Source organism: Lygodium microphyllum, chromosome 29 (assembly GCF_053477565.2).
Source record: "Lygodium microphyllum isolate KBCC chromosome 29, Lygodium_microphyllum_v1.1.10, whole genome shotgun sequence".
Taxonomy (NCBI): domain Eukaryota; kingdom Viridiplantae; phylum Streptophyta; class Polypodiopsida; order Schizaeales; family Lygodiaceae; genus Lygodium; species Lygodium microphyllum.
Genome location: NC_141163.1, coordinates 71,579,740 through 71,723,918, shown reverse-complemented (window position 1 = coordinate 71,723,918; position 144,179 = coordinate 71,579,740). Strand labels below are relative to the sequence as shown.

Here is a 144,179-nt window from a genome sequence, read left to right as displayed (position 1 = left end):
ATGGGATCGATTCGAAACCTTGGTTGGAGCTCATTCAAAATCCTCCAAATATGGCTTATTGATTGAATTTTTTAGGCTTGACATGCAAAGTAGTACCTCACTTGCAACTCATTTGAATTATATGGAAAGCTTGTTGACATAAGTTGCAGGAATTAACTTGAAGATGGATGAGGACATTTGCATTGGAGTGCTTCTCAAGAGTCTTCCACCTAAGTTTGATAATGTGTCTACCACATCAATTAACATGCCAAAGCCAAAGCTTGTGGATATCAAATCCTCTCTCCTAGAAGAGGAAAAGAAGATCAAGAATAAGGGAGAAACAAGCACCCCAAGAGGAGACCAACAACTCGTCTATGTGAAAAGGAAGAAGAGCATGGTTTGTGACTTTTGTAAGAAAACTGGGCATATTGAGAAATTTTGCTATGCTAAGAAAAGGTCTCAAAGAACATATCTTGCTATAGTCAAAGAAGATGAAGACAACAATGAAGAAGAAGAAGAACAAGAACAAGAACACGAACAAGAACCCCAAGAACAAAAGGATAGGACTCGCCACTCCCTCTTTTGTAGCTCATTTTCTAATAGACTTTTTTAAGTTTAAATGTGGACTTGCCTAATATTCCCACCATAAGCTCCTATACTTCTCAATGTAACCTCTATACACTACAGCCTCTACACACTTAGTGAGGCCTTGTAACAACCTCTAGCTTTGTATGGTTGGTTCTTTCCATGTTTACACTTAGCAAGGTTCTACTCATGACAGCCTCTATGTACTCAGCATCTTTCTTGGTTGTGATTGAGGAGGGGTATTGAGAAATGTGATCACATCCACCATAGTCTCTTTGCAAGGAACAAACAAGGCAAAGAAACACATTGCAAATAAAGCCTTAGACTAGGTCATGTATGCATGGTTTATTAAATCCACAGTTGGTGAATACCATGGCCACTTTCCACCTTTCTCCACCTACCAATACCACCTATTGTAAGCCTATAAAAGGCACTCATCCCCACCCTCATTCTATTAGTCATTCTCATTAGTTGACTTGCATTATGCTTGGATAATATCAATTGATCTTCTTTGTCAATGCTTATGCCTCATTATGATTGTCTATTTGTTCATCAGCGATCCTCCTTAGCATGCATCCTCAATATCTTAACACCTACCATATACCAGTAATAAACTTGAACTCCATAAATTTCTGGAGTACTTGATGAGAGAGCTAGCTGATACCCCAACTGTAAATTTTAAACCTCTCAAGTATCTCATAGAGAATCCGAAGTGGCAATGGACTAAGGTGCATTACCTAAATCTATTATACAACTAGGCCCTCATTTTGCAGATGAGAAAAGCCCTATGAATGGGAACCATGAGAGCAATGAATAGTCTGAGTATGAGGATTCGGATGATGAGTCTCTAAACCTTGAGAGGCTAGTGCTTTTAGGGTGGAAAGAGGAGTAATCAAGGTGATTTGTGATCATATGTGGTTAGAGCACCTAGACGTAGTTGACAATGAGCATGTTGGATTAGTTCAATCAAGTGTCATACCACTGCTTAGAGTGGAATCAGTCTCTCGAAGCTACGACCAACAAGGAAAAATCCTTCTTCCAGTGAGAAATCAGATGCCAATTTGAGGATGGATCAGCATTGATAAGATGATTGAAGGCCTATGGGTGATTGTGACTAGGTTATTTAGCTATGGTTGCTGTTCTGCCCTCTTAGAATATCATAACAATTCAGACACAGTGTTCTACGTGAGAGAACATCACAATACAGCAGAGAACTTCTTGAATGTATTTATAGCCATTAGCACTTCATAGCATTCAAGAAATACATTCAAACACAAAGCACACATCGTAAGCAACATAGAGTTTTTTATCATCAAATATTGCGCTATTTCCTATCTCCATAACCATCATTGATTGAACAAAAGAGAATAACATTAACACTCAAGAGAAAAGCAAAAGATAATGAGATCAAACATCAGCCACCGCTAGTTCTAGGCGCTACACTCAGTTGTATTCCATTTCTGATCAAAAAGCAACTGCTCAAATACAACTACCTAATGTCTTTTACCTGCGCCCTGAATTTCAGACGAAACATCATATGAAGTATAAGGACTACTTTGCATATGATGATCCAAAAGACTACATGCATACTAATACTAAGGTGCAAAATAGTACTAAATATATGGTGAAGTTCAAGTTCTAACACTTGGCACAGCCCGGTGGATGACTAGAATAGTCATGACTCGAACCCACAAGCATGTAGATGCCTAACTGAACATATGAAAACTAAATATGATAAAGAACTACTCAGATAACACAATTGTGCCTTGCCAGAGGCCTTACACCTCTTAACAAGCCACATTGAGCAACCATGAGTAGAGCCCCTCTAGGATACTCATAGTCCTCTTGTACAGTTGCATAATTGGTTCAAAGAGTTAGTGGGATGATCAAAAGATGTCATGAACAAAACAAAACTACATCCAAAGTAACAGCTAGACAGATCTAGAAGTATATAAAACAATGTCTGTGCACGAAGATATCTTAGATGCCACATCACCAACATCATGATTCTGAACTATCCCATGATCCATAACAGAAAAATCCTGATGAAGTTTATGAACCACCTCCTTAATGACAAAATCATGCTCATTAGACTAAAAATCTCTATGCTGCAACAAAGAAACCGCATGCTCTTCACTGGCTCTTTTTGCATCTAATGCCTTCTTCAATCTTGTATTTAGATCAGTGCGTTTTGTCTCCAATTCTTCCACTTTCAATCTCAAAGCATCTCTCTCATGCATGAAATCCTCATAATCTACTAACACAAAGACATTTTTAAGCATATGATAAGGCCGAGAAATCATACCATCAAACCTATCTGCAACCATTTGCCATGCAACTTTGATATCATCCACCAATGCATTTCTAATATCCTCAAAGTCAGACTTCAATATCACTGAAGCATCCACTTCAACTTCAACATTGCTCAAAATTTGCTTTTCCACTCCTTGCAATGGCTGAAATCTCTCCAATAGCATTTGATAATCAACCTGAAGTTGAACATGTTTCCCCATAAAAGACTGCATCTCCTCCAAACATTGAGTCCTAAGTTCACTAGTCCATTTTTCAAAAAGTGCAGTAGATATTTTGTTTCTATCCAACATTTGTTGCATATCTACAATTTTAACCCCAAGATCCAATTCTAATGCATCATACTCTGACTACTTTTGTTGTAGCTTCTGATTCAACTCCTCAATTGCCTTTTGCCTGGCAGCCAACTAATCCTGCAATTCAGTAACCCGAACAGCAATCTGAGCATTCCGCTTATCATAATCCTGGAAGTATGCCATGAGTTTCTGCATAACTCCAATAGCATTAGAGAAACTGTCAAACTGACCATTATACATCTGACAACCGGTTAAACCCGAAGGAATTTCTATTGTACCTTCAACCACATGTTGATCACCAAAGTCATTGCCAAGATGATTCCGAGCATCAAGATTAATATCTTTATTTTTCTCCTCTGATGCCCACCTACTCCTCAACCATATCTTCCCAATTTTTTGCTTCTTCTTTGCATAAAAATTACCATCCATTTTAGAAGCATTCCCATGATACTGCTTACCAACATCAAGTACATCTTTAATACTTGCATCTCTATGGTCTCCCTTAACAAATTTGGAAGCCACTTGCTTGGCATATGCCTCATCATATCCAACCTGTTCCAAGTCACGATAAATAGCATGTTTCCAACATCACCATCAAACATATCATGAGCATCATTGACATTGTTAAGCTCATGAGAAACATCAACTTTAGGATCGGCTTCCACTACATCTTCGTCCAAAGAAGTAACATCCATTTTCAACAAATACTCAGCCGTAAGCTCTGGATAAAAAACTCGTACATGCTCATACAACCCTACTAGAAAACAACCCATCCGAGATTTTAAAAAAACCTTCTTGGTTTTTTAAATTTTAATGTCAATCATAAGCCTCTCAAACATAAGGCTCGCCCAATTTGGCATCCCTAAATTCTCTACATAGTAAAGAATCCCATAAGTATCTCTAGCAATGCTATTGTCTTGATGAACATCATAAAGCGTTCCATAAACCAACACAACTACAATTTCATAACACCATCAATGCATTTTAAAACATAAATATTCCTAGGCCCCTACTAGGTCACCAAAAACATAATGCATCTGGTCTTCCGTGCACCGATATGCAATCAAACTATCATTCATAGGAAGTGCAAACAATGGTAGGGGTCAACTCAAAATGACCTGCAATTTTGCAATTTGAGTGCCTCAAAATATCCATTTGTATGGAGGCATGCACATTCGATGCCCACCGATCCCATGGCAAACGAGCATAATCATACAATCCGATCCTTTGCAACCATGACCGATGAACCTTTGCCTCAACATTCAAATACAAAGTGGAGTCCATGAAGGGAGTTCCAACAGCGCTAGGACTGGAAAATGGAGCCTTCGGTGGTGTTACCTCTTCGTCTCCCTACTACACCGATGTGTCGTCATCACTGGCCACATAGAGCTCATCATTGTCATCTTCCTGGTGACCACACTTCATGGACAGCTTCCAAGCTGAAAAGCAGTGAGTATGTGTCATTACAATGAGAGTTGCAAACCGAGAATGTGTCGAGAGTGGAGAAGGAGAAAAACTCCCAAATGAACACATGCCCTTTTCCCTTTGCATGTCAAAGTCCAAGTCTTCTCTCAGTGTACCCTGTTTTGTGCTAAGTGTCACCTCAACATCATAAGATTTAGACCATTCACACATGTAACTACCAATAACTGATTCCTTTGTCCCGTTTTGAATGATAACATGAACATTTTAATAATATGGTTGTACTAACCACTTAAGCCTAAACCCATTCACTGCAAGGTATAAAACATTTCCTTGCAAGTCGTGCAGCAAAAAAGTACCCTAACCCATATCCTTGAAAATAACAAAGAAACCTGCATACCTAAGTTTCATCTTACTGGGAAACTTGCAAAGGCAAGAGTTATATACTACAACCTAGTCTCCCTCCTGAAAAATTTTCTTCTTGACATGCCTATTAACCCATGCATGTCTCCTCTATTGTGTGACACCCATAATATAAGCTGCTAATATCCGGTCCTCTTCTAATTTCAAAAGTTGTTCTAGTCTATGCTGCATTGATTCTTTAGGTCCATCTTGTGCATAACAGCAACTCTCAAACTTGGAACTACAAATTCCATAGAAACCACTGCTTCCAAACCATAAACCAACCTAAAAGTTGTAAGCCATGTGGCAACTTTATATGTTGTCCCCTAAAGGCCCATAATGCTGAATCAAGTTTAATATCCCAATCCTCCCTATTATCCTCGACAATTTTCTTCAAGATGCGGAGTAAAATCTTGTTAGAACTTTCAGCTTGACCATTAGCTTGAGGGTGATAGGGAGTAGATTTCTTGTGCAGAATCATATGCCTGATAGTCAGTTCTCTAATCACTTGATTCAAGAAATGCTTTCCCTGATCACTAATTAGCTCAACAAGAAAACCAAATGTGGTCATAATATTAGAGTATAAAAACTTGGCCACACTTGTTCCTTTATTATCCTTTAATGCCTGAGCTTCTACCCACTTTGTAGCATAGTTAGTGCAGACCAAAATGTATCTATAACCTGTCCGTTTATCTGCTAGTCTGATGGGCCCGACAAAGTCAATTCCGCATTTTTGAATTGGTTCAAGTGGTAATACAAGATGATCCAGTATCCTATCCCTATCAAGTGGTTGACCTTCCTTCAGACACTGCAAACACTCTTTGGCATATTGATAAGCATCTTTCAACACAGTAGGCCACCAAAGACCTGCCTGCAAAATTTTCATACCTGTAATCTCTCTTGAAAAATGACCTCTTGATAATCCAGAATGAGCTTCATGCAATACTGTTGGTTGCTCAAACTCAGAAACACATCATCTCAATACATTAACAACTCCCCTTCTATAAAGTTGTTCAAAATGACCTAAAATAATCTATTCTTTAATGCCAACCTTCTTCTCTGATTTGTTGAAAGGTGTGCATGCATAATTCCTGACTTCAGGAAATGTAGCCTCTGGTCATAGTATGAATCAAGGTCAAGCACCTAAACCTCAAAAAGTTTAGCATCAAGTAACTGATCATGAATTCCTACTTCAGGCTCATCAGTTTGCAATATACTTAGATAATCAACAATCGCATGCTCTTTTCCAAGGGTATGAATAATCTTAAAATCAAACTCTTGCAGCAGCAGCATCCATCTAGCCAATCTACCTGTCAACATTGGGGCTTATTAATCAAAAACAGCAATGCTTGATGATCCACATGGAAAACAACCTCATTTTCCAATAAATAATGTCTAAATTTTTACACCAAGAAGACCATTCCAAGTGCTTCCCTTTTCGTAACTGAATAATTCTTCTCCGTAGCACTCAATCTCCTGCTTGCATAATAAATTGGTCTGTACCAACCAGACACTTTATCCTGCATAAGAATAGCTCCCACAACCAAATCAGATGCATCAACAAAAATATGGAAAGGTAAATCCCATATTGGAGTTTGTAAAATTGGAGCCACCACCAACATTTTTTTCAAAACACTAAAAGCTCTCTCCTGATCTTCCCTCCAAACAAACGGAATTCCTTTCTTTGTGAGAGTTGTAAGAGGAGAACAGATATGTGATAGGTACCTTAAGTATCTATTATGCCACTTAACTTACCCCACAAACCTCATGATTTCTTGCATATTACTGGGAGCCTCAGCCTTCTGCACAACTGCAATCTTTCTAGGGTCTATACTCATACCCTTTTCAAACACGATATGACCCAACAACACACCTCTTTTGGCTACGAACACTGACTTGAAAGGATTTAATGACATACAAACATTCTACATCTCTGAAAGCATAGTCTAAGGTGTTTTAAGTGCTCCGCTTTGCTACCAAAAACACAAAAATCATCAATGAATACTCTCATAAAAGTTGTTAAATATGGTTCAAAGGTTTTGTGAGCAGCTCCTTGAAATTCAGGCGGTCCATTTCTCGGCCCAAAGTTCATAATTGTGCTAACATATGCTCCCCACTCTATAATGAAAGTTACCTTATTCATATCTTCTAGATGCATTCTGATGTGGTTATATCCTAAAAAACCATCCAGGAAACTATACATCTCATGACCTGCTACATCATCTAGAAGAGAATCAGTAAAAGGAATGGGACAGGGATCAGTAATGGTAGCTACATTTAATTTCATGTAATCCACACAAACTCTAATCTTCCCATTCTTCTTTGACACTACAACAATAGGAGATAACCAACTAACCTCATTAACCGATTTGATAAACCCAACTCTCAAAAGCTTGTCAATTTCCTCCTTGACTTGTTTGGCATAATTAGGATTCATTCTATACCTCTTTTGAACAACAAGCTTGGCATCCTTTTTCAAGTTTATCTTGTGCTGACACACAGTTGGATCGAATCCCTTCATGTCTATATAATCCTAAGCAAAAATACCTTGAAACTCTCTGCACAACTGAATTAGATCCTGCTTGAAATTATATTCCACAAAAAATACTGACCTTGATGGGTTTAAGCTCGCCTTCAACATTCACGTTAACCTCGTGAACCTCATCTTCAACCACTCTTGCTAATCTTCTCATTGTATGCTCATATCTTAATTCGGCTTGAACAATAGCTTTCTACCCTTCCTCATCCATTGTACCAGCACTCTCCCTGAAGCTTTCCATACCAATTTGCTATTTATCAAGTATTTCGTGCTACAAACTTCAGGATGAGTGGTGTCTTGGTCCTGAATTAATTTATTCCTTTCATGCCCTGACATGTCTTGAAATTCAGAATTCTCCTGACCTTCAAGAAAACCTTCTAATTGTTTTGCAGGCTGATTTTGACCTGCATTTTCAACAGGTTGCTGCTCTAGAAATACATCTCCAGCCATATTGGATTGCTCTTGATACCCTTGTATAATACCATCAACATCTATCTCAAAATTTGGAAATATGAAAGGATTTGCTTGAAGATATAATTCCTCCTCAGCATCTTCTACTTCAACTGCAAGGTTAATAGTTTGGGCCATGACAGGTCTAGATGAACTCTTCAAAATAACCTTATTCACTGTAGATAACCTGATTTCCTTGAGTCCTCTTGGAATACACACATAATCATTTCCCCAATTCTCCTTGAGTTTAGCCAATCTACACCATGGCCTCCCCAAAATCATTGTATAAGAATCCCCAATTTCGGACATTCTCAAGACCACAAAACTGACCCTAAACTTCAGGCCAGCTACTCGAATTTGTTGATTTCTAAGAATACCCAAAGGTTGAAACCTCCTTTGGTCTACCATCTGAACCTGAAATGGGGCTAGCGATAACTCTTCTTGCTTATTTGCCAAAAATATATGTTTAGGAAGTATATTAACTCTTGAACCTCCATCCAATAGAACATCATCATACTTAGTACTTACATACTCAACCTGAATGGTAGATACTTTATAATCCACCACTTCTTGTTGGGTTGGTATCACTGTTTGACAGTCAGGAACGATTTGATCCTGAACTGCTATACTTTTAAGGACTTCTTGTTGCTTCTGCCTGACCTTCAGAAGTAACTTCTCCTTAAATCTCGGTATTAGATCCAAGATTTGATCCAAAGTTAAATGCAGAGAACACTTTGCTAAAGCTTGGAATAGCTCTTTTGAGCCTCCTTGCTGTAATTTTTGAGCAACAATACTATCAAGAATTTGCTCCTAATCTTCAGGAGACTGAATTCGTTGTTCAGGAGCATATTCCTAAATCTCAGGAAACCGCTCGTGCAATTCAGGTCTCTGCAGACCTGAATTTCCTACATCATCAAGTTGATCAACTTCGCATTTTTCAACAAGTTTTTGCACCTTTATCGCCTGCCTTGTTGCCTTTTTCCTTATCTTCTCTTATTCCTACCAATCAAGCTTCATACCACCTTGACTTTTGGTTACTGCTAAAACCATTGGTTCCTCTTAACATTCCTCTATTTCAATGCAATTAGAACAATCACCATGAACATCCATACTTATAGCATTAGTGTTACATGACACCTCCTTTACCTCTTCTTGAACCTTCTCTTACTGAATTCTCTTATGGCTAGCAGTTCCTGTACCATCAAGAGATTGTCTTTTCTCATCTTGATCAAGTAACTCTATAAGGACTGTTGCAATTGGGGTAGGTGGATGCTATTGATGAGATGCTCCTGCAGGTCTTCCATCATTGTGGGACCTTGCTACTGGCATTCCTCTCTCACTCCTATGCCTTGCCCAAAGTTCATAGTTTGGTCCAACAAAGTGGTCTTGACCTCCACAATAGTGGCATGCTCCCATTTCGGTAGTTTGCTATTGTGCCTTAAATTTTCCCCAATGTTGTCTAGCCTGCATTCTTTTAGGTCCTCTGAAGAGTCTTTGTGGCATGGTGTCAGGAATAATCTGATTTACTACAGTTGGTTGAATAGGTCTTGGCCTAGCCTACATTACTGGCATCTGTTGTGCCATCCTGACATTAGGATTATACCAGCAAGTCCTAGTCTCATGGCCCTTTCTCTAGCATATCTCACAATGCTTTTCCTTATTCTTACTTTCAAAAATACCCAAACCTTTTAGCTTCTGTTTTATCATTTTATCTAACTTTCTATCCTCTGACTTCCTCTTATCTTTGTCCTTTTCTTTCTTCTTTTTAGTATTGGCTGATCCTGATTTCTTCTTTTTCTTCTGATGCCTCCTCTTGCTAGAGTTATCATCATCAAAGTCACTTGAATCATCATTTGAATTGGAGTTGTAATCACTATCCTCATCCATCACTATTTGTCTAAATCTGACCTTGAATCTACATCATAATTTGAGTCCGAACAGTCCGAAGAGTCCTCATCTTTACTGTTCTTAGGTCTAGAGGTACCAAGTCTTTTTTCGACTCTCGTAGTTGCCCTTAGGAATGTGTCCAATGTATCATTCTGACCCATCTCTACATTGGCAATAGAATTCTGAATCTTACCTCTCAAGCCCTTCATAAAATAGGTAATCTGCATTTCCACTAAAGGTGTATCATCAGCATCTAGCCTATTTAACAGGTTCCTAAATTTTTGGGCAAAGTCCTCCATCAGCATAGCCTTTTGTTTTATCTTCTTGATCTTCCTTAGAATATCTCTCGGAGTTTTGTCCTTACGAAACTTGCCTATTATTTTTAAAGTATCATATGAATTGAAGGCTACCATACCATAACTCGAAAAGTAGTCCATAGCTTTCTCCTGAAAGGTGGCAGCAAACTATTGCTTTTTGACTTGGTCTCCCCATACATATGTCCTTTTTCCATTTTCCCGCTCCTCTGTGCTGCTGTAAACATTACCCCCCTCCTAGTTGAGTGCCAGTCCCATGGCGCTGTGGTGGGGAGTAGTGGGGTAGTTGGGGCTATTGCTAACTGGAACTGGTGGGTAGATGACCACAATCAAAAGGTGTTGTTGTGAATGCGAGGTGATGGAGTTTGATTAATTATGACCGGGAGAGATTCCGGCGTGCTTTAGACTTCATGAAGATGCTCGGCATTTCTCACACAGTTGTAGCTCCCATTCTGCAACGGCTAATAAAGGTTTTGCATGGGCATCTCTAATCATTTGGAGAATATGAGGTTCCAAAATCTATGCCAATGGTGGGTCCATCACTGAGTGTTCCTTCTGCTTGATTTGGTTCAGTCATGGTAGCCATCAATAGGCAGATGGTCGGCTACATCAAGCATGTTGGTCCATCCAACCATTGGAATATGCAAAAGCTCCTGAAGCTGCTGTAGTGGTGTCATGTCTGACTCAGGGAAAAATTCTTGGTCATTAGTGGATGTCATGGATGACCTTCTTTAGCTGGGTAGCCATTCACTGAGTCACGATCATAGCCTACAAGAGAAAGTTGTGCACTCCCTAAGGGGTGTGTCTGTCTCACGGTGTGGTATAAGTGCATGTGTAGTGGAACTGGGAGATGGGTCTAACCTTGGGTAAGACCTTGGTAATGTCCCACACTTGAGGACCCAGTTCGTGTGTTGTTGGAGGTGCAGTGCAAAACTTAGGGTAACAGGTCTGGAAGTCCTACTCTTGATGTGCCCTAAGCGTGAAGTGGGGGAGGGGCTAGGTGTAAACCCTGGGTGTAGTGAGTGAAGTGAGCCCTCGTGGCTTTTTTTTTTAAGAATTGCATACAAGGAAGTTGTCTTGGCTATAATGCCTATCACCTTCAGCTAGATTATGAGGTGGTCACAAGCATTGGGATAGGAATGCGCGACTTTGTAGATATTCTTTAATATCGGCTCGGGCCTTCAGAGGTGTGGATGACAAGAAAGGATGATTGCACCTCGTGAAGCGGGTATCACTCATATCTTCTAAGATTTCTAGGCAAGAGGAGGAAAGCAGGGTTGCCCTCATCATTAGTCTAGTCATGGCTCTACTATCTATTCCTAGGTTGATGTCAAAAAAGTTGGGCTTCCTCAACTGTGGGTCTCTGCATTAGCAGGAACTTGATAAGCCTAAGGTAATTACAGGTAGTGAAGAAGGCTGGATCTGGGCAAGAAGAAAAATTTGCGAGGAAGCGGTTAATAGATGGGAGGAGATCCTCCAACCTAAATACTAGGCATTCCTCAGCAAATAGCTGCAAAGGTTGGTTCCTTTCCCTAGGTTGGTTCCTTTCCCTAGCCAAGCAAAAGAAATTACTGAAGAATAGCTGGCTCAAAAACCTAGGTTGTCTAATTTCTTTTGCCTAATTTGCAATGCTGAATCTTTTTTCTACCTCAGCAAATAGCTCTGACTTTTCTTGCACAAGCTACTCATGACTTTGGATCTCTGCAAGGTGCAATCTTCTTTGGGTGAAGGCCATGGCCATGAGGGCCTCTATGTCTCCCTTGGTAATCTCCAATGCATCTTGCAGTCGTTGTGCCTCATTCTGCAGCCTTTGTGCTTCCGATGCGGGAACTCCCAGCCTTTCCTACTCTAGGGCGGTGGTTGGTTTTTCTACTGTTTCTCGAGCTCACCTCTTCTCTCCAGCCTCTCCACTACCCTCACACCCTTCAAGAGGACATTGCGGTTTGTGGTTCGTGTTTGTCTTCATCATCTTCCTTGTGCTACGGCACCCTTGTTCCCTTGTATCACATTCACTCCATGATTCAAAACTTCATTAACGAGTTTTTCTCTTCATCTTCTAGCCTTTGTCTTAGGCGGATCTCATTGTCCTGGGATTCCTTGGTCTTTGCTTCCAGCTGATCTTGTAGCGCTTTCACTTCCCTTCTATGGTCGGCTCCTCGCTTTGAAACTTCTAGCCTTAAGGCTGCCGAAGTTTTCCTTTCTTTCTCTAACTCCACCAAGGCTATCTTCTTTTCTTCTTTTGCCTTGTCCAATTGTGCTAGAAGCTCAGCCACATAAGTGTCATAGTCGGCACCAGATGGCATGGGAGTAGGGGCTGTAGTGGTTGATGCCTCTAGCTTCTGTCGTTTTGGATCTTGCCTAGACTCGGCATCTACGGCAGCGGGCCTTTTTGCTCCGGCTTCTGGTACAATTTCAGCCACTTTACTGACAAGTAGCTACATCATATTCATCAATTGGGCCATGTCTAGAGAGGGCGTGGGTTGCGGGGTGGTTGTGGTTGTGGTGTCGGTTGGTACTGGCACAAAGGAGGAAGGCAGGGGGTGCAGCACGGACTTGCCCTTGCCTACAACTACTGGGGCCGTTTCCACACTGCCACTTGCTTCAACTTCATGGCGGGGACTCAAATGATCAATCTCTCCCCACCCCCCCCCATGGGTTTCTTTGACAGATCTATGAGTGGCCTCTACCAACTCAGCAAGTTTTTTCATTCTTAGTTCTTCGGCTTCCTCCTCAGCCCTTCTTTGCCTCTCTTCTTCTGCCCTCTTTGATTCTTCTCTAATTCTTTCGAGTTCTTCCTCTTCTTTCTTCCTTCAATCCTTCTCCACCCTTCTTGACTCTGTTTAAGCCCTCTTCATCGCGGCTCGCTCTTATTTGCTTAGTATTTCTTTCTTCTCCTTCTGGCTCTTGTCACTCTTCTTTTGCTCCCATGGTTTAGCCGCTTGAGTAGATGGTACCTCCGGCTCTCCTTTGTTGCTTCTTGTCCTTTCACTCAAGCCTTCTTCCTCGTGGTGAGGTGAGCTTTGAAGCACAGCTTGCTCTTCATCTACACCAGCATCCTTGATAGCCTCATTGATGATTGCCATCAGGACACCGCCGTATCTGATTGTGGAGGCTTTCGAGGCAGGCTTTTTCCTTATGGATCGTTCAGTAGAGGCAGGAGACTCCCCACCAGCTGGTGCTATGGCTGGAGCCAGGAGCGCGGCTAAACTCTTGATAGTTTTCTGCACAAAACTGTTCCAATCCACCTCCCTTCGAACTCCTGCAGCGATGCTCTCTAGTAATGGCACCCCGATTCTATTATTAAAGCATTGTATCTCTATCTTGAGAAAAGGACATGGACCATTTTAGCTTGGATCCTTGTTGCGGGGTCTGGAAAATCAGCCAAAATGATTCCATCCACTATGTGCACGTCATCTTTTTTGACTCCCATCATGGTATATACATCTCTTCTTGGGTGCCTCTCCTTCTTCGACACAAGCCCCAGGGCTTTCTCGACAATAGCTGCATTAAGGGGCACTTGCACCCTTCTTTCCTGGTCACCAGTCCTTACTGTGACTGTGCCACAGCTCCTACCTTCATCAAAGCTCCTTAAGAAGTCATCGCACATGCTGTAATCTACATCCTGTCTGACCTTTTCCACATACTTTCGGAGGTTGCATTTATCCACCAACTCCTTCACTGTCGGCTCTTCCAAGATAGCATCGTCTAAATTCAAGGTATATTTGAACGTGAACTGGCTAAATCCAAGTGTCTCAACACTGATCCCATACTTCGTCAGCTCCTCTTCACTGAATGGAAGTTTACCCCCCTTTTCTTGTCCTGCCATGGTAGGTGCCTCTCATTACACCATGCCAATATTAGCATTATGAGTTGACTCATCACTAACAAAAACCCAAGAAATAATGCATGTAACAATTTGCCGTGCTGCCTCAAGGGTATGAAACTTGAAAATAATTCAAAAGCAACATCTATTTTCTCCTTGCATTCTTTCCTATTTAAATTCAATTGATCATTTTCATCCATCACTATACCTTGCTACTTCACTTGGCTCTCACTTTGCTCCCCCCCCCCCCCCCCCCTTCCTTAAGTTTTAAAGGAATCCTTTCTAGGATTAGCAAGGGAAGAAGGAGGACTCACATGGACTTTGTGGAGCGAGTTACTTGGCCAACAGCCAAGTATAGAGGTTAGGGTTATATTCAAGCTAGGCATGACAATCAAGTTCACATGGTTGTATGGAAGCTTGGGTGATATAGGTCAAGACATCATGAAAGATGTCCCCGGAGTTGAGGTGGCTAGCAACGTGCAATTTCTCTTCCGTAAGGAATTGGTCAATGTAAGGGTGGGCCAACACATGGTCATCTAAGTGTATGTTGCGTGTAATGGCCAAAACCCTAAACGAAAGAGGTACCACATAAGTAGGGTCGTGTTCAATTGTTTTGATTGCCCTTCTTTGTTCGGCATTGGTCATGATGCAGTAGCCTTTTTTCTCCCATTGGAGTCGTAAGGCATATCACAATTGTAAGAATGAAGAAGCAGAGCTGGCAAGCTGCGTGAGCTCCTCCAGTTCTTGTTCAGATGTAGAGCGAGCAGGCTTGCGGTACGAGGTAATTAGTCTTCTGAGAACGGCTTGCTCCTTTGAGATTTCTCCATTAGCGATTAATTCGATAGCAATTTTGGGGAATTTGACGGTCATAAATTTATAGTCTTCCCAAGTGCATGGCAACGCACAAACATCAGAAGCAAGGGGCTCATCAAGAAGTCCTAGGTTAAGCATTTCATAGCTCCTAGCGAATGTGGTGAAGGTGTTATCTAACTCCTTGATGCATATCACTACGTCATCTCCTGAGGTCTTAGCAAGATCCTTGGCCACTGAAAGGAAAGATCGTCTTTCATACGAAGGCCTAAGACCTGCTACTGGTGATGGTACAATGGGGTTGGACAGTGATGGCTCCATTGATGGCGTCACAGATGGGACTTTGCACTCAAAAGCACTTTGAGATGCTGTAGGGGGCTCCAGTGGCATAGAAGGTGTGCTGCATTCTATCTGAGCCGGCATGGGGGTGCTCGACTCCTCTAACTTGGACAATTCTAGGGCATCTAGCTTTGGACGATAAATGAGTTGGGATTCATTAATCACAACCGCTACTGGTCCAGCTTGCTTTGCAGCCTGGGCTCCGTATGTGCAAGCCTCTCTAGCTGGAGTGAGGTTGCTTAGAGTTGAGCCTCTTGAATGTCCACTCTTAGGCACCCATATCCAGGGGTTTCTCTCATAGTATCCTTGTGCTTGCAAGAGATCTTTGGGGATCCATCGCGGCGTGGTAGTGTGCCTATGTCGATAGTGTCTGAGCTGCCTCTTAGGTTGTGACTGATAGTTTTGCGTTTAGAAGCAAGTTTCTACGGTTTACAAGGAGGTGACCCTTGTCATTTTGGCACCCATATGAGCATGGACTCTTTGGCCTTGTGAATGGCCTTCCTGGGCTTGGTTCCAGTAGTTTGAGCGTGGGGTGAGATATCACAGCCCTTCTCCCTAGGCTTGGTCATAGGTGTGGTCATAGGAGTCTCTATCGGTGGCTTTGCAATTGTAGAAGGATCAAGATAACCCTTGCTAAAAGTAGTCACTATGTGCACATTGCCTATAGCAAGATGGATACAATCTAGGTTATAGTCCACATTGCAGTTCGTCTGCTTTTTAAAAGTGCGACCTAGTAGTGACTTATTACTGGCCCCTTTAGTGTTTGGCAACACGTAAAAGAAGACTGGTATACTTTCAGACTCGATAGAGACAGCCACTTTGCATTTTCCTAAGAGTGAGTAAGTGTTGCCCCCAAATGGGCTAAGTTTAGCGTTTGTGGTCTGTAATTTAGGTTGACCAATGAGTGTCCAATGGTCATGGATCAAGATATTATAGTCGACACCTTCATCGATCAAGGCATCAAAAGAATACGTCCGTTCTGCAGTGACCGTGATTCGTAGGTAGGCGGGTGCCACTACTTCTTCATATTGATCTATCAGTTCGGTAATAATGGCCATGCAGACGTTGACAAGGGCTTCAAGCATAGGTAGCTCGCGTAACGGATGGAAAGGAGGATAGTACTTTTTCATGCGACTACCATTGAAGAAGCCTATTCCTTCACCTTCGAGCGTCTCCAATTCAACGTTGCTTGTTCTACTAATTGTACGTACTCGAAAAGGTCTTAGTCCTCGAAATTTCATTTTCTGTTTGTGACCCTTCACAGAGTATAGTAGAACGAGGTCTCCCTAATCAAAGTTGCACTATTTGACATGCTTGTCAAACCACATCTTTCTTCGTGCCTTCTCACAAATCAGAGCGTGGGTGGCTAAGAGTCGAGTCTCCGTGAGACGTTCTAACTCCACTAAGCGGTTGGTCCAAGCCTCTCTTCCCTCCCAACGCTCCTGGGCTGATATCCTTAAGCTGGAGCTGCTATCCTTAAGCTAGGGACAAAGAACTCTAAGGGTAGAATGGCCTCCGTTCCATAAGTCAGCCTAAAGGGCGTATGTCCTACAGCCGTCTTATAAGCTGTACGATAGGCCCACAAGGCCGCCATTAATTTGTTATCCCAATCACTTCGTGATGTGAATACTATTTTCGTAAGCACGTTGACTAGGATTTATTCGTGGATTCCGCTTGGCCATTTGCTTGAGGGTAGTAGGGCGAGGACCTTCTATGGATGATTAGGAAGGTCGAGAGTAGGTGGGATATCGCTTCATTAATGAAGTGCATGCCCTAATCACTTACTAGTTCAATTGTACAACCAAAACATGAAAGAACCTGCTCCCACAAGAACTTCACAGTGGTTCTAGCATCGTTCTTCCTAGTGGCTCTTGCCTCTTCCCACTTCGTCAAGTAATCAGTTGCCACAATGATGTAGCGTGCTTGGGAGTAATGTGTCACAAGACTGATAGGTCCAATGAAGTCAATGCCCCATTTTTCGAAGGGCTATCGTGCTATTACGGGGGTCAACTCCATCTTATCCTTGCGCACAGGCACCTTAGACCTTTGGCAATCATCGCAGTGTTTTACAAATTTAGCAGCATCAGGAAATAGGGTGGGCCACCATAGTTGGGATTGTAGCACCTTTCGGGCTCTTGTATCCCCACTAAAGTGTCCTCCAGCTATTCCACCATGTGCTTCTCTCAATACATCATGCATCTCATTCTCACACACACATCTACGCAACAAACTATCTTGTTCTAGCCTATAGAGTTGGCCAGCGATCAGTTGGTATGGCTGGATCTTTAAGATAAGTCTCCTTAGCCTCGCTTTCTCAATACGTCTCTCAGGTAGCCCATTCTCTAGCACTTGAACTACATCATCGGCCCAATATGGCATTAGATTGGCTCTAAACAAGTCTCTTTCACTAGACAGGCCAAAGAGATGAGCGTCCCGTAGGTCGTCAGGTATACCTTGTCCAGCAGCTTCTCCTGTGGGTATGCGGGGCATGTGATCAGCCATGTAGTCTGCTTTCCCTTACATACAACCACAAATAAATCTAATTCCAACAAGAGAAGTAACCATCTAGCTATGCGACTTGTAGCGCACGGCTTGTTCATGAGATAAAGCAAGGCTTGATGGTCAAAAAAAAAGACGAAGGGGGTGACCAACAGATAATGCCTAAATTTCTTTACAGCAAACACCATGGCTAACCCTTCCCTTTCTGTAGTGGAATACTTTATCTTCGTTTCAGTGAACTGCCTCTGCTGGCAAAACTCACGGGGTAATCTACGTTATGCTCATCAGGCTGGCATAGAACAGCTCCAATAGCAAACTTAGAGGCATCTATGTGTACATTAAACGTTATGCTCCGGTCTGGGGCTCGTAAGATTGGTGCAGTGGTGAGAGCCTTCTTCAACTCTTCATATGCACGCTGGCATTCCTCAGTCCACTCGAATATGATCAGCAACTTGTACAATGGTCTAGCAATCAGTGCATAATTCAGTACAAAGCGTCGATAGTATCCCGTATGGACTAAGAAACACTGAACGCCCTTGTAGTTAATGGGTGGTGGTAGGTTAATAATGACCCTGACTTTTGAGAAGTCGGTGGCAATGCCATTCCTTGACACTATGTGCCCTAGGATACATCCGTGCTTCACTCAGAACTGGCACTTTAAGGGGTTCAACGAGAGGTTGTATAACCGACACCGTTCAAAGACAGCTCTCAACTTTTCTAAGTGTTTGGCCCAACTAGAGTGTACGTATAAGTCATCTACGAACATCTCTAGCTCGCATCTAAGCATATCCTTGAATATGGTGCACATTAATCGTTGGAAGGTCGCAGGCGCATTCATTAGCCCAAAGGGCATAACGATGTAGGCGAATACACCCCACTCCATAGTGAAGGCAGTCTTGTGCTTGTCGTCAGGGTGCACTTACACTTGATTATAGCCAGAGAAGCTATCCAGGAAGCTATAGGCTTCTTTGCCTGTTACCCTCTCTAGCATGTGCTTGGTATACGGTAAGGGGTAGTTGTCCCTCTTCGTAGCAACATTAACTTTCTTGTAATTCACACACACTCGAATAATTCTTTTTCATAACGATCACTATAGGTGATACTGAATCCGTGTGCTCAATCTCATATATAAATCCCGCCTTCAGGAGCTTATCGATTTTCTCCTTCACTGCATAGGCATGTTTGGGATTCATAGGGTAAGGTTGTTGCTTTGATGGTACTGCATCTGGAACCATTGGCATATTATGGGTCACAACCCTAGGATTGACTCCTTTAAGTTCCTCCAAGGACCAGGCAAACATGTCGGCGTACTCTCATAGAAGAGCAACAAGTTTATCCTCCTCATCCTTGGTTAAGTCGTCAGCAAATGAACACAAGTCGAAGCTTCTCGCCTTCCCCTGCCAAGTTGACTTCCTTGACCTTGGCAGGTCCCTTAATTGGCTCATTGGTTTTCCCTTGTCTCTTTGCTCCTAGCAGAATCACCACTCTATCACCCTTCTTAAACTTTGTGAAGTGTTTGGGGAGATCCTTCGGCTTCTTTTTCCTCTCTGCTTCTGAGTCCTTAGTTCGCTTCCTGGCCTCCTCCTTTAGCCGGCTGCGCCTTAGGTGGACTAGCAAGTCCCCTTTGGTGCGTCTGACCTTAGACGGTTGGGGTATTTCGGGATCACTCTCCGTACTGACTTCTGACTCCAAGTTAAACTCACATCCCTCGCTTGAGGAAGGAGTTTCGCCAAGGGGTTGTAATTCACTAGGTGTATCCATCTTAAATTGTAGAACTACTAATAGTTGCTCCATTCCTGCCTGCTCGTAATCCATGGCTCCTATGTGCTCCAACCAGGATCTATCGCACTCCATCCGCATGACTCCTCTTTCATTCCAGCCTGCTCTTTCCCTTCTGGGCCTAGAGTCTGCCTTGATTTGTTCGATCATTCTCCCTTCAGTGTCATATTCTATCGTGTCTAACTCTTCTTCGCTCTCGTCTCCAATAGAGCGGCAGTCCTCGTACTCCTCATCATCAGAGTCTTGCCCCTCTGATTGCTCGTCATCCCCCAAGATTTCCTCTCCAATCTCCTTTGCATCAGTGACTAAAGCCCAATTGTATAATAGGTTCAGATCGTGAATTTTGATCCATTTCCACTCAGGCTTAGCCAAAATATCGCTTAGGGGTTTTAGATTGGCAGCCACGTTTCCCTTCAGTTTATCAGTCAGGTACTCTATGATTTCCTGAAGCTCGAGCTTGTTGGTGGGGATATGGAACGAGACCGATTTCCCTGGGTTACGTGAGCTTCCTACCATCATGCAGAGTGGCACGATGGGCTCCCTTGCTGGCATGCTTGGGGATTTAGCGGCTTGCCTATATAGCTCTTCCTCATCTGAGAACGGTAGATCAATGGTTGCCAAGACGTACATCCAATCTTGCTCGTCCTCAGGGCAAGGGATGTACTTGGTCAATGACCCATAGGGTTTGCTTGCCTGTGCATCACCTTTTAGCATGGTTGAGATAGTATCAAGGTCGGCTGGGATAGTCTTCTAGGTATCCATCTCAACCCTTACGGCTTCTGTTCTATTCCCCAAGAAGATAAGATTGTTACCCCAATCTTCAATAACTCATGCATTCCTCATCTAGGGTCGGCCTAGTAGTATGTCATAGTCCACTCCCTTCATGACAATGAAGTTCACGGAAAACTGCACCCCTGCGACCTTCACTGGCCAGTTCTTTAGGACCCCTAATGGTCTGACCTTCATTCCGTTGGCCAATGTGACATTGAACCTAGCCATTTCCACACGTGGGTTTCCTTAGGCCTGTAGAATTGTCTGGCTCAAGACACTGACACCGGTGCCTGTGTCTACGATTCCTTTTCGTGTTACATCCCCCAAGGCTAAGATAGGTAAGACTGCATGCATCTCAGTGCCTTCCCAGAAAGCATTGACGTGCAGTGACCTTGGAACTAAGCGTAGCGTTAGGCTTGGAATCTGCGTGACTGCGTCCTGTTCTTGCAAGTCAACGGTAGTGTGCTCCTCTTTTCCCTCCACCCAGTGCTTTAATTCTTGCCATAAGGAAGGGTACTGCCAAAGCAGATCTCCTAGGCTCAAGCTTACTAGCGTGGTTACTAAAGTGGTGAGGAGGTTGCTGGGTGGTTGTCTTCCTCCTTGGTCAGCACTCTTTGGCCATATGTCTTCGTTAGCTTGCTGACATGCTTCTTCTTGGTCTTGCCTCTGTGGCATCTCATGTGGTGTGGGTACGTTCCTCGATTGAGATCGTGATAGCAAAACACGTGTACTCACACTAGATAGGTCTTCAATTTGGTCTTCCAATATCGTCTCTACGTCCTTAAGGTGTTTCTGGGCATCCTTGACCCACTCCTTGACTTTGGCTATAGCCTCAAGTTTCCGTTTGGGGTGGGAGTATTCCCCTACCTTGGCACTCCCTAGTTCTGCTGTCTAAGGAGCTGAGGTCTCTGCCTCTGCATCAGTGACTCTCTTTCCTGTCACTAGAGTTGTAGCTTCCTCAATCTTAAGGGTAATCTTTGCGTTTGTTCTCTTTCTCCTTCTCCTTCGGCTTTTCTTTCCCAACGAGGCTGCATCCAGGTTACTTGGCCTGGGCAATGAGATGCTTGTTTGTTTTGTATGTGCTCGCGTCATGACATGTAGTGGGATGGGTGTATCCTCACTGCCAAAGGTCTCCACACCGAACAGCCCCAAGGGTACTGAGGGCACATTGGCAGAACTAGTTGATGGCTTTCATCTAGGACAGTAAGGAAATAGGTGTGTGATTCCACACTCAGTGCATCGAAGGTCAGCTTTGTCTTTGTTTGCATGTTCCCTTTCCAGGCAGCGTGATGAAATATGGCCTGGATGACTGAAGTTCAGCATGAGATTGGATCTTGGCTTGGTCCTCCAAAGCCTCTATCTCTTCCTCTACCTAGCGCCATCACCGGTACTGGTCGGTAGTCCATCAGGACTGGATTGCCTTCCTCATCATAGGATTTGTATGGGTTCACGTAGGTCTCCTCTTCACTAGGTTCTTCCACATAGTGAATAGGAGCATCACTCGGTAGATGGCTTACATAGGGCCCTGGTGGTCTGGGTATGCCTGTTGGGTTCATCTCTAGCCTAAGAATGGCCGGTCTTGCGTCATTTGGTGCTAGAAGCGCTAACTGGGCTCCCTTGCCAAAGATGTTAAGTGGTCTGTTGCCTAAGTATGGAGGGTTGTATTGCTGCGCATATGGGAATCTCCTTGGCAGTCTGCAATGTAATGCATCATGAGCGAACCTACCATTGTTCGAGCACGGCCTAGATCTAGGATCTTGGCATTTGGCTGGGAGGTGGTTACCGCCACAATGTATACACTGCACATGCGACCGCACAGGTTTCCTCGTTTGGTCTGGCAATCGTGCAAGCTCCATTCTCACATCAGCCAACTCCTGGCCTTGGTGAACACTCTTTCCCTTATCCTGTATGCTAGAGTTTTCTCTCTCTCCTGAAACTGTTGACCGCTCTGGAGCTCTCTGACTTGCACCATCCCGACTAGTGTTCCTCATGCTTCGCTCCCTAAGCTGATCGTCCACCCTTATTTCCTCTTCAAAGACTCTAGCTAACACGTCTCGGTGTAGAGTGGAGCTACTAGCCAAAGCCTTGTAGAGCTCCTCGCTTCGAATTCCATGTATAAATACGGTAGACACAGCCTTCTTGTTAGGTCACTCATTTGCAGGGATCCTCTTGAAGAGGCTACGCACATGAGTGACATAGTCCCTTACGTCTTCCTTTTTCCTCTGACTGACATTCATCAACCGGACGATGAGATTGTCGAAGTACCCTGCCTCAGAGAATCTCTTGATAAAAATATCCTTAAGACGGGCAAAGTTCGTGCGCTCAGCTGCATCTAGACTAGTGTACCAAATTCTCCCCTTATCACCTAAGCACAGACCGAAGGCTTGAGAGCATTGTGCAAGGTCCGTGAGACCGTTTGCTTCGCAAACTTGTTCAAATTGCTCCACAAAGCTATATTGCTAGGTCCATACTTGTCTAGCTGCTTTGCTACAATAGGGATTCTAGATTGCCCCTTGTGTGACCCCTAATCCCGAGAGTAATGCAGTGGCTAAGGTTATTGCGCTCTACTCAGTGGACGTACTGTCCGTGAGCCGCTTAGCTAAGAGTTCACTCAACGATAAGTAAGTCTCTATTGCTTATTCTCTCTCTGCATTTGGCCCTGCTTTGGCTGCACCAGCCAAGGCTAGGCCTCGTACATGTCTACATCTTGTTGGAGTTTCCTAGCCTTCTACTCGTGGTTATAGGCAATTATGCTCTCTAGCGCCTTTCTTATCGCCTTTCTTTCCTCTTCTAGGCTTGCTACCACTTCCTCTACTGATCTGCCCTGAACTACAGTCCTAGTCAACAAGTCGTACTCATTGACTAACTCCTACACTAAGACTGGGAATTCTCCCAAGTCCAGTCAGTCCTCTCCTGGTCCGCCTCCTAATCATGACATTGCTCCCACTTCCAACTCCACAAGGTCGTCAATCAATTTAAGTAGCTCCGGCAGCGTCCGATCCTCTATGTTGTCGCCTTCTAAATCTTCGTGTCCTCTTAAGATCCTACTGATGGGGCTCTCAGGCACCCAACTATGTTTTGGGATCTTCTCCTAATAGTGGGTTCCTTGATGTTATTATATCTCCTGATGAATTCCTTGTTATTGAAAGCAGTTGTCAATCTTATTCACAAGTTGTGCTTTGTGCTTTCTAGTGCTCAGTGCGAAAATAGGCTTTTTATTTTCTTGTAGTGCACCTTTGGTGATAAAATCAAAAGTGAGGTGCGGATGCAGGAAATGCTCAATGCAACTCCACTCTTCCCCTTACGTTCGTAGCCTGATATGGCTCTAAGCGCAGATTCTGGTTGATCTAAGGTCTTACTGAAAGTCCATGCTGCGTTCTCTATTTTACGTCAGGGTTGGTTGGTTGGTTATCGAAAGTCAAGTCAAGTTCTAAATTCGGTCCGCTCAGTGTCTAGCTGTTTGGGGTGAATCCTCGGTTATCCTGTCTAGTCTCTAGCTTCTAAGGGCTAATTTGGGTTTCCAGGGGGGGTTAGAGATGTGAACAGGGTGGCCAGGACTGTCAGGCAGGTTCAAAAACCTCTATTTTAAGTTCTGGTGAAGTGGTCCAATTCTGGGAATCAGATAGGTTGGTCCGATTCTCACACTAGGAAAAGTGGTCCAATTATCACATTTGGTCCAATTTTGAGACTCAGACAGGGTGGTCCAATTTTTACTTTGGTCTGATTTCCCTAGTCGGACAAGGGGGTCCGACTACTGCGATGGGACAAGTGGTCCGATTGTGGTGCTAGGACCAATGGTCCGATTTTGACACTAGGTCCGATTTTGGGACTAGGACACGTGGTCCGATTTTGAGACTGGGTCTGATTCTTGCAGTGGTCTGATTCTGGAAATCAGATCGGACAGGGTGGTCCGATTCTCACTGTCGGACGGTCCGACTCCAGAAATCGGGTGGTCCGATTCTGGAAATCGGATGGGCTAGTCCGCCGACTACGCAGACAACGGCCCGCAGGTTGCGTGCGATGCCTCAAACTCAATGCCTACTCCATGGAATCATCTAGTGCCTTCCAGAAGGGTGCAAAACACTACAAGGAAATGCCAGACATACCTGGAATCACTGTGGTGCTCGAATCGATCGGCACTCCAAGGATCTCCCTGCAGCTCTCTCTCTCTCTCTCTCTCTCTCTCTCTCTCTCTCTCTCTCTCTCTCTCTCTCTCTCTCTCTCTCTCTCTCTCTCTCTCTCTCTCTCTCTCTCTCTCTCTCTCTCTCTCTCTCTCTCTCTCTCTCTCTCTCTCTCTCTCTCCCCCCCCGGCTCTCAAGCTCACTCTCTTCTCACAAAGAAAAATGTCAAATGTGGTCTTTCCTGGTTCCCTGGGCCTCTTATTGTCCCATCCCAGCCTGTTGTAACCTCAGAAGCTAATCCCTCACACTCTTTCAACCAGAAATTTGAATCTGTGCCCAAATTTCCATGTTTCCAGCAGCAGTAGAACCCTTTCTGTTTTCCTTCTTTTCCTATCCTAATCTTAACCTAATGCAACAAAAATCAAAACCAGAGATGGAGATGGATGGTCCTACTCTAATATTCAACAACAAATCTAAATACTTACTTGATCCAAGGATTAAAACCTCCTAAATCTCCTAACTATCTCGAGCACCAGTTTGGGCTGCAAACCCTACTAGTATGCTCGATTTGATGCGCGCAACGCTCAAGGCTCGATTCCCTCGATCCCGGCAATGGAACCAAAATGAAGGGGAGCTATGGAGCTCTACCCCAAGACCTATGGACCGCTTATTGATCAATCGTTTCAAGTCGAGCGGCCATGGCTACCTCTCACATAGCCGACGCACAATGCCTGCCTTACGGGTGTAGTGAGCTTACCTTGATGCTTACCTTGATGCTTGACCAAGTTACCTCCTCTCTCTTGCACTCCGATAGCTCCACGATCCTTGTGGAAAGCTCAACCAACCTCAAGCCCTCTCCGTCAAGCTCCATCCTCCATCGTTGCGCGAGAGAAGAGAAGAGAAGGGAAGAAGAGAAGATGAAGAGAGAAGATGGGGAGCTTCTTCTCCACGATCCCTCACTCTCACACACTCACTCCCTCACACTCCCTCAATCCCTCACTCAAGCACAAGCAAGAAGGCAAGAAACAAGAGAAGAAGAAGAAGAATCTTTGGCCACACACAAGAATGATTTTCTCATTCACTTTTGAACTTTATATACATGCCCTACTTTTTGGGCGGTCATCCCCACTTTTTACATGGCCGGCCATTAGCCTAGGCCCTCTTTTCCTATTTCCCACCATTCTAACTTATCCCATTCCCAACTAGTGCATACAATTTGCACAGGAGTGAGTCTCGCACTCTTTTACAAGGATTCGGGAGCGCTTTCACAATTAATGGTGCGCTTTTACTCTTTTCTTTTCTTGAGGTGACATTGAAGCCTTCTAGAGAGGTTGTCATTGTGACTTCCATCCGGGGCGCCTTTTCCTTCCTTTGTCCTATGCCCTTTCGGTCATCTCCTTTTTCCATTTTCCTGCTCCTCTGCTCCATTTTCCCGCTCCTCTGTGCTACGGTAAACAAGAAGAAGCTAACAAAGTTCAACAAGAATAAGTAGAGCAAGCGACTAAGAAGAGGGAAGTTGACCACTAAACTCAACAACAAGAAATCTTAAGCGAGAGAACGATCAACGAGCAGGGGGAGCAAGGCTCAGCACCATCCAGTGAGAGAGAGGGACAAAGAATTATACTAAGGATTCCCATCAGGAGAACCAGAATCACTAATGAAGAAAGTAGAGACTTATAGAGGACTGAAAAAGAGTCAAGGAAGCTTGAAGAGAAACGTAGAAAGAAATAGGAGGAGAAGGAAGAAGAAAGCTTAAGAAGAGAAGAGGAGGAGCAACTAACCATTTCCATTAGAAGATTAGTAGAACAAACCTCTCAATCCCAAGAACTAGCCATGATGAATCCGACACATGAAAATGTACCTAACACAAGTGTTGTAACCAAGAGGAGGCTGAACAAAGACCAATGGTAGATGATAAGGGAAAGGCCCCCATGCATGTACTACCTTCAGTCATGGCTACCACAACCACCTCAACATAAGGAGCCACAGAACTAGTAATCAATGAAAGTAACTTGATGAAATGGGTGCAGTACCTACTAGGCAAAGTGCATGAGCTCGCACCAATAGCATCAAAAGAGGCCCCAATGGTAGGATCCAAGAGTCCAGGAGTAGAGCCAATGCAAAATCTTGCCAAGGTCCCAAGGTGCCAAGGAAAGGCCCCTATGCATGCACTACCATCATTCATGGGTACCACAACCACCTCAACACAAGGAGCCACAGCAGTAGTAATCAATGAAAGTAACCCGATGGCATGGGTGCAGTACCTACTAGGCAAAGTGCATGAGCTCACACCAATAGCATTAGAAGGGGCCCCAATGGTAGGAGCCAAGAGACTAGTAGTAGAGCCAATGCAAAATCTCGCCAAGGTCCCAAGGTCCCAAGGAAAGGCCCCCATGCATGCACTACCATCATTCATGGCTACCACAACCACCTCAACACAAGGAGTCACAAAAGTAGTAATCAATGAAAGTAACGTGATGGCATGGGTGCAGTACCTACTAGGCAAAGTGCATGAGCTCGCACCAATAGCATCAGAAGGGGCCCCAACTATCGGAGCCAAGAGACTAGCAATAGAGCCAATGAAAAATCTCACCAAGGTCCCAAGGTGCCAGCCCTTAAGGTATCAACCACTTCAGTACCATCAGCAATACACAACACGGAGGAGTATGATGAGCTAGTAAAATAGCTCAAGAGTCAATGTGATAGAATAAATGAAGAGAGAAAAGTTATGCTTGCCGATCTAGAATCGAAAAATGATGCTTTTGCAACCTTCCAAAGAGAAAAGACAAGGCAAATTATGATATTCACAAGGGAAGTGACGGCATTGAAAGAGGCCTTGAAGGCAAGACAAGGTGACGAGATTCTGCAGGACATGTACGAGGAAGAAAGGGAAAGCCGCATGGCATTAGAGCAACTATGTGCCTATAACTCCAAAGAAAACAAACGACTGGGGCTAGAAAAGAAAGAGTTGAAACAATAGAGGGAAGAGTTGAGACAAGAATTGCATGCCATAAAGATGCAAAGAGATGAAGAGGCTATGAAAAAAATGGCAGAGCTGCAAAATCAACTCCAAGCAGCACTCCATGAGCATGGCATCCTAAAGGAGCAAGTCGAATGCCAAGGCCGACAAGATGCTTATATATGGAAAGAGCAAGAGCAGATGGTAACCATCCTCTCATGAGAGCAAAACCAAAGCCTCGAATAGATGAAAGAGAAAGCTGAAGGATGGGCAAAAAGGAATGATACTTGAATCAAAGATTTATCAGAGCACCTAGTGCTATAGGAAAGCAACCACATAATGGCTAAAGGAAAAGAAAAAGCAATAGAGATAGAGATGCTAGCACAACAACACAAGGAGCGCATTAAGACACTGTCTCCATCAAAAGAGACCCAGGGCATGCATCAGCATAAGTATGGAACAGCAAAGGGCAACATTTGATCAAGGCACTATTGTCTCTTGTAGAGCCAATTCTTGAAGAAGAGCTTGATTTTGAGCAGGAGAATGATGAGGAAGAGCAACCTAATGTGCCAAGTCCACCCCCACAATGAGAGTCACAAGCAAAAGCACATGACTAAAATCCCACTGCCCTAGAGAGAATTGTGGAAATGAGGTGTAGGAGGGAATTGGTGGAGCTATCACGGAGAAATCTTAGTAACAGTCTGCTTGAAAAGTCCCTATCCCTCAACATGCACAGTGCTTGCCAATCAACTAGGCACGAGAACTAACCCTATGGGAGCAATATGAAAGTCATTGTAACGCATTTGAATTCATCTTCTCCTACCTCCGATCACTTAATCGAATCCTTTCACCAAGGGTGATGGAGGATGTGATCAAGCTTTCAATGCGGCTAGGAAAAAGGTGGCTAGAAGAAAAGGCAAGGCAACCAATGCTATGGAAGAGGAAACCAACCAAATATTGGGAGGATAAAGTGATGGATGAGGCTAGAGCAGTTAAGGGCTATGAATCATACCCGAAGTTGAGAAGGAACGTATGGGATGGCAATATGGGTCCATGGATGGATTTTTACAATACATTGCCATATGAAAGGGATAATCCAAACTACATGCCTTACCCAAGGAGATATGGAGTAGATTTTGATCCAGAGGTGCATGGAAGATACGATTTTCCACTAATTTACAATCTTAACATCGTGACCCTTTAGGAGTGCATGACCTTCACTGAAAAAGATCTTCACCCATCTATTGCACACTTCCTCAAGGATTTTTATTCATGTCTACATCCAGTATTTATTACCACTTGTAACCATCTATGTCTCCTAAGAATCCTTCTTAAAAGCCCACTACAGAGGAAGGACTACCACCCCTCTTTTTTGATATAAATGTGGCCATAGATAGTCGTGCTATGACTAGACTCATGATGAGAGCTACCCTATTGTTGGTCTTTTGCATGAACCTACTAGAGAAGATGAGTGATAATCGGTTCACAAGGTCTAACTACCCATTTTTGCCCACTACACCTCCGAATGTGAGGGTTAACTTAAAAGGCTATATGCTAAGCCAATCATTTTTAAGTAATTCATTTAAACCTCCACCTAGCTCTACCCTTGCAAGAGAATAGGATGCAACTTAGACACACACACACACACACACACACACACACACACACACACACACACAGAAAGAGAGAGAGATAGAAAGAGAAAAGAAAAAACAAAATTTCTCATTTGTAATGTATGAGTGCCAGGAACACTACATGCAAGGACCATTAAATCCCTAGCCCCTCCCCACTTTACGCACTTAGGGCACACTAGGGGTGGGACATTGTGGTAGATCTATCTCCCTAAGTCATGCACAATACCTCCCCCTTTCACAAACTAGGTCCTCAAGTGTGGGACAACACCTCAAGCTTGCCTATCAACCTATTTCCCAATTCCACCACCACTTGCACAATGCACTAGTGCACATATTCTTCCTTTATAGGTACATTTTGTAGCTGTACAATTGGCCAATAACTCTAGAGGCTTTCTTCAATCAATCAACATATTTTCAGCACCACCAATCTCCAATCATATATCACAAGCTTATCCTACATGACCAATTTTCCAAAAGCCCTTGTACCATTTCACAAACCACCCTCAACCTCTCCAATCCATACCATCCCCGGTGGATGGGACATGCACTCAACTAGGAGGGGGTAATGTTAATCCTAAGAATGACACAAGGCATAAAGAAGGCTTAAGAAGAAGCATAAGAAGACAGTTGGATGAAAAAAGAAGGCCAAGAAGCACCAAAAAAAAATTTAATCAAGAACAAGGGACACAAGAGGTAAAGCACATTTTAGTCCTTTGTAAAAGAGCGCTAAGCTTCCTCTTGTGCAAGTTATAAATGAAAATGCACATGTAAAGGAACCATAAGAATAGGAAAGAGTAGGAAAAGAGGACCAAGGTCAGCAGATGGCCGATCATGGAAATGGGTTGGGTGCCCAAGGGAAGAAGGGCATGTATAAAAGCCAAAAAGTTAATGAGAGTAATCATTCTTGGTGTGTTTGCAAACTAGCTCTCTTCTTGCTCTTATTCTTGCTTCTTGCTTATGCATGACAGAGGGAGAGAGAAGAGTGTGAAGTTGTGAGAGCGAGGAACCGTGGAGAAGCTCTTCTTCTCCTCTTCTCATCTTCTACTTCTTCTTTTCTCTTTTCTCATGCATGTGGCTAGGAGGTTGAAGCTTGGAGGTTGGAGCATCTAATGCAAAGAAAGAAGAGAGCTTATTTGACCAAGTTACAGCATGATTTTTATCAACTACTCTTGGGGCATGATAGCAAGGTGGTGTGGAAACCATTATAAGAGCCTAGATCCCATACCCATACTACATCTCCAAAGACATGGCACCCATGCTACCTCACCGTACAAGGTGCCTCCTCTTCATCTCCACTACATAGAGGAGACCTCCACCTTCTTCAACACAACTATGGCTTGAGACACCATTAACAAACTCCAAAATGGTCAAGTAGATTACCATGATGGATTGGTAGCAAAGCACCTCTCCCATGTGAGAGACATATCTTGTTTGTTTAGCACGTCCATTTGCAAAGACTTTAATGTCAATTGATCAACTAATATTATGGTATCAATCCTAAAACCTAGAGATCCTATGGTTTCCACTAAGTATAGGACCATCACGGTTGGCCATATACTAGCCAAGATTTATGGATGTGGTAAAGCATGAGTTTATTGAATGGGCAAAGATGAACCAACATCCAACAAGTAGACAAGCAAGGTTCAAGACAAGTATTCTACTCTCAATCACATCCTCACTTCAAGCTATCATTCAGGAGCATAGATCATAAGGGAGATGAATCTATTTTGTGCATCTCTACAATTGCATTTGATATAATCATGTAGAGATTATAGGAGCTAGGGATCCCTATTGAGATGTAATGGCGTGCTTTGGTAATGGAAGAGCCAATCACTCAACAAGTGCGAGCTCCAAGAGGGATGTTGGAGAACATTGTCAATGCTATTGGAGTAAAGCAAGCCTAAACATTCTCGTCTACCCTCTTTAAGTTATACATCGACAAGATATCAAATTATAATGATAGATTGGGAGATGGCTTGGTCGTTAGGGGAGTATTTATACCTCTACTATTACATGCTGATGATATCATGCTTATCTCGAACACCCCAAAGGGGTTATAGCACCACCTAGATGCATTACGTATCTTTTGCCAAGATAGAGACCCCACAATGAACCTTGACAAGATCAAGGCTATGATGTTTAACACCTCCACCCAATGGAACAAACAATCAATGCCTCAAATTACATATGGTGAAGAGAAAGTGGAGCAAGTATAAAGAATTATCTATCTAGGGATTATGTTTGTGAGATCCATATTCATCGTGAGGAGACCAGCTATGAACATGTTTACCCAAGTCTATGGTATTAGGAGTGATGGAGAAACCATGCATGCACATACAATTCTAGCAACCTTGGATAAAGCTCTAAATTCTTTGACAAACTGATTATACCGACACTCTTATTTGGAGCTCCTATTTGTGGATCACGCCTCTTTACGATGAATGGCAACAACTGGAGAGGCCTCTATTCATGACAATTTCCAAAATGATCAAGTGTAAATCTTCAATGTCACATGAGATAATCAAGCAACAAATGGAAACACCTATCTTGGCGAAGGCCCTTTTTCAAACAATGATTTTTATGCACAAGTTTTGGAGCCTTACAAAACAAAGATAGTCTAGACTTGCTCCAGATTCATCTACACACACAATGCAAGGTGGCATTGAATGCTCTTATGCTAACACAAACACATGGGTGCAATCACATGGGCTACATATAACTCACTTTCCACCTATACAATATGGTATGGACCCTCGTTTCAAAAAAAGTGCACGAGCTCAACAAAATTATTAGGATGGATCTTATTCAACTACACACAACCAAGTCTTGATTGACGCCTACTAAGGTTCTATGAACAAATATGGCTTTTTATCAAAAGCATATTGGTGTCACTGGATGGTTTTACAATCTGTCCAAGACACATGGGCACATATTTGTCCCATGGGGTACAATAGGCCATTGGTCAACTAGTGACATCCTCAATTTTGTGATCGGACCACAATACATGGATACGCAACTATTCCATGGAGTGCAATGTGCCATTGGTCAGCTCATCATCAAGCCAGTGACAAAAGATAATAATTGCCTCCCCTTTGAAGGCCCAATTTGAAAGCCTTGCTAATGTGAGCCAAAGATTGAGGATCACTTAATATGCAATTGCCCAATGTACTATGAGATCAAAGGGCAATTCCACTACCTCCTTTGCAAGGGATTCAAACCAATATCCCTTGCAAAGGAGGTAGTGACAAAAGATAATAATTGCCTCCCCTTTGAAGGCCCAATTTGAAAGCCTTGCTAATGTGAGCCAAAGATTGAGGATCACTTAATATGCAATTGCCCAATGTACTATGAGATCAAAGGGCAATTCCACTACCTCCTTTGCAAGGGATTCAAACCAATATCCAAGTTGGTCCTCCTAAATTAGCACTGCTATGGATACTTCCTCTTGTAGCCGATGCCAAGAGAGAGAGCACTTCTTACAATCCCAAGAGCGACGCCTTGGGAATACACGACAGTACCCTTACCAACTTTTCAAAGCTATAACTACATCTAAAACTTCAAAGCACACCTTGATCTCGCCTCAAGGAGTCAACTTGGTCAAAGCCACCAAGAGATGCAAAGCACCCAACCATAGCTTTCTAGCCATCGCACAATGGATAGATCCATGATATATATATTGGGATCATATATTGTTCCTCACATTAAGTCCACATAGTATCACATCATTGGAGTTATAAGTTCTTTTCCTTTCAATACTTTTTGTTTCCTAGCTAAATGTTTCCTCATTTCCTCTTTTAAGTATGCTTTCACTATTCTACTTGGAAAACACGATAGTTCCTTTAATTTCAAATCTAATAATTTTTGTTTCATAGGCCAATTTGGCCTTTTGCAAGCATTCATACCTCTCTCTCTCTCTCTCTCTCTCTCTCTCTCTCTACATTAAGGTGGAATAAAATGCCAAAACTATAACCTGCATGTTGAGAAACAAAAGCTTCCAATCCAAGGCATATCAACACGATTTGCAACCAATCTATCGATGCTCCCATGATAAGCAAACTATTTCCAACTTCTTTAGGATTTCTCATGTAGGACCCTAGATAAGTTGCTTTACTCTCACAATCATATGATTTTTGAGGCACATTTTGAATAGATTTTTCTTCCTAGCTCATCCTTAACTTCCCTTTAGGAATACGTTCAACAACAATGGGCTACATATGATTACTTAGGCATAATTTTAAAGTTCTGGATAATTTGCGTTCCTTACTGGCTCATACTTTGAGCACGTTCAACAAGCGACCAACATTGATGTGGCATGTATGTCTCACTCGGTCACTCAGATATAAAAACCACTGCAGTCGAAACATGCACAAGTAGCAGTGTACAAGCTTTCTTATCTTCAGTAGTGGTGTTCAAGCAGTTCCAAGGGTCTGAAGTTCTTATTGCTGTTGAGCAAATTGGCCAGAAAAATAAACTAGCCTGCAACAACACTAGGATGATTTGCACCAACCTGGCCAAGCAGCTTCAATGTACACTGCTCTCATGTGCAACAGGAACACCATTAAGCATACCTCATCCACTCTCCTCTGCTATGATCATAAATGCATTTTTACATCGTTGTTTGTCTGTTAAGTGGATACAGAGATCACCACTAGTGATCCCAGTGACTTCTGGACACCACACACACAATCACTTTGTAACAGTCAGCACACCTCCTGTTTCTCGGAAACTCCAATTTTCTCTACCTTGCAAAGCCCCTTCTATTGAGCTTCTTCATTCCTTCGCATGTTCAATCGGATAATGCAACAAGCTCATCTCTTTCCCGAGTTGCATCCACATCTCAGCAGACCATAAACTGGATTTGATTCATGAACTCCTATTCATGAATTTAGTGTAAACTTGCAAATGGACTGGGTCCTCCAGCTTCGCCCTATTTCACATTGCTGAATAGCATCATACTGACCATCTTTTCAAGTGATACTTTTTCACATTGCTGAATAGCATCATACTAGTTTGACTTCTTTTTCCCAGACTGTTTTATCTCATCAGCTTTCCTCTTTCTTTCTTTCAAAAGCTCAATGCTTGCTGTCTTCTTCGCCTTGCCAATCTGTAGAGGAAACAAAAGCTTATCAATATTACAGAACAGGTATAAAAAGAAAATAACTAGAAATCTCGAACATAGCGACACACTTCAGATTAAATACCCACATACCTGCATGGCTTGGTATAATTTCCTAGCTTTTCGAGTCATCATAGATTGGGCCATGGTCAACGAACTGTCCTCGCCCTCTGGAGATCCGTCTTGAGTTTCTGACTCCTTGCTTATTTTCTCTGCAACATCCTTGTCCACTGGCTGTAATGATGCTGAAAAAGGGATACCAGCTACCTCTTTTTCTAACTCCTCCATATAGGCTTTCTCTAGAGCAGCTTCCTGTATCACAGCAATCAAAATTTCTGCTCAAAATAAATTCTAAATACACACTAAATACCTTCACTATCATAAACTGGTTGACTTCACCAACATCTGTCACTTTTCAAGTGGGACAGTGGTCAGTGCACCCTGCACTCTGATCAGAACTTCTGATTCCAGCAGATAAATGGATGCCAAGTTGGTGGTTGATGCATTTTTACAGCTGATTATGGAGCTCGAGTAGATTCTCTTGCACTGCTCCAATGACACGTGTAATGATTCAACAAGCATAAAATGACAGGTGAGACTTAGTCTTTCTTTAGCTTCTACATGCAGATCATGATTGTAAACTTCACTGCTTTTGACGGTTTTGGAGTGCAAACCGCAGCCCCCTCCTCTAATTGGTTCTCTTAGATCAAAGTTACAGTCAGGCGGAACACAACTAGATTCATGGTAAACGCGCTAACTCTAACCGACATGATGCCAGCACTCTTTCTCCCTGCATTTCTGCCTTCTTAACTTCCACACACCCACGCAAATATAAATATATGTCCTTGCCCTACCTCCTTTTGCTCCCTTGTCTCTCCCTCAGTTTTTCACTTCATAAACTCCCATATGAATATGTATTGCATGCATCCCTTGCCTCCTTCCAGTTCTAACTTCCTCCTTGTCTCCCTTCATATCTCAAAACTTCAATCAAGTTAAAGAAATACCAAAAGGGGTGCCAATTTTGGGACCAATAGGGTGTCCAATGTCCGAGACTATCCTCTCCAAGAAGAAAGGCTGGTTTCATGGTTCCATTGCCAAGACACCACTCAATCCCTTCATTTGGTGGGCCCGATGCACTCAATTGCAAGCCAAAGCTTTGTGCTAGTGCTAATTTTTGCTCTTAGCTGAGAAATTACAGCAATATGTCTTCTTACAATGAGATGCAATCAAGCAGTGATGATGCCTCTCAATATGAACATTCACGTGGGAATGAAGGAAATGCAATGCTTAACCTTGGACAAGGCTCTGTGACCATGGAAAGCAAGCTGAAAATGTTGCTATTTGGCAAGGTGCACAGCCTTCACGGCATAAGGAGGTAGATCAACAAAGTGAAGAGGAATTTGATTACCAATTCAAGAATCGAATGAGGACAGCAGCAAATCTCTTTGCTGGATTGGCAAGGATCCTTAGTTTACGTGATTCTTTAATGCTCCGAAGGATAACAAAGGCAAGAAGAAAAAGATGTCTTCTACACCTTCGAGATAGCAAGGTGCACCAAAGATAATGCCAAAGCCTTCATTTGAAGCTCCCAAAGATGCTAATGAAGCAAAACAGTTGGTACCTACGAGGCAAGGAATGCAAATGCAAGGCCATTATTGAAGTGCCAATCCAATGGATTTTGGACAGTCGGGCATGCATACTATAATAGAACAACTAGGATACTTTGGTGGAAGCACTTATTTTCATTCCATGGTTGGACAAGGACTACATATGGAAATGTATGGCAGAAATCCCTATGGTATGCAGCAGTCAATGCATGGTATGCAAGGCCCAATGTATTCGGGTATGGCTGGAAATGTGCAAAACCGTATGTATGACAGCATTAGCTTGATGCCTAGGGCATTAAGTATCATGTTTGGTAATGCATCTATACCCCCAATTGCTTATGGGGCTCAAGGAATGAATGTTGATCATGCAAATGCTTCATTTGGCGTTGGTTTTGATGTAAATTCAGCAAATGCACCCTTTTTGCAATAACCAGTATATGATAACTTGACACCCAAAGGGGCAACAAAAGACTATGATGAACTGCTTATGGGGCTCAAGGAATGAATGTAGATCATGCAAACGCTTCGTTTGGCATTGGTTTTGATGTACATTCAGCAAACGCACCCTTTTTGCAATAACCAGTGTATGACAACTTGACACCCAAAGTGGCAACAAAAGACTAATGAAGGTTTAAAAGCAATGAAGCTTGAGTCCTTCAACGATGGACACTTTGACTTTAATTCAACAATTTGATGCTGCCTATTTAGGAAAAAACTTCACCAAGTCCTCGAAGATTCGAAAGACAATCACTTTTTTGAAAGGGAATTGATACGTGGATACGTGAAACAATACTGACAAATAGACGAATCCCTCAGAAAATGTCTGACGATCTTGAAAACAGTGGCACAAGACTTCATTTCTCCTCCCAACCTCGCCTAGATAGTTGCTGGCACCTCCCTTCTCGTTTCCTCTGCCAGCCCTCCACTTCAGGTGAGTCCTACTATTCTCGGACTCTCTAACTCTCTAGGCTCCCCTAAACCCCGTTCGGGCGCCTAAGGCCCCCGGATGGTCATCCCTCGCGCCTGTTTCCCATAATTTACCTTATTAATGTAACATTTCCTTCCCCTTAAGAATCGGTTTCGTCCTCGAAAACAATACTTGGAAGGTCCAACTGTAAATTGGGAAACCTTTTCCTTAGGGTACTTACTCGCTCCCATGTTGAGCTTTCTTCTGAACAATCTTTCCACTTAAACAAACATTCTTGATAAATAGTATTCCTTGTTCGTCTGTTACGAACATTTAATATTCTTTCTGGTTCATGTGGATTAGATTGGTCATCTAATAGCTCCTCAAGTTTATCATTTAAGATTAGATTATCCAAATCACCCAGCTTCTTCCTTAGCTTACTTACATGAAAAACTGGATGTATTTTACTACCAGCAGGTAGTTCGAGCTTGTAAGCATGTTCTCCCACCTTTTTAAGTATTGTGAAAGGACCACAATACCTGGGTGAAAGCTTTGGACATTGTCCCGTTTTCATGGTTTTAGTTTATTCAAACACCTTAAGATAGACCATTTCTCCTTCTTTAAAGGAGATGTCTCTTCGGTGAGGATCTGCATAAGCTCTAGCTCGATTTTGAGCTTTCTTAATATTTTCTTGAGCAAATTTTAACATACTATTCATATCCTCCAAAAAATCCTTGGCTGCCTGAACCTTTTCCTTATGCAGTCCAACTGCATGAGGAGCTCTGGGCTGAAACCCATACATTAACATAAATAGACTATATCCAGTGGAAGAGTGCTTGGCACTATTATATGCAAACTCTGCTATCGATAGATACTCTTCCCAATTAGTTTGCCTTTTACTTACATATGCCCTGAGCATATCTTCAAGGATTTGGTTAACCCTTTCAATTTGCCCATCACTTTGCTGGTGGTCCGCCGTACTCATGCTAAGTTTAGTATCCAACTTCCTAAATACCGCATGCCAAAATTGACTATCAAATTTTCTATCCTGATCAGAAACTATATTTGCCGGAAGGCCATACAATCGATATATGTTCTCTACGAACAATCTAGCCAATTCTGGTGTTTTAACGTCGGTTGAAGTTGGAATAAACCTAGCCATTTTGGTTAACCTATCCACAATCACCTACACAGAGTCGTGCCCCCTCTGTGTTCTGGGTAATGCAACAATAAAGTCCATGGAGATACTCTCCCATTTTCCCGAAGGAATCTCTAATGGATAGAGAAGTCCTCCCATTTTGAGTCTTTCAGCTTTCTTAACCTGGCATTTATTACATTTGACCACATAGTCAAGGACATCCTTATTCATTCCAAGCCAATAGAACTGCCTTTTAATAAGACTATAAGTCTTATTAACTCCTGGATGTCCCGCGCTAGGGGTATCATGACACTCAAAGAGTATCTCGCGCCTTATTTCTTTATCTTTCGGGACACATACCCTACCCTTGTAGCGTAAATAACCATTATCTATGGTAAAGTTCTTCCACTTGAATCCCGTTTGAGCAACCCCTGATGCTCCATTTCCTTGTTGAACATCCTCAGATATTCCTTCCTCAGTGGAGGTCCTTCCATTTGGATGCCCATTTTCTATTGCTTCCCATATATTGCAATATGCCAGATCAACCTAGCATTTCTCTTTTAAAGATTCAAGCAAATCCGAAGTGAACTGAGTAAAACTCAATTCATTTATGATGGGCATTCTACTGAGTGCATCAGCCACTATATTATACTTTCCTTTTCTATACCTTATCTTATAGTCGAACTCTTGGAGGAGTTCGGCCCATCTGGCTTTACGCCCTTGTAGATCCGGTTGGTCACTAAGCCACTTAATGCTTTCATGATCCGACAGGATCAAAAGTTTGGCATCGTACAGATAGTGCCTCCATTTCTTCATTGCATGTACTATTGCATACAACTCCCTCTCATAAACATAATAATTTTATTTTGCACGGTTTAATTTCTTGCTTTCAAAAGCAACTGGTCGACCTTCTTGTAATAAAACCGCACCTATCGCCTTATCACTGGCATCAGCTTTAACCACAAATAGTTTATTGGGGATCCACAATTAATAGTACTGGAGTTGTAGCAATAGCTACCTTAAGTTTTTGAAAACTTTCATTTTGGTCTGTTCCCCAATTAAAACTCTTCCCTTTCCCTTTAAGTTGGTCTGTCATTGGAACAGCTATTCTGGCATAATCTCGAATGAGTCTACGATAAAATCCAGATAATCCTAGGAAGATCTGCAGCTCTTCAAGATTCCTTGGAGATGGCCATTCAATAATTGCCTTTATTTTTTCGCGATCCATCTTGATTCCCTCTTTCGAGATAATATGCCCCAAATATTTGACCTCTTGTGCGTGAATTCACATTTAGTTTTCTTTGGATAAAGGAAATGTGTTCTTAACAATTGCAATACCAATCGTAAGTGTTCCAAATGTTCTTCTTTTGATCTACTAAAAATCAAGATATCATCCAAGAAGACTACTACAAAATGTTCTTGATAGTGCCATAACACACTATTCATCAACTTCATAAAGGTAGCTGGTGTATTAGTGAGGCCAAAAGGCATCACCAAAAAATCATAATGCCCATATCTAGTACAAAATGTTATCTTAGGAACGTCTTGTGCCTTAATTCTTACTTGGTGATAGCCTAATCTTAACTCTATTTTTGTGAAGAATTTTGCCCCTTGTAATTGATCAAAAAGATCTTCCATTCTGGGCATAGGAAATTTATTCTTTACCATTATCTTATCAAGTGCTCTATAATCAACATAAAGTCGCATAGAACCATCTTTTTTCTTTACCAATAAAATTGGTGAAGCCCAAGGTGAATTGCTGGGTTGTATAAACCCTTTATCAAGGTAATCCTTAATTTGTCTTTCAACTTCTTGGTGCTGAGTTTCACTTAACTTATAAGGTGGTTTAGAAATAGGGTGTATATCCTTATTTGTGTCAATTGGGTGATTTATATCACCCCTATCTGGTGGAAGGCCACTTGGTAAATCAAAAGGAAACGCATCTTTAAATTCATCTAGCAAACCACTTAATTCATTACTTACATTCAACTCACAAACATAAGAAAATTGTTGCTTTATATTACAGAAAGTAAAGTGTTTTGTACAGGAAGAGACCATAACATATATACCTCACAAGCTTCCTTCTTTATCAGCTTCTGAACTTCAGTGGAACACAACAAAGGATTATCAGATACTTCATGTTCACCTTGAATCACAAAACTCTTACCATCCCTTTCAAATTCTAGTGTGTTATGATGATAACTACGTTTTAAGGATGGTTCCAATCCCCATAGCCACTCCCTCCCTAAAGCAATATCGGCTCTTTCCATATTCATAATTTGAAAATCAAGTTTATCTTTATATCCTTGAATCTCAATTTCCAAATCGGATACCATTGTATCCCATATTTTATTATCCTGACCTTGCAACATACGAACAACATATTGATGCCCACTCTTTTGTTGGAGAAGTTTTAATTTTTTGACAAGTGCATAATTTATGAAATTGTGGGTAGCGGAGTCATTAATCATGACTCGAACCCTCTTTCCAGCTATCAATCCATCCACTCTAACTAAATCATGTGGCCCAAAAGTAGGCTGCCACATAGAAGTTAACATAAACACCTGTGTTGTACATCCTTGTGCAAAACCTCTAAAGATTCATACTTTTCATGCCCCTTTATTTCTAGGGTCTGCACTACATGGATTTGTTTTTCTTTTCCTTTGCCCTTGTCTTTATTCTTTCCTTTATCTTCCCCCTTTTTCCTTTGAGAGCAATTCCAAGCAGCATGGTTAGGGGATAGACAATTGAAACATATCTTTTCTTTTTTGGCCTTGTCAAAGTCATCCAGACTTAACTTTGGCCTTACATATTGTTTCTTTTCAAAAGGTTGTTTCTTGCCCTTAAGAAATGGCATTTTGCTTTTAAATTTACCTACAAATTTTGAGATTTCCAATTCTTTAGACTTGGGCTCCGTATCAATGAGACTAGTGAGTGTACCTGGACGCGTACTATCTTCATTGATTAATGCAAATTTAATTGCCTCTTCAAGCGTCTTAGGTGAACTCCTTTTCACTTCCTTTTTACAGGCCTTATCTAGTCCCCTGATGAATCCTCTTGTCTTTTGAAATTCATCTATTCCTTCCAATTTGAGGATTATCTCACAATATTCCTCCAAATATATCCCTTCCCTTTTGTCTGGCATAATCCCAATCTTCCCAATTTCTTTCCATTTCATTTTCAAGAATGAATTCTTTCAAAAAGATCGATTCAAATTGAGCCCAAGTTTCAGCTATTTTATTTACCTCCTTTAAAGTTTGCCACCATTTATACGCCTTTGGCCCCAAAGTTAAACTGGCCTCCAACGCTTGGAGATGTGGTGGAGTATTTTTAAGTTTGTGCAAATCCTCCCATTTTTGGAGAAAATTAAAGATAGTGTATTTATTTCTATCTTTTTCCTCCGCATGAAACTGAGGGGGTTTCATATCTTTTAAAATTGGATTATCCCTCAACTTGTGGTGGGGCTCTTTAGGATCTCGCATAGTCACATCCAAATCTTTCAATGAAGATAAAATATCCGAGGTTTCTAGCTTATTTTTATCCCTTTCTAATAATAAAGTTAATTGAGATTTTATTTCGGTGAGTGTTTGAGTTAAAAATTCCATTTGAACCCCCTGTGCCTGCACACGAGCAGTTAGATCATCAAATTGTTCTCGTGTGGCAAAAAATTCTTCCCATTGCTCTTCTTGTATCTCCGTTTCATGAGGATCTACCATAGGGTGGTCCCCAGAACTAGAACCCTCAATTACTCCCTCTCTCCCTTTCCCCTCCATTAATACATTGGAATTGGAAAGCAAATATAAGAAACTTGCGTACAAAGTGAAGTACTTCCCTGGTTATAATGATAGGGCAACAATTTATGGCTTTTAGTAATAACCCCGAACAGTGAGGAATAGTTTGTCTTTCCCAAACTGAGCGGGTCACGTTGAAAATAAAGATTATTAGCAGAAACACCAAGTAAGGAGGGGACTAAACACACCCCTTCCCAACGGTCACGTGAATCAGCTGTACGTCTGCTATGTCAGATTCGTCAAACTGGCTTCGTCCGACTAGCTTTAACTGTCGTTCGATTGTTGCGCCTCACGAAATCAATTGTGTATGACAGGATACGGGCCAGTGTAACGTGTGGGGGGCACCGTCTTCTTGCCTGACCCGTATGACGTGTGGGGCACCGGAGAAAGCCTTCGCGAGGACAATCGAAAGCTTTCATGAGAGACAAGCTAAAGCAAGACCTGGCAGCTATGATACCAATGATACGTGGATACGTGAAACAATACTGACAAATAGCCGAATCCCTCAGAAAACGTCTGACGATCCTGAAAACAGTGGCATGAGAGTTCGTTTCTCCTCCCAACCTCGCCTAGATAGTTGCTCGCACCACCCTTCTCGTTTCCTCTGCCAGTCGTCCACTTCAGGTGAGTCCTACTATTCTCGGACTCTCTAACTCTCTAGGCTCCCCTAAACCCCGTTCGGGCGCCCAAGGCCCCCGGACGGTCATCTCTCGCACCCGTTTCCCATAATTTATCTTATTAATGTAGCAAGAATGCATTGCAATGATAGTCCATTCTTTTGATGCAAGATAGAGCACCCTCAATGTGGATACAATTTAAGCAAATATTTGCATTGAATTTGTTGACAAGTACCTTTGAGATGGACATCATGATAGCTTGGAATCAGTTGAACGCTAAGGAATGTAAGAATTTGGAGCAAAATAATAAGAAGTTTTGAGATGCATTGCTGCCTATTACTTCTTGTCACCCGGTACACCTTCATGAGCAAGTAGAAAAATATGTTTGTGGACTACCCAAAGGAATCCGGGATTTTTACATCAAATCCAATGTATCTAGCATATCTCAGCTCATAGAGGCTGCTGCTTCTGCTAATGCTTTGTTGCATGGGAAGGGTTCGGGCTTCCTAGAGAGTGGAGAGAAGCTGAATAAAATGTTGTTTAAGGTTAAAAAAAATGGGCAAATTTGAAAATCAACTTGTAAAAAAGCCAAAATAGCAAAGAAAGAGCTTGAAAAGATTGACACAACATAGGGAATTGATGGTTGCAAACAAATGTTTTATTTGTGAACAAGAGGATCACATTGCAAGGGATTGTCCCAATAGGTAATAAGTTGGAAAATCAAAAAATCAAGGAGATTCTAAAGGAAAGAAGCCAAAGCATCAATGGGATTGGTGCCCCATGTTGTTAGTGATCAATCCAATGATAATGCTACTAAGGACAAAGCATGGGGCAAAATTAAAAATTAGCATGCATTGATTTTCTTTAATAATGGTGCACGAGTCGACTTATCTCTGCAAACATGGCACCTTGTCTAGGCATTAGACAGTGATCAACCCAATGATGATGCTATTGAGTTGTGTAGAGCATGGAACAAAATTAGAAATCAACATGGATTGATTTTCTTTGATAATGGTGCATGAGCCAACTTATCTCTATAGACATGGCACCCTGTCTAGGCATCAAAGAGCATGAGATGGGACCCATGGGGAAAGTTGGAATGACATGTAAAGAAAGATCGCATGTCTAAGTTAGAGAAAGATCGCATGTAAAGAAAGAGCGAGAATGTTGGGAACATGTCTAAGTTAGAGAAAGATCGCATTTTATTTTTGTAAATGTATGTTAATTACTTCTCTCAATCACTTCCACGGCAACTACTACTTTGAAAGACCAAAAGATCATGGCATAGATCTTATCCTTGGAAATAGCCCACCTAATAAGCCATCCCACAAAGTCAATGCAGCCCAGCGAGAGGAGATTATGAGTTAAGTGAATGAGCTGTTAAAAAAAGGTCTTATTCAACCCAACTCATCTCCTTTTTATTCTCTTGTGCTTTTGGTGCATAAAAATGATGATTCATGGCATGTGTACACTGATTATTGTGCTCAGAACAAGATCACAATAAAAAATCACTTTCTGATTCCTCGGATTGATAATGTTATGGATAGATTGCAAAGGGCAATCATATTCAGTCATATAGATTTGAAAAGTGGGCATCATTAGATACGCATTAGATCAGAAGATGAATCTAAGATCGCTTTCACGACATCTTTTGGATTGTATGAGTTTCTTGTTACGCCTTTTGGACTTATGAATGCTCCTGCCACACTTAATCGGATGATGAATCGCATCTTCAAGCCACATAGAGAATTTGTGGACACTTTCTTTGATGACATGACTATCTATTCAAAGAAAGAGATAGAGCATAGAAAACACTTGGATATTGTGTTCAATGAACTGCTTGAGCATAAGCTGGTTATCAATGATAAGAAAAGTAAATTCTTTTTACATAAAATCCAGTTTTTAAAGCATATTGTATCAATTGATGGACCTTGCAAAGGTTGAGGCAATACGATCATAGCCACCTTTGAGAAATATGCATGAAATCCATAATTTGCTTTGTAGAAGAAAGATGTGTCATTTAGATTAACAGCATTGGAAATTTCAGCATTTGAGAAGTTGAAGGAAAAGACGACTTCAAATCTTGTGCTTGTATTGCCCAATCTAAGGAAGTCATTCATAGCTCAATGTGATGCATGTGGTAACAACATTGGGATTGTTCTTATGCAAGACGGCCGACTTGTGGCTTATGAGAGCCGATTTCTCCACGTTGCAAAAAAGAATTTGCAGATCTATAAGAAAGAGCTCTTGGCTGTAATTTATGCACTATCTACATGGAATCATTATTTGTTGGGGACTGATTTTACAATGCAAATAAACCATCAAACTTGAAGGTATTTTCTGACACAGACAAAGTTGTCAAAGAAGCATATGAGATAGGCAAATTTTCTCTCTATGTTCCATTTTCAGATTGTGCATATTGATGGTAAAAAGAATGTTGTGGTTGATGCACTATCATAGTGATACCATGGTCAAGGCAATGGAGCATTTCTTTTATTGGCCAGCTTTGAGGCATGATGTAGAACAGTTTGTTAGGACATGCATCATGTGTCAAAAGATAAAGCATGATAGGCAAAATATGCCAAATTTATTGTAGGCCTTAGCAAACCATTGCAACAAATTTTATTTTTGAGCTTCCCACAACACCTATAAGAAATAATTTGTATATTGACTATCATTTGCAGGTTTAGCAAACAAGCCCATTTCATTCCACTGAGGAAGAAAATAAAGAGTGATCATATGGCACGATTGTTTTTCCAGTTCATCTTTAGGTATCATGGTATTCCAAAATCAATCAGTAGTGATCGAGACCCTTAGTTGACCAATTTATTTTGGAAAGGATTGTTCGAGAATATGGGTACCACACTGAAAGTCTCATCATCCTTCCATCCGAAAATAGATGGTCAATCTGAGAAAGCAAATTCCATAGTGTTAGATCTTTTGAGGTACTATATTTCATACCACAATACACAATGGGAGCAATATTTGCCCTTGGTTAAGTTTTCTTGTAACAACACAATACATAGTTCCACTGGCAAAGCTCCATTTGAGGTGATTTAGAGCAGCAAGATGATACTACATGCCAGATGACTCTGAGAAGACCATAAAGCCAGAGAAAGTAGTCGGAATGAATGAGCACGAGTGATTCCTTTCACCTCCCAGCCTTGCCTAGTATATTGCTGGCCAGACCATCGTGATCCGATTGCCAGCCGTCAAACCTTGGTGAGTCCTACTATTCTTGGACTCTTTTTAGTACTAGGCTCCCCTTAACCCCGTTCGGGCGCCCAAGAGCCCGGACGGTCATCCTCGTGCGTGTTCCCCATGATTTGCCTTAATGTCACATTAAATGTCACTTTAATGTCATATTCAATATTTGTGACCTTAATGTCACATTAACTATCACTTTAATGTCACATTAATGTCACATTTCCTTCCCCTTAAGAATCGGTTTCGTCCTCGAAAACAATACTTGGAAGGTCTAACTGTAAATCGGGAAACCTTTTCTTTAAAGTACTTACTCGCTCCCATGTTGAGCTTTCTTCTGAACAATCTTTCCACTTAACTAAACATTCTTGATAAATAGTATTTCTTGTTCGTCTATTACGAACATTTAATATTCTTTCTGGTTCATGTGGATTAGATTGGTCATTGAATAGCTCCTCAATGTCATCATTTAAGATTAGATTATCCAAATCACCCAGCTTCTTCCTTAATTTACTTACATGAAAAACTGGATGTATTTTACTATCAGCAGGTAGTTCGAGCTTGTAAGCATGTTCTCCCACCTTTTTAAGTATTGTGAAAGGACCACAATACCTGGGTGAAAGCTTTGGACATTGTCCCTTTTTCATAGTTTTAGTTTGTTCAGGCACCTTAAGATAGACCAATTCTCCTTCTTCAAAGGAGATGTCTCTTCGGTGAGGATCTGCATATGCTCTAGCTCGATTTTGAGCTTTTTAAATATTTTCTTGAGCAAATTTTAACATACTATTCATATCCTCTAAAAAATCTTTAGCTGCCTGAACATTTTCCTTATGCAATCCTACTGCAAAAGGAGCTCTGGGCTGAAACCCATACATTAACATTAATGGACTATATCCAGTGGAAGAGTGCTTGGCACTATTATATGCAAACTCTGCTATCGGTAAAAACTCTTCCCAATTAGTCGCTCTGGGCTGAAACCCATACATTAACATTAATGGACTATATCCAGTGGAAGAGTGCTTGGCACTATTATATGCAAACTCTCATATCGGTAAAAACTCTTCCCAATTAGTTTGCATTTCACTTACATATACCCTAAGCATATCTTCAAGGATTTGGTTAACCCTTTCAGTTTGCCCATCTGTTTGCGGGTGATCCGCCGTACTCATGCTAAGTTTAGTATCCAATTTCCTAAATACCGCACGCCAAAATTGGCTATTAAATTTTCTATCCCGATCAGAAACTATATTTGCCGGAAGGCCATACAATCGATATATGTTCTCTACGAACAATCTAGCCAATTCTGGTGTTTTAACATCAATTGAAGTTGGAATGAACCTAGCCATTTTGGTTAACCTATCCACAATCACCCACACAGAGTCGTGCCCCCTATGTGTTCTAGGTAAAGCAACAATAAAGTCCATGGAGATACTCTCCCATTTTCCCGAAGGAATCTCTAGTGGATGGAGAAGTCCTCCCATTTTCAATCTTTCAGCTTTATTAACCTGGCATGTATTACATTTGACCACATGGTCAAGGACATCCTTATTAATTCCAGGCCAATAGAACTACCTTTTAATAAGACTATAAGTCTTATTAACTCCTAGACGTCCCGCACTAGGGGTATCATGACACTCAAAGAGTATCTGGCGCCTTATTTCTATATCTTTTGGGACACATACCCTACCCTTGTAGAGTAAATAACCATTATCAATAATAAAATTATTCCACTTGAATCCAGTTTGCACAACCCCTGATGCTCCATTTCCTTGTTCAACATCCTCAGATATTCCTTCCTCAGTAGAAGCACTTTCATTTGGATCCCCATTTTTTATTGCTTCCCATATGTTGGAATATGCCGGATCCACCTGGCATTTCCCTTTTAAAGATTCAAGCAAATCCGAAGTGAACTGAGTAAAACTCAATTCATTAATGATGGGCATTCTGCTGAGTGCATCAGCTACTATATTATACTTTCCTTTTTTATATCGTATCTCAAAGTCGAACTCTTGGAGGAGTTCGGCCCATCTGGCTTTACGCCCTTGTAGATCCGGTTGGTCACTAAGCCACTTAATGCTTTCATGATCCGATAAAATCAAAAGTGTGGCACCGTACAAATAGTGCCTCCATTTCTTCATTGCATGTACTATTGCATACAGCTCCCTCTCATAAACAGAATAATTCTGTTTTGCACGGTCTAATTTCTTGCTTTTAAAAGCAACTGGTCGACCTTCTTGTAATAAGACCGCGCCTAACGCCTTATCACTGGCATCAGCTTCAACCACAAACGGTTTATTCGGATCCACAATTAATAATACTGGAGCTGTAGCAATAGCTACCTTAGGTTTTTGAAAACTTTCATTTTGATCTGTTCCCCAATTAAAACTTTTTACTTTCCCTTTAAGTTGGTCTGTCATTGGAACAGATATTTTGGCATAATCTCGAATGAATCTACGATAAAATCCAGATAAACCTAGGAAGATCTGCAGCTCTTCCAGGTTCCTTGGAGATGGCATTCAATAATTGCCCTTACTTTTTCTAGATCCATGTTGATTCCCTCTTTCGAGATAATATGTCCCAAATATTTGACCTCTTGTGCAAAGAATTCACATTTAGTTTTCTTCGCATAAAGAGAATGTGTTCTTAACAGTTGGAATACTAATTGTAAGTGTTCTAAATGTTCTTCTCTTGATTTACTAAAGATCAAGATATCATCCAAGAAGACTACTACAAAACGTCCTAGATAGGGCCGTAAAACACTATTCATCAGCTTCATAAAGATAGCTGGTGCATTAGTGAGGCCAAAAGGCATCTCCAAAAAATCATAATGCCCGTATCTAGTACAAAATGCTGTCTTGGGAACATCTTATGCCTTAATTCTTACTTGGTGATAACCTGATCTTAAATCTATCTTTGTGAAGAATTTTGCCACTTTCAATCGATCAAAAAGATCTTCCATTCTGGGCATAGGAAATTTATTCTTCACCGTTATTTTATTAAGTGCTCTATAGTCAACACAAAGTCGCATAGAACCATCTTTTTTTTTTTACCAATAAAATTGGTGAAGCCCAAGGTGAATTACGGGGTTGTATAAACCCTATATCAAGGTAATCCTTAATTTGTCTTTCAACTTCTTGATGCTGTGTTTCACTTAACTTATACGGTGATTTAGAAATAGGGTGTGTATCCTTATTTGTGTCAATTGGGTGATTTATATCACCCCTATCTAGTGGAAGGCCACTTGGTAAATCAGAAGAAAACACATCTTTAAAATCATCTAACAAACTACTTCATTCATTATTAACATTCAATTCACAAACATAAGAAAATTGTTGCTTTATATTACAAAAAGTAAAAATGTTGTACATGAAGAGACCATAACATATATACCTCACAAACTTCCTTCTTTATCAGCTTCTAAACTTCAGTAGAACACAGCAAAGGATTATCAGATACTTTATGTTCACCTTGAATGACAAAAGTCTTACCATCCCTTTCAAATTCCAGTGTTTTATGATGGTAACTACGTTTTAAGGATGGTTTCAATCCCCATAGCCACTCTCTCCCTAGAGCAATATCAGCTCTTTCCATGTTCATAATTTGGAAATCAAGTTTATCTTTATATCCTTGAATCTCAATTTCCAAATTGGATACCATTGTATCCCATATTTTATTGTCTTGGCCTTGCAACATACGAACAACATATTGATGCCCACTCTTTTGTTGGGGAAGTTTCAATTTTTTGACAAGTGCATAATTAATAAAATTATGTGTAGCAGAGTCATCAATCATGACTCTAACTCTCTTTCCAGCTATCAATCCATGTACTCTAAGTAAATCATGTGGCCCAAAAGTAGGCCGCCACATAGAAGTTGACATACAACACTTATGATGTACATCCATGTGCAAGACCTCTAAAGATTTGTACTTTTCATGCCCCTTTAATTCTAAGGTTTGCACTACATGGATTTGTTTTTCTTTTCCCTTGCCCTTGTCCTTATCCTTTCCTTTGTCTTCTCCCTTTTTCTTTTGAGGGCAATTCCAAGCAGCATGGTTAGGGGATAGGCAATTGAAACACAACTTTTCTTTTTTGGCCTTATCAAAGTCATCAGGACTTAACTTTGGCCTTACATATGGTTTCTTTTCAAAAGGTTGTTTTTTACCCTTAAAGAATGGCATTTTCCTTTTAAATTTGCCCACAAATTTCGAGGTTTCCAATTCCTTAGACTTGGGCTCCGTATCAATGAGACTAGTGAGTGTACCTGGACGCACATTATCTTCATTGATTAATGCAAATTTAATTGCCTCTTCCAGCGTCTTAGGTGAACTCCTTTTTACTTCCTTTTTACAACCTTTATCTAGTCCCCTAATGAATCCTCTTGTTTTTTGAAATTCATCTATTCCTTCCAATTTGAGGATTATCTCACGATATTCCTCCAAATATGTCAATAGGGGTCTTCCCTTTTGTCTAACATAATCCCAATCTTCCCAATTTCTTTCCATTTCATTTTCAGGAAGGAATTCTTTCAAAAAGACGGATTCAAATTGAGCCCAAGTTTCAGGTATTTTATTTGCCTCCTTTAAAGTTCGCCACCACTTATATGCTTTGGGCCCCAAAGTTAAACTAGCCTCCAGTGCTTGGAGATGTGGTGGGGTATTTTTAAGTTTATGTAAATCTTCCTATTTTTGGAGGAAATTAAAGATTGTATCTTTATTTCTATCTTTTTCCTCCCTGTGAAACTGAGGGGGTTTCATATCCTTTAGAACTAGATTATCCCTCAATTTATGGTGGGGTCCTTTAGGATCTCGCATAGTCACATCTAAATCTTTCGATGAAGATGGGACATCCGAGGTTTCTATCTTATTTACATCTCTTTCTAACAATAAAGTTATTTGAGATTTTATTTCAGTGAGTGTTTGGGTTAAAAATTCCATTTGAACCCCTTGAGCTTGCACACGAGCAGTAAGATCATCAAATTGCTCTCGTGTAGCAAAAAATTATTCCCACTGTTCTTCTTGCATCTCTGGTTCATGGGGATCTACCATAGGGTGGTCCCCAGAACTAGAACCTTCCATTACTCTCTCTTTCCCTCTTTCTGCCATTAATACACTGGAATTGGAAAGCAAAGATAAGAAATTTGCATACAAAGTAAAGTACTTCCCTGATTTTAATGGCAGGCAGTTGTTGCTGGTTTGTAAATAAACCCGAAGAGTAAGGAACAAATTTTATCGCCCGAACAAAGTCGGTAACGCAGGAAATGGAGCTTCTTTACAAAAACGACTAGTATTCAGCCCCCTTCTTTAATAATCACGCAGGCCATCAATGCCCCTTTCCTGAACTTGCTCTCTGCTGAGCTTGTACTTGTTTGTGATGTAAGTGCAGTCGAGGCTGATAAGAAAAATTCCAAACGTGCAGCCGACCGATCAGACATACATCAGGAAATAGCTTCAGTTTCAGCCTGCGAAAAGGGGAAAAAAACGTGTGGTCCATTGGTGTGTTTTTAGACAGGCTCACGCCAGGATTCGACGGCGCACTCCAACATACGGCGTTTCATGTAAAAGATATGCTCCCCGTCATAAAATTTCGTGACGTAGATAATTGTCACATCACATTTTATGTGACGTGTCACCAGGCGCCTTTGACCAGCGGCTTCACGGCGAGACCCGTCGACTGACTTTTGACCAGCGACTTCACGGCGAGACCTGTCAACTGAAACTCGTCACCCGTCGACTGAAACTTGTCACCCGTCGACTGAGACGAATAGCGGGACCCGTAAGACCCGTCGACCGTCGACTGAAACGAACCACCAGACCCATCGACTTTACCTTTTCGTTGAAGAACTTCACAGAACCACACGACTAGTCCCGTCGGCTCTGATACCAATGCCAGATGACTCTGAGAAGACCATAAAGCCAGAGAAAGTAGTCGGAATGAATAAGCACGAGTGATTCCTTTCACTTCCCAGCCTTGCCTAGTATATTGTTGGGCAGACAATCGTGATCCGATTGCCAGCCGTCAAACCTTGGTGAGTCCTACTATTCTTGGACTCTTTTTAGTACTAGGCTTTCCTTAACCCCGTTCGGGCGCCCAAGAGCCCAGACGGTCATCCTCGTGCATGTTCCCCATGATTTACCTTAATGTCACATTAAATATCAGTTTAATGTGACATTCAATATTTGTGACCTTAATGTCACATTAACTATCACATTAATGTCACACTACAATCTCCCAAACTGAGGATAAGATCCTTGAAACTGATCCTTATGTAGAAAACTTGGACGCAATCTATACAAAGATAAAGCATTGCTCCATTTGGAAAAGGCAAGGTTGAAAAAGATGAAAGAAAAAAAAAATTGTATCCAAAGTTGAGTATGTGACCAATCAATAGCAGGTGACAGTATCTACAGGCTATTGAGAGAGGAAAGCAAAAGTAAACGACTGATTTTCTTCAGTTCTTTGCATCTATAAGATATTGAGACAAGGCAACAACAGTAAATGACAAATTTTCTTCAGTTCTTCATGAAGAAAGTCTAAATTTTCTCTCTTCTTAACATTATCTCTCATCTCCCAGTATTTCTACAACCTTGCTCCGAAGATTACAGCATTGAGATCACCACAGGCTGAAAAATCTCAAATTTCTATACTGTAAACCCTAATCTACAACATAAATTAGGGTTTAGCGACAGCCTCGAGAAGCGTACCAAAAATTACAAGCTCCAAGACTTGGATTCAATAGAGCTGAAGTTGTTTTCAATCAAATTCAGGTCGAAGGACCAGTAAATCAATGAATTTGGGCCATTTTCCATCTCCATCAAAGCAGGTGAAGGCCAATTGACTGTCCGAATTAAGGGGCAAACAAATTGAAGACTTATTGGTCATTTTAGACAGCAAGGGAAGTTGGAATACCGAAAGGGATTGGAAAAATCCCATTGTACATCAACTTCTTCAATTAAGTTAAATAAACACAAAAAGAGACACAATTTTGAGAGCCAACAGGGTGTCCAATGTCCAAGATTATATGGTGAAGTATGCATTTCAGTTTCATGAATTCGTTAATTGCTGTAAATAGTGCTTAATTAGGTTATTTACCACCCTATCCGAGGAAAGCTAGTTTCAATAATAGAGAGAGATATTTGCTATAAACCCTAAATTTCTGTAGAAATTAGGGTTTAACAATCACCTCGAGACCCATGTCAATTGATGAAGGTATCATACACTAAATTCAGCACCAAAAATTTGTGTAATTGTTAGGAAATTTACATGCCAGTCTCTTCATTGTAATTTGGGCCAGCATTTGGCCAGTTGATGGTTCCATTTGTGCAAGTTCTAGGTGAAAAATCAAAGGGCAATTGGCCTAAATTGATTGCTAATTGTTGCTATAGCAAAGAAGCTTTTGGAACACCAAGGAGATTGTAAATCTCAACTTGTACTCATTCCATTAGCAATCAAGTTAAAGAAATACCAAAAGGGGCATCAGTTTTGGGACCAATGTCAAAGATTATTAAGGTAATTAGTGCATTTTAAGTTATGTCCATTTGTTGATTGCTGTAATTAAGTGCTTAATCAAGGAATTACCACTCTCCCTAAGAAGGAATGGTAATTTCATTGTGCAAGATGCAAATACGCATGTATCAATGAGATGTTATTGGAGAAGCATAAATAGTCTGTGGCACTCTAACAGTAGACAATATATTTTGAAGAGTAGATGATCATTAATTGTGGACATAATAGAAGGGCAACCAGCACCTTGAGCGAAAGATGGCAATGCTAATAACACCATGAAACTAAAGGGAAATAAGACTGCCTAATTCAGAGATTGATCTGACCAGTAGCATAGACCATGAACTTCAGAAATCAATATAGCAATGCAAGGACATCATTTAGGTTAAAATTTGGTGACACCATACATTTCTACATTCACACTAAACAAGTATTACTCACATCTCATGTACTCCTCTTAAGCAATTTTTTTCTTTACAAGACTTCTTTGTTTCATTTGAGGATAATTGACGTGCATACCTTGCTTTTAAAAGACAATTCTTCATTTGTTTCTTTGTGGCCTTCCCTTGTCATAGCTACCAAATAATCAGTTTCATCCATTTGGTCAATCTCTTCCCCTGGAAGTGGTAAAACTTTAGATTGTGATGCTGCCTGAAGTCGTTTGATAGTCTCAGCATATTCAGGAAGATAACCTTCCTTACTATCATCGATAAAAGGTGATAGATGTGGTGGAGGAGCCCTGAAATATAAAAACACAAATTTCTCTCAGTGCTGTCAAAATGCATCATTTTAGAGCAGCATCTAAGACTCAGTATTTCAACACAATAGTTCCAACATCCTTCAATCCTGTATCTAAAAATCAAAGATACAGTCTTAAAGGCACACAGCACTTCATGCCAAACACATGCACCTGACACTTATATTCAGAGTCTTAGACAGTACCATAAAGAGATGAGATAATAACTGAGGGTTCAGAAACCTCCTTGCACAAGCATGCACCTGATTCTATTGAACAGCAATTGTAAAGTAATAAAATACTTAATTGTATTTGATCCAAAAAATAGCACCACACCATCAGACTCTAGAAAGTTCAAAGCACATTTATATTAGTTGGCACTATCAAATAATAATACGTTTCTAAAGATATAATCAATGTATAAGCAAATGTGTGAGTATGTCCATGATTATGCATGCACTATGTATATAGCTAATGTAGCTTGTGTATGCCTCTCTTTTGTTTTTTTCCATAATGAGTTGTTTATATTAACTACGTTTCATTCTTATTTCTTTCCTTCCTCCTCCTCCTCATTCTTCTTGTATTAAATACACATACTGTGATCATGAAATACAAGAGTTAGAAGAGAATTTGGTGGTTAAATCTGGCTTCCATGACACATGGAATGTAGACTAACTCAATCATTGAGCATCCACCATAATTAACTACACATACAGCTAAGAGACCAAACAGACAGCAGCATGCCAAAAAGCGAAATCATCCCTGGAAATGAGGCCTGCATACTGTATCACCTGAGCTTTTGGCTTCCATGACACATGGAATGTAGACTAACTCGATCATTGAGCATCCACCATAATTAAATACATGTATAGCTAAGAGACCAGAGAGACAGCAGCATGCCAAAAAGCCAAATCGTCCCTGGAAACAAGGCCTGCATACTGTACCACCCGAGCTTGTGGGGTGCGAAAGAGAACCTCAAAGAACCCTTTCAGCCTATCATAAATGTCCTCCACCAGAGGAGCCTGTACTTGTCCATTTACATCTTCCTTTAACAAATCAGCACATGAAAGCATGCCTTCAAGCCAAGCCCACATATGAGTGATGCAAGGAATGCGACTAGTGAAGTAGAAGATGGCAGCCCACTCATGAAACACTGCAATTTGCTGCAATACAATATTTGAACCCAGCACCACTACCACTTGTTCATTGTCCAGTAAGGCGGATGCCTTCCCTCATTTGCATGAATGTACTCACTCATCAAGCTATTAGCTTCACCACCCTGCTGCAAGAATTCCAAAGCGCTCATGCCCGTGGGATCCACCACTATCTTGTGGCAATTGCCAGCTTCATCCCCTTCAACATCCTCGTGAATGTCCTTCGCTCAAGACTCCTCATCAAAATCCAAATCATCTTTACCTTCCACCTCAACCAAGTACTGGTCAATGAAATCCATAACAATGCCACAAGGGGTCTCAATTTGTCTTGAGTTGTATTAGGGCTGCGTCAATCTAACCTTGACCTAAATAACACCAGCCACCTACCTCTATGCCTGCAATAGCCAATGATTCTTTGCACTCGCCTCTAGTCTATGTTGTGCCCACAATAGTTTCATTCCCCCTCCTACTACGGATAAAACCGAGGTCTACCGGGTAACACCTTGGACTGTCCAAATGCGACTATTCACATGAAGTGCTACACTCGCCCCCAACCTGTTTACACTATCATGTCTATCTTGTCCCTGTGTGTCAACCCTATCACATCAATGTCTAACACAACTTCCCTGTTGCTTGAGCTACTGTGTAGTACCATTACCATTGCCTTTGGTCACACTCGTCAAGATTGCCAGCAAGGTTACAACCACCTGTTGGGTCACACTCAGGTCTGCAAGTCACGCACGTATGCTAGGTATCTCTCGGGTTTGAAGGTCGCATAAGAATGCGGGTGACAGCCCTTGCAATTGTGAAGGTCGTGCTAGCTCCACAAGGCACATTTATGCAGATCGTTGCACTTCTCTCAAACCATGGCTGCTACACACATCAGTCAACATCTCTCTACCTAGAGTCAACTCCTCTACAAATGGCATCAAGCTGCAAGCTTGTGTTTGCATTCTAGGAGGATCTCCACCATCTGGCCTCACCTCTTCCACATCTCCCATCGTCCCAACATCTACATTTGGTAGATTTGGAGGGTCTTCTGCTACTGGCATCAACACCACACACAACTGATACTTGCATTTTGCAGCCTGCAACTCCTCTTCCACTTGGCATCAATCTTGGTGCTCGCGTTTGGCAACTAGAACCTTCTTGACTTTGGATCAATCCATTTGACACTCTTTAGCATACTAAAGGTTGTGTTTTGTATCAACAGGGTTGGCTCAATTTCAGCCCTCAGCTACCACCCTCCTAGTAAGCACTCCGCGAAAATTGAGTATAGCTGGTAATCATCTTCCTCTCCTCTGACAACCTTAAAGAACTATGTTTCACTCCCTCCGAAATTGCCCTTCACCTTCAGCATACACCTTTCATACATTATTGCTTGGAGAACTGTCTTTTGCTCCCTCTATAGTGCAAGGTTCCTATGGGTGTTGTTAGAGCTTCAGCTCCATTGTATCAGCGTTGTCACTTACCATGATTCAATGCTTCATCATCTTCTTCTTATGTGGTTTTCTAAGTTCCTCTTTTCTCTCAATGTTGTCGTACACTATGTTTCTCTATTGTCTCTCTAGTTTGCTTTTACAGCAATCATTTCTTAACATGGCATCAGAGTATACCCCATTTCTTGACCAAGGGAGGGGCTTTATTGGGGATAAGAAAGAGAAAGTATAATGGAATATGGAGCTTGTCTACACATGTGATTGACTCAAATACCCAGAGTTGGATATATACACTCCATGAGATTTGAAAAATGCTCAAAATGCAAATGAGAACATGTATAGATAAAATGCTAGGCACTATACAAGAGGCAATGCACACTGATATAGCACAGATGCTACCAACATGCAAGGCTAAAATGGAAGGATAGTTCTATGCACAATTTGTGTCATGAAAACAGGACATTGAAAGGGCCATGCATGAACAAAATGTTGTCACAAGTACATGAATTTATGCTTTGCTTAGCATTTGATTTAGTTATTAATCAAATGTGCAAATGTGAGGTACACATGTTGTGCAAGTTAGTTAGTAGTCACAAACTAGGCGATGCTTGTTCGTGACAAATTTAGGCCTCCTAATAAGTTATACCAATCAGGTACTAGGTGGTGCCTAGTAATAAGTTATATTAGTCAAGTACCAATGAGTAGTTAGAGACTAGGCAATGCTTGTTCGTGGCAGATTTTGGCCTCATAATAAGTTATACTAGTCAAGCACTAGGTGGTGCCTAGTAATAAGTTATATTAGTAAGGTACTAGGTGATATCTAGTGACACGATTCGGGCTTGAATATTTTATTAGCCATTAATGTGAGTGACAACATTAAGAACTAGGCATTAATTAATTCATAGTTGCCAATTCAAGTACTAATTAATGCTCAAGATTGCTTCAATAACAAATTGGCCTAGCCAATTTAAACTTTGCTTGGCATAATTATTTTTCCAAGTTAGAATTAATGATTGAGCTGGAAATTGCATGAAAAATGGATAAAGACTAATTGCCACTTAGAAAAACTTCTCATGCAAAAGGTGGGAGGGTTGTTTGGGGCTGGAGGAGAGAGGGAGAAGCTGATATTCCATCATAAGCTGCCAAAAGAAGGGATTTTGCTGTTGGCAGCTGCAATTTTGGAGCAAATCCCAGCTGAAAAATGCCACTTTCCAGCTCGCAACAACCACCTGGAAGCCCAAGAGGGCTGGCAGCTGCAGATTGAACTCTACTGGGACTAGCGACAGCTGGTTGAGCTCCATACTAGTCTTGGTTGCTGATTTTCAAACTTCTACAGCACGACAGCAGTTGATTTGATCAGACTTTGGCAATGAAACTCCGAATTTTCTCTTTAGCTTCCTCTATATTCTCTTGGTCAATTCACAGCTTTGTCAAGAGATTTCAGCCAATTTCAGTCCCATGAGGGTGCAATTGAAAATTTTCTGCCGGTAAACCCTACTTTACACCAGAAATTATGGTTTACCAGCCACCCTAGGAAGAGTGCTCAGAAATTGGCGCCTATTACTTAAATTCAATTGTAGAAAATTTGGGCAGTTCAATGAATTTCAAGCGGCCGGCCAATCAACATTGAATTTGGTGCAAAATTGATCATACAACGAACAAGTTGAAGGCCAATTGTCCCTCATCAAATGAAGGGGCTATTCGCTTTTGGTAGCAAGATGCATTGGATAGTGAAGGAAACCGGAGTCAACTCTAAGTGTACTTCGTCCAATTCTAATAGAAGCTAAAAAATACCAAAAGGGGCACAAGTTTTTGGGACCAACCAGGTGTTGAGTGTCCAAGATTGATCGGTAAGAATTTCATTTCAGCTTATGGGAATTTTATGCTTGCTGTAATTAGTATTAAATCAAGCCATTACCACCCATTCCCAAAAGGATTGGCTAGTTTCCAAGGTGATCATCACCGAGTTGAGAGCAAAACTTAAAAAATGCATGCGAGACAATCGAAAATAGCAAAGAAAGACATGTCCGAAAATTATGTTATGGCAGAATTCCGAGAGGGGTTGAAAGAATATAAACAGCATATAGAATTACATGTACGAGAGCAGGGGGAGATCACCCCAAAGGTACAAGATGAAACGAACAAGATTTGTGTCTACATGGAAAAAGAAATTAACTCATGGACCAAAGTGACAAAATAAACAAAAGCACAAGTGATGGAAACTATGCAATGGATTGATTTAGTTAGAAAACAAAAACTATCACCCATTTATAAAGTGGTGGTCAGAATTCCACTCTTAAGGAGGTGACAGATTGTAGAGTGTGCTTTGTTGTGTGTAGTGGCGTGGGCCAAGAAAGCCAACCCCTAGAAAGATGCAAAAGCACTTGGGGCAAAAAATGGATGCAAATGAGCTACCAAATATGGATGTGTGGCGTATGCATACTTGGATAAAGACCTTGCTCCAACCCAAGTGGCACATAGAAAAGAGCACATGTCTTGGGTCCTTGTGCAAGGAGAGGAAATTTGCAATATATCGTGATGAACAAGTCATTATTCCGAATCGTTGATCTAAATGAGGGTGCATGAAACCAACCTTCCTTCCGTGGATGGGAGGTAATTCCCTAACTACAACTTAGTTACAAAAGCAACATTTATTACAAAACTGAGGGATGCAAATTAACTCACAATCTTAAACAATGGACACCATGTTGACCCAAAAGTGGCCCCCCTTTCGGTATTTCTTTAACTTAATTCAAGCGGATGATGTACAATGGGAATTTTCCAATCCCTTTCAGTATTCCAACTCCCCTTGCTTTCCAAAATGACTAGCAAGCCTTCATTCTAATTTGCCCCTTGATTCGAGTAGTTATTTGACCTTCACCCGCTTTGATGGAGATGAAAAATGCCCCAAATTCATTGATTAGCTGGTCCCTTCACTTGAATTTGACTGAAAACAGCTTCATCCCTGTTGAATCTAAGTCTTGGGACTTCGATTTTTTGGTACACTTCCCGAGGCTGTTGCTAAAGCCTAATTTTTGCTTTGGATAAGGGTTTACAAAAGAGAAATCTGAAATTTCTCACCCTCTGGTGATCTCAATACTGTAATCTTCAAATCAAGGCTATTGTAGAAAGACTGGGAGATAAGAGAGAATGTGAATGAGAGAGAAAATCTAAACCTTCTTCGCAAAGAACTGAAGAAAATCAATCATTTATTGCTACTTCCCTGTCTCAACAACTTGTAGATATAGTTGCCTGCTGCAAATTCGTCTTCTCTTGCTCCTCGCTGCCTCAGAAGGTCCTCCAATGGCAAATCAAAACAACAGCATCTCCTGTATCTCTCTTGCAAACTAAATGCGCTAAAATGCCTCTCTCCAACCTCTAAAGACGTTTTTTAGTCTTGCATGGGCATTTTTAACAAGTGGCAACTTTTCCAAATTGTTTTTCCAGCATTTACGAATTTTCAGTCTTTAAATACTGAAAACTAATCTAATAATTATTTCAGTAACCAAAAAAATAATCTGACTGACTAATAATTAAATTGGCTAGGCAACTTTCATTCCTGAGTATCTCTGCATCATCTTTGACCATCAGATTGGCATTAGGTACCGTTAAACATCACTTTTCTGGTGTCACCAACTAATACTTATGGCCAAATAAATGGCCTAGGACAAAAATTGACACCAGGTACCACCAAGTATCTGTGCAACATAACTCATAGAAACTTTTGCCTTTGACATTGCGTAATTTCCTTGGGCCCCATGCTCGTAAATTTACTCTAACCCCAATTACACCTCACATGTGCAACATTTACTCAACCATGTGATTAAAAAGTAATCCACATGTTAAGTGAAGTTTTCAAAATACATATCCTCATGACAACCCTCATCAATGGTATCATAACATATGCTACTCTCCACAAAGCCAACTCAATACCACTCAATATTAATGATCTTACACCCAAAACCAACATTAATTAATCAATCCCCAATGATAATTTAATCAATGCAAATGTACAGTATCACAGCTACAGTAAAAACCATACCCATCTGCATACCAAACATAGTAACTAGTGCACTGAATAGTGATCTCTTGGCAAATATACTATCAGCTATAGTATCTTGAATATATGTTGAATACATCTGAGATCCACTACATCTAGAGCTGGCAATCACTAATGAGGAGTGGTGTTAGCTTCCTCACGACCACAAGTAATACTCAGGACTCCAACTTTGCATAATCTAATTGAGTCCGAGCTAAAGTCGGCTCTAATTGGAAAGCATCAAGGTAAAGCTACAACAATTGATGAATATTATACACCTTCACCAAGTAAATTTTGGAAACCTTATCCCTGATCCTTCGCTCTTTGTGTGGCAAAATTTTCTTTGGTATCAATATTTCATCGAGCTCTTCAACCTTAGGTTGAATTTCAGCAAATTCGTCTTCTGACATATCACCATGAAAAGGCCTAAGCAAGCTCACATGAAAGACATAGTGCATCCACCAATGTGGAGGCAAATTTCAGCCTATAGCATGCGTCACTGATCCTCTCCAACACTTGAAATGGTCCATAGTATCTCATAGACAGCTTTGGATACAATCGCTCTTTGTCCTTCATTTTTTTCAGCCGTGCCTTTTCAAAAGACAGCAATACATAATCGCCCTCTGCAAAGTGCAAAGCATGTCTATGACGATCAGCTGCCCTAATTTTCAGCTTTACTTTCAGATTTACCCTTTTTCTCAACATTGGCCTCAAAGAGATGTGGCTTGGCATCACTATCTTGGAATCTTGCATTCTTTCCACGCAGCAATGTGTCGACTGTAGTAGAAATTTCTATAAGCTGAGACATGCTTAAAACAATGAACTTAATGCAAAAATCCTGAATACCCTTTCGCAAACCACAAATATACTTCTCCACCTGCTCATGGAGACGTTTTGTGCGATAAGAGGTAACTGGCAGCAGTGCATTCCAAGACTTCTTATTATGCTGATCCAAGTTCTTGCAATCTTTGGAATTCAACTAATCCAAACTGTCATAATGTCTACTTCAAAGGTACTTGTCAACAAATTTGAAGCAAACATTTGCTTACACTGGACCCAAGTGGTACATACTTCCCTTGAATAAGAAGTGTAGACCACCATTGCAATGATTCCCTTCCAAAATATGTTTGCCTTTCGTATCTTAGATGCCTCTGTGAAGTTGCCTCAATAATAGATTGCATCAAACTGCTGAATAAAAACAAGTGCTTTCAGCCTATCTTGTACATCACTAAAAGGCTCAAACTTCACACTTTTGTCAAGTTCATCATAGTCCTTCGATGGACCTATGGGAGGCAAGTTATCATAAATAGACTGCCGCAAGGATGCATTTGTTGTACTTACATGATAACCAACAATATCAAATGCTCCTAGATGACCAACAACAAATTTTTATGCTCCAACAATCATTGGGGGTGCAAATACATATCCATATGGCTCGGTTTGTGCCCCAAGCATCATGCCTATACTACCATACATGGGATTAGGCATTCTACTTGCATTACCTAGATACATTGGGTGTTGTGAGCCATGCATTGGCTACAGCATACCATAGGGATTCGAGCCATACATTCTCGTATGCGGTGCCTATCCATCCAAAACATGAAAAATGGTACCAGCACCAAAGTATCCTTGCTGTCCCATGCTTGTATGTGCATAATTACCTTGATGCCCATGTTCTCATGGATTGACACTACCAAGTTGAGCCATGCATTTGCACTTGTTGCCCCACAAGTACCAACTATTTGTGCTCATTAGGCATTTTGGGCTCTTCCAAAGAAGAGCTTAGGCATTTTCTTCAGTTCTTGTGGCTATCCCGAAGCAATAGAAGGTGTCTTCTTCTCTTTGCCTTTGTTGTCTTTCCTTAGGGCATTTACAAATCGAGAAAACTAGGGATCCTTTGCCAATTCAACAAAAAGATGTGTTGTTATACACATTTGATCCTTGAAGCTATCATCGAATTCTTCAACCCCTTGCTGGCATCAACCTCTTTATGCATTTAAGTGGCAACATTTGGGTCATTTTCAACATTCTCAGCTTGTTGTCCATGCTAAAGACCATGCCCAACATCGGTCATTGCATTTCCCTCTTCACCATGTGACTGACCCCAAATTGGCAGTCAATTGGCTTTCATTCGCTTTGATGCACATGGAAAATACCCCAAATTCATTGATTTGCTGATCCCTCCACTTGAGTTTGACTGAAAACGGCTTCAGCCCTGTAGAATCCAAGTCTTAGAACTTCCAATTTCTAGCATGCTTCCCAAGCTGCTGCTAAACCCTACTTTTTGCTGCAAATTAGGGTTTATAGCAAAGAAAACTGAAATTTCTCAACCTCTGGTGATCTCAATACTATAATCTTCGGAGCAAGGCTGTAGAAAGGTTGGGAGATGCGAGAGAACGCAAAAGAGACAAAAAATTCAGACTTTCTTAGCAAAGAATTGAATAAAATCAATTGTTTACAGCTACTACCCTGTCTCAACAGCCTATAGATGTTGTCACTTGCTGCAGATTGGTCTTCTCAAACCCCTAGTTGCCTCAAAAGGTCCTCCAATGGCTCCAGATCAGACCAGCGGCATCTCCTCCCTCTCTCTTGAAGGCTAAATACACTAAAATGTCTCTCTCTAGTCTCTAAAGACATTTTCAGACTTGCCCAGGTATTTTTGACAAGTGGCAACCTTCCGAAATGGTTTTTCAGCATTATCCATAATTAAATATTAATTTATAATTTTTCAATACTGAAAATTAATCTAATAATTATTTCGGTACTCAGAAAAATAATCTGACTGACTAATAATTAAAAGCGCTAGGCAACTTCCATTTCCGAGTGTCTATATGCCATCTTTGACCATCAGATTGGCATTAGGTACCATTAAACGCTACATCTCTAGTGTCACCAACTAACACTTATGGCCAAATAAATGACCTAGGCCAACAACTGGTATTAGATACCACCAAGTACCTATGTAGCATAACTCATAGCAACTTTTGCCTTTAATATCCCACGATTTCCTTGGATCCTAGGCTCGTAAATTTACTCTAAACCCAGTTACACCTCATATATGCAGCATTTACTTAACCATATGATTAAAAATTAATTCACATGTTAAATGAGGCTTCGAAAATACATGTCCTCATGACAATGCATGGTTGATGAGATGTTAATTTACATATGAAACTGTAATAGAGTTCTTTGAGCAAACGTTGGTTATTTTGAGAACAATTTCAGCAATGTAGATATTGCCATGTATACTCAGATGCATGAGTGATCCATAATCGAGTACATATAGTACATAGAGATGTTAAGGCATGATACCTCATGGATCCAAGTATGCAACCATGGACCCAAAGAGTTGTACATAGCAATTTGCTATTTTCCACAAACCAATTCTAAGTATACACCATCAAAAAATGCAACAAAGGAGTCTCTTACATACCATTGTAGAAGAATATTTTACCATTTGCTAGTATGGGTGATACATTGCTAGTTAGAGATTTTAAGACACGCACAAGTACTACCCAAACAATAATGTATGCCACACATGAAGTCATGAAACCAAAGATTGTCCTAGAAGATACGAATATATGAAGATCATCATGTGACACTCGAGAGATAACAAAGTATGGTAGACATTTCTTCGCATTGGGGAGTCCACATAGGATGGTCATCTTTGACATCATGTCTCAATGATCAAGGTTCAAGAGGGCTTATATTGGGTGTAAAGATCCTTTACACACTCTCCTATATATATATTACTTCATATATATAAACCCACCCTAACATGTGTAAGTGTATCGTACCCTAAGTATAAATACATTCTTTTTTTCTTTTTATGTACCACGTTGGTATACAACCATCTGACAACTCACTCTCTCTATCCTTTAGAAAACATTGTTCAGCTCTAAGTCCTTGAACTCCTCGATTACTATACCTACTATCAGCTCTCTTCCTCAATCTGCTTCCATTTCGTGTCAGCAAACTGGTATCAAAGTTATTGGCTCACACAAGCAAGCAATCGGTCTGTCAGGCTATTGAGGAGTAGACGAGCAAGTATCATGTGACTGACTCGTCGTAGGCAAGTGTAACAAACGACAGTCGCAGCGTCAACAGTCGGGTCAAGCGACTGGTCGTAGACAGGTGTAACAAACGTTAGTCACAGCGTCAACAGTCGAGCCAGTCGACTCGTCGTAGGCAGATGTAACAAACGTCAATCGCAGCATCAACAGTCGGGCCAAGCAACTAGTCGTGGGAAGGTGTAACGAACATCAGTCACAGGCTGACGAGTGACGGGACTGCATGAGGAAAAAGACCTTTACGACAGGATTGGCCAAGATTGCGTAATGGGGCGATCAGCATGACGGGACTGCAGGCATGTGACATAATGAACGGGCTGTACGGGGCTGCACGATCGACGGGCGGAAGGTCAATGGCATTTTTTGTTTAATTTTTCATCACCTTGTTTTTTTCCCTTCTACCACGTGATCACACCTACAAGCACAGAGTGCAAATCTGTGCAAGACTGGGTCTTAAAATTTGGGGCTTTTTCCAAATCTGGCACTTGACATATAGTGCAGTGATCTCAAGACCATAAGTTGCAGACATTGAGTACACAGGTCTCAAAAATTTTTGGGGATTCTCAAATGCAAGTGAAATTTTTGCTTGGATGAGCCAATTTCTTGGAAATTGTGCACTGCTGGACCCGAAATTTGGGGTCTTTGCAAAAATCGTGAAATTCCTGCAACATTAGTTCGCATTTGATGCTCGGGATGATGTATTTATGCAATAGGAGCAAATTCACTACATAAATTTTGGGGTTTTTCACATCGGTAATGTATTTTTTGAGTTGTGTTGAGACTGGACAGTGAAATCTACAGCAGATTCACTGCTGAGTGGGAGTCTTTATAGTTTTGGATGCTTCAAATGTTGAAAAATGACAGTTTCTCTTGGTACATGCATTGCTGAATACTCATTATGCAGTAAAACAGTGGTAAATACAGCATTTGGGTCATTGCATTTGGAATCTTGGTGATGTACTACTAAAGTGGAGCTATCCTTAATGCAAATGTATCAGATTTGATTCGTGCACATCTTGTAATCAGTACTTGAGACTGAAATTTGCAGTAAATATGTCCTTCTTGGACACTTTGGAAGTACAAGAGTGTGTACTTGCTTTTACAATTCAGAAACCTTGCTATCGGCTGAAAGCATTCATCCCGTTATTGCAGTTGTGTATTCCTAAAAATGGCTGGCAATGCATCTACATTTGACACAAGAAATCTCTTTGAGATTCGTAAATTTGATGGAAATGGTTTTGATCTCTGAAAAGATCGTATGCAAGGTATACTTTTTCTAAAGGATTGTGATAATGCTTTAGAAGAACATAAGCATGTTGCTTCGTCAGATGAGGATTGGGCTAAGATGAATAAAAAGGCCATTACTTACATTAAAATGGCCGCCACAGATGACATCTTGGTTGATATAAAGGGGCTTGATACTGCCTATGTAGTTTGGGAAAAGCTTAAGGCTACTTATGAGAATACAACTCCTATCAATCAGGTACATCTCATGCGGAAGCCGATCAACTTGAAGCTTGATGAGTCCGAACCTGCTTCAGAGCATTTAAATGCTTTCACTGGTATTTTGAGTCAGTGAGTTTGCCACCTTTTAATCCTAAATTGAGGGCTATATTCTTGCTCATGACTTTGCCCGATTCATAGGAAGCATTGGTTGTGTCATTGAGCAATAACCCTAACTTGACATTTGTTGGTGTGTGTGGTTCTATTCTGAATGAAGAGATTAGACGCAAGGCAAGTGGGGAAAACAATGGATCAGCCTACAATATAAGAGGAAGACCTGAAAAAAGATATAATGTTGCAAATAAAAACAAAAATCGTAGCAAAAGCAAGGGAAAACAGCAAGATGTAACTTGTTATCAATGTGGTCGCAAAGGGGATAAAAAGCCCGATTGCAGGTACTTTAAAAAGGAACAAGAACGTAAGAAGCAGGCTAATGCAAAAGGCGAAAAGAATGATAAGGATGGCAGCTCTACTCCTAAAGAGATAGAAAAAGTAAATGCGGTATCTAGTGTTGTTATTGAGGAGATAGAAGATGATAAAGATGCTGATTTGCTGGTTGCATTTTCAGATCCGCTTGCTATGACAGTGGAGGACATGTATATCACTAAAACAGATGTGATAGATGCTTTATTGTCAGCTCATGATGATTTGACACAATCGTGGATTGTTGACAGCGGTGTTTCTTTTCATGTAACTCCATCTCTCAAGTGTTTTTCTACTTATGCAGAAGGTAATCTTGGAAAAGTCTACCTTGGCAACAATCATGCATGTGATATTGAAGGAATGGGCACCATATACCTGGCTCTAGAAAATGGTCACGAATTGATTATTCATGACGTTAGGTATGTTCCTGGCATCAAGAAGAGCTTGCTTTTTGTTGGGCAACTTGACAGCAAAGGTTACTTCACTACTTTTGGTGGTGGCATGTGGAAAATACAAAACGGATCTATGCTAGTCACTAGAGGTGGTAAAAAGGAGACTCGGTATTATCTCTACTGCAAGACACTTCTTGGAAAGTTTATTGCAATTGCTGAAGTACAATCACAAATGGAGTTATGGCATAAGCATCTTGATTATTCATGACGTTAGGTATGTTCCTGGCATCAAGAAGAGCTTGCTTTTTGTTGGGCAACTTGACAGCAAAGGTTACTTCACTACTTTTGATAGTGGCATGTGGAAAATACAAAACGGATCTATACTAGTCACTAGAGGTGGTAAAAAGGAGACTCGGTATTATCTCTACTGCAAGGCACTTCTTGAAAAGTTTATTGCAATTGCTGAAGTACAATCACAAATGGAGTTATGGCACAAGCATCTTGGACATATGAGCCAAAGGGATATGCAGGCACTCTCTTCACTTGGAAGAGTTGATGTGAAAAGTTCAAAGCTTGACTTTTTTGATGACTCTATTTTTGGTAAACATGTAAAGAGTCCCTACTCTCATGGAGCCTCTAGAAAGGCATGTATCTTGGATCTAGTCCATTCTGATGTTTGCACCATGCCAATAAAAACTCATAGTGGTTTCAGTTATTTTGTGTCTTTTATTGATGACCACTCTAGGAGGCTATGGCTTTTCTTGCTTAAACAGAAAAGTGAGGCATTGGATGATTTTAAAAGGTTTTATGCATTGGTTAATACTCAAAAAGGCCTAAAGTTCAAATGCATAAAAACAGATAATGGGGGAGAGTATGTATCTAAAAATTTCGATAAGTTTTGTGGTGACAATGGGATTAAACAAGAGCTTACAGCTCCTTACAATCCATCTTCTAATGGTGTGGATGAATGAATGAATCACATGTTATGTGAGAAGACTCGGTGCATGTTGTGCACAACTTATCTCTCACAATCAATTTGGGGAAAGGCACTCAAAACTGTGGTGCATATATGCAACCGATCTCCACATCGTGCACTTGATAGTGGCATTCCTGAAGAGGTTTGATCTAGCAAACATGCTTCATATGACCACTTAAGACTCTTTGGCTACGAATGCTATGTACTTGTACATGTTGATAGCAGAACTAAACTTGACATGAAATCTCATAGAGGCATCTTCATGGGTTATGGAGATGAAGGTGAAATGGGCTTTCGAGTTTGGGTTCCAAGCATTAAAAAGGTGCTACGCAGCCGCCATGTGATATTCAATGAGTCAAAGCTCCTAAAACATGTCACATCTAATGACTCAGACAAAAAGAAAGTTAAATCTCAGCATGATCAGTTGCTACAGCAACCATTGGCCACTGAAAATTTAGATCCTTTTGATGCTGATTATGACAATCAACGTATCATCATTGAGCCAGATGAAAACAGGCAGCAACAGGAGGCTGAACATCAGCTTGAGCACCAAAATCAGCATGCTGAAAATGAATTACAACAACCTGAAATTGTAGTACAGCAACCTGAACATGCAGTTCAGTAGCCAAACAATGAAGTTGTTGACATTCCCTTGGATGTGGATCCACTACCTGATAACACAGATCATTGGGTAAGAAGGTCTACACGTGTTAAAAGACCTATAGAAAGGTTTGATCCTTCTTTGGACTGCATTTTGCTCACAAATGAAGGTGAGCCTCTTACGTATAAAGAGGCCTTATCATGTGAGTTAAAGAAAAAGTGGAAGCTAGTTATGCAGGAAGAAATGAAGTCATTGTACCAAAATGATACTTGGGACTGAGTAAAATTGCCCATGGATAGAAAAGCCATTCCTAACAAATGGGTCTATAAAAAAAATTGTGTGGATGGCAAACCCAAATACAAAGCCAGACTTGTGGCTAAGGGCTATACACAAAAGGAGTGCATTGATTTTCAAGAAGTGTTTTCTCTTCTTGTCAAAATAACCACTCTTCCAGTGCTATTTGCCATTGTAGCATCTATGGATCTTAAACTTCATCAAATGGATGTTAGAACTGCATTTCTACATGGAGATCTGGAAGAAGAGCTGTATATGAAAAAGCCCGAAGGCTTTGTTATACATGGAAAGGAGCATTTTGGTATGTAAGCTTAAGAGAAGCTTGTATGGTTTGAAACAAGCTCCTAGACATGGTATAAAAATTTTGATGCCTTCAAGCTCTCACAAGGTTTTAAAAGGGGTAGTGCAGATCATTGCTTATATATTAAGAAGGCTGATGATGGAAACCTTATTATACTTAGCATAAAATCTAGATTAATACATTGAAAAGGCAGCTGAATTCAGCCTTTTCTATGAAGGATTTGGGTACAACTAATCATACTTTGGGCATGCGTGTCACACAACATAGAGAGCAACAACTCTTATTTCTCTCACAAGAAAAGTACATCAGCAAAGTACTTGATCGTTTTTCTATGTCTGATGCTAAGCCTCTTGGTGTACCTTTTCCATCCTACCTTAAGCTTAGCAAAGCAGATTGCCCAAAAGATGACAAGGCAGCCAATACCATGAAGGGTGTTCCTTATGCTTCAGCTTGTGGTTCACTCATGTATGCTATGGTTGCTACTAGACCTGACATTGCTTATGCAGTGGGAGTTGTAAGCAGGTTAATGTCCAACCCTGGAAAAGCACATTGGGAAGCAGTGAAATGTATCTTACGGTACCTTAAGGGCACACAAAGAAAATGTGTTTGCTATGAAAAGGGTACGTTGGTGACTTGGATACTCACAAATCTACTAGCAGGTATATCTTTACCTTGACGGGTGGGGCGGTTTCTTGGTACTCTAGATTGCAAAAAATAGTAGTACTCTCTACCATTGAAGCTGAATATATTTCAGCCACTGAGGCTTCAAAAGAAGCAGTTTGGCTTGGTCGTTTGGTTAAGGATTTTGGGCTGCCCACCAAAATACATATACTTAGATGTGATAGCTAGAGCATTGTATATGTCTGGCTAACAATGCCATGTTTCATGCACGTACCAAACATATTGATGTTCGGTATCCTTTTATCAGACAGGTTCTGGATGATGGTCTAGTCACCCTGACTAAGATCACATCACAAGATAACCCTGCAGATGTTCTTACTAAAAGTCTTGCAAAGGCTCCACATGAGCATTGCATTTGACTTGTGGGAGTTGGTTAAAGGTTCGCTTGGGACCTTTAAGTGGAAGGTTGTTGGGTGTAAAGGTCCTTTGCGCGCTCTCCCGTGTATATATTACTTCATGCATGTAAACCCACCCTAACGGGTGTAAGTGTATCGTAAGTATCAATACATTCTTTCATTCTTTGTGTGTACCACACTGGTACACACCCATCCAACGACTCACTCTCTCTATCCTTAAGCAAACACCGTTTAGCTCTGAGTCATTTAAATCCTCGATTACTGTACTTGCTCTTAGCTCTCTTTCTCGATCTGCTTCCGCATCGACTCAACAAACTGGTATCAGAGCTAATGGCTCATGCAAGCAAGCAATCGCTCTGTCAGGCTATTCAGGAGTAGACGAGCAGGTAGCTGAGCATGTATCAGGCGATTGATTGGTTGTAGGCATGTGTAACAAACGACAATCGCAGCGTCAACAGTCAGGCCAGGTGACTGGTCGTAAGCAAGTGTAACAAACGTCAGTCGCAACGTCAACAGTCAAGCAAGGCAACTGTTCTTGGGAAGGTGTGACGAACATCAGTCTCACAGACTGACCACTGATGGGACTGCATGACGAGAAAGACCTTCGTGACAGGACTGGGCGAGACTACGTGATGGAGCGATTTGCGCTTAGATGTAGCAACCCCAAGGGGGATCGAGAACAATAGACTATTTGATGGGGTCACCCTTGTTCTTACCAATTATCATTAACTTTACCCTCTCAGGTAGACATATTGATTTAGCAATAAATCATTGCACATTTAAGTTTTATAACAATAGGTGGTTGCACCAAGAGCTCACTCGCCACTCCAATTTCTAGATACCCTAGATACCAATTTCTATAAGAGACAACTCATGTATATAGAATTACAATACATGATGATTGTTTACTATGGACCTATACTACTCTTTAGATGAGATTATAACAAGGTTGGGAGAAGTTTTCTATGCATCAGCAACCCATGCCGTCCCTCATACTATGGCTTCTTCCACCCTACCACAAAGTATTTAAGTAGTATATGCGTAGTGGAGATCCAATGTTTAGTAATGGCAATGGCACAAAGAGAGAGAGAGAGAGAGAGAGAGTGTGTGTGTGTGTGTGTGAGTGAGTGAGTGAGCAACAGTAAAGAGTAAAGAGAGAGAGAGAAGTGCACGATGTGGGGGTACAATGAGTTGTGTACCTCTTTTAGGTTTTTTAGATAGATATATGAAAAGTACAAGTGCTAAGGGTGCTTTAACGCATGAGCACATATAGAAGGCACAATGGCCCTTTATTTTCAACGACCTCCCACCTAAAGGTAGCGTGGCTTAAGGTTGAAGAAAAGAATTAGCTAAATCTTAAGTATATACAAAGCTGAAATACATATCCTATCCAACTCCCATCATCTGTTAGCAATGAGCAAGCTGCTCTGGTAAAAGACCCTTTGTGAGAAGATCTGTTGGGTTATCATCTATATCTACCTTGACAAGCTCCATGCTCTTGCTATCAAGTATCTCTCTAATAAAGTGCTACTTCACCTATATGTGCTTTGTCCTTACATGAAAGACAAGGTTCTATAACCAGCCTTCCTTCCATGGATGGGTGGTAGATCCATGATTACAACTTAATTACAGTAACAAACAATTAGTGTGAATCTGAAAATACAAATTTACCTACTGATCTTGGACAATGCACACTTGATTGGTCTGAAAATTGGCGCCCCTTTCGGTATTTTTTTAGCTTTATTGAAGAAAAAGTTGATTTAAAATGGGATTCTCCCAATCCCTTTCAGTATTCCAACTCCCCTTGCTGTTCAAAATCACCAGCAAGACTTTAATCAAATTTACCCCTTGATTTGGGCAATCAATTGGCCTTCGGCTGCTTTGATGGAGATGGAAAATGCCCCAAATTCAATTATTTGCTGGTCCCTCCACTTGAATAGGCTATAAAAAGCTTCAACCCTATTGAATCCAAGTCTTGGAGCTTCCAATTTCTAGCATGCTTCGCAAGGCTGCTGCTTAACCCTAATTTTTGCTAAAGATTAGGGTTTATAGCAAAGAAATCCGAAATTTCTCAACCTCCAAGGATCCAAATGCTGAGATCTTCGAAGCAAAGTTGTGAAATGTCTAGGAGATGAGAGAAAAGCTATAGAGAGAGAAAATTCAGAGTTTTGTCACAAAGAATGACTGAAAATCAGTCAAATGCAGCTGCTGCCCTGCCACAACAACTTATAGATGCAAAGAACCGAAAAAAATCATACATTTACTGTTGCTACCTTGTCTCAACAACCTGTAGATGTTGTCTTCTGCTGTTGATTGATCTTCTCCTGCCCTTGGCAGCTTCAAAAGGTCCTCCAATGGCTTTAAATACTCATTTAATCTAATAATTATTTTGGTACCTTGAAATTCTCAAATTACAAGGTGGATCTTCTTCGTCCCTTAGTCAGCATGGAGCTATCTTCCGAGATTGAATACAAGCATATCCTTATGGTTCTCGACACCACACAAAGTCCGACATTCCTCCTATGCATTGCATGTTTTCATCATCTTTGTACTAGGGGCGCTTGGGCAAGTGAATAATTTTTCCACGAGGAACATTGTCCAAGTGACACCTACTGCATGAGCATTCTTCAACATGTAGCATTGCGTCTCCACCTCACTTTTATCTTGTTCCCCTTTTTGGGCCTGAGAGGGGTGTTGAGAAACCCTTCACCATTTATCTGCAATTTGCGTTTTAGTGTTTCTGCATTTTGTGTTTAGGGTTTGTGTTTAGGGTTTGCAGCCCCAAAAGGGATGCCATCCTAGGCTGACTATGTCTATTTATAGACCACTCTCTAATTCATTCCTCACGGCTGATTCCTTCAGTCTGTCACCCCTTCTCTCCAGTCTCTCCACTACCCTCACACCCCTTCAAGAGGACATTGCGGTTCGTGATTCGTGATTGTCTTCATCATCTCCCTTCTTCTACGGCACCCTTGTTCCCTTGTATCACATTCACTCCATGATTCAGAACTTCGTCATTCCATTCATCCAACTTTTTTTCTCTCCTCTTCTCTTCTCGATGTTTCGAGTTCATTCCGCGTTCCTCCCCGCAAACCCTACTTCCTCGTTGATACGTCATCTTTTGACACATTCATTCCTTGAGCCCCATAAGCATTCGGGGGTGCAAATGCAGTACCAAACATACTACTTTGTGCCCCAGACATCAAGCCAATGCTGCCATACATAGGGTTTACATATTTCCAACCATACCCAAATACATTGGGCCTTGCACTCCATAAATTGGTTGTTGCATACCATAGGGATTTGAGCCATACATTCCCATATGCGGTCATTGTCCAACAATAGCATAAAAAATCGTGCTTCGACCAAAATATCCTGGCTGCCCCACCATAGCATGCACGCTTGGCTGTCCAAAATCCATTGGATTGGCACTTCCGTGATGGCCTTGCATTTACATTCATTGCCCCGTAGGTACCAACTGTTTTATTTCATTAGCATCTTTGGGAGCTTCAAATCAAGGGTTTGGCATTATCTTCGGTGCATCTAGCTATCCCGAAGGTATAGAAGACATCTTCTTCTTCTTGCCTTTGCTGTCCTTCTTTGGAGCGTTCAAAAATCGGATAAATTGAGGATCCTTTGCCAATTCAGTAAAGAGATTTGCTGTTGTCCTCATCCGATTCTTGAACCGGTCATCAAATTCCTCTTCACTTTGCTAGTCATCAACCTCCTTATGCCCTCAAGGCCGTGCATCTTGCCCAATAGCAACATTTTCAGCTTGTTGTCCATAATCTGAGCCTAGGCATTGCAATTCTTTCATTCCCATGTAAACGTTCATACTAAGAGGCATCATGATTTTGCTTGAGTCCATCTCAGTGTATGAACACATATTGCTGTAATTTCTCAACTGAGAGTAAAAATCAGCATTAGTACAAAGCTTTGGCTTGCAATCAGGTGCCTCAGGCCCATCAAATCAAGGGATTGAGTAGTATCACAGCAATGAAACCATGTGACCAGCCTTCCTTCCATGGATGGGTAGTAGATCCATGATTACAACTTAATTACAGCAGCAAACAATTAGTGCAAATCTGAAAATGCAAATTTACCTACTAATCTTGGACAATGTACACCCGAGTGGCCCAAAAATTGGCGCCTCTTTCAATATTTCTTTAGCTTTATTGAAGAAGAAGTTGATTTAAAATGGGATTCTCCCCCCTTGATTCGCGCAATCAATTGGTCTTCACCCGCTTTGATAGAGATGAAAGTTGCCCCAAATTCAATTATTTGCTGGCCCCTCCACTTGAATAGGCTAAAAACAGCTTTAGCCCTATTGAATCCAAGTCTTGGAGCTTCCCATTTTTGGCACGCTTTTTGAGGCTACTACTCAACCCTAATTTTTGCTACAAATTAGGGTTTACAGAGAGAAATCTGAAATTTCTCGACTTCCAAGGGTCCAAATGCTAAGATCTTTGGAGCAAAGTTGTGAAATGGGTGGAAGATAAGAGGGAAAGCTGTAGAGAGAGACAATTCAGAGTTTTGTTGCGAAGAATGACTAAAAATCAGTCAAATGCAACTGCTACGCTACCACAATAGCTTCTAGATACAAAGAACTGAAGAAAATTAGTCATTTACTGCTGCTGTCCTATCTCAACAGCTCTCCTATCCCAACAGCTTGTAGATGATGTCTCCTGCTGTTAATTGGTCTTCTCTTGCCCTTGGCAGCTTCAAAAGATCCTCCAAAGGCTGCAAATCAAACCAGCAGCCTCTCCTCCCTCTCTCTTGCAGGCTGAATTTATAAAAATGTCTGTCTCCCACCTTTAAAGACGTTTTTCAGTCTTGCATGGGCATTTTTGAGTAGTGGCAACCTTCATAAATGGTTTTTCCAACATTTTCTATAATTAAATATTAATTTTCATCTTTAAATACTGAAAATTAATCTAATAATTATTTCAATTTCCTTAAAAATAATTAGACATGCCAATAATTAAATTAGCTAGGCAACTTCCATTCTCGAGTGTCTCTGTGTCATCTTTGACCATCAAATTGGCCTTAGGTATCATTAAACGCCACTTCTCTAGTGTCACCAACTGACACTTATGGCCAAATGGATGACCTAAGCCAACAACTGGCACCAAATACCACCAAGTACCTTTGCGGTATAACTTATAGCAACTTTTGCCTTTGACATCCCGTGATTTCTTCAAGTCCCGGGCTCGTAAATTTACTTTAACCCTAGTTGCACCTCACATGTGCAACATTTACTTAATCATGTGATTAAAATTTAATCCACATGTTAAGTGAGATTTCAAAAATATATATCCTCATGACAAGTTCCATGCTAGGATGATAGCACTCTGACTATCACAATGGAGGATAAGGGTATCAATAATACCAAGCTCTCCCACCAAATGTAAAAACCATAAAGCCTTCTTGCATGCCTCAATGGCAGCCCCATACTTTGCCTCTATAGTACACAATGCAACATACTTTTGTAGCCTAAAAATACAAGAAATTGCCCCCTTGTGAAAGTGAATACATACCTTAGAGTAGACTTCCTGCAGTCAGCATGACCAACATAATCTACATCCGTAAAGCCAACATTAGATGCCTTCTCCTGTCCAAAGCAGATGCTCGAACTCTTTGCATATCTCATGATACCTTTCACTACTTCCCAATGCTTTCTAACAAGATGTGTCATCTACCTACTAACCACTCCCACCGCAAATGCTACGTCAAGACGTGTAACAACCACCTTTTGGTTGTTACATACATGTCCTCATGCATATCACCATGTAAGAAAGCAGTCTTTACATCCATCTATATCAGTTCCATATCCTCACATGCAACCAAGCCCAATATGGTTTGCAAAGTAGTCACCTTGACTACATAAGAAAAAATTCTTGTCAAAATCAATCCCATATTCTAACTTGTGCCCCTTTGTAACAAGTCGTACTTGTACTTTAACGAGAAACTTAAAGTAACCTTCATCTTGTAAACCCATTTGCATAGTAGGACTTTCTACCCCTTGGGCAAATGTACTAAATTCTAAGTACCATTCTTTTTTAGAGATTCCATCTCTAACAGCATAGTTGTATACAATTTCTTGTTGTCCTCTCTATCCATTGTTTCCTTGAAGCATGACACTTCACCACAATCTATTAACATGACATAATCAACAACATAATTTGCACCTAAAACAAACCTATCTAGCTATTTGGTATTTCTGGTCGAACTATGGACCCAATGAACAATGTTTGCTAGTTGTTCAGCCTGCAAATCTGCATTAATAACTTGCTGTTCAAATGGTTCAGCATGTTATCTTATCTGTTCTGACTATTCTAATGGCACATTTTCTTCCTGAAATTGTAGTATATCATGGCATCATTCATTGCATAATAGGGTCATTTACAACAAGTATTTCTTGTTGTACAACGGGCACTCTTTCCTATCCTACAAGTATCTCTTCTCAGAACACAACCCTTCTGACTTCCTCTGTCTTTCTGAGCAGTTTATACATGCAATCTTCCCAAAAGATAGCATCATTGCTGCATACAATTTTCCTTCTCTCAAGATCCCATAATCTTTATCCTATTTTACCCTCATCACCATATCTTGGAAAAATGCATTTACAGGACTTTGGCTCCCATTTGTTGTGTTTGTCTTTGCATACATACACAAAAGCCTCGCAGAGTTTGTACATTTATATATATTTGAGATGCAGGGTTGTCTCTAGGGGGAATAATTTTTTTAATCACATTTATTGATGATGCTACATGCATAGTTTGGATTTATCCGATCCATCGTAAAGATGAGGATTAGATAAGTTTAAAAAATTCTTCGTACTTGTTGAAAATATGACCAACAAGACATTAAAGTGTCTTCATTGTGACAATGGTGAGAAATATGAGTCAAAAGCCTTTCAAGCCTTTTGTGACAGCAAAGGGATAAAGAGGGAGCTCATTTCCCCTTATAATCCACCGAAAAAGGTGTTACAGAGCATATGAATAGGACTATTCAAGAGAAGGTCCGTACTATGCTATCTCATGTTACATTACCTCATGGATTTTGGGTAGAGGCTGTTATAACAACCGTTCACTTGATAAATTGGTCACTGAACAAGTCTTTGGGGGGGAGAGTCCCTCAAGAAGTGTAATTGGGCAAGCCACCTTCATATGCATACTTGAGAGTGTTTGGCTTTTGCAGATCTTAATGAAAGAGACTTTGTATGTGATATTTGCACATGCTCCCCAAATATGCAATGATTACAATTATCAAAATCTAATTACCTCAAAAACAACAAATAACCCAAATGAGAAAAAACTTTCATTTCAATTTGACTCATGTGCCCCAACCGACTACGCCACAAAGACGCACTTCGTTGCTCGATTATGGTGACAACATGATCACATACACTAGATACAACTTTCATTCCAATTTGACTCATGTGCCCCAACCGACTATGCCACAAAGACACACTTTGCTGCTCGGTTATGGTAACAACATGATCACGCACACTAGATACATGTAATCGATACAGAGTGTCACTCTTAGAGTCTTTAGCAACAATCCTAGATCCCTTACATATCTTCCATTTGCTATCCCCAAAAGTGATGTGATAGCCTTCATCATCTAGCTGCCCTATGCTTATCAAGCTCTTCTTGAGTTGGGGTACATGCCTCACATTATGCAAGGAGAACACTAAACCATGTTAAGATGCCAACTGTACGCTGTCAATCCCTGCAATGTCCATGCATAGTTGTCCCCTAAGTAGACAACACCGTCACTACCACTATAGTCGACAAACCATTCATGATGTGGTGTTACATGAAATGAAGCACTTGAATCAAGAATCCAAGGGTACATGTCATCATCAGAATCTAGAATCAATGAATGTGTACTAAAAGAAAAAACAAAGAGTACATCATTACCATTGTCACTCTCATGACTGACTACATTGACTTCCTCTATCTTCGCATTGCTCTTCTTTGCATGTTGGCTATTCATTTTCTCATCCTAGCTATCATCGATGCCTTTGCCCTTGCTCTTCTATTTCTTCCACTTAAAGCAATCCCACTTCAAATGCCCTTTCTTACCACAACAATGGCACTCTACATTTTTCCCACAAGACCTGGTGTGTGCTTTGTTTTCCAAATTACCCTTCTGCTAGGATCTGCCTCTAGTATGCAATGCATTCAAAGACTTGTTTGCTCAAATGTACAGGCATGGTTGTACCTTCCTTCGTGTTAAGGTCCATCAATTTTTTCAACCAATAAACCTTGCTTGCTGCACTTTTTTTAGCATATAACTCCTCAGATCTTTGCTACATATCATAAGCAGATTTTAATTTCTCTCTCTTAAAGAGTGAAGTGTTTGACACTGAAAGCTCTATGGTAAAGTATGCAAGCTCATCTAACTCATCCTACTCATCTTGGTCCGTTGTTGTTGCTTTTATGCCTTTCTCTTAATGGGCTTCACCTCTTTCTTCTGCACCCAGACATTATAGCACTGTTTCTACCATATAGCAAAGTTGTGTGCACCCTCAAGCTTCTTAATGTGCAAAAGATTACTGCTATCACAGCTCCCAGCCATGATTTAATGCCCAAAAGTGACCCAAAAGTCAACAAATGTAGCCTGACCGTCACATAAATGACCAAGATGCAAAGCAAGTACTAATCCACAATGGAAAAACGAGTAATTGCAGAAATTTCAGATCTGCAAAGCAATTTTCAGAGTAATAAAATGTGTGCTACAACATATCACAAGTAATTAGAGTTTTGCCACGGGCTAATACATCAATTTCATGAGAAAGCCCCAAAATTTTAGCTGCAATTTCTTGCCTGAATGCATCCACGAGCGCAAATTTGACTCATACAATCAAAAGCCCCAAAATTTCTCTTCTCAAACTACCCAATTTACATCAAACATAACTCCCAAGTAGATTCCACAATCCAATTTTGCCAAAATTTCATTTTGCAAAAGCATCAAACTCGTCCAGGGTCCAATGTGCTCAATTTGCATAGAAATTGCATTGCAATACATACTAAGACCAAATTTGACACAAATTTTGCAAAAGCCCCAAATTGTGCAAGGTCCAATGTGCAAAAATACACAAAATATTACCTGTCCCACTGCAATTTCCACAAATACAGGAAAAGCCTCAATTTCTAAGACCCGAATGTGGGCAAATTCCACAATTTTACTCAGCTGAGCAAAATCTTCAAGCATATGCCAAAAGCCCCAATTTCTCGGAGTAAGTGCATGCACAATCCCTCAAATTTGTCAAATTGTGCTTACATGCACATGACAGCCCGTCAAAGTTTACCGAGGATAAACCTTTGAAAAAAAATTTGAATTTTTGCCACAAAAAAAAGGTTCATTGGTTGACAGCTACTGCTAAGCAACCTGCGTCGACCTAGGAGCTACCACGATGCTGCTGCCTAACAGTTGGGCATGTGCACTAACTTGCAGACCTACGACTTGTTTAACGCCTAACATGAGAAGTGCCTGTAAATGTGTAACATAGACACATACAAAAAAAGAGAATAAGTTTGGGGAAAAAAACCTCTCGTATCAAGAGTAAAAAGTGCCTCAATGTCCTACTGATCACCAACACTCCTCTATGAGCGTAGGCGTGAGTCAAACCCAACAAAGCCCCGTAGAGTGAAAAGTAATCAAAAGTACAAGGATCATATGCCACCAAAGAAGATCAAATTTAAAGCATTGCGAAATGCTTCAAATTTGTCACAAGGAAGAGCTTTGGTGAAGATGTCTGCCACATTACCGGTGGTAGGACAATAAACAAGGCTGATATCACCTGCATGTAGCCTCTCTCAAACAAAGTGATAATGTATCTCAATGTGTTTTATGCGGGCATGAAACACTGGGTTCTATGCCACTGCAATGGCTCTAATACCAAATGTGAGAAGAGGAGAGAATCGAAGCTCACCTGAGAGTGCAGTAGACAGTGTGGAGTGAAGCAGGACACCCAATGCAATAGACTGAAAGAGTGTGATCTGAAAGTAGAAAGTGCAACCCTTAAACCTTAGGGTTGTAAGGGGTGTTCACACCCGAACATGATTAGTATCCGTAAATGTGTAACATAGGCACATACGAAAAAAGAGAGTAAATCTGGGAAAATAACCTCTCGTATCGAGAGTAAAAAGTGCCCCAGTGTCCTGCTAATCACGGACACTCCTCTATAAGGGTAGACGTGAGTGAAACCCAACAAGAGCAGCAATAGAGAGTACAGAGTATGAGATGCATGATGTGTGGATACAATGAGTCGTGTACCTCTTTTAGGTTTTTTAGACAAATATATGTAGAGTACAAGTACTAAGGGTGCATTCATACCCGAGCACGTATAAAAGGCACGATGGCCTTTTACTCCCAACAAGTACTACCCAACAAGTCATGAGGCACAAATAAAGCTGTAGAGTGAGACAGCTATGAAAGATACTACACATAGGCAAGCTCCATTGATCTTTTGATGCCTAATGTGAAAAAAAAATAGGTGCATTTAGCCAAACTAGAGGCAAAGATATACCAATTGCTTTTGAGGTCGACAAGAGGGCATGGGAGATGTTTCAAGAAAGACAATGGGATACCCTAATCATAGCACCAAAGGCACAGTATAGCTATGCGCAAGGGCCCCACCCATCTTGCAATTCATACTTAAAGATAGGGAAGGTGATAGAGGCAAATCATAGATTGCAAGCATGGGATTATGCATGCATGTGGGATTATTGCTCCTTTGTTAAGGCATATTTTTAATCCAGCCATGTGTAAGGGCCTTTCAACAAGTTGGGCGGAGGATACCATTGTACTACTCTTTAAAAGTGCCGGTCTGATGATACCGAAGAACTATGGAACGATCATAATTGGTCACTACTAGGTCAAGATACATGGCTGCTTTTTAGAACACGAGCTCAATGCATGGGCAAAGAAGCATGGGTATACAGCGTGGGGGCAAGCAAGGTTCAAGGGCAGTTTCACTGCCCTTGATCATATATTGAACCTCAAAGCTTATTATAGAGGAGGGCAAGACACATGGGCAGTTTCACTGCCCTTGATCATATATTGAACCTCAAAGCTTATTATAGAGGAGGGCAAGACACATGGAAAGAGGATGATTGTTGCTTCGCGCATTTCTGCAAAGCAGTTGATACATTGCCTCATGCCAAGCTCATGCAATGCAGCACCTCAAAGGATCTACAATGGGGGATTTATGCATATGCATTGGTGACGAGGATACATGCTCCAAGTGGGCTTTCCGAAATGATGGACAATACCATCCGATGAAGTGGGGATGTCCACTTTCATCTACTCTATTTGGTGTTTTTGAAGATGAGCTCTCAGATTTTGTGGATAGATTAAGGGGGTCAAGTGCGAACTTGGCTAACATATTGATACCCATTCAAAGAGAGCAACTTCTCAGGAACAAGACAAAGACAACGCCAAAGCCAATGAGCCAACAAGTTTTTACTAATTTCTTCAGTGTGAGCTCCAAAGCCAGCTCACCAAACACTATCACTACAGTGGCATCGCCACAACATCCATGAGACAAAGGGGTCATAACAAACCAAGCAGCTCCACTCCGTAGAGTATTTCTAGAGAGTCCTATTGATCAAGCTGGGATCCTATAAGTCAGGTGAAGGATCATCCAAAGAGCTAGCTCCAAAGCCAGCTCACCAGACACTATCACTACAGTGGCATCGCCACAACATCCATGAGACAAAGGGGTCATAACAAACCAAGCAGCTCCACTCCGTAGAGTATTTCTAGAGAGTCCTATTAATCAAACTGGGATCCTCCAAGTCAACTGAAGGATCATCCAAAGAGCATTTAAACTCCAAAAAAGTTTGGCATTGGAGCAACAACATGACGCACTACAAAGGAAAGGACTTCGAATGTAACTTATTCAAGAATAATATGACCTAAGTTTTGTCTGACTTTGATAAGCCAATGGTGGTGAACTCAGCAAGTAGACACTTATATTAGGCCTTTCTTAATGGAGAACTTTTGGATCGTATAGCCAAGATTGATCTGTCGAATTTGATCTCTTGCTGCACAGTAGTCAATAAGATGAATATAATTATCAAATCCTCTTTCTTCACAACACATACACATGCACACCTAATTACACGGGCAATAACAGCAAGCAATCACACAGCAACAAGTTCATTCACATCTCAAAGCACCAATTTTTGGGCATTCTGTGAGCTTATTCAAAAACGAGTGACATGCATTGCATATGAAAAAGGAATTTGATTCAGCACTTCCATAGCTAGTTCGATGGCTTATGATAAATAGTAGAGCTTGGCATAGACACTACGAGTTTAAGAAACAAGCATGTGAAAGCAGGGTGAGGGTTACCTGCCCAACATATAATCACTAGTTGGCAACAGAATACGGCTGTTAGCACAGTCATACACCCATTGAGGTTGAACATAATCCCTGGATAGAAATCTATGACCTTGAACAGGCCTGTCAACAATCTGAACACAAGATCGTCAGACTCAGCACACCAGGAAAAAGCAGCTGAAGACATCTGGTGTAAGGAGAGAGGATGCAGAGTAAAGAAATCACCTGGTGTGTGATATCATCATCACTTTCCTTATAAGGTGATCCATTCCCATCCCAAGAAGCTATACCTCCAAATGCACGAATGACAAAAAGCAAGGACTCCCTTGGAACCTGTGAAAGAAACTCAATTAAAGTTAACAACTTCGGAAAATCATCACTATTTTACCACCACAACTAATAGGCAAACATGCACCTCTCTGCCAAGGAAAATTTTGCAATCCTTGAAAAGATTTTTACATTGCCGGGTGTCCTCATCTTCATCTTCCTCAGTTTCATCAGTTACACCTGTTATTGCTGGATCTGTTATATTGTCCTTTGAAGCAGATCCACTCTCCTTCATAACAGATGAAAGTCGATGCTGCAGTGAAGCCAGCCTTGCTTGTGATTCTGCAAGCCTCACTTCCATCTTCTCTACATCAGCCTCCTTAACCTCTGGTTCGATATCCACCATTGGCATCTCTACATCCCTATTCTTCCGAGATTCTTCGATTCCTTTTCCAAAATCTCTCATCACAGCAAACAATTCTGCAAACAAATCAACTAATCAACTAATAATACCATGTTGCTGAAATTTTTTAATAATGATACAGCCACACATTGAAAAATATGAAAACCAATCTAAATGACAGACCTTGCTGAGATTTGAAGGTTAATTATTTACCATTCAGAACACAGTACACAGAGCAGGCATATATTAATTTACAGAACATGCTCCGTATTGTGAGAGAAAGAAGGTGCTTTCAGCAACATGCATCATATGCCATTGGATCATTGGCCATCTTTGACCATTTTTCAACATTATCCAGCCATTTAATTAATTTTCAGAATTAAATAATCTTGAAATTTAATTTCCGCCCTTTTTACCCTGCCCAAAATTAAATGTGCCCATCCATCATTAAATTGGCTGGGCCATTTGCAACATAGAGTGGTCTCCGACCTCTACTGGCCTTCGACTGACATTAATTAATTAATTATTGCTAGTCCCTAATACCACCACTGATACTTATTGGCCAAATAACTATCCTAGAACACCAACTAACCCCCAAAGCCCAACTAGCATAACTTATCACAACTTTTACCTTTCACACCCACTGCATCCTTGGTGTCCTTGGCCGTTACCATGAAATAACTACTATGTGCATCACGTGCTAAACAACCTTGTACATTTGATTAATAACTTAATCAAATGTTATCGGCAAGACTAAAGCATCTTAAAATTTCACTTCCGCGTGATGACAAAAGGCATCTTGCCCAAGACCCAAGAATGGATGGGGGTCTACTACCGAGTCACCGATGTTCACACATGCGAAACAAAGCTCCAAATCTGTCTCACCATAGGAGGGCAAGAGATGAACAGATGAATCAGTGTCTCATCATAGGTAGTGCAAACGATAGAATGGCACCATGAGATCTTGGGGGCATATAGAGCATCCCCAATAGGAAGACCACCGATAAGCAGCCTCCATACTAAAACTTTCCCCTAATAAAGAATCTTGGATTCCCACAATTACTCCAAGAATAATGGGATTAGAGGACTTCTACTTCAAAGTACAATCCCCAAGGCAAATACAAACTTGATCGTATTAGTGTGACCTTGGGATACTTGTTCTTATTCTTCCAACACTCACTCTACGTGCTGAAATTTGTTCGCTCAAGTTCACAAACACCCAAGACCTAATTTCTGTGGCTGGCTTGTATTTTACTATCGGCCAATTGTAGGTTATCACTTTTTGTCTTCAAAGAAGGGGACATGGCCACATATATACACTTGTAGCTGCAGAATAATTAATTGTAAGTGCACTCTATCATTGTTAGTCTCTCATAGTGGATTCCCACTTCTATGTTCTGGGATTAAAATTTGCTTGCATTGTCTCTCTTAATTATTTCACCTACTAAAATATTGCATCTCTAACAAAAGCCACATCCTTTTGGTTGTAAATCGATCTGACCTCTAATGATGTGGCATGCACACTTGAGATGGCCTTCAGTGTCTACGTAATTAAAACAGGTTGATAGGAAACTAGCCCCACCTGCCCTAGTTTAGAAACCGTTCCTGGGTGCACTTTTCAAATTCCTTGAGTGCTCAATCTTATGACATCACAGATTTGCAAACAAACTTTTAGCACAATAATTGTGTGTGTCTGCCAAGACACTCAGCCGTATTAGCCATGTTATAAAGCAACTGAGCAGCAGTGCAGGGTTACAGAACAAATTATGATATTGTGTCTTATTATTAAGATAAGTCAAATTCTTTGAGACCTCATGCCAAAGTCTATTTCAGTCTATTTTTCTTTCATGACTTAAAGTGAAAATTTGATTCAAAACTGGGTCTGAGGTGGATTGCAAAGACCTTGGAGTGCTTCAACACCGTAGTTATCTTCAGTAAGAGCTGTTGCTATGACATAGCACATAATAATGCCTTGTCTTTATGTGCTAGCTACATGCATATCATGATTTTTCCCAACTCCATTTCTGTATTTCCCTATTTCAGAGAAGGTAAGCTTACCTGCAGCTTCTGCTTCAAGTTGTGGATCCAAAATAGGGGGATATTTCATACCCAAGGAATGATAAAGTTTGAAGTTGACAAATCCCAGAAGAGTCTGAATCAAGGATAAAAGGTAACCACCATCTTTAGTTTCACTACATGTGAGTTAGAAGAGCAAAATACAATTTGAGATCTGTACAAACAGTTGTTATTCACTTGGAAAGTTGTCAAAATCCAATTGGACAGACCGAGTAGCCAAGACTCCAGTATACCTCATAAAATTCCACAAATGTAAGCATCACTCGAATATCCACATCATCAGGGATCACTTGGCTCAGCACATGAGGAGTAAGCCACGTTATCTTTTGCCCAGCAACTTCTGCCTTTTGTAATTAACGGGGAAAAAAAAGGAAGAGAAAGCTCCATGAGCCAGGATTTTAAAGTAAAAATCTCTGCTGCATGAACACCGCATAAATCACCAGCTCAAACAACTCACTTGGTAATATATTCCTTTTACTGAAATAAACGTTTTGCGCAAGGCATGCGTTCGAGCAATGTATGCTTGCCATTCAAGACTCAATCTAGGTCATGGCAATATCAACCAAAGAAAGGGATCGCAAAAACCCCCCCAAAACAAAAAACAAAAAAAAGGGTCAGTACCTCATTCCTTATGCACATTAACTAGCACTTGTGACAGCCTTAACCGATTGCCTAATATATATTGATTGCACAAGCTCAAAGTATCTATGATGTTCTTAGATTACCACTAGCCTCGTTAAAAAGTATATTAGCTATTTGGACCCCTCTGGACCTCAATTAATTCTTAGTAAGCTGACAGGTTCTTGTTGTATGGGAATAAGGCTGTTTACACACCAAGTGACCGATGGCCAATCCCCGCCAAGAGTGTGGGCATGCACTTTTTGAAATTGGGCACAGACATGGACGGAGTAGCTTTACACACCAAATGGACATAGTTTGCAAAAAAATAAAAATAATAAACTTATAATTTTTTGATCAGTTGCAAATGCAAAAAGTGCACCCTTGTCCGCCACTTTACAAAGTGGGTAGGGGACACTCCCTGTTCAAAAGTGGGCAGGGAGTTCACCCGTTTACCAAGTAAACAACAGGTCATGGCCTCTCCAATGTGTAAAGGATAGCGGATACCCAACCTTTAAATAAGTGTTTTGATTGGTCAAAGCTTACAAAGTGGGCATCCATCATTTGGTGCGTAACCAGTCCAATATCAACAAAGCTTATTGTGATTGACTAAACCTTAAGTGCCTCCAACTGCATACGCTATTGATTATTGTTTTACTAATGCTTTGCATTTTATATACAAAAGTTTTACAACCAAATTCCTAAAAGCACATTTTTGCAGTCTTTTTTATATATTAGAATAGGAGAGAAGTACTGTTGTTGCGTAAGTACATCACTAATTTAGATGACTACCCATGAAGTCATGTAATTTCCAGTTTCTTGAAGCGCTTCTATGGAGTATACTCAGTTGCTTGTAAGTGCAATCAAACTGAAAACATATATGGATAATGATTATATTTGCACTGTCACAGCACCTCATTTGAAACTTGGCAATAAAAAGTAACTCAAACTTTGTATCAAAACTTGGGAATAAGTATCTCACTGAGCAAGCAAAGCTAAAAAACTGTTATAGGCAGAGGCTTTGGTTTTAAACAATGACAAAACCAGTACAAGTATGTAGAATACCTGCGACAATTGTTCACAATGTCTGTAGAGATTTTGTAAGATGCCTCTGCAGGGAAAGTTGCAAACAAATGTAACATTGTCAAGGGATCATCTAGATCACGAAGGGCATCAATGAAGGAGGGATACCTGAAAAGAGGGAAACAAGATGGTAGGACACAAAAAGAACTTACACAGCAATTCCTAGAGAATATTGAGCAATCTTCAAGCATGGCTTAAGACAGAGCTCATTTTTAACCAAACCACACTGAATATCACTACTTAGAAAGGGAATCAAAAGACTTTTGTGCTTGAAAAGAAACCATGCTGCCATTTAAGATACTAATATTGAATTCATCAAGAAGCTCATTGTAAGCAAGCTGGAACTCTACTATGCTCACATTCATCTAGCTTTCCTTCTCAGACATCTGATGCAGCACTATACCAAATGCTCCCCTCACCCATCAGTCCAGAGGCTACTCAGGCCAGAGTTCAAGCCAATGTTCAGCCACAAGCATGAGTAGGAACATAGCATTGGCACTATATCTAGTCTTTCATGGCTGAGGCATTTCAGATTAAGCTTAATCAGATCTGTTTCATGGGAAACTGAAGAGGACCATAAATATGGGATATGGTCCACAAGCCTGACTTTAAAAACATAAGATCCACCAACATTGCTTGCCACCATAATGCCACCCAGTTATGCAACACATTCCAATGTGGCTTTTGTGTTAATATATGGTAAACCACAGGCAATTAGAGAGCATGAAATCACTACATGTACATTTAAACAGTAGATAGTAAAGGGCTTCCTTGCTTTATCATAAAGATTCTACCTTTCCTTTACTAGATGATCAAGGGAGTATCCAGGTTTACTTCTCTCCAGCCTAACTGCCAAGCTTGAATTCTTCTTTGCACGGGCTTTCTTTATCTTCTTCTCAAATGCCTTGATTTGCCTGCACAAAACATTTGACTGTAATGAGAGCTAAATATGTTTAACTGGAGTTGAAGTTACGCAAAAAGTTTAGTTTGATTGCAAGTTCCTAAGGCTCAACATGCAAATATTCCCAGAATATCCCAACTTCTATGCATGCAGTTAAAAACTGAAACCTAGCCTAGAAAACATGAGAAACTTGATATACCTGCTTGTTTCCAACAATGGTTCATGAGCAAGGAAATTGATGTCCTTGACATGATAATAAGTCTTATTATGTCCTTCAAACTTCTTTTTGGGCTCTCGAGGATGTATTCCTTTCAATATACACAACCGCCTACAGAAAATCATAAAAGTTCGGTAAGATGTAAGCACTCAATCCTTTTGCTTCTAGAGGTCGGTTACTTTCCTGTGCAAAAATTCAACTTGTGCATTCTGAAGCCCAAATTGCACGGCAGCACAGCCACAGACACAAATTCAAACATGCACTTGACAAGAAAATGTAGGTGACAGCACTGGGCAAGAAAATGTATGTGGCAGGTAGAAGAACCCCAGACAGAGAGATCCCTAGAAAAAACCTTTTAAGACAGCCACAGTCACAAGCAGTAGTCATACCTAAACTCTGGAAGTTTAATTTGGAGTCGATTCAGTGCCTTATTTCTTGTTGTATATTTGGCAACATTCCCCTCTTTTTTCTTTCCCTGCAAGTCCAGACAAAAATGCAGAAAAACCTTTAGAAACAGCCGAGTGAGCCAACTATTCTCTTCCCTCAAAGTCCCACAAATAACCAAATCCTGGGACAACTAATGTGAGAAAAATAGACTGCAAAAACAGCATTGATTCAACAGTCTTGAACTGAACAAATAGTATACCCTGGGCATTGAAGAAATTTGTAAGAGGGGATGTCTTTAATTAAGGGATATCCCATTGTCAAGCATGTACCATATGAGCTTTTCTTCCTTGTGCAAGATTAGAGTTCCCACTGAAGTCGAAATCATAAAGACACAAGTCATGCATAAACATGGAATTGTAACTGAGTTCATCTAAGTTTTTCAGCTCTGCATCCCCTCATTCACCTACTTTTGTTTTCTGTCAAAAGCAGTTTCACGGGTGAAAGAATTGTGTAAGTCTCCAAAATTTATTTCTGGACTGTTTCTGACATCAAACAATATGATTTTGCATGAGACGTGTTTGTTTGTGGGTATGGTGACCTGGCGCTCTTGTATTGTCCAATACACATCGATTGTGTGGCGTGCCATAAAGCGTAATTCTGACCAGTAGACTGCCTGCTATTTGCTGGATGCATTGGTTAAAGTGACACCGTGATCCATCCCAAAGCCATCAACTTCATCATTTAGCTGGCGCAATGCCCTCCATGCCAAGGCAAAGCTGTCCAGCTGGCATGGTTTCACACAATATATGCATCCTCATTTGCTCACAATACCATCACCAAGGCACTGTTGGTTTTTTCTTCACCAAAACAGAATGCCACAAAATAGTATTTGTCAAGCAAAGAAATCTACTACGCAAGCTCAGGTGATCTAGTATGGATCAAGCCTTTCTACTCCAATTTTCTGAAAAAGGAGGTGATTAGCAACAAGGTATCATTAATTAGCACCAAAGCTGACTACAGCAAGCAATAATGTAACCAATGTGACTCCAAGGAATTTGGAAGTAGAGCATCACCCATAGGAAAGTTGAATTTGATTTAGGATTGCCCCTTTGGACTCATATAACAGGTATCTTTGGCTATATAAGACAATACAGCTTGTACATGAGCCTTACACGCTTTATGATCTCTCTCTCAAGTCTGATCCTAGATTGTCTCTTTCTGTTAGCAGTCATGACTCTTCCCGTATCCATCTCCTGGTTGTAAGCCGGAGTCTAAGACATAAGGATGTTTGGAGCTTTGGCACCAATCATGTCCATCATATTTTTCCATCCCCAAAATGTCTGCTTCTGGCTTCCTCTCAGGCAATGTTCCCCCTATCTTTTAGGGTTCTTGCAGCTGGTTCACACTTTTATACATCTGGGTGGTACCTTTTTGAGGGAAGATGGACTTCCTACCAGCTTGACTACCAACCATCTAGGCGGCACCTTTTCCAGGGCAAGTAGACTGTAGACATCACTTTCTTTGGGCCTGTAAGCCACTTCCTGCCCACTTTTCTTGCACCCCTTTTGGGATCCCAAGCCATTGACCTGACCTCTAGGGCTGATGAAACCAGCCTTCCTTCTCTAAAAGAGAAGGTAATAACCTGACTAAGCACTAATTATAGCAAGCATCAAATTCACATACACTGAAAACACAAATTTTATCACTTAATCTTGGACAATTCACACCCATCTGGCCCAAAAAACTAGCACCCCTTGCAGTATTTATTTATCTTGTATTGCAATTGAAAGAAGTACATTGAGATTGCCCCAATCCCCTTGCTTTCCAATGCCCCTTTCTGTCATAAATGACCAACAAGCCTTTTTTTCAGTTTGCCCCTTAGTTCACCCTATGGATTGGTCTTCAATTCACCCTTGACTTGTCAAATTCAGCCCCAAATCTAACTGGAATGGGCTGACCTCTTGGAAACACTGAAATCACAAAATGCCAACAACTATTCCAAGCAATAGGTCTTGAAGCTTCAAGACCAGGACCTCATGTGGCTACTAAACCCTAACTGCTGCTGTGAATTAGGGTTTACAACAGTAAATACTTCTATTGTCCACCAAATCTTGGACAATTGACACCCATTTTGTTAGAGTGAAGCAACGCGGAAGCAAATGACCAAGACAAAGAGTGAACAGAGAAGAAGAAAGAAAGAATAAAGTTATATTAACGTCTACAAAAGGCCAAGTTGGCCTATGAGACCAAAAGGTGTGACATTAAAAGTGATATTTAATGTCACATTAAGGTCATAAATATGGAATGTGACATTAAAAGTGACATTTAATGTGACATTAAGGTAAATCTAGGGGAACCTGCACGAGAATGACCGTCCGGGCTCTTGGGCGCCCGAACGGGGTTAAGGGGAGCCTAGAGAGTAAGAGAGTCCAAGAATAGTAGGACTCCAGAGAAGTGGACGGCTGGCAAAGGAATACGGATGAGAGGGGCCAGCACTTATCTAGGCGTGGTTGGGAGGAGAAGAATCACTCGTGCTCAGTGGTTTCATGGTTTTCTCTCTGTCTTTACGAAGACATCTTACGGCGGACCATCCGCAAACAGATGGGCAAACTGAAAGGGTTAACCAAATTCTTGAAGATATGCTTAGGGCATATGTAAGTAAAAGGCAAACTAATTGGGAAGAGTATTTACCGATAGCAGAGTTTGCATATAACAGTGCCAAGCACTCTTCCACTGGATATAGTCCATTTATGTTAATGTATGGGTTTCAGCCCAGAGCTCCTTTTGCAGTAGGTCTGCATAAGGAAAAGGTTCGGGAAGCTAAAGACTTTTTGGAGGATATGAATAGTATGTTAAAATTTGCTCAAGAAAATATTAAAAAAGCTCAAAATCGAGCTAGAGCATATGCAGATCCTCACCAAAGAGACATCTCCTTTGAAGAAGGAGAATTGGTCTATCTTAAGGTGCCTGAACAAACTAAAACTATGAAAAAGAGACAATGTCCAAAGCTTTCACCAAGGTATTGTGGTCCTTTCATAATACTTAAAAGGGTGGGAGAATTGGCTTACAAGCTCCAACTACCTGCTGGTAGTAAAATACATCCAGTTTTTCATGTAAGTAAATTAAGGAAGAAGCTGGGTGATTTGGATAATTTAATCTTAAATGATGATATTGAGGAGCTATTCAATGACCAATCTAATCCACATGAACCAGAAAAAATATTAAATGTTCGTAATAGACGAACAAGGAACACTATTTATCAGGAATGTTTGGTTAAGTGGAAAGATTGTTCAGAAGAAAGCTCAACATGGGAGCGAGTAAGTACTCTAAAGAAAAGGTTTCCCGATTTACAGTTAGATCTTCCAAGTATCGTTTTCGAGGACGAAACCGATTCTTAAGAGGAAGGAAATGTGACATTAATGTGACATTAAAAGTGATATTTAATGTCACATTAAGGTCATAAATATGGAATGTGACATTAAAAGTGACATTTAATGTGACATTAAGGTAAATCTAGGGGAACCTGCACGAGAATGACCGTCCGGGCTCTTGGGTGCCCGAACGGGGTTAAGGGGAGCCTAGAGAGTAAGAGAGTCCAAGAATAGTAGGACTCCAGAGAAGTGGACGGCTAGCAAAGGAATACGGATGAAAGGGGCCAGCACTTATCTAGGCGTGGTTGGGAGGAGAAGAATCACTCGTGCTCAGTGGTTTCATGGTTTTCTCTCTATCTTTACGAAGACATCTTACAAAAGGTTACATACAAAATGTCTGGGAAGTTTTCCAAGTCCCAGTAAAGCTACTATCTAGTGTTATGGTGAACTAGGTGAGTAGGTACAAAATGGTATACAGACTCGATACAATCTAGATGCACTTCAAGTGCAGTGTGGAACTACTCATGGATGCAAAGAGAATATCTGTGAATGTCTCCACCTCGAAGATCTCAATCTCCGTCAGCCCAGAGAGCACTCTCCACAGTCTACAACTTGAAATCTGTGAAAACCAACTAACCAAGACTGCTAGAATCAGGGCCTATAAATAGGCTGGGAAAAACACAAAAAACCATGCAGGTCAGCAATGCAGCGGACTGCCTGCCATGTGTAACCCGCCTATCCAACCTACCACATGTCATCTGCCCTATTGTCTATGCTCCTGCCATGTGGAATGTCTGCTGAAAACTGCACCTGCACCTGCCTGTCCAGGGAATGTCACTCTCTAACACGAAATACATTGAGATTGCCCCAATCCCCTTGCTTTCCAATGCCCCTTTCTGTCATAAAGCCCTTTTTTCAATTTGCCCCTTAATTCACCCTATGGATTGGTCTTCAATTCACCCTTGGCTTGTCAAATTTAGCCCCAAATCTAGCTGGAATGGGCTGACCTCTTGGAAATGCTGAAATCACAAAATGCTAACAACTATTCCTAGCAGCAGGTCTTCAATCTTCAAGGACGGGACCTCATGTGGCTGCTAAACCCTAATTGCTGATGTAAATTAGGGTTTACAACAGTAAATACTTCTATTGTCCACCAAATATCACTGCAAATGGCTTAGATTTGCCGAGATACTTTGGGAAAAGGCTAGAGAATGTGAAAGAATGCTGAGGAGAGAGAAATTTCAGAGATCTGTCACAAAAATGGGTTGGAATATGTTGTTGCCTTGTAGTGAATGGATGATTAACTATAGCCCAACCCCTATTACAAGTGGGTGCAGCAATGGAAGCGTAGAAGACTACTGTAATAGACTGCACAACACAAGAGAAAAGAGAAAATAGAAGAAAACAAAAGAACACTGCAAAGGGTGAACTCAAAAATATGCTCAAGAAATGGAATCCATATACCAAACACGATATAGTCGCATACAATACTGACTAGCTGCATGGGCATTACCACCGGCTCCCTCTCTTCAACAAGACCTACACTAGAATCTACTAGTGATTAATGAATGACTATGTGGGAGGGAATCCGAATATATAGCACAAAAGTATGCCATAAATATGATCTGGTCGGCCAATAATAAATGCCAAGATCACCATAATAATGACACACAAAAAATGCCTAAAATAGCTATAATGTCTAGCCCACTAAACCACATGTCCAAACTCACTCATGAGCTGACTAAACTGCTAGCACCCTCTCAGATCATGGGTGATCTGATACAATACAATGATACAATGACCAACTCCCTCTCTTCAACAAGACCTACACTAGAATCTACTAGTGATGAATGAATGACTATGTAGGAGGGAATCTAAATATATAGCACAAAAGTGGCCGTGAGTAAATGCCAAAATCACCATAATAATGACACATAAAAATGCCTAAAATAACTATAATGTCTAGCCCACTAAACCACATGTCCAAACTCACTCATGAGTTAACAAAATTGCTAGCACCCTCTCAAATCATGGGTGATCCACTGATCTGATACAATACGATGATACAATGATAAGGACTCATCATACTCTATACACATAAAACAAAAACCACCATAATAGGACCATGGATACCCAAGTATTGGGTGATCAAGCCACCACCAAGGAGCCACAAAAAAAACCTAATGTCCATGTCAATTGTACTGGAACCAAAAAGTAGAGAAGAACTATAACAACTCTCTATGCCTCCATAGCATACATGACCATCTTGTGAAAAATGCCTCTAAGCATATGTAAAGATGAATTCCCCACCTTTATCCAGATTGTCAAAGTGCCCTTCATGTGAGCTCGGACTAGGCGCCATCCTTCTTTCTGTCAAAAACAAACCATCATGAATCTGAATGTCAACCCTAGCTCCAGGATTTCAAAACCTATCAGACTTCAATTTATGTGAAAGGAAAGTCCCTCTCTAGATCCTTTGAACCTATATATGTGTATAGATGAGGCTCACTAGCCCCTACTCACCACCCTCTCACAATCCCTCTGGCACTAAGAGAGTTGTGAGAGATGACCACATCACATGTACCAGAAAGTAGCAAAGAGGGGCAGGCTAGCAGCCAAGCCCTTCCCTTGATCTGAAGAAGACCACCCCTTCCGCCCCTTGATCTTTGTCTTCGCGAAAGGATTCGAATCAGAGTCGAAGGAGGAGAATGACTCGATGGATGAGTGTGTATCATGCTTCTTCTTCTTCTCCTTCTTCCTCCAAGCCAGTAACTCCTTACAATCCTTACACAAGTAGCCCTTCTTACCACAATGATAGCACTAGGCCTTTAACTTATTTCCGCCACTCCTCTTTAACACCGCAAATGCCTCATTGAAGGCACCATACTAAGAAATTATCCTACAAGAGGTGACTATAGAAATTCCTCTTTAGAGATACGACAAAGAAGAGCAAAATATGTACAAGCATCATCGGAATCCCATGTAAGCACAGCTTCTTCGTTGTTGGGCTTGGTTCCAATCATCTTAAAGAGAAGTGAGAGGCTAAGGTCGCTCAATAGCTCCGAAAATCATGTACCAAAATCCCATATAAGTACAGCTACCTCGTCGTTGGTCTTGGTTCCAATCATCTTAAAGAGGAGTCAAAGACTAAGGGCACTCAATAGCTCCAAAAGCCATGTACCAAAATCACTTTTCCACAAGCCATGCTTTCATTACAGCACTCCAAGTTGAGTAATCATGGTGTTAGGCGTTTTCATGAAAACTCTATCCACTTTAAACAAGTTAGAAAACTTTCCCTAGTCAATTATGTCAATGTGCATTGGCATGGCTCAAGAGCTTTAGCAAGCACAAGAATAATTTTGGAATATGGTGGTCACAATCTAAAAGGCATTGAATGTTGGACAACAAGTGAATTTTAAGGGGATGGTTCTAGCAGAGATATATACAGACATCTCGAATGAAGTTGAGTACGAGTGTGTACCCAAAGACATTAGTCATTGTGTTTTGAAAAATAATCACAATAGAAAATGGCTTGTGATGTTTGTTTGAAGAGAAACATTGGAAAAATGGCATGAGGAAATAAGTGGTGTCAAAAGGTTTAGCTTTTAGAAAAGCTAAGGCTATTGAGCTTTAGCTTTAAAATAAAGAAAAAGTGAAAATGCAGGCAATGAGGGATATATATAAGGCTGATCGCTCTGAGTTGGAAGAGAGGGGAAAGGGAAAGGGAAAAGGCGGCCGAGGGGGGGGCCGTTGGTTGTATACATGTATAGTTGAGGAGTAGTTCATGTTCAAAGTCAGAGACAGAGAGAGAATTGAAGTAACTGTGTAGAGCAATGTGCTCTCTCTCTCACTTTCATTATCCATTCTCACACATAACTAAAGTGAATGGTACAACCTAAGGTCTCAATGACCATTCACACCAAAGACAGCTAAGTCCTAAAACACCGACTTATTCAATGTCAGCATAGTGTGGTACAACTAGACATCCTAAGTGTCGGGTACAGTCATAATTGAAGACAAATAGATGAGCTTGAAGTCTAACACTCCCCCTCAAGCTCGAGACAACATCTGGACACCAAGCAACTGTCTAAAAACACTAAACTTATCTTTACCCAGAGACTTGGTAAAGATATCTGCAACCTGCTCATCAGTCTTCACATTCATGAGATCAACTCTCCCTGCAAGAACCATCTCTCTGATGAAGTGGTAGTATACCTCTATGTGTTTTGTCCTGGCATGGTATACTGGATTCATAGCCAGGAGTACAGTACTCAGATTATCACATAACAAGGTCACTAGAGCATCCACCTGTATATCCAAATCAGCCATAAGCTTGAGCAACTATGCAATCTCACATGCTGCCAATGCAGCACCCCTGTACTCTGCCTCAGTACTCGATAAAGCAACCGTAGCTTCTTGCTGTTCCAACTGATCATGCTGCTACCAAACCCGAAAGCATATCCACTAGTAGATCTACGATCATATGAGCATCCTGCCCAATCTGCATCCGTATATCCAATCACTTTCAAGGGCTTATCTCTGACATAGAACAGCCCATAATCTATAGTGAACTTAACATATCTCATAATGCGTCTAGCTGCATCCAAATGCGGCTTTCTGGGCTTCTGCATAAATTGGCTTATGAGCCCTACAACATAGCTCGAAACGGGCCTAGTGATGATCAAGTAAATCAGACTGCCAACCATCTGTCTATACATAGTCACATCATCTACTTCAGCCCCAGTGCTCATGTCTAGCTTAACATTCTGATCAAGAGGTGTATCCAATGGTTTGCATTCAGCCATGCCATACTTCTTTAGCATTTCCATGGCATAGTGCTTCTGCATCAGCCATAAATCATTTTCAGCTGGAACTACTTCAATGCCCAAGAAATACTTCAATTCTGCTAGGTCCTTCATGTCAAATTCAGATTTCAACATCTTCATTACATGTTGTATGCCCAAGTCATCATCACCACTAATTATCAAATCATCAACATATATGACCAGTACTACCAAGCCACTGTCAATCTTTTTCGTAAATACGCTGTGATCAGCCCTACCAACAGCAAATCCCAAGCTCTGCAAGTAGTTACTGATCCTTGCATGCCATGCTCTCAAAGCCTGCTTCAGCCCATACAATGCATTTTTCAGCCTGATACGTAATGCTAAAAATCAAGGTGTACATACCCTTCCGGCTAAACCATATAGACATCCTCTGTCAAGCCACCGTTAAGAAATGCATTCTTCACGTCCATCTGCTGCAATTTCCAGCCTCTAGCAGTAGCCAAAGCAATCACAATGCGTATGGTTGCCATCTTGGAAACAAGGCTAAATGTTTCCTCATAATCAAGTCCATACTGTTGGGCATACCCCTTAGAAACCAGCCTGGCTTTGTACCTTTTAGCATTGCCATCTGATTTGCATTTGATCATGTAGACCCATTTGCAACCAATGGTCTTTTTCCCTTCAGGCAGTGGCACAAGATCCCATGTCTTATTTTCAGCCAAGGCATTCATTTCTTCATCCATAGCTGCACACCAGTTCTTATCTTTCACTGCTTCAGCATAAGTACCTAGTTCTTTGATCTCCATCACTTTTGTCATGTAAGCATAATGCTTTGCAGAGCAACTACTGTACGTCAACTTGTCAACAGGATATCTGACTCTCTGCGATCGTCTAGGCTGTGGTGCACTGCTCGATTCCCCTCTCTCATGAGGCAAAATGTACCTGCTCTACCTCGTACCAGGCATATAGACAATCAGAATACCAAGTTTCACTGTCTAAAGTGTCAGCAGACTCATATTCAAAAGTCATTCTACCAGGTGTCATCATACTAGATGCATCCTCAGTAGCTTTCTCTTTTTCCCCTCACTGACATACTGGTGTCAAGGACGGTGAGCTCCTCAATCTCCCTGTCCATGGGGATACTGTCTGACCACTAGGACTTGTCATAGCAGTGCTCTGCTGCGAATCAACTATAGATACATGAGTGGAAGGCATATCTGATGGCACTGCAGTCGGTGATACATAGCAAGAGCCCATCTCATCAAAGATAACATCCTTGCTCACCAAAGTCTCCCTGGTAGAGAGATCATAACATTTGTATACCTTCTTCTCCTGCGAATATCTAATAAAAACACACTTATGCGCTTTTGGATCCAGCTTCTTCCTTTTCTCATCTGGAATGCGCACATAAGCAAGACAACCAAAGACTTTCATGTGACTTACATCAGGCTTATAGCCATACAGCTTCTCAAACGGTGTCATCTCATGAATACATGCAATGGAAGTCCGATTCAAGATATACATAGTTGTCATAACAACCTCAACCCAATAATAGAGCGGCATCTTCTTCTCATTCATCATGGCTCCATCAAGACCCTGTTCTTTCTTTCAACTACCCCATTCTGCTGAGGAGTGTAGCTCCAGGTAAGCTGCCTGCGTACGCCATTTTCAACCAGAAAATTATCAAACTCATTTGACACATACTTCCCACCGCTATCTAATCTCAAGCAAGAGATATAGCACTCAAATTCCTTTTCAACCTGCTTTTTAAACTGCTGAGAAACAGCAAACACTTCATCCTTTGTCGTCAGAATGTAAACCCAAGTATAGCGACTGTAATCATCAATAAATGTCACATAATACTTTGAGCCTCCCATAGATGCATTATGGGCTGGCCCCCAAACATCGGAGTGCACTAACTGCAACGGACGTGTACTCTGCCTTACATGCCTGACAAATGGCAACCTCGACTGCTTACCAAACTCGCAAGCATCGCATACATGACCAATATCTAAGTATTGGAACTTGGGTAAACCTGTAACAAGCTGTTTTTTCTGCACAGTTTGCAACCTTTGCAAATTCACATGCCCCACTCTCTTGTGCCAAATTTCCAAATCTCTGATAGTGCCAGAACCATGGGCAAACATAGCTGAATTCAGCTCTAGCAAAGTAATAGTCTGCCATTCCTATGACCGCGAGCTATTAACTTGCATCCATTGCCAAACTCTTCAATAAAGCAACCATGCTTATTGAATCTAACCTACAAGTTTTGCTCCGCGGACAAACAGCAAGTTCTTCGTAATTGATGGAACATGCAGTACATCATGCAAATTTTTCTTTCTGCCATTATGAACCACGAGAGGCACTTTGCCTTTATGCTCAATGCTATGCTGCGTGTCATCACCTGTACATACATGGCCATGTTTTTCAGCCATGTCAGTGAACCAATACCGTGAGGAGTTATGTAGTTCGATGCCCCCTAAATCAATATACCAAACTGCATCATCAATGGATTTTTCAGCAACCTTGTCTTTTACATACTGCATGGCAAACAATCTATCACCAGAAGTATCATCTGCCTGACTAGACGTAGCAAAATGTTCATGCTGTTTGCCCTTCAAATTGCCCTGCTTCTTCCAACAGTCCCTGGCAACATGCCCATATTTCCCGCAGTAATGACAATCCTTATCCTTATTCGGATTGTCAAATGGACGCTGCTGCTGCCAAGAGCCTCTGTCTCTAGGACTATATCTCCCCCTACCTCTAAAGTTTCCACCACCTCTTGCATTTGATACTTGATGGTTGTTACTTCTACAAGATGCATTTTGCTGGCCTCCTCTGCCAGACCCATACCATCTACCACGGCTGCCACAGCCGCGTTGATTGCAATAAAAAATTGCATCCTTGTTTTTAGAACTGCTTGACCCCATAGCCAAGCCAAGTTTAACCTCCTCATGGATAAGCAATGCAACTAGCTCATTGAAATCAGGCATTTCAGCCCGCACAGACACAGAAGTGTCAAAAGACTTATACTCAGACCCCAAGCACGCAACCATGTCTTCATCTTCAACCTGTGAACCAACAGATGCCAGCTGATCTGCAATGGTCTTGATCTCTGTGACATAATCCTATATGGATCTGCTCTTTCTCTTCATGTTGAACTTTTGCTTCAACTACATCTTTCTGGCACTTCTGGTTGTGCCATAGTACTTAACCAGGATGTCCCAAGCATCCTTAGGAGAGCTGCAATTCATTATCTACATTACCAAGGCATCTGATATACATAGAGACAACCATTGTAAGACCCTGCAAGCTCTTTCTATCCAAGCTCGATGTAGTCATCTCTAATCAGTTGTAGGTCGATCCAGGAGCTCAAGTTCAGCTTCGAATCCAATCACCAACTCCCAATATCCTTTACCTATCAAGAAGTTTTCCATTCTGAACTTCCAGATGGCATAGTTATGGTTGTCCAACTTCTCTCCCACAATCTGGGTAATATTGTCTATCCTTTCTGCATTTGCCATGTTGTAGACTGTGTCTGGCTACCTGCAAACCAATTCTTCTTAACAGTTCAGTTTCAGCCTGCAACTGTTTATAACAGTTTTCAGCACTGTATGTGCTCAAACATTCAGTTATTCCAGCCTGAAAACAGTGGTACCTATACCTCCTGACACTTGGCAATCACCTAGGTATTGCAGCCTGCATATACGGACTGCATTCAATGCATAACCAGCATGTGTTTATGCGAACTGTTCATCTACAGACAAGCAGTCTGTAAGCTGAAACTAACAGTAACCAGCAAACTTCTCTTCCAGCCAAACATGGAGTGTACGTGCCCCAAAAACACTTACAGCAGTTCAGAATTTTATCTTTTTTATATGGAGTTCCAAACATGTCAGTCTGACACTGAGTACATCATGTACTGCAAGTACAAGAGCAGGGTACACTTGCTGCAGATTTCAGCCAGGCAAAACAAGCCAAAGACAATGAATTTCAGTCCACCAAACTCTTCAAAATGTCACAGACATATGCCACCATACATGGGAATCAATACATGAACCTGACAGCTTCTAGGATTGTCCCGTCTTCAAGACACAGTAGCAAACAAGGCATTTACTGTTCATTCGCTGTTTATTGACATTCAAAACCATGTCAAGCCACTTGCTTTAGCTCCAAACATTTGCATTCAACTCCCTTCTCAGTGCTCAAAAGCATTTGACAGGCAAAAACCAAGTCATCAAGTACCTAGAACTAACCAAAGTCATCTAATTCTCTTCAAGATCAAGTAATAGACCATGTAGTGCTTGCTGTCCACAGATCTTGACAGTTTTTCCAGCCCACCAGATGCTTCAAATCTGAGTATTTTGCACCAAACTTCAGTTCATAAGCATGGCATCCAGTACATATGCCTTCATAAACATGTCTATGCTCCAACAGACCCTTTTGAGCATGCTAGGGAGCTTCAAGCTCTTACCCAATGTCAAGTACTTGCTGAATAGTCACTGTTTACAGCAATGAACGCTCTGTTTCAGACATGTACAGTAGTACATCTGCTCATATCTCACCTCCTAGGCAAGCATTAAGATGTGGAGTCTTCAAAGCACCTTGTAGAGTAGGTCTTCAAGTTGTTTAGTGCCTTGTTGATGCCTATGAGCATGATTTCCAGCCAAACAGGCAGTTCCCAGATCTAGCGCAAACACGCAGGCTGCAGGGATGCTTTCAGCAGCAGCAATCAATGTAAATGATACCAATGACACACTCCAATGTGTCCAATGAGATCCTCAAAATGCTCCAACCAAGCCCAGGCAACCTCTTCTTCAAGCAAGAAAGGTGAATGTCAACACCTACCTAGATAGAGACAAATGACAGGCAATGGCAGTCAGCCCATTCACTCTACGAACCCTGGCACTTCATTCTTCAGGTCCTCTTCCCGCATGCACTCCACCAGTGAGCCCATTCATGGGAGCTCTAATACCATGTTCAAAGTCAGAGACAGAGACAGAGAGTTGGAGTAACCATGTAGAGCAGTGTGCTCTCTCTCTCACTTTCATTATCCATTCTCACACATAACTAAAGTGAATAGTACAACCTAAGGTCTCAAGGACCATTCACATCAAAGACAGCTAAGTCCTAAAACACGGACTTATTCAATGTCCGCATAGTGTGGTACAGCTGGACATCCTAAGGGTCGGGTACAATCATAACTGAAGACAGACAGATGAGCTTGAAGTCTAACAGTTCACGATTATTAAACTAGGCTCGTTTGTTTTATCTACGTTGAAGGTGGGAGCATGCATTCTAGACACTCGGGTGGCAAATCATAACCATAGTGTATCTTTGGGGAGATCAAACCGATGGAGGAGGGTGGCCATCTTGTCAAGAGAGTGTATTATGAAGATCTTCAATTCCATGCATATTAATTTGCGTAGCTGAACGAATTGTAGCACAAATGTCAGATCGCATTTTTTCCATGGTGCTTGTGTGTACTACTAGAGGCCATGTTTCACTCATAGAGAGAAGCAACAGATCATTGATTATTAGGGTTGTGACTACGACGTGATATTCACTGTGTTGATATGTGTACTGTTGGGGAACTCTTAATGTGAGTTCAAAGACGATGTATATGAGCGTGTCTTGTGGAAGATGGTGATGCAATAAGTCAAAATTGAAGAGCTCTCTTCCTCATGTTATTGACTAATGCAGTGATCAAAAAATGATTGAAATTATAGATGGAGGAGGTCGGCCTACAAAACAATTGTCGTGACCTATGCGCAAAGGCTAATCCCAGTGAGCTAAGAATATTTGGAAGAATTGGTTTTGATTGCCAAGTTTTTAAGGAAAGAGTGGTCAAGCTTACCAATATTAATAGCGCCATCTCTCCTTTGTTTGCAATCAAGGTTCTCATGTAATTTGAGATCTTATGATCAAGGCTTTGTAATTAAAAGTCAAGTCAAAAGTTAGTTTAAAGTATACATACCTATAGATATTAAGATAATGTGTGGATATATTGTTGTTTTTTTTAAGAAAGCAAAGTTTGAGTCAGAGAATGAGGTGATACCAATCCACATGCCGAGAACAGTTACTTCCCATGCTTAAGTATTAGCTTGTTGATTTTCTGGCTTTTCAACACTTCTAAAGTTGTGAGAATCTTCATGAATCTCTATGGGGCTCTTGATGTCGTCAAGAGTTATTAATTTGTTCTTTGGATGGTTAGGTGGTGTTATTGGGATTGTTAGAGTCGATTTATCTTGTCTTTCAAAGTTTTGAGGCATCTTACAATTTTGTACAGACCAGAATTTGGGTTATCAGAGTCTAACATCAAGCCATAAACTTATACCGGCAGTGCTCCTTTTCTCTTGTATCTTCAGGTTGTCTGACAAGGTTATCCTCGAACACCACTCATGATACATCTTTTTTAGTGCCCCCATTAAGAAGCGCCGACAACGGTTTGGTGTTATTTCTTGGCAATTTTATTGATCAAAGGATGGTGACCTTCCATGGGAGATTGGATGAAGATGTTAATGCTTGCGTTGAGTATGTTGAGCAATGTATGCACATGTTTCATATTGTGGATGATGAAGATATGGTGGATTTTGCTTTGCAAGGATTTGAAGACTATGCCTTGGAAGTTATCAGTTGTGTACCGAATGATATTATTAGCAGTTGGGAGAGCCTCTCATTGTTTAAACAAAGTTTCTTCTTTATTCGTCCTACAAGTTTTCACATGAGTAATCATACATAGAAAGTTTCAAGGATTGTATCAACTTCAACTTAATGGCATTAGAGAGATGGGATGCTATCATAGTTACCAAGAATAGGACCGCCCCGAAACGAGAACGCCCAAAGTTAGGAAACGGAAAACAGAGGAAATGGCACACACACACATAGACTACTGAATCACCCCTAAATTGAGCCAAAGATCTGAAATGCCCCAAATTTTAGAGCAATTTCAAAACCCTAATGCCCTAGATTTGGGGGGCAATTCAAGCCTCAATTGTAAACACTTCAAATTTGGGATAATCAAGAAAGTCAAGATAATTGGGGCGACTTGGGGCAATCATCCAATTTGTGACATTGGGGGCGATTTGGAACAATTAATAGGGGGACATTTCGGGTCCCAAATTGCTTCATATTTTATTTGTCCATAATGCCCCAACTTTGGTACAATTTACACAAATTTCTTAACATTTAAATAAAATTGAAAGTTGAGGGCATGGTTTACACACCTTGGAATTTAGAAAAGTTGAAATTGATTATTGATGATGCGCCCAAGTCACGTGTAAACCTCCCACTTCGCATGAGCTCGTGACAACCCACAAGGCTTGGCAATGAGATGAGAGGAAGCAAGTGCGCACGAGAGAGTCTAGAGAGAGAGAGAGAGAGAGAGTCCGAGCAATGAGAGAGAGAGGTGGGCAGTCTACAAGCGACAGTCGACCTATAGCACGGTACACCTTCAACTAGACACATGGACAAACAACAGACAAGGCAACCGATGACAAGTGGAAGATCAATGCAAGCGAGAGATTGGGGCAAACACCCAATGGCAGGGAAAAGGTATGCTTTAACTTTTTATTTAAAAATATATATACCACGCTGGAACGGCCATTCCAAACAAGGAACAACCAAGATGGGCTGGAACGGGGCAAGGAACGGGCTAGATTTTAAGTGGTAACATTTGTATTTTTAGGCTTTGTGAATTTCATACTTATTGTAATTAATGCTTGATCAGGTTATTCACCATCCTTTCCAAGAAGGAAGATGAGTTTCACCCACTGTCCCAAAGCTCTAAAGGATAACTTCCTCTTCTTGCCCTTGCTGCCCTTCCTTAAAGGGTTCAAAAATCAAGTGAATTAAGGACCCTTTGTCAATTGAGTAAAATATTAGTCGTCCTCCTCAATCAATCTATGAACTAATCATCATATTCTTCACTTTCTAGCTAATCATCAACATCAAGAGGCCTTGAAGGATCCACATTATGGTCTACACCAACATTTTATGTTTGTTGCCCACGCCTTGTCCAATATCAAAGGAATGCTTTGGCTCAAGATGATTGACCATGACTCTCTCTCTCTCTCTCTCTCTCTCTCTCTCTCTCTCTCTCTCTCTCTCTCTCTCTCTCTCTCTCTCTCCTACATATCCCCAATTTTTCCAATCACTTTTATATGTGAGTGGCTTGAGATTTCTTCAATATGGCCCAACATTTATCATTTGAGGCTTTCTTTTCAAACTTAGAGAATACTTGGCTTTGAATTCGTATCTGCAAGTCCTTCACCTCCTACTTTCACCATGTTTCGAGCTACCTGAATTCACTCCACATCTATGGTGCTTCTAAGGACATCTTCTCAGCAAGACCTACAGTAGGCTAGGAGGTCCAACTAGTCGAGCAATTTACTTATTATGTTCTCAATTGCTCGAATGAGCAACCATACTACGCATAAAGGCGACATTCTCCTGAATCTACTTTCCTCATTCACATTGAAGTCAAACATTATCGGGGTTTTAATGTGTATCTTTCCTAGTACCTTTACACAATTTCTTCTTTATCTCAATTTCCTTGTTCTTCTTGAGGTAGGATCTATATCAACTCTTGACCCTTGGATTCATCCAAATGGCCATTCCCTGCTCGGGAGGAAGGTAGACTTCTCCTATGGCATAGCTATGCCGGACCAATGCCTCTAGCAGGTTTGCCTATGTGAGTTATTGGCATATATTCTCTAGGTATATGCCTTGGCATAGGATGAGGATGCCCTATGCTAAAGTAGCAAGATGATGCTCATCACATATCCTTGAGTTAGAGAGAGATGATAGCAAGAGGGTGAGGCTAGGGCATGTTAATGCCTACCATACATCTACATGATGTGGTGGACCTTGAGGGAGGCCTTCTGCAAGCATTGACCTAGTCTAATAATTTTGATTTTCACATGGAGGGAAACTACAATGGTTTGGCTAAAGGTAGAGAATCCATGCCACATGGTCATGTTGTGCTTTTTGTGTGGTTATTTATCATAGACATAGAGCTATTTCCACTTTTGGTAATCAATGTTTGAATATAATTGACTTTAACTTCAAGAGTATTCTTCAAGCATCACTTATCATAGTTCTATATACTATGATGGCACAACTTACAAGTTTTTAACAAACCTTCTAATGAGATATCAAACATGGTGGGGGTTTCTCGAGACTTTTATATCTACCAACATTGTATATAATGTTGTATTAATCAGCAATGATTTGAAAGTGTGTGTTCCTAGTGTACATTTCATGGGTGTTGGGCTCAGTAGAGCTTGTTATTGGGCAGTTTATGGACATTTGAATGACTCATTTAGGGCTAGTTCATTTGTCTTGCATCTCATCCTATAGCCTACATATACTCCACTCCTCCACTTGTTGTATTTGATCACATCTACTTTGAGAGAGAGGTTGGAGGTCTACTAGACACCACATACCATTATTCATGTGGTTTATACAATAATCTCATGTACCACGTATGGATTTCATTGCTTGTTTATTCATTCATTGAGTTCTTGAATTCTCTCTTTCCCAGTTCATCCCTCTCAATGTTCAACAATTGTGATTGTTCTACTTCTATTGGTCATTCTAACATGAAGAGAGAGTGAAACATAGTCCTCGAGATAGTGGTAGGTCGAAGAGTCATACCATCACATGTGTGGTTCATATGATAGTCTCATGTACTATGAATGTACAAATTCTATGGCCCATTCGTCTATTCATTGAGTTTGAGCGATCTCTTTCACCATTCGTCTTTCTCAATGTTCAACAATCGTGATTCTTCTGCTTCGGTTGCTCATTCTCACATACCAAGGGAGTGAAACGTAGTCATAAGGAGAGGGGGATGTTGAAAAAGACTATAGACCCTTTACCCGTGATAGTTTTAGATAGGATCTTTTAGCTCTTAGCTTCTAGTTTACTATTTCTTTTCTAGACAGTTGTATCACACTACAAATGCATGTAACTAATGGTCTCGTTGTCCTGTTGGCCTGCTGCAGACGTCAATGCATCTCTCTCTCTCTCTCTCTCTCTCTCTCTCTCTCTCTCTCTCTCTCTCTCTCTCTCTCTCTCTCTCTCTCTCTCTCTCTCTCTCTCTCTCTCTCTCACACACACATCTGCTACAAAATCAAATACATGTTACTACTTTAAACAAGCAGAAATCTCACCGCTGGGCGATAATGCTTTGGTTTGGTCATCTTCTTGACTGTTGAAACACCGACGGACCCTGTCTAATGACCAAAAGAAAGAACGGGCCTTAAGTTCCGGCGTCTGTATGCGAGGAAGCAACAAGACAAACACGAGCTGGAAGCAGCACCGGGAAGAGCTTGATGGTGGTGTGCGACGAACGCCCACTGCCAAAACCCACCCACAATGGCAAAGCCGAGTCGCCCACGCACACTCTAAATCTTAACATGGACAAATACGGGAGCGACACACGTCCCCTATTAAAACCCTAGGCCTGAAACCAGCTACCTACTGCGATATATTTGCCATTTTTATAACAATATTCTTTGAATTGTTTAGGATTTTAAACTTTCTTCTTTAAATTTTGAAGGTTCTTTTTAAAGGTCTTGAAATTCACTTTACATTAAACCTCCAATTTTTTGTGAACACTAATCCACTACTATTTACAAACAAGCTTTTTTTAAATCTAAGAAAATGAATCATGATATGTTAATTTGAAAATGTATATGGTTGAGCAGGCATCGTTGCAAAACTTTAAACTCTAGAGAGTAGCTTATAGGAGACTTTACACACTTGCACCTTTCTACTCGATACTTTGAGCTTCACTACAATCTCAGTTCTACATCGAGCCACGATCATATTGGCATCTAATTTGTCCCCTTTGCTCTTGAAGCTCTCTTCTTATTCCACGAAGTATTATTGCAAACAGTTTCCCTTGCAATCTTCCAAAGCTTAACAATTTCCTTATCCATATTTGCCTAGTCTCCAAAGAGGGTTATATTCATCTTTAAGTTGATATTAAAGCCAACTTTCTTGAACCAATCCTTAACTTCCCTCCAACCTCTCCTAGCTTCAGCATAGTTCCAAAAAAGGTGCAGTATCATTTCCATCTCATGCTAGCAAAGCACACAAAAGGACGAGGCATTAGCTGGCATCTTCAACATGTCCTTGGTTGGGAGTTTCTTCATTTACTATTCTCCAAAGCAAGAAGTTTAGTTAAATACTTGGAGTCTCTCTTCTTCCCCTTATGCATGTGCATGGGCTGAAACGTCTTTGCTAGGCTGCACAAAGTCCTCTTTTTTCTTCATTTTACATGCTAGTTTATGTTTATACTTATCTAACCCAAGTTGATGGCAACCACTCCTCTAATTTTTGGCTCATGGTCTCATTTAAGAGCATTTTCTCATTTTGGGATGAATTGAACTTGGTCTCTACTTCCTTTATTATCAATTCTTTTTTATCTCGATTCTAGAGATCAATCTAGCGATTTTTTATCATGGGAATTGCTGAATCAAGTCGAGTATTGGTTGGGTGACCTCCATCCCTAAAGGCACCTAAGAAGAACCAAATAACTTGTAGGAGAGTGTCATCTCCTTTCCTAATTAGAGTTAGAGTCTACTTTAGACCCATCAACACTTGCATCCATGAATGATTGGGTTTTTTTAAACCTAAATCTTCAAAGGGATGGCTAAGATCTTGTCCACATCCACGTTAGGCCAAGCAATTCCCTATTTTTCAATGTTGCTAACTTAAGAGTTGCTTTAGTAATGGCTTGTCCTCCTCTAACCTCAACAATTGTTTGAACACTATCCACTTTGCCTTAATCTCCGATTGCTCTAGACCTAATCCTCCATTAGCTTTGGAGGAAGTAATCAAGCCCCAACTTATTGAGTGCCACCTTCTCACTTCCCCATGTTGCCATATGAAATTTTTCATCAACCCAATAGCTTTTGTTAGATGGTGTAGTTGCTCCTACAAGCTTCCAATTTCTCACATAGCCTTTGTGCTCTCTATTTAGCAATAATGCTTAATCCAAATGGTACATCAAGGTTTCTAAATACCTACCAAATCTTGATCATCTTAAATCCCATGTTCATCACCAAAATCAAGCTCTTCACATGAAGGCCTATGAATAGGATTCGTGAATTAGCTAGCTAGAGTTTGTCACCACCTTCCCCTCCACCTTTCAATATATCGAGTAAGGTAAAGTAACACATTGCCCTCTAGGTTTGTTGACCTCTCATTACTTTATATAATCTTTGTGTGAGTGGTGAAGGTTTCTCTTTTAGTATAGATGTCTCCACCCCATAATGTTAATCTTCTTATCGTCTTAAACCCTTCAAGGTAGATACTCATACTTGTTTTTTATTTACAAAATGGAGTCACACATTCCCAAAGTGCAAAAAGGAATCATCTCTTAATCCAAGTCTTTTAATTAAAACTATCATTGAGAAGGCTGTCCATGCACACTTATACGTGATTCCTTAGCATGCTTTTTGGGTGTTGTTATTGAGCATGTTATCAGCATAATATTATCAAGCATATTCTTAATACACCCAAAAATTTCAATACAAGCTAAATGAATTATGCAATTAACATACATTTCGTTATTGAATCAAAATGTTATTGTGACATTTCCATAAAAATCTAGGTGATAAAGCTAGAAGGAGTTATTTTCATGCATAAAATTCTTGGTTGCATTATATTGAGTTGTGGAATGACCCATAATATATAGAAGGATATATGTGTAGACAATGAAGCATGTAGATAGACATGGTAGAAATATTATACATAAGGATACACGAGAGAGAGAGAGAGAGAGTATCCCCTTAGGGTTTACAATCCTCAATGTGTGTGTGTGTGTGTGTAGAAAGACACGTGCAAATAGGGATATGTAAAGTAGGACATTACACATGTTTAAGATACCCATGTGCATGTGTGCATGCAAACCGAGTTTTTAAGTGAACATTTATACATACATACTTAGCTAAATTGTATCGAGTTGTGGCACATCATACACATTGGGATGCATGTTTAGAGCTCTCTCTCTCTCTCTCTCTCTCTCTCTCTCTCTCTCTCTCTCTATATATATATATATATATATATATATATATATATATATATATATAAAATTATGTCATCTCAGTTGATGATCCTTATCTTCTTGATCTATTACTTCTTCAACCCATCTTGCTGATATAGTACAGAATGGTTTTTAGAGCTATGTCTTTAGCCATACCTAGAGTTTTAAAAGGTGTGAATAGTGATAAGGATAAGGGCCAAACTATTATAATGAAAGATGATAAAACAACCAAAACGTTTTTGTTGGAATGTATTAATTGGTCTGAGATTCAACTTCCTACTGAATGGCAATTAGATATTTCCTCCATTCAAAAGAAAGAGCTTATGCCTCCAAAGCAGATTTCTGTAAGAAATATCAAGGGTAAAACTTTGATGCTTCTTGTTTGGAGATGTTGACTATGTCAAAGAACAAAACACTGTTGCTACTTCTTTGGTCCAGCCTACTCTAAGAGTTTCCCCTTCACAACGGGCTAACTCCTTAAAGTTCTCGACACATCAATGTTCACATTCTCAAAACACAAATGTTGCGTGCTCATTGTAAAAAATTGATTGAAAAGGTTGTTGTGCATATAGTAAATGCTGTCATAGAATTTGACCATGAAGGACATGTCTATAAAGTTGCTCCTTATCTTCGTCCTCAGGATTATTTAAATTGGTCTACAAAGCTACAAACTACCAATTAGACACATCTTGCATTAACTGGCTTAATGGAAAGAATTGATAAGCTTGTGTTAATCTATGAAACGTTGCAATATATATCACAAAAGGTTGAAAGGAAATTGGATACTATACATCCCTCTCCTATTTACACCACTCCTAGTACTATTTCAACTACCCTATCAGCTACTAGTGCTGCTTCTTTCATGACCCCTCCTGATATTACTTGGGATGCGTTCTCCAAAAAACATCTCAAAAAAGGATGGAATCCTCTCTTCAGTTCCTCATAATCTAGTTCTCTGAATGCACATAATGTACTTCCTATAAACAAAGGTAAAGCCCCTATGTAAGAAAATAATGATGTAGATGTAGAGACTCTACTACCACAGATCCAATAGATCTATATATCTCTCTTGGCTTTCGACCAATATCAAGTTGTCCCTACCCATTCTGTTGAAAGAGGTCCTTCAACTTCTCGAAGGCCTATACTTTCTGACTGTATTGGATATGCTTATGGGGTACCTCTCTCTAATCAGTTTATAAAACCAGCTAACCAGGCATTGCATGAATTTCTAGATCAAATGTATTCTACTAATTGCTATGATTATGAAGCTGAAGCAGAGCTGCAGTAACTCCTTCTTCAAGCCCAACAACAGAAGGAAGATGCTCTACTTAGAGCAATGCCCCTTAAGGTGGATCTCAAAAGAGCTGACATGGATTATGTTAGCCGCTATATTAACAACAAAATGGATTCAACAATTATGGGTGAGTTCGTGGAATTCACAACTACACAAAGCTTGCATGCATGGTTCTATATAGATGCCAATGCATACAATCATCGCATCTACACTATCTCCTTCTCGGATGAAGACGGTGATAGTATCATAGACGATGATGTGGTAGATGATTCCTTCCAATCCATCAATCCCCATTGAGGAAATCATCATGAAGCCCTTAATGCTCATACTTCCTCCTCCAAATCTTCCAAAGACTCAGGTAAAAAGCCTAAGAAACTCGGTGTTTCAGAGAAAGTTGGAAACTTTCCTATTTGGTCAATAGATGGTAAGACACCTGAGGAAATTAAGCTTTTGATCTACATGATGTATGCACATGTAGGACAAAAGTTATTGGATAAGCCCAATGCTAACCGTGTGGATGTGCTTGATGCCATGACACATGGATTTGTTGGTGGTCTAAGACAATGGTGGATGTCTATATATCCCTAGATAAAACTGGCCATTGCTCAACAACTAGATCCAGTTAGTCTATTCTTTGAGTTATTGCTTGGTGAACTCATTGGAAACAAGTTAGATGAAGTTATAGAGGCCTATGAGGCTTTCTTCAAAGCAAAATTATGTGGCCCAAGGCAATATAAGGATTAGCTTATTTACATGTGTGATTTATTGTATGAAGGCATGGGTGCACATGATGCCTCTATGAAAGAACATCTTGTGTGTTCTTTCTCGGAGCCTGTCCCTTTCTTTTGCAAACAAAAGATGTAACAAGAGAAAAGAGACTTCAATGATAGTGTAGATCAAATTATCCACACCATTGAGCAAACTATCAAGGAAGTGTGCCACCAATCGAAACTCATTACTCTTCAACAAAAATTCCCCTCAGAGGTATGCAAACATAGTAAGAAATTCTATAAATATTTTGGTTGTGATGATAAATGCAGCGATTCCCCATGGAACAACTCTTCTTGGAAATCCTCTTCAGGAGCTCCCTACATATGTCATCACATATATTCTAGATCACATCAACATCACCGTCAGAATAGATATTTTCATCAGTCCAAATTTGAGTCAAATGATCAAGGCCAATATAACAAGTATAAAAGGTCTCCGTCTCACAAAAACAAAAAGGTTTTGAAATGCTATCTATGTGGAAGCAAAATTCACTTGGCCAACAAATGTCTACAAAAGGACAAAGACAATACCAAAGCAACCAAAAAGGATGATAAACCCAAAGTGGCCAATTTGCACCATTATTTGTCAAACTCTTCTACTTCTTCCAGTTCTTCCTCAAGCTACTCTGAGGATTCCTATGATTCTGTTACTAATACTGAATCTTCTTATGATGACATTGGATCTACCCTATCTGATGATTCTAGTAGTGCTTCATGTTATGAATGGCATAACTATGTTTCCTCTGATGATGATTTGACTTCAGATGATGAAGAGGAAACTACTCCAACAAGCCCTGGTCATTCGGATGAATCTATCTCACAAATGCAGACAATTAATGCTCATCATATGTCATCCTTTTCCTCCAAAGGAAAATAAAATTTATTTTCTATTCCTTCCACATCTAAAGCCCATAAATCTAAAAGACATGAGCACCGCAAATATTCTTCGTCTGATAATGAAGACAAAACACTTAGTGCTTCTTCCTCTTCAGAAATGGAAACTTCTTCTTCGAAAAACAAGAAGAAACAAAATGAAAAATTATAAGCTGAACTATTCTCCACCAATCCATATGACTTCCCAAGACATGGGACTCTTAGCAGAGATACTCTCAAGAAGGCTAATCTATTCATTCCTCACACAAATCAGAAAAGATACATAACCCCATCACTGAACTTACAAAGACCACTACTTCTACTTCTGGTGAAATCACTGAAATGGTGAATGTGTTTCAAGCAATGCAAATACAACTCCAATCTTTGTGTAAAAGTTTGAAAAAGTCAGTCAGAACACATAAACATATTGCTCAAGTCACAATTGAGGTTTTGAGAGAACTCACAACTTATTCTCCTACAGAAGTAAATCCCATCAACCCTATCCGGGTGACTTCTTCTAAACATTCTGTGCATGCTTATATTTTGAACCAACTTGAAGGCGGTGGACCTATCCCTACTATAAGTGTTAGACTCTCATCTGGTAAATTTCAAATTTACCTTGATGCGCTCATTGATACTGGTTCGAGCTTGACTCTCGCTCCCTATGAATTGTTTGATTCATCTCTCATCCAAGAGAGTAGCCCTATCATTGTGGAACTATCAAACAAAGTATATATATATATATATACACACACACACACACACACACACACACACAGAGATATATATATATATATAATATATATATATATCTCTGTGTGTGTGTGTGTGTGTGTGTGTACATGCAACATGTGCACTATGTTAAAGACCCACTCACGAGTTTGTGCATACTCCTTTTAATTACTTGCTTCATTAATATCATGAGGTGCTACATAAGAAATTGGAAAAGGTGATGAACAAATTTCTTTTGATTTAATGAAAAATATACAGCATTGCATTAAAGGTTAGATGCATGTATTTCCACCCCCCTTGTGTTGTGCATTAATCACTGTGTGTGTATCTTTGTGTGTTGAATAAAATGATTGTTTATTTAATTTATCTTCTTTTATTTAGAAAAAGGTTTCTTCCACCTTTTATGCACACTCTTTTAAACAAACTTGTGTGCAACACATACACTAGGTGTGACCATGTGAGCATAAGATTCACCTTCTCGCATACTCAACCATCCAACATATTGGGGGGAAGGATTGGTGGGAGTGGCAAGATAGGATCACGATTTCATTGCACCACTACCACATGGTTGCATAGGAGTACACATGCATCACCTTAGTACACGTGATTCACAAATTGACACATGCACAACACACACAACTCCCTTGTATGCACACACACCTTGTAAGCACCATTACCACACATGAGTGCATAGGAGTACACATGCATCACCTTTGTACACATAATTCAAAAATTGACACATGCATAACACACACAACCTTAGAGCATTAATCCTTGAGGATGATGAAGGACAAGTCTAGGAGAACATCACCAATTCTAACTTCGACATGAAAGGAAATAACAACTCTGGCCCAAAGTTTCCCCTACCAACAAAATTTTCTAAATCTAAAACCAAACTCCTAGTCCATTTGCAGCAAAGAAAGCACTTAAAGCGTGCTAACCACAATGATGAGTCTAAAACTCCTGATTAGAAGAAACCAAGCGAGCTTCCCTTGTATTTCACAAGGTTCAAGAAAAGTGATCCAATAGTTGTATTGCTTAAGGGAAGTGCAAAGGCATATTCAATGAAACCCATTGAGGGACTAGCAAAAGTCAAAGAGGTGAATATTACGGAACCTACGGAACCCCTTAAGCCTATGTACATGATGCCAGGAGGCATATTCCACGGTGGATTCCGTGAGGTTTTACGGTGGATTCCGTAAACTTAGATGACCGGGGCTCATACACAAAGAGGATTCTTTGTGCGAGAAGTTGATGGGGACGCCTGTCCTTTTCGGGCGTTTCATTAATTTAGTGTGTACATGGGTGATTCCATAGCGGGTGATTCCGCAAAATGCATATTAAATTAATAAACGTTTATGAGTTTAGAGTGCGCACTCGTAATAAATTAAGGTTAGGATTTATTTCTAACCAGTTGATTTATTTATGTAGCTGAAGACTGCTAGGTATTCACTTTTGTCGGTTTAATTGTATTATTTTACTAACGATTGTGAATGCTTCAGTTGATGTGTAGAGATAGCAGCAGTGGCGGAGGAAAGCATTGGAGTCTAGCGGGTTTTCGACTCTTGGATTAGATTTTGATAGGCGCCACGCCTATATTTTGTTATGTCTATTGAGACATCGATTATTTATTATTATTTTGTATGTGCTTATGCGCCCGAATATGTTATTTCTATTTGGACATTGAGATTGGGCGTGCCAGACTCTATGGGCACCGTCCATTAGCTTTATTTTCCTATTTTTGTAGAAAGCAAACTCAAAAGCTAAAAAGCTTGTCATATTTTTGTAATTGGGCTATTATTGAGCATGAAGATTGGAAATATACATAAAATACATGCTTTGTGAAGCGCTCACACAAGACATGGGGGAGATTGAACCCAATTTGTCTCTTGCCTCTTGTCGTGCATGCTTTTACATGGTTTTTTGTGCAAAAAGGTAGAGTACTTTGTTCTTGGGGACCTTCCGGGATTCACCACGTGAGCTATCTGCGTCCGATCTGCGCACCAGTGGTATCAGAGCGGAGCAGAGATCAAGAGCTTCCAATCGCTACCAATCTCGGGCGAAGGCGGAGCTCCAGGAACAAACGGCCTCTACAGTCAATCTCGTCGCGAACCGTCGATACAGGCAGACTTTTGGCGATCAAGAACCCCTGTTTCCACTGTCAGATCGCGAAGGACCAAGCTCTGCAGGCGGAGGACCACGCAAACATCTCCTTCATCAAGTCGTTGAAAACCAGAGATAAGCTCCATTGTTTTTATCATTATTTCTTTCAATTAAGCTTAAGACAAAGCTTAACAAGCTTATCAAGCTTCAAAATTCAACGTCGAGCTCAAGAAGGACCCTCCGAATTTCACGCGCGGCCAAAAAACGCCCCTCCCCCCCCCCCCACGAAAATCAGGCGACAGTCGGATTAAGCTCTCTAAGCTTAATCCTTAAGTCAAAGCTTAAATCACTAAGCTTTCCTCAAGTTGAACAAAGCTCTGCAAGTTACACAGGTCAAATAAGTCGGCAAACTCCGGGTCTCGCACTTCTGAAGTCAAGTTCCGCAAGTCGACAGTAATCAAGTTCTGCAAGTTCTGCAAGTCGGCCTAAGTCTAGCAAGTCAACAACTCTGCAAGTCTGCTAAGTCTGCAACTCTGCAAGTCAGACTAAATCAGAACTGACTAGTGCTTAAAACTCCTAGAAGACTTGTTCGTATGCAAAAACTCTGAACTGGAAAGTTGTTCGCAGCAAGCTGTTCTACCTATCTGCAAGTTCGTTGAAGTACTTTCAGCAAACGGAGACAGAAATATTGCAGAATTTCTGAAAATTGAAGAAGAAATACCCAAAAATATATAGCCTTGTAACCCCAAATTTGAGCTACGCTCATCCCGCTAACTGATTTTGAGTGAGAAAGGTTTGTTGAGTTTTACAGGATGACTACCCCACATATGGATGATCCTATGGCTGAAGACGATCTACCCGAGCCTACCATGGAACAAAAGCTGGATCTTATCATGCTACAATTGGAAGAAGAGCAAAGAGCTAGGCAAGCCTTGCAAGCGCAATTGACAAAGCTACAAAGAGCGTCCACTGATAAAGAAGAACCTCAAGCTGAAGATTTGATTCGCCGTACCATCGACGCCACTCTTGAAGCACAAACCATTCGCAAGGAATCCAAGATAAGTAAACGAAGTTTCAAGTTTCGCACTTTCAATGGCATAAGAGAAGGAAAGACTGTTTTATCATTCATTAGCCAGTTTGATGACTATTTTCATGAGGAAACTTATCCCGAAAAAGATAAAATCAAGTGTGTTACTAATCATCTGATAGACAGAGCATCACTTTGGTGGACTGTAGTCCGCAAGAGCATAGAATGTCCTGCTACATGGGAAGATTTCAAGAAGAAGTTCATGCAAAATTTCCTTCCACCGCAATTTCATGAGAAGGCTATCAAACAATGGGATTTACTTCAACAACGAGATCGTGAGCCTATTCCACAGTATACAGAGCGTTTTTGGAATGCACTTCTACAATTACGCATGCTTGAAGACGTACCAGAGACGACACATAAGCGGAAGTATATGTCTGGACTTCTTGGACATTACTACGCTGAAGTGAACATGTTCAAGCCTGCTACCCTTGAAGACGCCATCTCCTTAGCTCACGACACTGAAGATAAGTTACGCGGAAGAGATCGACGACCACAGCCATTCCAAGCCAACGGTAATTATGGATCTAAACAATTCAATTCCAATTTCAGAAGGTTTAATCCAGGTCGTTTCTCATCACCATCTTTCCGCAAGAATTGGCCTAAACCACCTGCATTACCATCCACTGTCAATTCAAATTCTAAGCCTATTCCACAAGCAAATCCAAATATACTCAGACTCCCAGCCATTGCAAATAATGTGACCAAAGCCAAGCCCATCGTATGCTACAAGTGTCACCAGCCAGGGCATCTCGCAGCAAATTGTCATTCAAAGAAGCCACCAGCACATATCAACTATCTTGGAGCTATGGACGAAGAAGAGCATGAGGATATGCCAGATTTCACTGAAGAAGAAGATGATATTACTACTACTTTCGACACTTTACCAGGTATGCCTACTTCACATTCATTGTTGACTATGAAATGTATGGTGCATGGAAAAGAAAGAACTACATTGCATGATGACGGTAGTACCCATGACTTTATTTCAGCAAAATTGGTAAAGGAATTAAAATTGCATACTGTACCTACGCATTACCGCATAAAAGCTGCATTTTTAGGCACTAGGTACAATGGCACACAAGAAGTTCAAGATTTAGAAATTCAAATTGGTCCATATATTGAAAAAAGAAATTTCTTAGTTGTCTCATTACAGTCAAGCGACATTATTCTAGGAATGCCATGGAGACACCAACATAATCCAAATATAGATTATTCTACGCACACAATGAATATTAATTTTCAAGGAAAATCTATTACATTATTTGGTATGCATGCATCTCATATTTTTCCACTGCTTTCGCATACTCAAGCAAAACGTGCACTACGCAAGAATACTAAATCATATCTCATTTGGGTGAATGAATTGCATGCAAAGGAAAATCATATGCACCCTAGGCATAAGGAATTTCTCGCATATTTTAAGGACTATTTTGCAGAAGACCTACCACCAGGTTTACCACCATCACGTCCAGAAGACCATAAGATTGACCTAATACCTGGCACACAACCACCTTGCAAAGTACCATATAGGCACAATCAAATAGATAAAAAAGAAATCCAGAATCAAGTTGAAGAATTACTAAATAGAGGCTTAATTCGACCTAGCAGTTCTCCATTCGGTGCACCTGTGCTCTTAGTCAAGAAAAAGAATAATACTTATCGGATGTGTATTGACTACCGAGCATTAAACAAGATCACTGTAAAGAATAGGTATCCTATACCTAGAGTTGATAACCTTATGGACAAACTGCAAGGATCTTCTATATTTAGTAAAATTGACCTTAAGTCTGGATATCATCAGGTGAGGCTAGATAGATCCGACATATTTAAGACTGCATTCAGAACACAGTTTGGCCATTACGAATTCTTAGTCATGCCATTCGGATTAACTAATGCACCTGCTACTTTCAGTAGAATGATGAACCGTATTTTTCTGAAATATCAATATTGTGTGATTGTTTTCTTTGATGATATTTTAGTGTTCAGTCAAAGTGAAAAAGAGCATTATGAGCATTTATCATTAGTTTTTCAATTACTGAAAGAAAATCAATTGTTTGTAAATCCTGAAAAGAGTGAATTCTTTAAGACAGAAATAGAATATCTAGGTCATATTGTATCAAAAGAAGGAATAAAAGTTGATCCTAAGAAAATTGACGCAATATTGCATTGGCCTGTTCCTAAAAATGTACATGAAATACGCTCATTCCTTGGTCTTGCTAGTTTCTATAGGAAGTTTGTACGTAATTTCTCATTACTTGCTTTACCATTAACAAAACTTCTTAAGAAAGGAATTGTTTATCAATGGACTGAAAATCAGCAGAAATCCTTTGACTTACTCAAACGTGCATTAACCAATGCCCCTGTTCTACAATTGCTTGACTTTAATAGACCATTCTTTCTAGTTGTGACCGATGCTAGCAGATCAGGAATAGGAGCCGTATTAATGCAAGACAACCATCCAATAGCATATTCTAGTTCTAAGCTGAAACCCTCTGAGCTCAAATATTCCACTTATGACAAGGAACTATTAGCAGTTGTACAAGCATTAAAACAATGGAAGCATTATTTAATGGGTTCCAGAATTCATGATAAAGACTGACCAGCAAAGCATTAGACATTTACTTAGCCAACCCCAAATTTCTGACCGTCATATCAAATGGGCTTCATTCATTCAAAGTTTCCATCCTATCATTCAATACCAACCTGGAAAAGAAAATGTAGTTGCCGATGCATTGAGTAGAAGACCTGCAATTCATAACATTTCCATCATATCTTTTGATTCTTTGATTGCTATGAAAGACAGATATCACCAGGATATTACTTTTCATTCTGATTGGCAAAAATTAGTTCAAAATAATTTCATTACTGTTGATTCATTGTCATATAATGATGGATTTATGTTCTTTGAAAAGAGACTGTGTGTTACTATTCCATTCCGATCTTTTGTTTTGAATGAAATTCATTGTCCCCCATATCAAGGCCATAGAGGTATCATATCTACATTACGCATGTTAACTGAAGATTTTTATTGGTCGCATATGGATGCAGATGTATCTAATTTCGTTTCTAAATGTTTGATTTGTCAAAGAATAAAGAGACATCATGGTAAACAGTATGGATTATTAATGCCTTTGTCTATTCCATCTAAACCTTGGGAACATATATCTATGGATTTCATTACTGGTTTACCAAATACTAAATCTAACCATGACATGATTTGGACAATTGTAGATAGATTTAGTAAGCAAGCATATTTCATTGCATGTAAGAAAACTTTAATAGCATCACAAGCAGCACAGTTATTTTTGAAAACTATTTTTACTAACCATGGATTGCCGAAAGTGATTATTTCAGATCGTGATTCTAGATTTTGTAATAATTTTTGGATTACACTGTTTGCAAATCTAGGCACAAAGATTGATTTCTCATCTGCATTTCATCCAGAAACAAATGGACAAACAGAAGCCACAAACAGCACTATTTTAGATCTTTTACGTGCATACACTATCTCTAAACCTCAGACATGGGATACTCATTTACATCTATTACAGTTTGCTTACAATAATAAACCGCACACATCTACAAAGAAAGCACCTTTTGAAGTTATTTATGGATATAGATTATCTACACCTGTTGCATCTTTGTCTAATAGAATTCAGAGTGCTGATGATATTGCTGTTATGCATAATAGTATTTTTGATGAGGTAAAGGATATGATTGCTAAAGCCCAACAATCATATACCAAACAAGCCAACAAGAAAAGACAAGCCATGAATTTCAAAGTTGATGATTATGTTTGGCTTAGAATAGAAAAGCGTAGACTGCAAAGTGTAGATAGACATCCAGTTGTCAAATTAGCTCCTAGATTCTATGGACCATTTAAAATCATTCATAAGATTAATGACAATGCATTCAAGTTAGAACTGCCATCTCATTGGAAAATTCATAATACATTTCATATTAGTTTATTGAGACCATTTAGAGGCCGATTACCTATCCACCCTGTCTATGAAAACCCACCTTTACTAGAAGAAGAGACTGAAATACTTGAACCAGAAGCCATCATAGACACTGACTACATGACCACTAGAACTGGCCGAAGGTATTCTAGATATCTAGTCAAATTTAAGAACCATCCTGTAGAGGAAGCACAATGGATGCACGCTAGAGACTTAAATGCTTTCCCCACTCTGTTAGCTCCACATTGAGCTAATAGCAATTGAGGTCAATTGCTATCCCACCCCGGGGGTATGATGCCAGGAGGCATATTCCACGGTGGATTCCGTGAGGTTTTACGGTGGATTCCGTAAACTTAGATGACCGGGGCTCATACACAAAGAGGATTCTTTGTGCGAGAAGTTGATGGGGACGCCTGTCCTTTTCGGGCGTTTCATTAATTTAGTGTGTATATGGGTGATTCCATAGCGGGTGATTCCGCAAAATGCATATTAAATTAATAAACGTTTATGAGTTTAGAGTGCGCACTCGTAATAAATTAAGGTTAGGATTTATTTCTAACCAGTTGATTTATTTATGTAGCTGAAGACTGCTAGGTATTCACTTTTGTCGGTTTAATTGTATTATTTTACTAACGATTGTGAATGCTTCAGTTGATGTGTAGAGATAGCAGCAGTGGCGGAGGAAAGCATTGGAGTCTAGCGGGTTTTCGACTCTTGGATTAGATTTTGATAGGCGCCATGCCTATATTTTGTTATGTCTATTGAGACATCGATTATTTATTATTATTTTGTATGTGCTTATGCGCCCGGATATGTTATTTCTATTTGGACATTGAGATTGGGCGTGCCAGACTCTATGGGCACCGTCCATTAGCTTTATTTTCCTATTTTTGTAGAAAGCAAACTCAAAAGCTAAAAAGCTTGTCATATTTTTGTAATTGGGCTATTATTGAGCATGAAGATTGGAAATATACATAAAATACATGCTTTGTGAAGCGCTCACACAAGGCATGGGGGAGATTGAACCCAATTTGTCTCTTGCCTCTTGTCGTGCATGCTTTTACATGGTTTTTTGTGCAAAAAGGTAGAGTACTTTGTTCTTGGGGACCTTCCGGGATTCACCACGTGAGCTATCTGCGTCCGATCTGCGCACCAGTACATTATTGAGGACTGTAGTGAAGATGATGAAGCATGACTTATGGACTTGCTAGAGGAATATGGACACATGTTCGCTTGGAACAAATCTAACCATAAATTTGTACCACTCCAAGTCCTAATGCATACAAGTCCTCTTAAGCTAGATGCCAAGCTTGTCAAGTAGAGACCCTACCCTATGAATCCTCAAAATGCCCACCATGTTAGGGAAGAAATCAAGAAATTACAAATAGTAGTTTTCATTTACAAAATTGAGCATGTTAACTGGGTGTCATGGATCATAGTGGTGCTAATAAAGAATGGAAAAAATCCATGTACACATCAATTAGAAGAAACTAAATGTCACAACCAATAGACATCACTATCCTCTACCATAGATTGATCATATGATTGAGCAAGTTACAAGAAAAGAAGCTTATAGTTTTTTTTAATGGATTTATCAGGTACAAGTCTATTTGGATGATAGACCAAAAGCTATCTTTGCTATTGAATGGGGGGTGTTTGCATACATTGTCATGCCCTTTGGGTTGACTAATACCCTAGTAACCTTCCAATGGCTCATGTGCACCATCTTTAAATACATGTTGTGAAAGTGGTTTGAGGTGTTCGTCAATGACCTGTGTGTCCATTCTAGTTGGGAGGAACACCTTAAGAAACTCCAACTTGTCTTTGAGAGATCTCACTTGAGTGCCCTAAAGTGTCAATTTTGAAGAAAACATGGCATCATCTTGGGCTAAATGCTGTGATGAAAAATGAATCCAACTAATATAGCTAAGATGAAAGACATCATGAATCTCATTCACTCACCAATCCGAAGGGGATGCAATGCTTCCTTGGCCATGCTAGGTATTATAGTCACTTTGTGCTCAACTATGTTGCTATTGAACGACCGCTTTACAAATTGTTGATAACATGGACTTCGACTGAGTAATTCTAGGTTTTCTACGAAGTAATAAAAAAGGCTCTCATGAATAAAATAGCCTTGGACTGGACAATAACATTCCATGTATAATGGGAGTAGTATTGTGCTAACCCAACGAACATCATATGGATTTTCCTGTGAGTTTTGCTAGGCACAAACTAACTGAGGCTGAGAGGAACTACTAACCACGGAAAGGGAAGGACTAGCAATGGTTTATGATGTAAAGAAATTTCAACGTCATCTTCTTGCTATGCCTTTCACATTCTTTGTTGACCATCAAGCTTTGCTCTATCTCATGAACAAGCTCTATGCCATTAGACACATTGCTTGTTTGCTTTTATTATTGTTAGAGTTTGACTTTTCTATTCTTTTAGATGACCAACTCCCATATACTCACTTATTTCACATTCAACTGGATGCTCAGATCTTCAAGGTTGATTTGACACCTCAATGGATACACAAAATTGTCCATGTCCTTGAAAAGGGCCTACTTGAGTGATCAATAGAGAAGGAACGACTCACATGCCTCCTAATTAAGGCATGACCTTACCAATTGATTATTGATTAATTGTACTGTTTGGGGCAAGATGGTCTCCTTGGGAGATGCATCTATGAAGATAAAATTGAGGATGTGTTGTACGAGGAACATGTTGGCATTGCTAGAGGGCACTTTGATGCAACCACCACATCACACAAGGTGCTTCAATCCCAATTGTGATGGCCCACCCTACTCAAAGATGTTGCTTGACTTGTCAAGTACCTTTGATGAATGCCAAAGAACAAAGCTACCTATTATCGATTTCTTTGGGAGCAAGTCATCTCACACTTTGGTTGCCCCATCCAAATTGTTGGTGACAAAGGGGCACATTTTCTTAATGAGGTGATTAAGCATAGGCTGTCTATATTCTTGGTCATTGAATAAGAAGTCTAGTCCTTACTATCCTTGAGCAAATGGCTAGGTTGAAGCTACAAACAAGGTTCTTATTAGTGTCCTAATGACAAAGATTGTCTCACCATCATGCTTAGATTGGGATCATAAGCTCATGGTAGCACTTTGAGACTATCACACAACCTACAAAACTACCATAGAAAAAACTCCATTCAGGCTTACCTATGGCACGGATTCCATTATGCTAGTAGAATTCTTGATCGTCAATCTATGCATCATTGTCCAAGAATGTTGGTAAGCAATTAAGGCTCGATAGCATTTCCTAAGAGAGCTTGAGCGCTTGACAAAAACACATTTGCTAGCTACTCATACTTGCTTACTGAGATGGCTTGACAATCCAACAAGCATGATAAACAAATGCCTTTTGATAGGGGGGATCTTGTGTTGATTTACTCGATAAAATGCACAAGCAGAAGTCGAAACTTTGAAGTCTCGCATCTTTTCATACTCATGTAATCAATCAAATAGGAAACGTTGAATTGGAAATATTAGATGGCGAGCCTATTAGCTAGTTTAATGGTAGCATGATAAAGAAATACTATCCCCTAAACATCCTTCACATGAGACACCCATGGTAGCTATAGATAGTCCCTTGATGCATGTGGAGGATCATACTTTTTATGAATAGTTTGAGCAATAGAAACAATCCCCTTTAATATCTCTCTATAGACCTAACCTAGCAATGCAACCATAAAAGTCTGAGTGGTTACCATTACTAGTTTGGACTTAGACAATGAGCCCACCATTCCAACCACGTATCTTCACATCCACCTCAAAGCAGCCAAATCTATCATAGTTGAGGCTCTTATAAATGAGGGGTGAGATTACAATACCCTTCCATACTACTATCGAAAAAACCTAGGGCAACCTCAATTATAGCCAACAAATGTAAAGCTAAATCTATATGGAGGACGACTATATTCCTTATTGAGGAGATGTGAATTGATAATGACTATTGAAATCAAGTATCTCGCTCCTCTTCGATGTTCTATTGAACACTGAAGGAGTCAGCACATTGATATTCTCTTGGGATATAATTTAAAAATTTTGACCCGTTCCACTATCACCTATGTTGAAAAATGCATTCACATGTAGTTGGTCGACACTCATGTGGATATTGCTTTTACCTCCAAAGAGACATAGCCTAACTACATTCAAAGTTGGTCTACTTCTTAGTCCAAAAAATCTCCCAAAGCTATAATATTTTTGACCCAACTATGGAAAGATTAAGCCCATAAGAAGCCCTCTATCAACATCCCATCACAATGGCAGTGGACACCTAAAACCTCCTCAAGCACTTTCATGCATTGGATGACACAAAAACACCCACAGTGTTATAAGATCCAAGATACGCACTCGATTTCTTATATGCTTAAAAAGATATATGGTGAATATTATGCTGGCGCAAAGAGAGAACAGATGAGAGAAAAGAAAGATGTAGAGAGAGAGAGAGAGAGAGAGAGAGAGAGAGAGAGAGAGAGAGAGAGAGAGAGAGAGAGAGAGAGAGAGAGAGAGAGAGAGAGAGAGAGAGAGAGAGAGAGAGAGAGAGAGAGAGAGAGAGATTGACAACACACTAGAAAATGGAAGATGGGCCAGTCCCCCCCTTGTGGAGTTATATTATTGACAAGGAGCAAGCTCCTCTGTTACACATAAACCAGTTCTTAGCTTGTAGAACTTGGGAACAAGATCGTGGTTCCTTGCACGGTATATAACCGACTAACACTTGCACAACTTGGAAGTTGGGACCTTTTGATCCTTCTTGAGTCTCTCCTTCTCTCCTACACAATATGTGTAGGGCTCTCCTCTTGGAGCTTGATTTCAACAGAGCTTCCACAGCACTTGCACCTTCTCTCCTACACAATATGTGTAGGGATCTCCTCTTGGAGCTTGATTTCAGTAGAGCTTCCACATCACTTGCACCTTCTCTTCTCCTCTTGTCCTCTTGGAACTTGATTTCAGTAGAGCTTCCGTAGCACTTGCTCCTTCTCTTCTCCTCTTAGACGCATGCAAAGTGATGCTTCCTTCACCTCTTCCATACCCAAGGAGAGCCTCCCTTTTTATAGGCTCCGAGAGCTTCTCTTCTTGGAGAGAGACTCGAGTGCCAAGATTGGAAAGGTTGATTTTCATGCAAGATGTGGCTATTCCAGGACCTACTCTATAGCACCAATTTTGGAATATCTTGCATGGAAAAACGTCCAATACAAAAGTTGTAGATCTTGCCATTTCTCATGACCCACGTAGGCCATTTTTAACGATTGGCTTTCTATCGCAATATATTTTAAAAATGAATTCACCATTTTTATTTTAAAAAACATAGCTTTTTTAACTCTACTCTTAACTTATGGTCCATACAACCACCTTGAGCCATAGATAAGGAGAGTTCATTAGATTGCCTTGGGCCTCAACCTTAAGATTGACTTTCCACAAAAGCTTGTGTCATCTTAGACCTTAGAAAGAGAAAATCGCTTCTCTCCTCACTTTTAGAGGATCACGTCTCTCGTCTTTCTTAGTGAGAGTTTTACCTCTCTTGTTTTTCTTAGTGAAATAATTACTTCTCTTCTTAATTCATTAAGAGAGAAAATACCTTAAACCTTGACTTGTAAGGGAGAGGATGACACCAGATGAATGCAATGCTCATTAACATAAGTAAATGTTCCCAGGCGTCCCTGGATGCACACATAAATATACATATACACAATGCTAATGCACTTCCTCTTCTTAGAACTCAATCCATCTTCATTTATATGTAACTCCTTGGTTCTTGTGCACACTCTTACACTTGGCAGACACTTCCTTCCCCCTTCATAACTTGTACTGCCTATACCAGATATCCTCGGCACAGTGCTATGATCATCCCATTAAGTGATGCACTAGGAATACTTATCTCTAAATGGTCTCATGGCCATGCTAGATCATCGTCAACATTTAAAGAAAAGTGGGCCATTAATTTATTGACATAAATTTACTAAATAGAGAATGTGTAATAAGCAATCAATTTAGTGACACACAGTAACATTGCCAACCTCATCATAATCAACACAATACAATGAGTTGGGTCCCAACAACCCTATTATAGGCACATGGGTATTATGAAGGTTGACATAAACTTTGGCTACCCAAAGTTCCCATGATCACTTTTGTAGTGCTAGCTCTAACACCAATCCTAGACTCACCCAACCAACCGAAACCACCATACTAAGTAGTCTGTCTCACATAAAGCTCACCAATCATGGACTCATCCCCAACCAACTGAAACCACCACATTGACCAAGCAGTCTCACATGGATAAGACAACCATGTATTGGTAGAAGTATGAAAGTAAGGACTTGGGTTGCTTGGTCACAATGCATCAAGGGTACATAGCTCCTACCAAGTGGTTTAGGAATGTCATAGTGGTTTTTATTTTGGAATGTGTATACAATGGAATAATCTCTATTATATTTATAGAATCTTGACCAATGGAAATCTAAGGGTTTTTATTTTATGTTGTGATTTTCTTTGATTATAGGTGTAACGAGGGAAGATAATGGGACGCAATTTGCCATATTAATGTAACAAGTAATTCTTGAAAACAAAGGAAGCTTTAGTTTAATTAGCTAAATTAGAGAAAGTATTCTTTTTCTATTGACATTGGAGACCTTTTCCATCACCCTGACACATTTTGTCTCGTGTTATCGTTGGTATCCACAAATTGCCTATATGTTTTAGTATTCTTTCTTTGCTTTTTTTTCCTATGTTTGGTGAGCTATATTCTTTGATATTCATGTAAATGTAAATAATAAGTGTGAGACAAGATAAGAAAGCAAGATTAATGTGTGTGTGTGTGTGAGAGAGAGAGAGAGAGAGAGAGAGAGAGAGAGAGAGAGAGAGAGAGAGAGAGAGAGAGAGAGAGAGAGAGAGAGAGAGAGAGAGAGAGAGAGAGAGAGAGAGAGAGAGAGAGAGAGAGAGAGAGAGAGAGAGAGAGAGAGAGAGAGAGAGAGAGAGAGAGAGAGAGAGAGAGAGAGAGAGAGAGAGAGAGAGAGAGAGAGAGAGAGAGAGAATGATTTGCATGGCCAACAAATAATGCAAGTGAATGGTAAGCTTATTCTTTTCATAATGCTACTTCATGGTAGCTTCAAGCAATAAGGTGTTATGAAGAGACTAGCATTCCTTGCTAGGAAATATGTTGGAAGTGAAATATAGTGTGTGGGGAAGAAGTGAGAGAATAGTGTGTGGGGGAGAAGTGAGAAAAGATGTTGGAAGTGAAATATAGTGTGTGGGGAAGAAGTGAAGCTACCATGCTAGCTTTCCCTAAAGAGAGTTACACTATGATCAAATATTGTACAAGTTTGCATAAACATATTACCTTTGCTTCTAGAAATCTCTCATCTTTGGCAAAACGATGTAGGCATGTAAGTTGTCCATTGGAATCCAATGCTATTGATGCAAAGTTTCCACATCTCGCATTGCTTAAAGCCTAGAAAACAACTCTACAATAGTTAAACAATAATGGATCTCATACCAACCTCTCATTGGGACTCTTGATGTATCTCACATCTACTCATCCATAGTAATGTCATATTTTGTGAATTTCGAAGGGATAGTTCCTCTATAATTGATATTTGAGTGCATATACACTAGAATATATATCACATGCACCTGCATTTAGAGTATAAAATGTTAAATTTAGTAATTTCAATGACTAAATGGAGCCACCAAGTGTGATACATAAACAGAAACCAACTTGACCATATTGTGACTTTAAACCTCTCACCTCTTTGCATCCAACAATGCAGATAGCGTATCTCACTGTGAACCACTTATACCATGCATAAGGCCTAATACCTATGCCCTAACTTGATTTGTCAGCATCCATCCTCCACAACTTGCTCGATGAGGTCTATCGTGGAGTGTATTGTGGCAAGGAAAATTAGCATCCCTACATCCTTGAGCAAGTAATCAGGCAGATGCATGGCATTGACCAACTTTACCTCAATATTGGAATTCCATCTCCCAATCCATACACAACACTATCATTGGGGAGATGAACCACCATGATATCACATGCTTAGTTTGTGGTTTCTTTGTCAACCTCAACCATTTTGTGTTAGTTGACCTCCTCCAATGCCTCTGCCACTCGAGAGAATGCCTCACTTGATGGATCACTTCATAAAGCATTTCTTGTCTCGAATAGATCATAGAGAATAGTATGCCACTCCATCTTTACCATCATAGAGGCATGGGAGACAATGTCTTGTAAGGGGGCTTCCACATGATTGTCAGTATGGCCTTGTGCAAATAGACCTAAGAAGTAGCAATATATTTTCATTTCTAAACATTACTACACATAATATTCTTGAGGCACATTTGTTTACATTGTGTGAGGCTCAATGTCCTCTACCATTGTAGGTTTATAATCTTAAATTGTCTCTTCTCACGTGAAAGGAAAATCATCCTTATTGACATTTTGAAGTGGGATAAGGTTCAAAAGCTTTCACATAATATGACATTGAATATAACAACCATGAGTTGTATTTGTTTACTAGTATGTGTAGATGCCACATCCCTTTGCATTGCTGGTCTATGTTTTTACATTATTTCCTCCCATGCAAAGGACAAAACATCATTATTGATATCATATAGTGAAAGAAGGATCAAAAGCTTTCACATCATTTAATCATGGTACATGAAATTCGTGATCCATGTTTCTTTATTTGTATGTGTACATGCCATGTTTGTTGTCACTTCAGATTCATGCCCTTTAGTTCTTTCACTCTCTGCATAATGCAAAACATTGTTATTGTTACTATAAAGATGAAGAAGGTTTAAATGCTTTCACATCATGAGTTTGCTGCATAATCAAGCTCTTCATCTTAGTGCTCTATAATATCATTGGTGTGGGGTGTGATGTCATATCCTTGGCTCTACTCTCTCCGCTTTCCATCATTGCCATGTATATTTGTACAGAGGCGTGTAAGGTAAGCCTCTCCATTGCAAGATCTAGACAAATATGCTCTATCATTCTATCCATGCCAATGATACAAACTACCTTGGTGGTGGTTTCCACTGCAAATCAAGTCCATTGGAAACATATCTAAATAGAGAACAATACAGAACGTTTGAAAGAAACTAGATAAATATGCAATAGATGGAAAACTTGCAATTTGCAATTGTCTTCATTCCTCTTTTGCTGAGTGTGTTGTTTGTTGCATCGATGGGATGATGGTTTGCTCTACTATGGTATCAATCATAGGGCCTAGAATGCAATAGTTGGATATGCTTCAACCATGTGCATCACATTAATGATTGGACTACCATAGTAGTACATGTGTATGACCCAAGGTACTTTCGCTTACTTGATTTTACCATCACAACATGAACATTACAAACATACTTCTCCTCAAACTTCATTTATAACTTGTGTTTTTGTAAAGTATATAAGAATTTATGACTTTGGAAATATGTGAGATGAAGGAAGAGGATATAGATGCACAAGTCTCATTCTGTTCAAAGTTGAATGAAGTGATGGAGAAGTGTGGCCACCCAAGCAATAATTTTTTAGGATTTATGGTGGTAGATGAGGCAAGCATCACCAATTGGAGGGCCATGTACACAATGTTCAATAGTGGTCCAAACAACATAATGCAAGGAAGGGAGAGATCTTTGTTATTTCATTGGGAGCAAGCTCTCCAAATACACATATCACAATACATGCACAAGAGTTTCCAAGACAAGCATAAGTGTTTATGCCACATGTGGAAGTGTGCAACCACATGAGATTATGCCATAGTGTGATACCAATTCATTCAAGCTTGGTGTGCCTTAGGCAAAGTTGCAGATTGGAATATTCCAATAATGGATTGTTGGCTGAGTTTGTGGCATATCAGATATCTATGTTGGAGGCGACACTTTTTCGGGGTAAGACTAATCCATAAGGGCACGATGTGATTTGCAATGCAATTCTTTTCTCACACTCCATACACTCTCAAGCTGGTATTTATGTATGTGGTAGAGGATATTGCTCGTATGCTAACCACGAACCTAGCAGAGTTAATGCATGCAAGTTCATTGGTCAAAGAGGGATTCAAAGGGGCTACCAACTTGTACGGATGCATATGTGAGTGATGTGGTTAGCGATCTACTACAAAGCATGAAACAACATGCATTCATTGGTGAAAAGTTCCATGGCGCAGGAACCCAATGCAAAGAAGCTTTTAAGTCGACTACAATCAGGGATTATCCCCACACCTAGAGCAGCAAGAATGGTGGAGGAGGTGGTAGCTGGAACTAAGATGCATCAACAACCTGATTTTTAAGGGGACAATTTCACTATAGTAAGAAAATGAAAGGTTGATGGGAAAGTGGGGTCAAAGGAAGCAAATGCCTCTCACATGCTTGAGTATGTGACTAAAAAAATACCTAGAAGAAAGGATACTATAAAACTAAAATTTGAGGACCCTTTTCCTTTCAGTAAATCAAGAGTACTGTGTCTTTGAATTCTTTGGAAGAAATGATAGTGCAGACAATCCTTCAATACACCATTTGGGCTATAAGAAGGATTCCAGCTTGCAGTTGTGTACAATGTCAAGTCTAGTTGGAGCTGCACAAGGAAAATGCAAGAAACCAATCAGAAACATGACACATGGGGTGCCTACACCTTTGTTTTGGGGGATTGTGGAGTGGTTCAACTCAAGAGGAGAAGCTAGCAATCAATGTCGAGTGCAATGCCAATTCATGTGATTTTGCAATGAGAATGTGGACCATACCTAAAACATTTGTTTTTACATTCATCACACACCCTAGAGTTCCGCAAGTATAGCAAGTAACTGAAGGCACAAATTTGACTATCGAAGAAATCCACATGTTTCACAGTGGTGGATTTGTTTTACAAAAGGTGGCACAACAAATGGAAGCTAATGAGGGCTCACACAGATATTGAAGCATTGTCCATATGCTATAAGGAAAATGATAGATTCGGCACTAGCTCTAGATGCTAAAGACACCTAACTAAAGTGTTTTGCAGGAGTGTTAAGATGTGCACATTCTAAAGAACCCAGCATGTAACTGCTAGATTCCATGGATTGTGTAGTAGAAGGGAAAACATATTTGGCATGCAAGCACTTGTACTATGTGTATCTCTAAGTGTTTGGAATGGATGCAAATATAAATATGTTTATATATCAACCCATGCTTATTATAAAAGAGAACTTGCACCTTGTATTTAGAAGCATAAGAACTTTTCCAACAGCACCCATATTGTGACTAGCAAAGAAAAAATCATGCTACCTCTAAGCATAAATGTTTTTTATTTTGTTTAGAAAATATAGTCACAGCTCACTTAATTAGCTGAGGTCAAGCTTTTGCTAACCTCTTTCTTAGTTCTGGAATAGTAGCACACTTGCCAAAACTCAAAGCAATATAAATGTAGATCTAGGTTGTTTGCATGCATATTAGAATAATTGTGTGTGTGTGTGTGTGTGTGTGTGTGTGTGTGTGTGTGTGTGTGTGTGTGTGTGTGTGCGTGCGTGCGTGTGCGTGTGCATGCGTGCGTGCGTGCGTGTGCGTGTGCGTGTGCGTGTGCGTGTGCGTGTGCGTGTGCGTGTGGGTGTGCGTGTGTGTGTGTGTGTGTGTGATGGGGGGAGAGGGAGGGAAGCTAGAGAGACAAATAACACACCGAGAGTCTATTATGGAATAGAGGAAATTGCTTATGGAGAGAGAGAGAGAGAGGGGGAGGGAGGGAGCTACTTACAAGCAAAGTGAGAAGCATTTGTTGCAACATATGCCATAATCCAATGTAGTACAAGTTCTATCAATCCAAAGTGGCCACACAAGTGTTCCCATAATGCGAGAGAGAGAGAGAGAGAGAGAGAGAGAGAGAGAGAGAGAGAGAGAGAGAGAGAGAGAGAGAGAGAGAGAGAGAGAGAGAGAGAGAGAGAGAGAGAGAGAGAGAGAGAGTCAAAGATGGAGAGAGAGAATTACTTACAAGTAAAGAGAAGTATTTGTCACAAAGCATGTCATAAACCGATGTGAGGTATGATTTGTGAGTCTAGAGTGATTGCATGAATATTTCCATATTGCAAATGAGAGAGAGAGAGAGAGAGAGAGAGAGAGAGAGAGAGAGAGAGAGAGAGAGAGAGAGAGAGAGAGAGAGAGAGAGAGAGAGAGAGAGAGAGAGAGAGAGAGAGAGAGAGAGAGAGAGAGAGAGAGAGAGAGAGAGAGAGAGAGAGAGAGAGAGAGAGAGAGAGTAAAGGTGGTGGTGGTCATGAAGGTAGCAATGGCTCTATTAGTGATGGTGGTGGTGGTAGAAGTGGAACAAGAGGTGGATATATCTAGAGGTAGAATAAGTGAACTATGTGAAACAAGATTAAAGGGGTTGCTAAAAAAAGCTTGCTTCTTACCCTTTCCCTTTGCATATGTTCTACACCAAAATGAAACCAATAATAGTAAAGAAAGCAAACAATAAAAGAAACACAACAAGCATTAAGTATCTCATCTTCCTTCTCTATTCCCTCTTGTCTTCTTTTTTTCTTGTATACAATAAATATTAAACCCTAAATCAAGAACTAGAGAAAAGAGCTTATATTGCTGCTTCTCTCAAGCTTGAAACATAACAACACTTGGTCCACTCACTCAAAATGAATCACATGTATGCAATTTCTTGATTTTTTATTCATTCACACCATCACTTAAGAAATGCAACTCCATAGATCCCACTTAAGCCTCGTTACCCAATTTGCATGCATTGCCAAAAACATTACAATTAGCATCACACAAGCATTCCTCAAATATCGTCACTTATGGGACATAAATTAACATTATATAAGCAACGGCCATAATATACATCAAATGTGGGATGCTTGACAATTTTAGGACCCTTGTCGCAAACAATTGAAGGAAGAAATCATACAAACTAGGTGAGTGGAGAGAAAAGAATATGAAAATGGTTGAATGATTCCATTGAAAAAAGTGTATGGAAGAGGGGATCTAGGTAGGAAAAGAATATAAAAATGGTCGAAGGATTCTATTGAAAATGTGTAAGAAAGAGGGGATCTAAGCAGAGGTGGCTAAGATAGAGTAGGAAAAAATGCCATGCCAATAATAAAAGAACATGTGGTAAAAATAGGAATCTAGGACCAAAAGAAAGGGTAAAATATAAAATGAAAGTATTTGGATGGGAGGCAAGAAGGGTAATGCAATGGGTAAAATGGTGAGCCATTTGCTAGTAAGTAACACTAGGAGTTTCAAGAGGATAAAGAAAGTTGTGATAAGTAAAGAATTGAAATAAAATATCAAAAAAAGAAGGATGATACCTAACATGGACAAGAATAGCAATGAGCAAAGGCTGGATGCCTGAAGCATAAAAAGTAGCTCATTGTGATGACATTGAACTAGTATAAAGGATGCCACCAAAACTCACACACCATGAAGTATATTGGATATATGTTTGATGAACATTTAATAAAGTCAATTCCAATGAATAAATGTAAAAACCAACCTATAAAATGGGATCCCTGTACATAAAGATTCATATCATTATCATTCAAAATATCAAGGGTACCAATGAGATACATGGAGGGCACTAAATATACTTCTAGACCAATCATGTTACCCATCATTTGCTCAAATCTAGAGTATAGCAACTTAGAGGACCAAGGACTTCCCTAGCCATCCTCTAGAGAATAGTTCAAGCATCACATAAGTGATGCTTTCTAGTTTGTAAACAATGTTGCATGCATCACAAAGTACATCATATAGGCATCTATAAATTTTTTTTCCTTATGCAACACCAAAATGCATCACATATGCGATGCTAGGGATATTGATAATGTATGCAATACCCGTGGGTTTTAGCAACCCCCTTCCTCAAGTCACAAATACCATTACCTCTTTATATAGTGTAAATGTCTTGCTGAGAACCAAATGGCAAGCTAAAAGCTATGTTACTCAGGCTACACGCAAATTCATGTTGAATGACACCTTAAGTATCACTCTAGAATTGCAACAGAAGTAGTAGCGAATGCCATTTCTTCAAGTTTGAATCCAGTGCAACATGCCTTTACCAAATAGTGGTGTGCATGCATTGGTGCCTTGCCTTTAGCAAAGATAAAAGTTCTCGTTAAGTTCCTTGCTAATACTTAAGATTATAGCCTCTTTTAGCACCACACTAGTATTTTTAGGTAGATCTGTAGACTATTTTTAAATCAAGTTTGAGTAGTCAATTCAGACTAATTGCCTATTCTTTGTCCCTTTGGCCCATATACCCTTATGCCCTAATAAAGACTATCTCTTGAACTCTTAACCCCGTCTACACCTTAACATAATGGTCCATTAACTATTACTAGCACTATATTTGAGCTATCCTACAGATTGTGTTTGCTCACGACCCTTGTCCTGACATTACTCCCCCATTTTGAAAGAGTTTTCGTCCTCAAAAACAAAAGTAGAAAGTCTCTTCTTGAGTATAGCAGTGTCCTCCCAAGTAGAACTTTCTTCATGTCTATCTTTCGACTTGACCAAAACTTTTTTGTGAACATGATGACCTATACAATGCTCATGGGAATCCAAGATCCATTTTGGTTCATAAGGTTGGATTGATGGTTCAATAATTTATACTAACACGCCTTGGTGTATCAAACTATCATCATTACCAAGTTGCCTTCGTAATTGGCTAACATGAAAGACTTGATGAACTCTACTAGAGAATATTAGATCTAATTTGTATGCAACTTTACCAACACATTTAAGAATCGTAAATGGGCCATGATATTATCAATATAACTTAGAAACTGGTCTAAACTTCTGAAACATGTAAGTAGACATTATCACATTTTTCAAATGTGACCATACATCTATGTTCATCTACATATTTCTTATAAAGATCTTGAGCTTGCTTAACATTCAAGCATGCTACTTTCAGCATATCAAAATGATATTGAAGAAAGTCTTTGACATTTTGGATTTTCTCATTGGCTAATCCCCCCTATAATTGGTGATCGAGTTTGAAATCCATACATAAGCATGAATTGACTACATACACTTAGAACTATTTTTAGCAAACTCTACTATGGGTAAATAATCTTCCCAATTAGATTGTTTTTTGCTTACATATTCTCATAGCATGTCTTCTAGAACTTGGTTTACATGCTTGGTTTGCCCAGCCACTTGAATGTGATTAGCATTACTTAGATTCAGCATTTGTACTTAACCTTTTGAATGTAGCTCTCCAAAAATGGCTATTAAACTTTTGATCACAATTACTGATGATATTCGTTGGCAATCCATAGAGCCAATAAATATTCTCCACAAATAGCTATGCTAATTCAGGAGTCTTAATAGTTCTCTTTGTTAGAATAAATCTACACATCTTAATGAGTCTATCTACTACTACCCACATGGCATCATGACCATAATTGGTAGTAAGAAGTCCAACAATAAGATTCATAGAGAGACTTTTCCACTTGCCACTAGGAATCTCTAAAGGATGTAAAATCCCACCTATCTTTAGGTGCTCAACTTTGTTCACTTGACACTTTTAGTATTGAATAACGTATTGCTCTATATCCTTATGCATTCCATACCAATCAAAGTGTCTATGTAGGTGTGCATAGATCTTTCTTATCCCTAGATAACCTAAGTTATGACTTTCATGACACTCATAAAAAATTTGACACCACGTGTCTAAGTCTAAGGGTGCATATCTTTTATCTTTGTAAAGCAAGCAATCATCATTAATGGTAAAGCTCTTCTATCAATTGAGCTCATCACTTGTAAGAAAGAAGCCCTATGTGGAATTCACATCTTGTGCATGAGTTGGTGAGGAATCCCTTCTTTTAAACACATTCCATACCTTTTCATAAGACTTATCATGTTCACATTTTCCTTGTAGAGATTCTAATAGATCACTCTTCAATATTGTAAATGAGAGAGTATCAATCTCAGCTATTCTACTTAGAGCATAAGCTACAACATTATGTCAACCCTTGCAATACCATAGCATGCAATCAAACTCTTGAAGGAATTCAGCCCATCGAGCCTTTCTTTCTTTCAAATCCTTTTGCATACTAAATCATTTGATACTCTCTTGATCAAATACTACCTCAAATATAGCACTATACAAATAATGGCATCATTTTTTTAAAGCATAGACAATGGCATAGAGCCAATGTTCATAAGAAGAATAATTCTATTGAGCCTTATCTAGCTTTTCACTTTTAAAAGTTGTAGGCTGACCCTCTTGGAGTAGCACTACTTTAATGGCTATGGCACTAGCATAAGTTTTCACCACAAATGGTTTGTGTGGATCCAACATAGCTAGGATTGGAGCAATAGCAATAGCTACAATAAGTTTATCAAAACTATGTTGTTGTTTTTCACCACAAGAGAAAGTTCAACCTTGAGCTTTCAAGTGGTTTGTCACTTTGATAAACTTATGATAAAATCCTACCAAACCAATGAATATTTGTAAGTCCTCTACATTTCTTGAATGAGATCATTGCAAGATAGTTTGGGATCCATTCTAATACCTTCTTCAAATATGATATGGCCAAGGTAGTGAACTTATATCTTTAAAAATTCAGTTTACTTTCCTTAGCATAAAGTTTGTGCTTCCAAGCAACTCAAAGACTAAGCAAAGAGTCTCCTAATCTTCTCCTTCAAAACAACTATAATAAGGATATCATTAAGGAAAACAACTATAATTTTTTAAGATATGGACGTGAGACAGTATCCATAAGTGTCATGAATGTGTCATGAGCATTGGTTAGGCCAAAGGGCATAACCAATAACTCATAATGGCCAAAACGTGTTCAAAAGATAGTTGTACATACATGCTTTGTACATATTCACATTAATGGTACCTTGACCTCATGTCAATCTTTGTAAAGTATCATGATCCTTTAAGTTGATCAAATAGCTTATCCAAATCAAAAAACAAATCCTTATATTTAATTGTGATCCCATTTAGACCATAGTACTCTATACACATATGCATGGACCCATTCTTTTCTTTAGTAATAATATTGAAGCCCATGGAGAAGACTAAGATTGAATAAATCCTCGTTGGACTAAGTCAATAAGGTGGTCAAATAATGGGTTTACTTCTTGGTAAAACATCAATATTATATGCTACATTACATTCAGGGGGTAAACCTAGAGGCACATTAGAAGGAAATACATCATTATATTCATTAAGAAGTTGGTGTATCTTATTATGTGGTAGAGAATGAGAATAAGGGTTTGTAAGAGAATGTTGTAGTGAGGAATCTTCTTTTAAACAAAGGGAGCATGTACTTAATTTATGGTTGGATTCTAGTAAAGAAATATCCACAACATCATTAATACAAGGCAAATATTTGTGTAAAGAAATAAAAGGAGACAATATATAATAAAAATAGACATCTTGTATTTCATTATGTTTGGCCAAATAATGATGTTCGATTATATACATAAGATAGGATGGCAACACATTCTCCTCACCTTATAACAAAACATATAAGGACTTTTCCCTTCTTCTTGAGATCCGATTATGATCTATGTACCACACAAAAATGCAAAGTTGCACTTTCTTTGAATCTTTTCTTAATTTATGATATGTGTGGTACACAAAAATGCAATGCTTCAGTTACTTTGAACATTTTTTAAATTGATGATAGCATCACTTAAACAATGATCTCCAATTTCTAGACTTCATAAACTTCATCACTAAAAGCATTGCATATTGATAGTAAATATACCTTACTTATGCAAGGTGTAATTATTATCACGTGTGTGATGTTTGTTGTTTACATAAACCCCATATTTAGCACAATTTCTAACCCCCCTTGTTTCTTCTAGTGCATGTTCTAAACTTGACAAAAGGTTTAGTCATTGTGGGACAACTCAATGATTGTGGTTATAGAGTGATATTTGGTGATCATGTGTGAAAGATATACAAGGGATCCCTTATTGTGACCAACCTTTGCATGTTTTTGTGTTAAGGATCATGTTATAATTCTCATGTAATAACCATCTATATATTAATGGCATTGCCATTTAGGACACGCCACTCACTAGAATGAAAACTTTATACTATTCGCATTGTCTTTTGTCTCCATTTGTCTAATCTTGGTATTTGTGAGCACTATCTCTTCGAAAAGCAAATTAAAATGTCACATAAGAGAGATAGATAGTGGGTTAGAAGATTGAAATGTCTCGATTTGGTTCATAGTGATTTGTGTGGGCCAATGCCCACAGAGTATTATACTTTGTCACTTTTATAAATGATGCTAATAGGAAGGTGTGGGCTTACCCTTTCTACAAGAAGAGTGATGCATTGACTACATTTCAAAAGTTCTTGGCATTTGTAGAAAATCAATCAGGTAAAAGCTTAAGTGCTTAAGGATTGATAATGATGGTGAGTGCACCTCTCATGCCTTTACAAACTTTTGTGCAAGTTGTGGTAACAAGGTAGAGTTGATAGCTCCTGAGAATCCATCTAACAATGGTGTGGTTAAGAAGATGAATAAGACCATTTAGGAAAGGGTCTATAGTATGTCCTCTAATGCTAATCTTACTAATGGATTTTGGGTTGAAGCTATTAAGACAACAATGCATTTTGATCAATAGGCCTCCTAGATCAAGCCATTAGATGGCAAGATATTATAGGAGTTATGATGATCTAATAAGAGACCTAGTTACGATCACTTATATATCTTTGGCTATGAGGCATTTATGCATAGTCCAAGAAATGCATTTTTTCTAAGCTTTGGAGGGTCAAGCGGAATGGGCTATCACTTATGGGATCCTAAAACTACAAGGGTACTATGTAACCATGATGTCATCCTTACTTAGGGTAAGATGCATAAGCAACCTATTAAAATGGTTGAGATACAGAGAGTAATATTTGCAAGAGGAAAGGTAGCTAGCACATGAGCATAATGCACAACTTGTTCCACATGATACAAATCTTGGATTGCTAATAAATACTGAGATGGAGTATCATATGATGGTGGATAGCCTCATATCTTATGAGATAAACAAATGGGACAACAGAAGACTCTAGTTGAGCTAGTTTTACATAGGTCTATGATAGTTTCTAGACTGTAGATAGATATACTTTGTCTCTAGGCTATGTCATGGTCATGGATTGCATCGAGCCTTCTTGTCATGCAAATGATGTGAATCAAGGTGAAAATCATTGGTGGTGGTAGAAAGTTATGTAGTCAAATATGAATTCTTTAGAAAAGGACGTTGCTTGGAAGTTTGTTCCTTTGCCTAAGGGCAACTATGTAAGTGGATCTATAAGCTAAAGGTATCTCCATTTAATGCATTTCCTAAGTATAAGGCAAGATTGGTGACCAAAGAATTTGAGTAAGATAAGTGGATTGGCATTGATAATATATTTTCACCAGAGTAATAAAGATGGCCACCCTTCATACAATTCTTGATTTGGTTGCTAAAGAGAAGATGGAGTTGGTATAGATGGACGTAAGGAATACGTTCTTGCATGGGAATTTGCAGTAGAATATTTACATTCAATAGCCTAAGAGGTTTATTCAAGAAGGCAAGGAGCAAATGATATGTAATACGATTTGAAACAAGCGCCCAATGAATGATATCATAAGTTCAATACCCTTTTCCATTCTCAAGGATACATTGGAAGTGAGGCTGGTTATATATTAGGAAGGCTAAGGATGGTAGCCTTATGATCTTGACCCTTTTTGTGAATGATATCATAAGTTCAATATCTTTGTCCATTCTCACGGATACACTGAAAGTGAGACTCGTTGTATATTAGGAAGGCTAGGGATGGTAGCCTTATGATCTCGATCCTTTTTCTAAATGACATGTTGATTGCTAAAAAGTTTGTTATGGATGTGAATACTTTAAAACAAAGGTTACATGAAATACTTGATATAAAGGACTTGTCATACTATGTGAAATTGAGAGAAATAGATGGTTTATTTGTTTCAGAAAAAATATAATGTTTCAATATGGAGAGGGGGAAGGCTATCTGTGTTCCATAGCTACCATATTTGAAACTTGGCCAAGAGGGTAGTCCCAAGTCAAATGAGCAAAATACTAAAATGGATAATGCTCCTTACATATCTATAGTTACTAGCTCAATGTATGCCATGGTTGCTACACACCTAAACATTGCCTATGCAATAAGAGTTTTAGCAACAAGTATATTGCAAACCCTATTAAGAAACATTGGGAGGTAGTAAAAAGTATTGAGAGAAACTTGTACAATATTAGGTGTATGTACATATGCTTCTAGAGCAATAAAGCATCTTATCATGTAGTTGTAGATTTTACAAGGATTGGAGACTCTAAGAGGTCCACCATAAATTTTGTCTTTACTTTCACATATGGCACACTCACCTCTATGCATGTTGAACCCATTAAAGAACCCGCTAAAGTTAAGAAAGTTAACTTGGCAAAGGAAGGGGACAAGCCTTAACCTGTGTACATAGTTGATGACTTAAGTGAGCAAGAGAAGGCCAATCGTATTAATCTCTTACGAGAGTATGTAGATGTACTCATTTGGTCCTTAGAAGAGCTAAAAGCAATTGATCCAAGTATTGTGACTCACAACATTCCTATGACCCCCAACACAACACCAATCAAACAACGACCGTATGCAATGAATCCAAAGCATACTCATGTTGTGAAGGAGGAAATAGACAACTACTGAATGTTATATTTATTTATGAGATTGAGCACCTAGACTGGGTATCGCCCATAGAATTACAAAAAGGTCAACGCAATGACAAAGAGAGACAATTATCCATTACCATACACTAAGCATATGGTTGAGACAATAGCAGGAAAGGAAGCTTGTAGTTTCCTAGATGGCTTCTCTAGCTATAACCAAGTGCAAGTGCACCCAAATGACATGCATAAAACAAAATTTACAAGAGAATGGGTTGTGTTTGCCTACATAGTCATGCCATTTGGGCTGACTAATATGCCTCTACCTTTTAGTATCTTATGTGTGCTACTTTCAAGGACATGCTTAGAAAGTGGATGGAAGTATTCGTTGATGATCTGTGTGTTCATTCTAGGGACGAGCACCTAAATAAACTGTGCATAGTCTTTGAATAGTGTAGACAATATGGTCACTTATTGAACCCCTTAAAATGCTAGTTTTGGGTAAAGCATGGATGTATCCTAAGACACATGGTCTTGAAGAATGGCATTTCTACCGACTTTTCCAAAGTTAGAGTAATTGTCGATTTACCACCACCAACTAACGACAAGGGAGTTCAATGCTTCCTTGGCCACACGGGGTACTATCAATGGTTTGTGTTAAGTTATGCACTCATTGTATGACCACTTTACAAGCTATTTATTGTATTTGAGTGAACTGAGGAGTGCCAATGCACTAACAAAGAATTGAAAAAGACTCTGACAACCGCACCTATTCTATAAGCCCCAGATTGGTTCATTACTTTCCATGTGCACATTGATGCATCAAAGTTCATTGTGGGAGCAGTTTGTGCCAACTTGGAGAGCATAACTTGGATTACCTAGCGAGCTTTGCAAGTAGACAACTCATTGACACAGAAATGAACTACTTCACAATAGAGAGAGGGAAGGGCTAGCTATAGTGTTTGCTATTAAGAAATTTGAACATTATGTTCTAGCTACACCCTTTACTTTCTTTGTTGATCATCATCAAGCATTGCTTTATCTTGTGAACAAATGCTTCACAACATGATGCATTGCTCAATGGTTACTTCTGGTATTAGAATTTGATTTCTCTATGGTAGTATGCAAGGGCAAACATCGTTACATTGCAGACCATATGTCTCACATAACCACAGGAGAAGCAGCTAGACAATGCATTGTAGATGACCTACTTGATGCACATCTATTTAGAATATCTAGTGAAAGAGATTTGTTTAGAGTAGCAAACCTTATACCTTATTAGGGAGACGACATATTCCATACCCTAGAACATGGATTACCTGAACATCCAATTAAGAAGGCTAGGCTAAAACGTCTCATTGTAAAGATTCAACCCTATCAATTGATTGCTAGCCAACTCTATCGATTAGGATTAGATGGATTGTGGCTACTTAAATCCATGAATGGCACACTTAATCATCCACCACAACCTCCCAACCAACATACACATACCGGTAAGCAAACAGGAGGTAAAAAGCAGAGCAAGAAAAAAGATACTCAACCCATTAACACTCAATGGATCTATCACCCAAAAGTCAAACCCACTATTGATAGGCCTTGCCTTAATACCTTGAGTGCACCACCCACTACACAAACAGAGAACCACATGTCCCCTAAACCACAAACTCAATCACAGGCAACAAATAACAAATACTCGAATGACCACCTCATAGTGCAGGCAACCATAGCTAAGCAGTCTAGTTGAGTCAAACCCCAACCACCTAATAGGCCTTAAACTATCTTATCAACGTATCCATTCTTGAATTGGCATTTGATTTGGCCGTGAATACAAGAGATGACTTAGTGACCTATATCAAATGATTGGACTCATATTCACAAAAACTCCCACAATTGCAGAGTTGATTGCCATTAAAATCTCCCGAGAACAAGCCTTAACCCAATGGTTAATCACATGCTTTAAGAAAAGCAAAGTTCCAATGTCACACAATGAACTTGAGGGGCTCAAAAAGCTTGCTAAATTCGAATGTAGTTTCCTACAAAAGTGGTACACTCCTCGCATCCAATGGGAACAAGAAGGTTATCAAATCATGACCAATGCAGAGCAAAGAAACACTATCAAGACTTACGAATATGACCCCACTTACATGGCCCCAACTTTGTTTAGAGTACTGGCCATGACATGAAATAGGCCATTAGAAGACAATGTCATGTTGCATCCATACCTAGATAGGATCCTAACATAAGAACAACTTCATGTTGCTAGTAGAATGAACTCAGGTGATCTCTTGACCAATGTATTGGCCTATATTATACATGTGGGCATTCACGCACAAGACATGGACTACCATGCTACATTGGAGTACAACCCAAACTTCTACAATTGGCTCTTGAAACACCAGAGCACACCAAGAGCATACCAAATGCCCTTACCCCTTCATTCTCCAATCCTAGGAAGGATTCTCATTATTCCAAGAGGGGAGGGAGTAAGGTGAAAGGTAAATATGAATTGAAATATATTGAACTCCAAAGAGAAGGATGAATTGAATTTTCATTTAGAAAAAAATTCTTTAGGAAGTTCTTGTTTGGAATATATGGATTGATTAATATGAAAAAATTTCATTCATTGGCTTATGCATTTCACTATTTGATAATGTTTCCTTCTAACCACTTCACTTTTTAAGAAAAAATTGTCCTTCAAATAGAACTCATTGTGAGCTATTGTGTTATGATAGAAATCCAAATGGCAGTACTCTCATTTTGTGAGGAAGAATGGAACAAACATCACTTAACCACAGAGATGTAGGCTTTCAACCAGTTACAATACCGAAGCATACACAACTTGGAAAAACTTGTGGCAATTGAGGACATGGCCAAGAAAATTGTCGAGCAATGCAATCTAGCCAAGTACCTCAAGAAGCGGAACCAACAAATAGATCATGACAAGTCCACAAAATTTCTGAGATCCTTTGACGTCAAGAAGAACAATGATATAGTGAGACAGTCAAACAAGGAGATGTAACCAAGAATGTGGAGGTTGTTCTTAGCTCTTGGAGTTAGTTGAGAAGGCTCTAGGGTTAGTGGATGGGAAAAAAAAGAGGCCAAAGAGAGATGTGTATGGCATGCTAGTAGGGATGAATAAGCAACAAGTGTACACGAATGATAGAATCAACCTAGTACACACTGTTAGATTGCAAGCTAAGATGGTGCATGTTCGCTTCTCAAGCCAGAGGTACAATGCACTCACGAATAAAATAGGGGTACCATTGCTCAAGAGTATTGTAGCCAATGCACTGGACGAATAAATTGAACTCCTATGTCTGAACAACAATCAAGGCATCAACTGAGGTATTGCCATCAGCTCCAAGAGCCATAGGTGGAGAATCCCTTGTGACAAAGGTTGAGTGCGAAATGAAAAAACCCACATCCAAGGCAT

At 40.1% G+C, this 144,179-nt stretch overlaps 1 protein-coding gene across 1 annotated transcript; it reads right to left on the bottom strand.

Annotated features, from left to right (window-relative positions):
- Positions 1-32,929: 32,929 nt before the first annotated feature.
- Positions 32,930-106,671, bottom strand: LOC148010778 (pescadillo-like protein). The gene is made up of 14 exons (XM_087671321.1): positions 106,408-106,671; positions 88,077-88,162; positions 87,670-87,798; positions 87,364-87,483; positions 86,552-86,677; positions 85,326-85,410; positions 85,102-85,212; positions 84,851-84,944; positions 82,538-82,869; positions 82,348-82,455; positions 82,135-82,256; positions 53,320-53,539; positions 34,129-34,347; positions 32,930-34,023 (listed from the first exon to the last, which is right to left on the bottom strand). The coding sequence occupies exons 1-14, from the start codon at positions 106,435-106,437 to the stop codon at positions 33,925-33,927; spliced, it is 1,881 nt and encodes a 626-aa protein (XP_087527447.1). The 5' UTR covers positions 106,438-106,671; the 3' UTR covers positions 32,930-33,924.
- Positions 106,672-144,179: the final 37,508 nt, after the last annotated feature.

Bases quoted from the DNA above. Each gene is read 5' to 3' on its own strand.
- LOC148010778 (XM_087671321.1), bottom strand. From the start codon at position 106,437: ATGACCAAACCAAAGCATTATCGCCCAGCG. The intron at 87,484-87,669 runs GTATATCAAGTT...TGTTTTGTGCAG, and splicing joins CCATTGTTGGAAACAAGCAG to GCAAATCAAGGCATTTGAGA. The intron at 34,024-34,128 runs GTATGTGGGTAT...TTTCCTCTACAG, and splicing joins AATTATACCAAGCCATGCAG to ATTGGCAAGGCGAAGAAGAC.